Here is a 144,179-nt window from a genome sequence, read left to right on the forward strand (position 1 = left end):
GACAATACATATATTTGTCGCCCCCCACCCACACACAACCTTATTTTAAATATATATATGTATAAATTACTTGTATAAGTAGCATTAATAAGGCTGTGGTGCCTTACTATTAATGTCAAACTAGGCAGAAAATGGTAGAGGCAGGAAGGAGGTGGCACTCGACAGACTGCAGAAAATGGGTCCTTTAATAGCCAACCGTTTTGGGGTCACCCCCCCATCATCAGGGCAGGACAACATGAACAATAATACATAGAACTGGACTAACATTTATACCTACACAGAACCCGCCCCCCACCCCACTTAACAAGGCAATGAAACTCAAGGTGGGTCATTAGTCACTGCCGGCACTGGACCAGAACTGTCCTGCCGGCTAGAAACAACCCCCATATCCAACAGACAGAAGTTCCCACATGTCTGCACATACCCGGCGGCTGTGAACTACAGGACGGAGAATGCACGCCTGGCCGGAAGTCACATGCCTAAGCGCAACTTCCGCCAACCAAGCACTGGCCTCCCCATCCTGCCAATCACCGCCGGATGTGACACACGCTGATGAACACTCTGTACGGAGTTTCAACGGTATACTAGCAACCTGACTGGCCGCTTCTATATGCAACATAAGTACTGTGGCAAACCAAATATCTATGCAAGATCTCAATGCCAATTGTATATATAATAGATCAGCTAGTAATCAGTAAGCTCAAGCTTTAGAATGCATTACATACATAAATACAGAAATACACCATACAGCACAAGAAAAACAAGAAAAGAATACAAAAATACAAGAGCCTATACATGCCTGGATCTGCAGATAGAACCTATCACATCCAATCATCACAGGTCCCATACTAAAAGTTATAACCACAATGAGACCATTCCACAATGAACACTAAAAACTTACACACAAAGAATGAAAAACAGACTCAACAAACACATAAGGGGTGAAAACACGTAGGAGAAGGCGAAAAGCTGAGGGCAGGCAGTAGGACTAATCACAAGAAACACTGGAGACCCAGTGTCTCATTAAGTCCATTGGGGGCCAAAGTGCCCATCATATATATCCACTTACTTTACCTCTGCAATAACGCCTTATTCCTATTGCCACCCCTCAAAGATTTGGGTATATGGTCTATAATGATGGAACGTATGTCGTTCACTGTTTGAAGAGATATAAGCCAAAGGCTGATCACTGTGGCCAGATTGAATGGCTTGATTAATGGCTGTCCAATATAGGGCCATGCATTCTTTAAATTGACGCTGGGTTTTCCCCACATACAGTAGGACAGCCCGCATGGACACGACAGCAAACAAGCAACATACATAGTACTACAAGTCAAGGGGTATTTGATTGAGACCCTCTCTGAGTGTGGATGATTGAATTTATCACTGGCAATCATATTCTCACATGTAGCACACCCCAAACACCGGAAACTCCCATTTTTCCCAGTGAGGAAATGTGTGGGTGCTTTTTTGTCCCAACCGGTAATATTCAGTTTAACTAGACAATCCTTAAGATTTGCCTGTTCAGAATAACTTGGCATCAACTTGGTATAATGTAAAAGGGGTAAATCTTTATCTGTAGAGACAATAGGCCACCATCTTTTCGCCTGTGCCATGGTGCGCCTACTGTCCAAAGAGTATCTGTTGACCCATGGGAATCTACAGTCACCCTCCCCAGCATTACGATCCAACTTGGGTTCTAACGTTTTGTTCCTGGGGGTATTTAAAACCTTATTGCAGATGGGTAATCAAGAAGAACGAGGGTAGCCCCTCTGTACAAATTTAGACATCATAGTGTCTAATGCCTTAGGTACAGCGGATTCGTCTGATGTGATCCTCCGTACCCGCAATAATTGCGAATACGGAAGACCATGCCGTAATGGTGTGGGGTGGGAACTATTGTATAGCAACAGGGTATTCCTGTCGGTAGATTTGGAATAAAGGGCTGTTGTTAAACACCAAGAATGTAGCGTGATATCCACATCCAAAAATTGTACATTACTTGCATCTAAATAGAAAGTAAGCTGAATAACACTCTCAGTGTGATTATGTCGTGTTACTAAAGCTTTCAAATCTTCTGGATTTTTGGACCAAAAAATGAATAGGTCGTCAATGTATAGATAATACAAGACTACCCCCTCAAGAAGACTGTCACCTTGAAAAAAATAACTATTTTTCCACACTATACATGAAAGTATTGGGACCCCATGGCCACGCCCGACAATGGTAGGAAGAACTGACCTTTATGCAGAAAATAATTCCTGGTGAGTACCAACATGTGTAACCCCAGGAATACCTCTACAGGTGGCCCCAAATACAGCGGATTATTATCCAACAATTGTCTAATTATTATATATTATATTAGGGATGTGAGGGCTTGGATTTCCCAGATCCGAGCCCGCACCGACATCATCAATCCAAGCCCGGATCTGAGCGTCGCTCTGAGCTTTCCGGCTGACTCGGATCCAGCCGCGCTGGCAAAACGTCATCGCCCAGTACCGGATTCTTGCGATGCGGCTCCCGCACCCGCCATCTTCACTCCAGTCTAGGAGCAAGTTGGGAGAGGGTGTGTTGGTGCTGCTGGGGCTTGAACTGAAGCTGTTGCTGGGGCTGTCTGCTGGGGCCTGTCTCCCTCAGTGCTGCTGTGTACTCTGTCCTCTCTGCTTAGAGCAAAAAGGACAGTCAGCTGTGTTACTGTAAACTGATAATTGATTCTACTGTGTGTGTAACTGTGTACTTGTAGTACTACTGTCTCCTGGGGCCTACATCTGGTGCTGTGCTGTACATAATAATAATAATATATATATATATATATATATATATATATATATATATATATATATATAGTCCACTGGTGCTGCTAGTGTCTGCACTGAATAGAGGCTGCCAGTACCTACTCAGTCCACTGGTGTTATTGCCAGTGCTACTGCCTACCTAGTAGTACCTAGGCTATTATATTTAATTAAGAAATAATACCTGTCTTGCAGTGCTGTAATAAATTCCAGGCTGCTGGTGCCCTGCCAACCAGTACCTACTGCAATATAATTATTATAATATCATTCTGCTGGTGCCTAGTATTGCTGTATCTACCTGTCTGGTGCCTAGTACTGCCGTATCTACCTGTCTGGTGCCTAGTACTGCCTTATCTATGGTCTGGTGCCTAGTACTGCCGTATCTACCTATCTTGTGCCTAGTACTGCCGTATCTACCTGCCTGGTGCCTAGTACTGCCGTATCTACCTGTCTGATGCCTAGTACTGCCGTATCTACCTGTCTGGTGCCTAGTATTGCTGTATCTACCTGTCTTGTGCCTAGTATTGCCGTATCTACCATCTGGTGCCTAATACTGCTGTATCTACCTGTCTGGTGCCTAGTACTGCCGTATCTACCTGTCTGGTGCCTAGTACTGCCGTATCTTCCATCTGGTGCCCACTGCCTAGCACTGCCATATCTACCTGTCTGGTGCCTAGTACTGCCGTATCTACCTGTCTGGTGCCTAGTACTGCCGAATCTACCATCTGGTGCCCACTGCCTAGTACTGCCATATCTACCTGTCTGGTGCCTAGTACTGCCGTATCTACCTGTCTGGTGTCTAGTACTGCCGTATCTACCATCTGGTGCCCACTGCCTAGTACTGCCATATCTACCTGTCTGGTGCCTAGTACTGCCGTATCTACCGTCTGGTGCCCACTGCCTAGTACTGCCATATCAACATGTCTGGTGCCTAGTACTGTGGTGCTGTGGTTGTGACTGGAGAAGCTCAGCCTCTGACAGTCCAAGCAGCTCTGCTCCTGACTGGGACCTGGCGCTCCTCACTGGTGCCACTGCCACTCCTCCTCAGAGACTGCAGGACAGCAGCTCTGCTAGTGATTGCGGGGGAGGGACGGAGTGAGCAGGGAGCTTCATTTTGTCCCTCCACTCCTAATGGTAGCGCCGGCCCTGCTGAGGGGGAGCAGGCAGCACTGTGGCTTCCCTGAGTGGGGTCGGGCAGCGCAGGGAGCGGGCAGGGGAGGGAGAGGGGGAGTGGTCTGCATGGCTCTGGGGCCCTTTGATGTCCCAGCGCCCGGAGCACGGGCTCGCCGGCTCCGCCCTCCCTACACCTCTGAGTTCAGATGTGGTAGGTTTATATACCTGCATCCCACAAGCAGAGGGGATGAGGGCTGTGAAGAGTTTGATAGGTTCCAGTCCAGCCTATAAAGGACCATCGGTTTCCTTTTTTTTTATGGAACTCTTGTCATTGGTGCTGAATCGTAATTATTTCTATTATAACGGAACCATGTACCGTCAATGGCTTGGCGTAGCGATGGGGTCCAATGTGGCCCCATCCTACGCCAATGCTTACATGAATGGAGTAGATCAGCAGTTAGTCTATTTGGCACCACATGTAGGGAAGGTGTTGCTTTTTAAAGGTACATAGATGACCTACTCATTTTTTGGCAAGGTAGTGCATTGGAGTTGAATAATATTTTTGACTCCCACAATGCCAGTGACAGTCCAGTAAAGTTCACTTATTGTATGAGTAAGGAAGCCATTAATTTTTTAGACGTTAAAATTAGCCTTAACAACAATGAGTTAGTCACGTCTATGTACGCAAAGGAAACATCACAACACCATACTCAGGTATGAGAGTTGTCACCCCATCTCAATAAGACATGGTCTCCCCTACTCTCAAATGCTGAGAGCTAGGAGGATTACTAGCGATGAGGGTATGGTGCAGGGTACTCAATGCAGTCCAAATTTGAGCAGCGAGGGTACAAGAGAAAAGATCTGGAAAAGATCAAACAAAAAGTATTGGACACCCATAGCACAACTACATTAGAAACTGGGTGAGAGAAGAGGACCCTAGGAATTAAGAACCCATGGGTCACACAACATGCCACAGGCAGCAGTGACACCACTGAACAGGTTAAAAATCTTTGGCCCATTGTGGCAACAGATAAGGATTTGACAAGCCTTTATAACATGAAGATCATGCCTGCATAAAAGAGTGGTCGCAATGTGGCGGACCTTCTTGTGAAGGTGGATGTGACTGAAATAATGAAAACAGACAGACCTGTACATTTTCTATCACGTCCCAAAGGATGTTATAAGTACATGGGGTGTATCACTTGCAGCTCGATGCTGGCCGGTGACACTGTCAATCATCCCCACACTGGACGTAAAATAAAGATTAGACATTCAGTCACATGTTCCACCAGGTATGTGGTATACATTCTGTCTTGCCCATGTGGCTTGTACTACATGGGCAAACCAGATTTTAATTTAAGAAGCGGATGGCCAACCATCGTTTGGCCATCAGACAAGCACTAAGCGCTGGTCAGAATGAACAGCCGGTAGCATGGCATTGTGTAGAAAATAAACACAATCTGGCTAGTATCAGGTCTAAAATAATTGATCATGTGGCAAAACTGATTAGAGGAGGTAACAGAAAGAAAAAGCTGATACAGGCAGAAACGAGGTGGATCCACCTTTTGGACACACTTTCGCCAAGGGGACTAAATGAGCAGCATGGTCATTATTACTTTTTATAGATTTAAAAAATATAACTCTAGGGTTATTAAGAGCGCTGGTTCGATGTACTTGAAGGATCCCAGTTGCTGTGCACTATTGCTGCCCCTTGTTAGAGGTTGTGTACCCCAAAGCAGACAAAGAAAAAGGAAGAGACCATGCAGCTTACACTAACATGTGCTCTCAAGGGGCGCAGTTGTGCTCAGCACAATAATAAACAGCATCTTGAATAATGAAATTTATTAAAAAGGAAAATTCATATGTAATCACAGTATATGAATATTTATATATAAAAAATGGAAGCCTCTGATGTGGACATACACACAGGCGGTCACTGCACCCTTATTGTTGGGGAACTACCGCCGAAAAATATATCCTCCTAAAGCAGCAGTTCTTCAGGCTGACCAGCTGATTCAGCTATCTCCCCTTGTGAACGGGAGCTGACCTCCATTAACATAGGAGGGTGGAGTGATTGTTCAGACTCGTGTTCATTTCCAGAGATGGACTACAATTACCAATAAGGAGACTTTCATTATTTTCCATGCGGGACTGATAACTATAAAATTATGCCTTGCCTAATCAACTAGAACACTTGATGCCTGTATAAAATCATTCCTAGCCTCATATCAAAATCAAGAGATTATATGTAGAGAGCCTTTGCATGCATAGGCGAATCTAGGGGGTGGTCCGGGGGTGCACCGGACTACCCATTAGCCCATTTTGTAGCTGAGGGATGGGGCTTTCCAACGAGCCCAGCCCTGTGTCTCTAGCCCCCTGGAAACCGGAGATACTGCCAGGCAAAGCTGGAACGTTTTCCCTATAGGATAACATGGGACCCGCTAATTCCGACCCTCACCCAGTTCAACGGCTGCCAGTTCCCCCTTCGGCATCACTGTCAATGACTGTCACCCCTGCTGCTTCCGCTCCAATTCATCTCCCCGCTTTCACCTCAGCCCGCCCCCCCTTTAATCATGTGGTGCCGGCACCCGGCGTGCTCCCCCGACGTCACGCACAACAACAGCGCGCACAATATTTCAAATGTCCACTCGGCTAGAGGGGACACCAGGAGGGGAGTGGGGGCGTGCTCTGCGCTGCGCTCTGCTCCTCTCCCTATAGAAGCAGCTGCACCGCTCTCCATCTCTCCCTGCAGCAGCAGCGAAGGCTCATATAAAAATTTACAGTAAGTGGCACTTTTAGGGGAATTGCTTAAGGGATGCTACAAGTGGCGGTATGTGGGGGCATTACGCATAATGTGTGGCTTAATGTGTAAGGGGCATTATGGTGTGCAGCATCATGTGTAAGGGGCATTATGTGTGCAGCATCATGTGTAAGGGACATTATCTGTGCAGCATCATGTGTAATGGGTACTATGGTGCACGGCATCATGTGTAATGGGTACTATGGTGTGCGGCATCATGTGTAATGGGTACTATGGTGTGCAGCATCATGTGTAATGGGTACTATGGTGTGCGGCATCATGTGTAATGGGTACTATGGTGCCATTAAGCAAGAACCCCCTAGCAATGAGCACGTAGGTAAGCAGCACTTATGTGAAAAATTTGTAATGGGCATTAAGGTTTGTTATATAGTATGGATAAAGAGAGTGTTGGGTGGGAGGAGCCTGCACTAAGAATTGGAAATGGTTGTTTAAGAGATAATTTAAAGAAAAAGGATTTTTTAAATATTTTTATTTTGCAAATTATTCCTTTAACAATATTTTATAAAAAACACTGATATTATTGCCTCTGTTTGCGAGTTATTTATAGACAATTATGATGGGGCTGGTATAAAGAATTGGTGCAATAAATTCCCGTGTGTGTATCCCTACATAGAATATACATATGCACCAATTCTATGTAAGGCTGACCTTCATAAATCCTCAATGCCTTTACCACATTGGCATTATAGATTTTTTCTCAATTGAATGAGATAAGGATTATAATCATCAGTCAGCAAATTAAATCAAAAAAATCAAATAAAGTATATACAATACAATATTTACATTTGTGCACATGCATTAATTCCTTTCATGGTCGGCTGACTTTTATGAGACTGTAAATTAGTCAATTTCCTAGCAGTGTTTATAAACACAATTGTATCAAAAATAGAATAAAGTATAATTTGTTAAACAAGAAGGCCTTGATTGTAATATCCCAGTTTTGCAACAATATATTCACTCAAACATGAACCCAATCAGTACTGTACATGTGTCACAGGTGATATCTCTTTCATGCAGGTTTTTTGACCACAGATGTCCCAATTATTGGTGTTGCTGGGCCAAAACCACAGCTAAAAAACACCATTTAAACTGAGGAAGAATCTCTCAATAAATTAATGAGGCACTAAAGTGGACAGAACATTATCCAAATATAACAATTACGAAAATCAATTATATGTACATATGCCGGCCGCATCTGCCTCAGTGCAGAGCGGCATGCACCTGTGAATCCTTAAGCAATTGCTATAGCCTGAAAGGACTTAATTATATATGAGAGATAAACAAACACCCGCTGTTGTCACTGTTATTGTATGCAGGGTTCACATATGAACAGTCTGAAACAAACTACAAGAATGGACACTGAAGCGGAATAATACCGCAAAATCAATAGATACAATTGTGTCTGAAACTAAGCATCAAATTACACCATGTAAGGAAATGAATCAAATGCACAGCTTTAAACTTTAAATGAATACAAAGAAGGAGAGACCAATTTGCCTGTAGCAGAAGCTAAGCCGGCACCTATGGCGCACAGCTGCTTTACAGGGAGTGGTCTACGTTACCAGCCCCGGATCTCTTGGGCGCAGGGACACGCAGGAGCGCTTGTCTCTTATTGAAGCTCCGACCTGGAAGCCGCTCCAGCGGTCACGTGTGCACACATGACCACGTCCTTGTCTGTCTAGGGACGTACGTTTCACAAAGCTTGATCACCCGGTTTTTTAGCTGTGGTTTTGGCCCAGCAACACCAATAATTGGGACATCTGTGGTAAAAAAACCTGCATGAAAGAGATATCACCTGTGACACATGTGCAGTACTGATTGGGTTCATGTTTGAGTGAATATATTGTTGCAAAACTGGGATATTACAATCAAGGCCTTCTTGTTTAACAAATGATACTTTATTCTATTTTTGATACAATTGTGTTTATAAACACTGCTAGGAAATTGACTAATTTATACCCCTTTCACATCGCACTTTTAAAACGGTATATTGCCGTTTTTTTCCCATTTTAAAACGTTTAAGGCTGCAATGTGAAAGTGCCAAAGTTGATTTACCGGTTAAAGTTAACTGGTATTTCAACACGGTTAAAAAGCAGAGTCCTACACGTTTTAAAGCCGTTTTTTAGGCAGTGTGAATGGCTCTATTTCAATGGCTTAAAACGTGTCTCTTGGGGGTTAAACGGGTTGAATGTTTGAATGGTATTAAATGATTTTTAAAACGGTTTTCACCTGCAATGTGAAAGGTCTCAAGGCTCAGACCCGTTTTAAAGTCCCATTTAAGAATACCGTGTCATTACCCATTTCTGCAATGTGAAAGCAGTATTACAGTCTCATAAAAGTCAGCCGACCATGAAAGGAATTAATGCATGTGCACAAATGTAAATATTGTATTGTATATACTTTATTTGATTTTTTGATTTAATTTGCTGACTGATGATTATAATCCTTATCTCATTCAATTGAGAAAAAATCTATAATGCCAATGTGGTAAAGGCATTGAGGATTTATGAAGGTCAGCCTTACATAGAATTGGTGCATATGTATATTCTATGTAGGGATACACACACGGGAATTTATTGCACCAATTCTTTATACCAACCCCATCATAATTGTCTATAAATAACTCGCAAACAGAGGCAATAATATCAGTGTTTTTTATAAAATATTCTTATAGGAATAACTTGCAAAATAAAAACATTAAAAAAAATCCTTTTTCTTAAAATTATTTTATTTATTTATAAAATTGCTTGTGCAGCATAAATTAATATATCCATTGATTTGTTATTTTTTTGCACAATAGGACTTCAAAGTACATAACATAAATAAAAATTATTTCACTTGGCATATATAAAAAATATTTATAAAAAATACTAAAAAAACTTTTTTTGAGCAGCCGAGCAATCTTAGATTGGGGATTAAGAGTGCACCCCACCCGAGTTTCTTTTTTCTTCTTTTGTTTGTTATATACAGATGGGGCAGGTCCCATCCTGGCTGGCGGATCGCCAGAACGTCCGCCCTGGCGACCCGCCAGCAGCCGCGCCAGCGAATACACTGAGACGCGCGTGCGTCTCACGCGCACGCGCGTCTCAGTCTCCGTCGCCAGCGCGACGGAAACCCTGTCCGTCTCCGCAAGCCGGCGGGGACCCGGGGGAACGGATGGAAGCGCCGTCGGAAGGGGACGCGCGCGCCTCTCGTGCGCGCGCGTCCCCTTCTCACCATCGCCATGGCGCTGGCGGGGGATGGCGGCTGGCGACGCCAGCGCCATCCCCTGCCAAGATGGGACCTGCCCCATCTGTAGTATGTAATGGGCATCATGATGTGTGGCACAATGTGTAATGGGCATTATGGTGTGTGGCCTTATGTGTAATTGGCATTACGGCGTGTGGCTTTATGTGTAATGGGTATTATGGAGTTTGCTAAAATGTGTAATGGGCATTACTGTGTATGGTCTAGAGTGTAATACCACACCCCTTTTTGTGATACCACGCCTCCTTCCCATGAGGCCACGCCCCCTTTTTGCAGCACGGCTACGCCACGCAAAGGTCCCCCTGCTATTATGTCTAGATCTGGGACCACCCATTACCATAATTCTAGATTCGCCTATGTTTGCATGTTCTATGTTGTTTGTCTTGTAGTTTAATTTATGTATTATTTTATATGAAGTGCACTTCCAAAAAATTTTTTTATATAGAAATATTCATATACTGTGATTACCCACAATTTGAGAACAGCTGCTTTAGAACATATCCAATAAAAATCACACAATATATGACATTTGTTCACTAATATTATGGTGCACACTGTGCCTTTTAAATGGCTTTGATAAGCCTCTTATTTATCACATGCACTTTTGTTTTTTGTTGTTATAGCAATCACACAGCAGTGGCGTCCAGAGAGAGGCTTGGTTCTCCTGTTGAGCCGGGGGCAGGGCGGTGATTGATAGCATCAGGGGAAGAAGCCGGAAGTCTGCAGGAACTACGGCTCCCCTGCTGATGTCTGAGATAGCGTGAGGCACCGGACAGCAGCGGATGAGAGGGCTGACAATGGACACCGCAGGTGAGTGTGGGGAGTTGCTAATTGATTGTGGGGGCAGGTTTTTTCCTTAGAGTATTTAGATGTGTGACTTTTTTATGTGATGTTGATCCCTGAGGACGGGCTACATAGCCCAAAACTTGTAGGATTGAATAAAAGTTTTTTCACTACTTTAAAAATCATGGAGTGCCATCTGCTCTCTCACACTGTACAAGAACCGCAAGGCTCACTTTGGAAGGCATTGGGTCAGCTTCATCAATATTTCTAGGCAGCTTGCAGGTTCAATATACGCTGCATTGACACAGACATCCTGTCCTGAGCCTGACACCTCACTTCCGGTCCCTGTATTTCCAGCTATGAGCTCCCAGGCGGTATGGAGAAATGCTGACTGGCTAGATTGCTTTACTCACTCTTATTTAAGGTAAGCACTTATTGTCACTTTGTACTCATCCACACCGTGACAGAGGGGCGTGCCAGCCCAGAAACGTTGGTTTTGGTCATCTAATATTTTTTTTTAAATCCTGCTGAGTGCCGCTGTTTGTTTCTACTACTTCTATTGAATTTCTCCAAATGGCACCGGGGTTGTTGCACATCAAGGAGGAGTGCCGGGCCGCTACAAAACACACACACTCTCTCTCTCCTCTCTCTCTTTTTAAATCATAATGACAACAGAAACTACCCAAATGACCCTGATCAAAACTTTACATTCCCTGGAGATTTTGGCCTGATAACATGCACACAAGTTGACACAAACGGGTTTGAATGGATACTAAAGCTAACCATTCTTACCTGTATTCTGTTTGCTTGTAATCAGTGTGTGTGTGTATAAAAGGTCAATGAGTTTCTGGTCTCCTGAAAGACCCTTGCATCTTTCATCCAGTGCTGCACTGACGTGTCTGGATTCTGAGTCATGGAGAAAGCAAAGAATTGTCAAAGGATCTGCGGGAAAAGGTAATTGAACTGTATAGAACAGGAAAGGGATATAAAAAGATATCCAAGCAATTTAGAATGCCAATCAGCATTATTCAAACTCTAATTAAGAAGTGGTAAATGAGGGATTCTATGGAAATCAAATTAAGTTCAGGTAGATCAGCCACAACTGCCAGGAAAATTGTTAAGGATGCAATGAAAAATCCACAAATGGTACTTATGTAGTATCTGGGCTGCCGATTTTGTGATTGTATGCCTTACCTTAAGGCATACAATCAGATGCGATGCGATGCGATTCGATGCGATTTTGCATAGGATTCAATGTTAAGAAGGTCCTGTTCATTTCCCCACTATCCAAGTGGGCATAGAGTTGATTTTATATAGCGTGGCGAGCGCGAAGCGTGGCGAGCGAAGCGAGCCCCGCGAGGGGCCGCATATTTCTTAAAAAGTATTCTGTGTCCCCTCGCGGGGCTCGCTACGCTCGCCACGCTTCGGGCTCGGTGGCTCGCTACGCTCGCCACAGGTTTATATCCAACTCCATGCCCACTTGGATAGTGGGGAAAGGAAAAGGACCCCTTTTTCCCATTGAATTCTATGTTAAAATGGACTCAGACCATTTTAACATTGAATCCTATGGAAAAATCTTGACCATCGCATCGCATACGATTTGGTCGCATGCGATACGATCCGATGCGATGCGATCCGATCCGATTTCTAAATCGGCAGCCCAGATACTACATAAGTACCCCACAAATAAATTCAGCTGAAATACAGGACTCTCTAAAAAAAAAAAAAGTGTGGTTGTTTCAAGATGCACAATAAAGAGGCATTTGAAGAAAAATGGGCTGCAGTCACCAGAAGAACGCCATTACTATGCAAATGACACAAAGCATCCTGCTTACAATACTCCAAACTGCACAGAGACAAGCCTCAAAACATCTGGAACAAAGTAATTTGGAATGATGAGACCAAAATGTAACTTTTTGGCCACAACAGTGCTTCAGTGCTCCTGAAGAAGACGTGGGTGCACGTCGAATTGCGTAGAGCCACCACCTGTCCAAAGCTATCAAGTATACCTGTTACCAGACCACCCGGACCGGCTTGAGAAAACCTCAAAGGATTCCACAGTCTCAACTTGCTACAGTAAGGCACACCTAAGGGAGTCTTTCGAAAAGCCCAGTGGAGTACCCATTCCCATGCCAGGGGCTGGAAAATGCCTGCTGGTGAGACGGAGAAAAACTTGGTCGGACGCTGATTGGTCGGCTGCCTGGAGCCCGAGGCTGCACTGCGCCCCCGGGGTAACTCGGGGGTGCCTGATTTGCACTGGTGATGTCCAGCACCATGCACTGAATGGCACTTGCACCGCGCACTTCCCTCTAGGTTAGGCTACACGTCCTTACCTCGTCCTTTTGGATGGGGTAGGACAATTTTTTACACCCCCACCCCGGCCTTCTGGCTAGGGCCTCTTTTTATTTCTTTCTTTGATTTGCACTTTTGAGCACTTCACGTTTTTCGTTAGTTTGTCACGTTTTTTTGATTTGGGTAGTGCGGCTGTCCCTAACGGGCCTTCCGTTCCCCAAACGTGGCTGGGACTCTTCACCTTTTGGGGAGAGTCCCGGTCCCCTCGAGGGCAACCCCGAGCCGCAAGGCGGAGGGAAGCCTAAGCGGGTCTCTCCAAACCTTCGGGTGCGGAGGACCCACCGTCCAAAACCCTTCCGGGGGGTGGAGGAAACGCGGGTCTCTCTGAGCTTCGGCGAAGAGGACCCACCGATCCCTTTTTTCCCTTCCTCGGCCTTATGGTTGAGGGGGGTTAGGGGAACCATGGGGCCTTTCTCCTTTGGGAGAGGGTCCAAACGTTCGTACGGCTGCCCCCTTTGCACGTGTTTAGGCACAGCACTGGTGGTGGTGGGAGCACACCTCGGGCTCCCTGAGTTTCTTCAAGGAAAAAAAAAAAAAAAAAAAGGCACACCGGGGTGTATTGACACCATTCACCCGTGACATCTATATTCCTACTGAGTTAATCCGGATCCGTAATGCTGGGCAATTCTCCGGGACCTGTCTAAACTCTCCTTGAAAATACAGGAGACAGACTATACAATCCTATTCTGTAACTATCCAATTGTTTTGGTATACTGAACTGTTGCACTGAATCCCAAATTTTGGAGCAATATCCACTCAGACTGTTTTTAAACGCAGCCCCCCCCCCCCCTATTTTTCCCATTCATTTGACCAACTATGAGAATTCTCTAAAGATAATGTCTAATTGTTTGTTTTATATTGTACATTAAATGTTTTTTATTGATTAATTGTGGTACTTTTCATTCAGTCAAACCCAGCGCTGTATACTTTTTCCTTTTTTTTTACATTATTCACACAGAGAGCTTCACACACTCCCACATACAGCTGCTTTAACTGTACTTGTGGTTCTCTAGCCTTGCTCGATAGACCCGGGAATTTGACTGTAGTGAGAACAGGGTATTATTTAAAAAAAATAAAATAGCAAGAGCAATCTAGACGTGACAAAAGTATCTAATTGGCAGAATTATATTCTTTGTTAAACTCAACTACCTGTTTTCACAAATCATCATTATTTCCCATAATGATATTTCTTAACACACTTATAAAACGCTAACAAGCTCCCATGACCTTTCTGCCATGAGTTGCTGGATACTGTGCGTCATACCAGAGACATGACAGGAATTTATTTGTGTTCTTCTATAGAAGGTTTCCCCAACACGAACAATCACTGTGTAGCAAAACTAACAACCTCACACATTCATTATTCCCCTTTTAACTACTGCAGAATCACAAACTTAACAGAAATTGTACAGAATGCAATGTAGAGGGATGTTTGCATTCTAAGGATTAGTATAGCACCTTCAGCTTTACTTCCTTCACTGCTACACCTTATTTGGCAGATTTTGTGTTGGTCAAATTCCAAAACCAGAATTAGTAATCATCAATATCAGTAGTCCTCTTTCTCTGTTCTCAGTACCCCAAATAATTAATGTTTTCCTGGTCACCAGCAGGTGCACAGGTGCACTCATTTCTCACTGACACATTTTAAAAGATCCACAGGCCGAGCTAATTATTTCACTTGTGATCCTGTGAGGAGACCTGGAAAACGTGCAGTGTTTGGGGTTCCTTGGATTGAGTTTCAGAATCTGTGATCTATGCAAAATCCACAATTATACATTGTTTTTGTTTTATTTATTTTACCCAAAAGATTTAAAATAATAAAAAAAAAAAATCGCATTTTTTTACCTATTTTTCTTACATGGCAAAGGCAATCTGTCTAAATCAACTAAAAAAACTCTAGTTTAAATTTCAAAATTAAAAATTGAATTACATATTTATTTTGTATCCATCACCAAGGAATGTGTTAGCAGAGGCTTCAACCTTTGTCATCATACAATCATTTAAGAAATGATGAACATATCGCATTGAACAATCTGGCATCTAACAAGACTCTTGCGTTTCACTCTGCTGATAAGGGCGGAGCTCTTGTAATTCAAGATATTGACAAATACCATGCCCAAGTGCTAGTGCATTTGGATCATTTCTCAACATATAAAAAAACTAGATAGTGATCCATCTAACATTATATCTAGGGAACTTGATGAAGTGTTACAGAGTGCAGTTGATGAAGGTGCAATTTCTGTTGAATTAAAAAATGCATTAATTCCAGTATTTCTATTGGCACCTATCTTTTACTGTATTCCGAAGATTCACAAATCACTTAGTGTTCCTCCTGGTCAGCCGATTATAGCCACCAGGGGGTCACTAATGCAGCCATCTTCGGTCTACCTAGATAGTGAATTGCAACCCTACATCGAATGATTTTTTTTTACAAAATTGGCTCTAATACCTGTGTTAAAAGAGGAGACGACTATGTTCCTTATTGATGTTTGCAGTCTGTATACTGCTATCGCACATCATCAGGGATTAATAGCTTTGAGAAGATTCATGGGTGGACAGGCAGATTATGATGGACCTGGCATTGACTTTGTGTAAAGATTATTACATTTCATTTTGACAAAAAATTATTTTATTTACAACAATCAATTTTTTTTAGAGCTGACTTATTTCGCTATAGGGGCGGCGGTAGCCCCCTCATACATTTTTATGGTTCAGTTTGAAAAAGATTTTTTCTTCAGTGATGAGTCGATTTCCAATAGGATTCTACACTATTTCCGATACATCAACGACATTTGTTGTTTTTGGAAGCTGACCCTAATGGTCTTGGTCATTATATTAATACCCACAGCACCACTGATAATTCAATTAAATTTATTTTTTCCCATACTTTTTCTATGGTCAATTTTTGGAGGTGGAGATTAAATTGCAGGATGGGGTCAACAACAGATCACTGTATACTAAACCCACAGATAAAAGCAATTTGTTACAATATTCAAGCCAGGTCATCCCAGGTCCACTATAAAAAGCCTGCCATACTCGCAATTCGTGTGGGTAAGAAGGATAGTATCAGACCCTAAACTGGCAAGTCAACAAATGGATACTATGCTGATGAAATTTTTACAGAGAGGTTATCCCCTTCATGAATTAGAAATTGCCAAAAATAGGTCTTTACAATTAGCTAGGACAGAACTCCTCATTCACAAACATAAAGATGTGAAAAACATGGGTCATTACCTATAATGACATGAGCCCGGTGGTTAAAAAATTTGTGAAAAAGAGGTGCCCATTAATTCAATCTGATCCTGATTTAAAATTACAATCCACAACTTTGATGCCCTGCTACAAAAGGTCATGGAGTTTACGTGATATTTTGATAAAAACTGATGTGCCATTGGGCATTGGTCAACATCGTGTATTTAATAGAGGTTGCATTAGATGAACCTGTGCTTCTTGCAAATATATGTTGGTGGGTTCTGCATTTCAGCATCCTTGATTTGGTAAAACGTTGTATATTCGCCATACATTAACATGCTCATCAAAATTTTCTGTTTACTAGATCATTTGCCTGTGTGGGCTTTCTTATGTGGGCAAAACTGAGCGGTCATTCAAAGAGAGGATGGGCGCTCACAGGTCTGCCATTAAGAAAGCCTTGGTTTATGGATCCAGTGATCAACCAGTGGCACGGCACTTTGCCGTAGCCAAACACAATTTGTCATCTATCCGATTTTGGATGATTGACCACATCCCCGCCAGGCTGAGGGGAGGGGATCGTGGTCGCCAATTATTATGGTGTGAAGCCCGCTGGATCCTCCAATTAGGTACAATGTCGCCACACTGTCTAAATGAGCAATCTGGTTTATCAGTATTGATTAATTGCTTAGAGGTATGACCAGCGCTCAGGCAATATAGTATGTGCTAATGCTAACAGATGACCTGTGTGATGTCACCTAAGTGTTTACTGCATGCACAACTGAATAAATGGTCTCTGAGGCAAGAGTGGGGTGAATTGCAGTCTTTATTGTATACCCAGCACACACATGATGGCCGTGTGTGTCTCCTGCCTTTCCCAGCCGGGAAGGCAGAAGGAAGGGCTCAGCGGCTGGCTGAAGTGCTCCCTTGTGGATGATGCTGCTGTGGTGGGGAAAGTGGCTGGGGGTCGGGTGTGGGTAGATGGTGGGGAGGAAGGTGGTGGTCTGGAAGCTCTGGGTCTGGGCGCACCCCAGAAATGTTCCGAACCAGGTGGGCGTGTGGAAAGTCACAAGTCTCCAAGACGATGAAACGGATGTCAGTGGGAGGGTCAAGGGAGGTGTCAGGGTGTCACCAGAGGCTGGCATCCCATGCACCCCTGGCGGTGCACCGTGCACGTACCTGATACCCGGAAACCTTCTAACTTCTGGACGTTCCCTTGTAGTCAGCCACTTCCAAAGGACTGTACCGGCGTGAACGGTGGGAGAAGACTCTGGCTGTCCAACCACGCTGCTTCAACACGCACCGTCTACACTTCCGGGTTCAGCGGGGTTCGCGTCACCGGCTGAGGAGGCGGGTGGAGCAGAGTGGGCTTGACTCCAAGAGGAGGAGGCTTGGGTTTGCAAGTTTTGGTGAGTGGTGGGTGTGTTGATCCAACGCGTTTCTGCCCTATTGGGCCTTTCTCAAGGATCCCATACTTGAGAAAGGCCCAATAGGGCAGAAAATATATAAAAATATATAAATATAAATATATAGAGGATGAGACAAATTAGTAAGTAATAGCAGATTTTTTTCTTAACAAATATGTCAAATGCTTACCCTCTTATCTAAAGGATACAACATCCATACTCAACACAATGGAACCTTTCGAATGGAAAGACACATACAAATGGGTAACCATAGACGTGCAATCGATGTATACCTGCATCGAACACAAAAAAGGAGTGGAAGCCAGCAGGAGTTACCTAGAAAAAGATGCCTCAATCACACCGGAGCACAGAAATCTTATTTGCGATGTCATGTTTTTTATTTTACATCATAACTATTTTAAATTTCAGGATCGATTTTATCTACAGAAGTGCGGAACAGCTATGGGGACTATCTTTGCGCCGAGTTTCGCAAATCTTTTTATGGGACACTGGGAAAATCTTTATATTTATAATAACCCTAACTTCACAAGTGAAATTATTTTATACAAACGTTATATAGACAACATTTTAATTGTATGGGACGGAACAGACTTACGCTTCCAGGAATTTTTTATAAGCTTGGACATTAATGATATGAATCTAAAGTTCACATCTAACGTACAGAAAGATTCCATTGAGTTTCTGGACTTGATCTTGACACACGAAAATAACAAAGTAGTAACTAAAAATTATGTCAAAAGCGTGGATAAGAACAGTTATTTGCACCATAAGAGTAATCATCTAAAACGATGGAAAGACAATATACCGTTCTCCCAATTCCATAGGATCAAGCGGAATTGCAGCAAGCCAGAAGATATGGAGGAACAATTGACCCTCTATGGACAAAGATTCACAGAAAAGGAGTATCCATCGGGTCTAATCGAAAAGGCAGCAGAAAAAACACGAAACACAGACCGAACCTCATTACTCACATATAAAAAGAAGAAAAAAGAGGAAGGAAAAGAGTCAGTAGCATTTATCACCACCTACAATAGGCATGAAGACACCATCAAGAAATCACTAACAAACCACTGGGGGATCCTCTTGATGGATCCAGTACTATAGAAACATATATATAGAAAATCAAAGAATTTGAAGGATATCTTGGCACCCAGCATGCTTAAAACGCCCACAGTATCGACCAGACTACCGAAGTGCAAAGGATCGTACAAATGTGGTAAATGCATTATATGCAAGTACCTCCACCCTAATAGGAAGAGTTTCACAGATACAGGAAATAATAATGAATTCCAAATAAAGGACTTTAAAAACTGCAACTCTACCTCAGTCATCTACTTGCTAGAATGTACCTGTGGGAAGAAATATGTCGGCAAGACGAAACGCCCCCTAAAAATCAGAATCCAGGAACATGTGAGAAGCATAAAGAACAGAATGGACAATCACGCAGTTCCCAGACATTTCACCGCAACCCATGCTTCAAACCCTGAAGATTTGACGTTCAAAGCAATCGAACATGTCCAGCTGGGGGACAGATGAGGTGACCTGGCTAAGAAATTGTCCCAAAGGGAGATGTACTGGATCTTCCAGCTCCAGACGCTGTATCCAAGCGGTTTAAATGAAGGATACGAGATTGCACCTTTCCTGTAAAGGTTTTGTAAACCCCCTCTAAAACTTCACTACTCTGTCACAAACTGGATCACATTTCTTCCTTTCTTCCCAAATCCTCACTCTGGTCTCACTACACGAGCAATAAGGTACCAAAGTCCGAGAGGTCATGGAACATGGAATAAACATTACAGTCATACCACGCTGGTAATGCCCAACCCCATCCGATCTTGGCAGCCAAGCAGTGTCTGGGCCCGTACAGTATCAGGACAGGTGACTACCTGAGAAGAACGGGTTCTGTAATGTACAGATAACATATACCTCGTGATAAGGACAAAATAGAGATACCATGGCTCAGTCTCCTCCACAATTTTATTCACAATTTTATTCACAAACATACTATTACATCTTCATTTATAGAAATCACTGTAGTATATGAATTAATAAAAAGCTAAAAACACCGAAATCACCTTACTATTGTATTATTCACCTATATATTTATTTATTTATTTATTATTCCTTCCTCAAAATCACTGTTGATAATTAAATTCTATTATCTGCTTTTTCACTGAGGATCTTCAATTTCTTTATTTTCACTAAAAACCTATGAACATAAAATATGCTGCTAGTACTTACTAATTTGTCTCATCCTGTATATATTTATATATTTTTATATATTTTTATTTATTTATATATTTATATATATATATATATTTATATACATAGGTATGTATATACTTTTGATATCGATCTGGGTTATTATGAATTGATATACATTGGACAGTGTGTTCTTCAAAATAATTTATGCTGCTTTGATAAAGTTCACCTGTCTTATATAGTTAACATAAGCTGTGATAGGGTTTACAAAATTATATGCATTTAATATGCACATATAAATACAAGTACTAACGTGTTGTATCCCTTATCCATATTTTTCCATATGTCCCATAAGAAAAAGAGCACTATCACTTTAAGTCCGCGCATCTGCATTCAGAAAGATGGCCGATTCCCTGAGTAAAAGATCAAGAAATCTCTAACAAAATGGCCGCTGAAATGGAGACATATACCACAATGAACTCCGTTTTAACAAAGCTGACGTCTGAAGTGAACCAGACCAATGAGACGCAACCCTCCAAAGAAAGGAAGTGGGGCGCTCCTGAACATCCGCCGAAGAGAGGCGGAAGACGCTATATCACACAGCACAGACTGACACAGGAAGCGGGGCGGAAGTGACGTGCGCCCGCCGGAAGTAGGCACACGCATCCCCGCAGTTACAAATTATGTTTTTTGCTGTTTCCACTATAAATATATATTATTCCCCGATAGCGCAGGCTGCATAGAGCCTATACCATAACACCCATATGAATGATTTCAAGCTTCTATGATTTTTTGTTGTTTCTAGAAACGATAGCCACATCCTACAGGATGTGACATCATAATTGGGATCACTAGACATATAGAGTATAAATAGAGCACCAGGCACACATCCCTCTCACCCCTTGATGAAGTCTTAGATGATGAAACGCGTTGGGTACTGCCTGCTGACTCCTCCATAAAGAGATAAGTTCTGATACCTTTGTATCTTTTACAAAAACAGAGAAACAAGATGACTCTCTTTTTGGGGCACTCTTTCTTATTTATAGTATTTGTTATCTGAGTATTGGTCGCGATCTCAAGGTACTATGTGGGTCACTGTTGGGACAGACTATGCATTGGGACACTTAATTACGTCAAAAAAGATAGAAATGTATCAGTTTGGGATGCTTAATGTATCATAATGTTTCTGGATTATTACAATCCATCGAGACATCAATTGCTCCCCACTGAATTTTATATACATGTGAATCAATTGTATGACTCAATAATGTGAATAGTGAAATCAGAATACAAATAAATATATATTTTTTTGGTTTTTCTTATGCAATTAAAAATGGCGAAATATTTTGCATCACTTTTGTCGTGGCTGCTTGGGTATTTTAGCTTATCATCATTTGTCTGTACATTTATGCGAATAATTCCTGGTGTCAGATCTCAATTTTAAGAGGGAAGAAAAAAGGCTCGCTGTCCAATACCCCAGTGGTCCTTTTAACTCAGCCGTGTGTCGCTTATGGACAGTGAACGGAACTGAGGGATAACCACTATATGGGGTCAGGGCTAGGCAAGTGAAGGAAGATACAGGGATCTGCTGTCACTGTCAGTGTTCAGTGGCGCCCCTGTTGGTTTCCCAGCGCAAGGGTTCACCCTCTGAGACCGACAGTGATGAGAGTCCCCTAGCGGTGGAGGAACAGAGACAGCGATAATTATATCCAATTAATCTCACATTTATAAACTTCAATATTCTATATTATGCTGCCCCTTTCAGTTTCTCACATGTATACCTATCAGTTTCTCACATATATTCCCATAACAATCCTGTCAAGGAAATATAGCTATAATGAGTTGCCTTAATGCCTTCACTTAAATAATACAACAGATACAGCCAAGTCCTTTCCACATTACCAATACGCTCTGTTAAGCAAAGTATAGGAATATTGCATGCATCTGTCTCTTATCATATATGCAACTTAGCCTTTGGATGGTCAAACCAACTTCCTCTCTCCGGACACAGGATTAAAGATCCGCCTGGTTATTGTCTCCCCATGTGCAGCAGGTCACCATATGTAGCGTGGAACGCGCGTTTCGCCCTGAACGAATGGGCTTGTTCACCCACGTCCGGAGAGAGGAAGTTGGTTTGACCATCCAAAGGCTAAGTTGCATATATGATAAGAGACAGATGCATGCAATATTCCTATACTTTGCTTAACAGAGCGTATTGGTAATGTGGAAAGGACTTGGCTGTATCTGTTGTATTATTTAAGTGAAGGCATTAAGGCAACTCATTATAGCTATATTTCCTTGACAGGATTGTTATGGGAATATATGTGAGAAACTGATAGGTATACATGTGAGAAACTGAAAGGGGCAGCATAATATAGAATATTGAAGTTTATAAATGTGAGATTAATTGGATATAATTATCGCTGTCTCTGTTCCTCCACCGCTAGGGGACTCTCATCACTGTCGGTCTCAGAGGGTGAACCCTTGCGCTGGGAAACCAACAGGGGCGCCACTGAACACTGACAGTGACAGCAGATCCCTGTATCTTCCTTCACTTGCCTAGCCCTGACCCCATATAGTGGTTATCCCTCAGTTCCGTTCACTGTCCATAAGCGACACACGGCTGAGTTAAAAGGACCACTGGGGTATTGGACAGCGAGCCTTTTTTCTTCCCTCTTAAAATTGAGATCTGACACCAGGAATTATTCGCATAAATGTACAGACAAATGATGATAAGCTAAAATACCCAAGCAGCCACGACAAAAGTGATGCAAAATATTTCGCCATTTTTAATTGCATAAGAAAAACCAAAAAAATATATATTTATTTGTATTCTGATTTCACTATTCACATTATTGAGTCATACAATTGATTCACATGTATATAAAATTCAGTGGGGAGCAATTGATGTCTCGATGGATTGTAATAATCCAGAAACATTATGATACATTAAGCATCCCAAACTGATACATTTCTATCTTTTTTGACGTAATTAAGTGTCCCAATGCATAGTCTGTCCCAACAGTGACCCACATAGTACCTTGAGATCGCGACCAATACTCAGATAACAAATACTATAAATAAGAAAGAGTGCCCCAAAAAGAGAGTCATCTTGTTTCTCTGTTTTTGTATATAATTATTATGACTCATGGGAGCACCGCCAACTAGGGAAATAGTGACAACATTGTCATCTTGAATTATGTTATATGTTGGCAAACAAATGGACATTTAATATGGACTTGTAAGTCTGTGCGAGAAAAATTTCCAAATCCCCCCTTCCCCCTTGTTTCCTAATACCTTTGTATCTTTTACCTATAACTTATTGTACATCTCCCATTTTGTAGCGATAATTTATATAGGCATTTTTTCTTAGCTTCGCATTTTTTATATATTGCTTTTTTCTATGACATTTTGTGTACTGTCAGTTCTTATATAAATGCTATTGTGCATTTTTATAAATTTTTTTACATGTACCAAATAAAACTTTTATATGTTTTAAAAGTAAAACGTTTCCTATACAGATATTTGTAGTCGCTTAGACCTTTATCCAAACCATTGTATTTTTATGCTACACCCCTTACCAAGGTGTTTTTCTTAGAGGTCAGCTGACACCCTTTTCCCTAAAGGTATATCTGTTTTTTTATATAAAAACTCAGTTGTTCAGGACACAGGTGGCGCCCTACATTACCCCCTTTTTCCCCCATATATATGTATATATATATATATATATATATATATATATAACCCAGGACAAACGAGGCGGCACTCGAAGACTTGTGAGAAAATCAAATGTGTGTATTCAAAGACATCTACGTTTCGGGGATAGGTTTCCCCTTCATCAGGATCCTGATGAAGGGGAAACCTATCCCCGAAACGTAGATGTCTTTGAATACACGCATTTGATTTTCTCACAAGTCTTCGAGTGCCGCCTCGTTTGTCCTGGGTTATATTCTGTGCTGATTAGCACATCTAGGAAGGCACCGGAGCAAGCCATCCCCCTTGGGGACGTTGGAGTGCTGGAGCATCATCGCATTCTATATATATATATATATATATATATATATATATATATATATATATATGCATACATACATACATATACACATAAAAACACTGTTTGGAAAACATGGTAACATTGGTTAATTAGTCAATTAAATTAGAAATATGTGGGAGAAACGGGGAGTTATTAAAATGAGATACAGAAGAAATATATATAGATACCTTGGGTGGGGACATGATAAGGGGAATGAGCTTTAAGAGCACAGTGAGTAATTATACTATAAATAATAATTTATAATGAGTTTAGTTATGTGGTCTGTATGTGGTCTGTTTGAGGTTCTTTAAATGCCTCCAGCTTGTTTGTACTCTGTCTGGTAAGGTCCGTTGTAAAATAATGTCTGTTTGTAAAACTGGCCAGTGTTTCTGTAGTATAGAATGGATTTCCTGCAATCTGTTATTGAATGTGCCAACAAATCTGATTGGTTCTTCTTTTTGAATTCACTTTTTAGGAGTCAACAGGGATTCTCTTGAGTACTTGTGAACTTCTTGTGGCCCCAATACATACATTATGTTATTAATTTGTATATTAATACATTATATATTTACATATATCAAGTGGGAGTGTATTAGAATAGAATCAACTTTATTGGCCATGTGTGCTTGGGGACACTAGGAATTTTTTGTGGATCACAGTGCAGCATCAATTCTATTGAGACATTATACACATTACATTGAGAGTATTTAGACATCACTTGCGGGGATCACATGCCCGCCAAGCTGCGCAGCGCCTAGACAGCCATCAGCGGCGCCACTGGTCATTACAGCAGCCAGATAGGTAATAATACATGCAGAGACAGTATACTTATCACACAGGGAACACACACCCGCCAAGCTGCACAGCACCTAGGAGCCATCTGCGGCACCACTGGTCATTGCAGCAGCCAGGCAGGTGACAGCAAGAGCAAAGACAGCACAGATTATAGCAGGGACAGTACAGTTGTCACACGGTAGACACGGGATACATATTGCTGAGTGCACAGTTCCTAAGCAGCCATTTGCGGCGCCATCTTGAAGGCCTGTAGGGAGAGCCAGGGCGGGCAGCGTGGACAGCACAGGCAGCACACAAACACTAACATACACACAAACATTATGTGGTAACACAATCTAAAATCACATTTCAGAATACTCATGTAAATTTAATTTGATCAAAATAGATTTAATCTCCCCAGATCAATTCCGGGTCATGTTTTTCCTGATTCTGTCAATTCCTGATTCTATCAATCATTTTATTTTTTTATAAAGTTCAACTGTTTCCTGTTTTAATTATTTAATACTTTAAAAACCAGTATAATTTATAGGGTATTGTTTTTAATTTTATTTTTTTCATCTAATTTTCTTTTTTTTTTATCATTATTTTATATTTAGTATAAGTTGCTCTTTATCCTGAATTAGTAGCTCTCTCAAAGAAAAAAATCCATAAGGTGGTATTCTATTACCTGCAATTGCTGACCGCGGGTAATAGGCTCACCAGGTATTTTCTGACTCGCCCTTAATTCAGCGCTATTGCTGTAGCTGCAGAAAACACACAGGCTTTACTGAACCTTTGTGTTTTTGCAGCGAAATTAGTTTTTTGGTTAGGCGATTTAATTGGATAGCCCAATTTAAAAAAAACATTTTTGGAATATCGTGGAAAAAAAAAAGTGAAAAATGTAAGTTTTTCGTTGCTGATGTTTTATCAGGGGTAATTGGATACATATCTAGTTTACTATATTTAGAAACCCAGTACTACATTATCATCACTACAGTATGTTAGCAATATCAGAGTGAACATATATTTAAAAATGTTTTGAGTCAATTAGGCATCAACACAAGGCTGTGGGTTTAAATCACACTTAATTAGTTTATATCAATGGTTCTCAAACTGTGGGTCCTGACCACAAAGTGGGTCCCGACCTTCTCAACATGGGGTCGCAACTCCATGTTGCTGACCATCAGGCTGATGACTTTTCGAATCTCAGTCAGTGATTCAATGAGTCAGTGTGGGGGAAAAAGTGTGTGTGTGGGGGTGCAAGTGATTTTTATTGAGTTCCATGATACTGTAGAATTAACTTGCTGTGCAGAGTTTGTATATTCTCCCCGTGCTTTCTTGGGTTTTCTCAGTACTCCTATTTCCTCCCATAATCCAAAAATATACTGATAGGCTAATTGGCTCCCAACAAAAATTAACCCTAGAATGAATGTGTGTGCATGTACATGTGGTAGGGAATATAGATTGTAAGCTCCACTGGGGCAGGGACTGATGTGAATGTTCAAATATTCCCTGTAAAGCGCTGCAGAATATGTGTGCGCTATATACTGTAAGAAACTGTTAAATCAATAATAAATAAATAATACAATGCAAACTAGTACTAAAAGCATCTAGTTCATTGAACCGTGTATGGGCACCTTTAAGCAGTTTTTGGGACAACTTGTAGCTACAATAAATTAATTGGCACCTTAATGTGGAGGGCACAGAGCTAGTGTGGCCAATCCCGGGATCGGGATCGGCGGGATCCCGGGATTTGGCCTAAAAAAGTCTGGGATTTCAATCCCGGGATTGGAGAATCCAATCCCGGGATTTCGGGATTAGACTGCGCATGCTAAAAATGCTTTTTTTTGGTGGGGATGCCAATCCCGGGATCCCGGGAATCCCGGGATTGAGCATTTTTCAATCCCGGATCCCGGGATTGAAAAAATGCCCCGGGATTGGCATTCCTACACAGAGCACTAGCATATAGGGCTGCATGTACCTCAGTCACCAAATACCGCCAGCTTTTCTCACAGGAGGTGCGACTAAATTATGCCATGGTAGTGCTAATATGACTAGGCCCTGCTGTGCTAATGTAAAGTGTAAAGAATGGTACTCTTTACCTAGAACGGCGCCCGTCGCGGGCATCGCGGGTACATTTATGTATGGCCGCGACGCGACCGACGCGATGCCCGCGATTTCCCATTGAAACCAATGTTAAACTTTGAAATCGTGTCGGTCGCGTCGCGGCCGCCCTAAATGTACCCGCGATGCCCGCGACGCGATGCTCCCGATTTCCCATAGGAATCAATGTTAAAAGGCGTGATGGACCCGATTTTACTGTTAAATGGCTCAATCCACCCGATTTTGCCATAGGAATCAATGTTAAATGGGCCACAGAGCCCATTAACCCTTAAATGTCCCCCCAAATTTTTAACGCCACCCCACGATCCACGCCAACCCGAAGCGTGGCGAGCGCAACGAGCCCGCGAGGGGCGGCGGTACGCGTCCTCCGACCTTTTCATGCCCTACTATCCACTAGGGCGTGGTGTGAGAATATAATAGTGTGGCGAGCGCAGCGAGCCACCGAGCCCGAAGCGTGGCGAGCGCAGCGAGCCCCGCGAGGGGACGCGGATACCTTCACAGTTATGCGCGTCCCCTCGCGGGCTTCACAGGTGTCCGTGGCGAGGTGGACACCTGTGAAGCCCGCGAGGGGACGCGTCTACCTGTGAAGGTATCCGCGTCCCCTCGCGGGGCTCGCTGCGCTCGCCACGCTTCGGGCTCGGTGGCTCGCTGCGCTCGCCACACTATTATATTCTCACACCACGCCGTAGTGGATAGTAGGGCATGAAAAGGTCGGAGGACGTGTACCGCCGCCCCTCGCGGGCTCGCTGCGCTCGCCACGCTTCGGGTTGGCGTGGATCGTGGGGTGGCGTTAAACATTTGGGGGGACATTTAAGGGTTAATTTGGCCTATTTGGCCCCAAATCGGGTCCATTGAGGCATTTTACAGTAAAATCGCGGTCAATCTGCCGTTTTAACATTGTTCCCTATGGGAAAATCGCGGTGATCGTGGTCATCGCGGGCATCCCGATTTACCCACGATGCCCGCGATCACCGCGATTTTTACCCCCGACGCCCGCGATTTCAATCGCGGGCGCCGTTCTAGGTAAAGAGTACCTAAAGAATAAAGCAGAATGGTTGTGAGACAAGTTGATAAATGATAGAAGGAACGATGAAGAAGAAAGGATACAAAGAAAAAAGACAATGACAGAAAATAATAACATAGAGAACAATGATTAGAAGAAAGTAACATATAAGGTAGAATAAAGAATAATGCTTATTGAAGATCTTCTTTATGATTATAACAACAGATAACATATTAGCCGTGCACAAAATACTGATATTTCAGAATGTTACAATAAATAAAAAAAATGAATGAAGAATCATATATATGTGAGTGTAGGATATAGAAGTGTGCCTAAATTCTCACCAATTGTCTTATGTGACATATACAATTTAAAATAAAAAACAATGATTTTATTAAAATAGAAATACGTTTGTTTCCATCAATTCAATAAGCAATTCTTCAGAATAGAAAAATTTACAAGAAGATAGTCGCGCTCTAGGATTGCAGCTATGTATATACCGTGGGTGACCAGACTCCCAAACCTAACACCAAATGTACAAGATGGAGATATACTTCAGCGCTATCCTCAACATACAAATAATAGGAAACAACACTACGTTTTTCCTAGATGGATATAGTGATCAGAGGGATCCTTGGGTCCTTCCATTAAAACCACTTTGTGGCTGAATACTGTACCTTGTGACTGGAGACTCTTTCATAATTGGAGGAACCAAGAGGGGATAACACAAAGATACCTTTCAAGGAAAACAGGGCCTCATTGTGAGGTGAGTGTTGATCCATCAGGATTCCTGTCCGTTGGTATTGAGGTGTGGAGACTTTGGGTCAAGTGATATAAAGCAACATGTCCGGGCCAAAGATACCTCTATATGAACATATGGCCTTTAAATAAGGTCAGTATCTAGTATAAAGGTGTTATATACAGCAATTGAAGACAATGCAGTAAGGGGAGAAGTTATGCAGAAAAGGGGCAGTTACCTGAAACAGAAAGATACCTTTACAGTGCATATAAGGACCTTATTTAACCCCTTCCCGACATTGCCTTTTATGGTAATTTTTTTTTTTTCCTCCTTGCGTTCAAATAAGCGTAACTTTTTTAATTTTCCAGCTATATAGACACATGAGGGCTTTTTTTTTGCGGGACAAGTTGTACTTTTTAATGGTACCATTTACTATACCGTATAATATTCTGGGGAATCAGGAAATAATTCAATGTGGGGTAAAAAGAAAAAAAACGCAATTCCACAATTTTGCGCTGGTTACGGTTTTTTTGGAGTTCATAGTTCGTTTAAAATGATGGGTTATCTTTATTCTATGGGTCGTTACGATTCCGGTGATACCAAACTTATATAGTTTTCGTTACATTTTACCACTAAAAAAAAAAATAGAAAATGTTACGGTTTTTCGAATTTGTGTCGCGTCGCCATGTTCTGCGGCTTATAACTTTTTTATTTTTCCACCTACGGACCTGGGTGAGGGCTCATTTTTTGCGGGCTGAAGTATACTTTTTAATTAATACCATTATGGGATATGGGCGACTTTCTGATCTCTTTTAGCTATTTTTTTTTGGGTAGGCGATGCGACCAAAAAACGTAGTTTTGGCGTTGGGGATTATTTTCCGTTTACGCCTTTAACCGTGCGGGATAACTAATGTTATATTTTAATAGATCGGACTTTTAGGAACGCGGCGATACCAAATATGTTTATTTTTTTTATTTTTTATTTATTTTTATTTGGGAAATGGGGAAAGGGGGGTGATTTGAACTTTTAATATTTTTTTTTTTTTTTTTTATTTTTAAACTTTATTTATTTATTTTTTTTACTTTTACTACAAGGCCCCCTAGTGTACTTGACCACTATGGGGCGCGATCGCCTGTACTAGGTTCAGCCATAGAGCTCTATGGCTGAACGTAGTGATTTTATGCACTTCCTATTACATCCTGCCTCAGGCAGGATATGATAGGTATGCAGACACGGCCAGCACAGGGGTCTACATTAGACCCCTGGCTACCATGGCAACTGATCGGCACCCTCCGATCTCGCTGCGGGGGGCCCCGATCGGCGCCGGAGGGGGGCGCCCCCCCTCCGATCAGCTATTTAAGCACTGCGGTCGCTTTGCCCGCGGTGCTTAAAGGGTTAAACGGCCACGATCGGCGAACTCGCCACTCGTGGCCGTGAGAGCAGGGACCTGGCTGTAATATACAGCCATTACCTGCTCTCTTTCAAGCCAGCTCACTCCGTGAGCTGGCTTGATTCCCCCGCAACCGACATATGACGTATATATACGTCATATGTCGGGAAGGGGTTAAGGTCAGTAAGCATTTAATTGAATCCTAGAGGAAGGACCCAAGGATCCCTGTGATCACTATATCCACCTAGGAAAAACATAGTGTTGTTTCCTATTATTTGTATGTTGAGGATAGCGCTGAAGTATATCTCCATCTTGTACAATTCTTCAGAATAGTAACATCCAATTCATATATGACAAGTGAAGAAATCCCTTCGCTTCCCTTGTCATATATGAACTTGGATGTTACTATTCTGAAGAATTGCTTATTGAATTGATGGAAACAACCACATTTTTATTTTAATAAAATCATTGTTTTTTTATTCTAAATTGTATATGTCACATAAGACAATTGGTGAGAATTGATGCACACTTCTATAAGCTAGTCTTGTTTCCTCTTCTAGCAGGGAGGTTACATAGGAGTGCTGCATTCTGTATAGCGCTTAAAGAAGGTCAACCATTTTTATTATATAAATGTATATATATCGAACCAACGGCAGCATGCACTCAGACGAATTTCAGCACTATGATACGGTTGAAATGAAAACACAACCCATAGGTTATGATGCCAACATTTCGGATTGTTACGTCCTTTATCAAGACATATAGAGAACAAAGTACATACACTTACATTTATAGAAGAGTGTTGAGAACCCACTGTGTCACCTCATCACCAGCACGCTGCCGGGCAGCCGGATGATGTCACGGGAGCGGGGGAGGGGGGGGGGGGCGTGCCAAACATGTGTCAACCATCACCATGGTGATCTAGAAACAAATATACATTAAACACAGCTGCAGTCAATGGGAAATGCATAATAACATATTATAGACATGGCGGTGTTGATGATGCATAAGGGTACATCACTGGAACACAATATAGATATAGTACTGCTGCACCGATAATTCAACATAGAGAACTGCTATAACAATTTAATCAGCCAATTACATGATGTTGATTGTGAGGATTCTAACCATAAGAAAAGGGGTCATGAATCAAAGAGAGCATATCGGGCGGACCTGGAACGGGGCTACCACACGCTGGATGCAGCGTAGGAACTGCTGCCAGGCGCTCAGAACTGGTGAAGGGGTGGCAGTTATAGAAAACAGGTCAATGAGAGTTGTTCATTAAGACCTGAGGGGATCACCGTTTGCAAACGGTATATCCATTTGGATTCTAGTTGTAGTAGCGCTCTTACCCTGTCACCACCTCGCCTATTGGGGGGGATACAGTCGATCATTTTATATCGCAAGGTTGGCAGAGAATGTTTAAATTGCTTAAAGTGATGTGCTACTGGCTGGTCTGAGCCTTTGCCCTCAAGGGCGGCACAGATACTACAGCGGTGCATGGCTATTCTCTCTTTAAATTGCTGAATGGTCTTCCCTATATAGAGAACACCACAAGGACATTTGATGTAATATATGACAAATTTACTTGAGCAAGTGAGTGCATGCTTGATCATGATTTTTTCACCAGTGCGGGGATGGAAGAAATGGTTGCCAGTCTCCAGGTTGGCACAAGTGCTGCAACCTAGGCATTTAAAGTTACCTTTCTTGCGTGATAAAAAATGCTGGGGGACAGAGGTTGTAAAATCAGAGATATCGTTATGGACAACGATGTCCTTGATATTTCTGCCACATTTATACGAGGGTAAGATGTAACAATTTTTTAAGGCAGGCAAATTGCGATCAGAGGTAATGAGTGGCCACATTTGCTTAGCAGCCTGCATGTTGTTGGAACTGCTGGTGGAGAATTTTTGCATCCACACGATTTTGTTGGGAATTTGCTTGGACCTGCACAAATTAAGTACCGTCAACCTATCTAAGGCTAGAACCTTGGCCATGGTGTTGACCAGTAACTTGTGTGGGTAACCTCTGGTGAGGAAATTATTGGTCATGCGTTGCATCTCTATTTCAGCTTCATTCCTATTGCTACAGATCCTGAGAGCCCTCAGGAACAGGGAGTAAGGGATTCCCCATTTTAACGGGGGTGGGTGGTGGCTTGAGCCCAATAAGGTGGTGTTCCTGTCCGTTGGTTTTTGAAACAGTGTGGTGGTAATCTCATGATTTTCAGATTGATGTATTTGTACATCTAAAAAGTTGATGCTCCAGTGGCTACAGGAATATGTGTACTTGATATTGGGATCAGCGGAATTGGCAAAGGTCATATGTTGCCGAAAGCTGTCTTCACTACCCGACCAGATAATTAGTATATCGTCTATATAGCGGTGAAAGCTGACAATGTTACATGTGACTTCAGGGTTGGCCAGGAACATATATTTTTCGATCTCATGCATAAAGATATTTGCCAGGCTCGGGGCGACGCATGAACCCATCGCGACCCCCGAGCACTGGATGTAAAACTGCTTGTCGAAGATAAAATAATTGCGCGATAACGCCAAATCCAACAAATCAATAAAGAAAGCCGCATCAGGACCTTGGTACAGATCACTGCTCTGTACTGCCCTTTTTACTGCTAGCAATCCTCTTTGATGCGGGATGTTGGTGTACAGCAACACCACATCCACTGTACACAATAAACATTTCTTAGGTAAGGGAGTTAATTCATGCAAAATCATCTGCAGAGTGTTAGTATCTTTCAAGTAGGTGCTTTGCTTTTGGATCTGCAAAAACAGATCTAAAAATTGTGCAACAATATAGAACAATGAATCCCTGGCCGAAATGATCGGCCTCCCAGGGGGATTAGTAAGGTCTTTGTGCAGTTTAGTTTTCGGCCCGAATTCAGGCGAGTGAAGCAGGCAGGTCGCAGACTGACAACATCAAGAGAGCATCAGGAGATACAGGTAGCGGTCATACACCTGCACACAGTCTGACAACATCACATATATATATATAAAATATTAGAACGCCTGTCATTTAAATTTTAGCACAGATAAGTGTTGAAGATCATCTATTTGTACTGAACAATAGTTTTGATCTTTAATGAGGCATTTTTATATCTAGGTAGAAGCATTATAGTTGCATACAAGAAACAAATTAACATAGATACATACTTGATGTCCACAAAATGCATAATTACATCACAAAACTAGAGGAGATAGGTTACAGTTTAAAGTCTCTAATAAATATGTTTAATTTGTGTGTTGTTTTATACATTGATATTAATAACAGTGTTACTCTTTTTAATTAAGTCTTGTAATAACACTGTTTTGTGCATAGCCAAAATGTCAGCTTTTGTTCTAAGGATTGCTGTGGGAATTACATTCCACCTTATGCATCTGCAATTTTAATTATATTTCTAATGCCACAGGCACCTCTCTATTCTAAATTTTATTATGTGGATAAACATATTATGTGGATAAGAAAGGTTTGAAGGCATATTGGAAAATCGGAGGGATGAGGCCCTTTCATTATCCCTTCATTGTTACAAAAGTAGGTGAAAAACAACATTTAATTTTCATTCCAAAGGTAATACAGAAGATATCACAGATGTCTTCTGCTTATCTTTCAGTCCCATTCTGCCCATTTTTTGGAATGTAACAGCAGGAACCCTTTGCCATCTTTAGAAAGCTTTTGTACATGGATCGTTGCTGCTTCCTGTTGGAAGGTAGGTCTGGTTTTCAAAAAAAGGATCCTTTCTGATTCACCTTCCCGTGTTTGGCTCCTTATGTCAGACAATGCGCCCCGTTCACACATCTGTACTAGTTACCTATTAAAATAGAAGCAATTTTAGTCATCGTGAGGACAGCTAATGTTTGGATCAGTTACCTCCGCACTGGAACAATTGCTGAGTGGAAGTGCTTAATGAAGCCCTATCTCTTATATATTTAGCCAGATCTGTCACTCAACCCCTGTGGAGAACGTTCCTGTGTAGAACAGTTTCACTTTCATGTGTATGACGTTCCACCCCCTTGACATCACCTCTCCCCGCCCAGCCAGGGCTACAGTACACGCCCACCATCCACCATTACTCCACAGCCACCATCCACCATTACTCCTGCACATCCCTACCCTCTGCCAGGACCCCCACGACCCCCCTCCCGCGATTCGCGGGACCCCCCGCGACCCCCCCTCCCGCAATTTGCGGGACCCCCCATACCCCCCTTCCTGCGATTCGGAACCCCCCACGACCCCCCCTCCCGCGATTCATGCCCCCTCCCGCGATTCACGGACCCCCGCACCACCCCCCTGCGCCCACCCTCCCTTGATTCACGCCCCCCTCATGCAATTCACGGCAACCCCTCACACCCCCCTCCTGCGATTCGCAGCCCCCCCACGACCCCCCCTCCTGCGATTCATGACCCCTCCCGTGATTCACGGACCCCCGCACCACCCCCTCTTGACTCACGGCACCCCACGTGCCCCTCCCGCAATTCACGGACCTCCGCAACCCCCCCTCCCGCAATTCACTAACCCCGACAACCCCCCTCCCGCAATTTGCGGACCCCCCCGCGCACCTGCCCACGATTTGCGGACCCCCGCCCCCTCCCGCTAACCGCGGATCCCCACACACCACCCCCCCTCCCGCAATTTGCAGACCCCCCAGACCCCCTTCCAGCAATTCCACCCCCCAGCGGACCACCGCGGCCCCCGCTCCCGCATTTCACGTACCCACGTGACAATGGGGGATCCTGTACCACCACAAGCAGGTACCGCCCCTAGGTGGGAAATCCGGCCCTGGCTGCCGCACTGCAGGTTTCCCCACTGCCCTCTGCACCAGCGCCACAACTTTTATCAATGTCTTGCCCACATACCACTATTATACAGCCTCCTGCTCTCATGCACGCTCACTCCCTCCCAGTGGGAGGAGACGCTCACCCACTGCTGGGAGCTGCATACTGTCCCCCACCCTCCTCCAGTTCTAGAGATGCCCATCGACCATCAATGATTTTCAAATAATCGATGGTTTATGGCGATGTTGAATACTTTTGCCATCAATGTGGGAGGACACTGCCCTGCCTCCTGTTCTCCTGCCCCGTAACTTCCGCCAGTGGAGACCCGCTCCCCTATCATACTTTACCGCCCAGCCTCCTGCTCTCATGCACCCTAACTCCCACCCAGTCGGAGGAGACACTGACTCCTGTATTTCTGTGCTGCCACGCTGGACCCTCACCCACTGGCAGAAGCTGCACAGTGTCCACCACCCTCTTTAGTCCCCCGTATGCCCACACACCCCTATCACTACCCAGCTTCCTGCTTTCCTGAACCGTAACTTCCACCACTGGGTAATCGCTGACGCTGTGTTGCCCACATACCCCTATCATGCCTCATATCCCAGCCTCCTGCTCTCATGCACCCTAACTCCCACCCAGTAGGAGGAGACACTGACTCAGGGCCACCGTCCGGTACTCCTGTGCTGCCACGCTGGACCCTCACCCACTGCCAGAAGCTGCAATACAGGGCATCTTTCATACAATTCTAACCATATTTCTCACAATACAAATGTTCACAAATTAAGGGGCGTAGCCCCTTACGCCGGTGTGAAGAGCGCCCGTAGGGCGCGATGAATCACCTAGTATACTTATAATCCACAAGTAGATCATTTTTAATAAGACATCATTTTACATTACATAAGTCAAAAGTGTAGAAGTGTTGCAAGGTGACATGGTGCATAGAGGAAGGGTATGTTTCAGCACCCTCTACCCCTGTACTTGTTTGGGGTGCTGACCAATATGTGGGGGCATATTACATTTGAAGAAAAAAATCCTAAATTTGTGATAACGCCAGTTTTAAGTCTTGTAGAGATCAGGGTACAAGTTTCCTTTGAGGTCCCCATGATGAAAACAGTAACATTACATGGCTAAGTTGCACTGTAATATACTGTATAAGGGCATGGCTATATAGGAAAGTGGAGTAGACACTGAATTGGTACAATGTACATTACACCGAACAGTAGTGTTCCTTATTTTCATTACATTACACAATAGTACCCATCATTGCACCACAAAGTAGAGCCCCTTACACACTTTATGCCAAACAGTAGATACACTTATACACAGGACATCACACAGGAGAGCTGTTTATACATATTACACCACACAGTAGAGCCATTTACACATGTTAGCCACAGTAAAGTTTCTTATACATGTTACGCCACAGTAGAGCCACTTATACATGTCATGTCAGAGTAGAGCCTTGTATACATGCTTCCTCATGGTATATCCCCTTATACACATTATGCCATGGTAGAGCCCCTTATGTACATTACATCACAGTAGAGCCACGTATACACATCATGTCAGGTAGAGTTGCATATATACACTGTAACATGTTACACCACAGTAAAGTATTGGTGCAAAAAAAATGTGTGTATTTGAGTATAATTACTGCCGGTCATTCAGGTGGAACGCATGACTCAGTTACACAGTTTTTTGCCATCTAGTGGTTACTAATTAAATCACAGCTTGCTCTGTTAATTTTAACAGTGATACAAACACTAGAAACATAGAATTTGACGGCAGATAGTCTTCCCCTTTTTTAAACATGTTACCTCAACCATATTTGATCCTTCTTTCTTTGTAAAGATATCAATATGCCTTTCCCAAGCATGTTTAAATTGCTCTACTGTATTTGACACTACCAGCTCTGATGGGAGGCTATTCCACTTATCCACTACCCTTTCTGTGAAGTAATTTTTCCTCAAATTTCCACTGAATCTTCCTCCCTCTAGTTTCAGTACATGTCCTTGTGTTATGTTGCTCCTCTACCTCTTCTAATGGTATATTATATCATCCCTATTAAATAATCATTATAACAGTCCTGGGAAGAACAGTCACAATAGAGAGGGTATCACAAGAGTAAGCTCAGAAGAACAGTCACAATAGAGAGGGTATCACAAGAGTGTAAGCTCTAACGAGCAGGGCCCTCTCTCCTCATGTGCTTTTCTTAGAATATATCTCTGCCACTGTTATAATTGCATCAGTGTCCGATGCTGCAACATTAATTTTTATTTAATATGTACTTGTCCTAATTTGTATTTGTACTGTAAATCACTATTTTTCTTTATTGTTCTTTGCTCATCTATATATTGTCAGGCGCTGAGGAACCCTTGCGGTGCCATATAAATAAAGGATAATAATAATAATAAAAGAGAAGTAAACAAACATTTATCTCACTTTTTTAACTACAAAATATTAAAATAATCAGTTTGTGTAGGACCACCATACTTGTGATAGCATTATATACCTAAATGAGCACCTATTAGAGAGGCAGTGAAGAGACATACTAGTATTACCTATTATTTAAAAAAAAAAAAGACTTCAAAGAAATATATTGAGATGGTTAGTCTTGTTAATGGTCCGTCTTTTCGTATGGGCTTAATGGGCACTTGCTCAGGGACCCAAGGTGTATAAGGGCCCGCTGCTGATAGCAGAGGATCACCTTATTCCAGGGATACCAGAATTTTGAAAATTGGCCCTGGAGAACTGGAGATATCCAACTTCAAAGCAACAGTCCACATCCGACCTGTTAATTGCACTTCCCAGTCATTTTTTCTCAGGTTCTCTGATATAAGAGTTTTTCTGCGAGTACATTTCAAAAGCTGGGACTCTCCCCTTTCTGTCAACACTAGTGGCTTGTCTCTATCATGACCAGAGCCAGAGATATCAGCCTTGGCTCAGTCCTGATCTCTGATCCCCAAGTCCCCAGCACCTCCTGAAAGTTGGGACTCTAGGTTTTTATACCATTGAAGGCTAAGAAATATATTTCCAGATAATGGCGATATCTACAGTCAAACAAGCTGCCCTTCCTCCAGAAAATGACGAATATTAAGCCCAGTCCATTATCCAGCCCTCCTTTGCATATAAAACACCCCCTACCTCCCTTCATTCAGCTCAGTGCCCCCTTCCACACGTTAGTGTTCACCCTTCCACCACCTGTGCAGTAAAGGAGTAATTAGCTGAAGTTACTGCTCCAGGTCCTACATGTTGAGTGGAAGATAGAGCACCCCCTGCCACCCGTGGGACATCAAAGCTGCTACTGATAGCACCCCTCACCCCTAGGAGGGGAGAATGGGTAAGGGCCCCAGTGCATTGCTTTGCCCAGGGGCCCACACTGCTGTTAAGACTGCCCTGGGTGGAAGCAGCACCCAGTCAATAATCATGCTTCTGAGCACCGATAGTTGATATTGTTCCCTCAGAAAGTGGATAGGCACTGGTTTATCCAATCTACTGGTATCAAAGGTTAGATTTTTGGCAGAACGATGTTGTGACCTGCGCTCCCAAATGTTTGTACTGTCTTGCCGACATATGAAAATCTACATGGGCATGTCAGTAGAAAAGGATATGGTCCATCTGACACATCAACCTGTGTTTCAAATACATTTTTCTCCCATTTTGTGGATGGCAAAAAAATGTGCCCGTACTCATATACCTACATGCAGTGCATCCAAGACATCTGAAGCAGCCTAACCAGTTGGATGTCTGTATAGTGGTCGGTCACATGTCTGCTCTCAACAGTAAGTCTTTCAAATTGCGACCCCTGCTGGTGCTAAGCAATGGTGGTCCTTTCACTGAGTTCACAAATGATGTGTCTAAAGTAAGTATATTGGCCAATTCTTCTTGATACTGGTCAAAAAATTGACCAGGGGTGGGGTTAGATAATGCTGCTGTTCCTTCAGTGCAGATGTTAGGACAAGGCAGCAGTGTGCACCGGCATTCTAGGAAGTGGAGGGCTGGCGGCGCAGCATAGAGGGGTGGTCACCAGTGGAGCATCATCGACCCTACTCCACTATTGCAGCATGAGCTATACTGGAGTCACCATCCCTATGCTCCTGCATCAACTTATCCCTTTAGCTGCTGAGGATTTCCTCACCCCTATGCTGAGACCTCTAAATTACATTGCTGAAACGAGTTACCTGCATATTTTGAGAGGATCCAGATTCCAGTGTGGGAAAAATTCCCAAAAAGAGGTTCCAGAAATCGTATTTCTTGAAATATAACATCTGAAAGGCCTATTTCACATATTGAGGTATATTCAATGCCCTAACGGCGGGCTGTGGCGGCGGCCAGTGCAGATAGCTCGCCGTCAGTATTCAACTCACCTCTCTTCACTCGTCGCTTCCACCTCGCCTCAGGGAACATACGAGAGGTACCGATTAAAATGGGAAGGCTCACCACAAAATGCGGTGGACTCGCTGTATTTGCAGCGTACCTCACTGTTAAGGGAATCCTTGCTGTCCTCCTTCCCCGGAACGTTGAATATGGCAAGTGGCCGCCGAGGAGGTTTGATGGCGAGGAGGGCTTGTTTTCACAATCCTCGCTGAAAAAAGCCATCCTTGCTGCACAAACCCCCTCGCCAGCGACATTGCCTATAGAAATTGGTAAACTACCGATTATGAAATTGTTTTAAGAATATTGTATTAATTTTGAAGAAATAAATGAAGAATACAGTATTTTATTTATTTTGAAGAATTCATTTGGGGTAAATTTACTAAACTTGAATGAGTACGAATGCTCCCATTCTTATCCATTCGATCCTAATTGTGGATGGAACCTGGTTGCCAGCAAATTTACAAAGGGACAAATATGGACTGAGATGCCATTTTTATGTACAGAAAGCTCAATTGAATTTGGCCTTACAAATAAGTAGACCATCAATTGAACTCGGCCGCAAATGGCCATAGAGTTAGATCCTTTAATATACTTTAATTCATCTGTGAATTCAGCTCAAAATACGAATGGAAAATAGACCACATTTTTCCTAAGTATTTGCTGAAGCATACAAACAAAGAAAATTGTGAAGTTGTTATACAATGAGGCGCAAAAATACTTAGAAATACAACAAGATGTGGTCTTCCTTTTGCTGTAAGTGATCTTTTTCAATGGACTTTAGGATCCGGACCGTTTTTCCATTTGCCGGTATTGATCCCAGAAAATAAAACAATAAAGAATATTTTAACAACGTGTATAGTGTCTATTACAAATATTTCTTTAAAATATAAGCGTATTTTTGGTTGAAAAACAAAGTGGTGTGTGCGTACCAAACTCACGTTTGTATACGCTGGTGTAAAGCTTATCAAGGTATCTTTCTTGGTGGTGTTCAAAAAGCGGAGGATTTTTTGCTTGAAGCAAATAATGATTCTTCCAAGTTGTGCTCGAGAAGAAAGGAGACAAGACGAAACAAGTGCAATGTGTAGATCTGTTATATATCTATAAAGCGTGTCTAGATGTGTGTGAGGAGCTGAATTAGCGTACCTCACTCACCAATAAGTGATGGAAAAAAACATATATAAAGGTTTCTTTTATAGAAAAATGGGCGTACCCCAACTCACGGTATTCAAGGTGTTATTCAGGCATATAGAGGTATCTTTATATCTCCTCGGGTTTTTACAGGAAGCAGGAGAATGTTTTGCTTGAGGCAGAAGGTGATTCTAGCAAGTTGTGCTCGGAAAGAAGAAAAAAGTGCAATATGTAGATCTGTTGTATATAAATATCGGACGTGCAGAGTTATATGTGAGGAGCTGAATTAGCGTACCTCACTCACCAGTGAGTGATGAAAAAGACATATCTAAAGGTTTCTTTAATGGAAAAAATGGGCGTACCCCAACTCACGATAATCAAGGTGTTTCTCAAGCGCATAGGGGTGTCTTTTTTGTCTCCTCAGGATATTGTACAGATGTCCCTCGATTGATCTCAGAGAGAAGTTTTGATAAACCAAGAATCAGGATTTATCACAACTGTACAATCTTAGTTTAAAAAAAGAAAACATTTATATGGGGCGGGCGTACCAAACTCACACTTTGTGTGTTGGGCAGTCCATTCATAAAGGTTTCTTTGAATTCACCAGGGTATGGAGCTGATGGGTGTTGTCACCATATGTTGTCCAGGGAACATATAAAGAGAAAATATATCCCAAATGTAGACAAAGCCACAATAAATGTAGGTCTAGATTAAACCAAGGGTACGTGGCGTACCTTACTCACCACTTTAGGTGGTGGCACTAAGCCTGTAGCGGTTTCTTTATAGCTTTCCAACCACACAGATATCAGTAGGCGAGTTTTTTTTTATAAAAGTAAAAAAGAGCTTTAATCCAATAGATCCACATAAAACAAGAAATGGCCCACCATGGGCTCAAAAAAGTATTAAAAACAGTCCAATGGAACACCACAAGGGTAGTCATTCTTGATACAGTAAATTACAAGAAAGAAGTGCTGCGCCAATTAAATGATACTTCAACTTACAAGAAACTAAGAAACGACCCCACCCCCACCACACTTCCTAAATTAAAAACCCTTATACAGAAGGGAGTTGAAAAGGAGATACTTACCAAGAACGAAGCACAATTCCTTACTAACGAGAAACCACTTACGCCAATTATATATATTCTACCCAAGGTACATAAAACTTTGATAGATCCCCCAGGTCGCCCCATAATTTCAGGGGTCGATTCCCTCACAGCCAATCTTTCTATGCTGATTGATCACCATTTACAACCTCTAGTATTATTAAATAAATCTCATTTGAAAGATACAGGAGATTTTCTTAAAATGATATCCTCCCTAGAGTGGAAGGATGAGTACATCCTTGTTACAGCTGACGTAAATTCACTGTACACCATCATTGATCACAATGATGGTGTACAAAGTGTTAAGAGGTTTCTCGAAACTACTACAAAATCAAAAAAACTACAAAATTTTATCATGGAAGGGATCCTGTTTATTCTTCAAAACAATTATTTTATTTTCAACAACGAATACTTTCTACAAAAAACAGGCACCGCTATGGGCACCAGATTCGCTCTGAGCTATGCGAACCTTTTCATGGGCGCATGGGAACTTGATAACATCTGGGCAAACAACCCCCTCGGAGCGAGTCTGGTGTCCTATGCGCAATATATTGACGATATTTTTTTTGTGTGGAGCGGGGATCAAGACACCCTAAAAACCTTTTGTACCACTCTTAATAATAATAATTTGAACATTAAACTCTCTTTTGATATACAATTAATGGAAATCAATTTCCAGGATATCACAGTGTATGTGGAAAATAGTTCACTTAAATACAAAAATTATGTGAAACCCACTGACTCGGGCACCTATATCCCGTATGCCAGTTGTCACCACGACCACTGGCTTAACTCTGTACCAACTGGACAATTCAAGAGGCTTCGGAGAAACTGTAAAGACGACAAGGTCTTTTGTGAACAAGCAGGCCAAATGAAAAACAAATTTCTATCTTGCGGATACAAGAAAGACATAGTTGAAAAGGGAATGGAGGCAGCCATGTATCACCAACAGGCCCCCCCAAACCAAAATCCGAACCCACCAGATAAAATCTCTGAAGGAAAAAACGATTTTGCCTATGCCTTTATCACTACATACTCCGTAGAACATAAAAAAATAGAACAAATCTTTCGGAAACATTGGAATATAATTCTTAAAGACCCCATTCTGGGCAAAGTGGTCCCCAAACGCCCAAAACATATCTACCGTCGAGCTCCCAACTTACGCAATGACCTAGTGGGAGGCAATTTTTGCACAAAAACTCAGACAGGTGGAATTAAATCCAAGGGGTTCTATAGATGCGGCAGTTGCCTTGCATGTAAAAACACCAAGAGCCTGGGCAATAACAAAAGACAAGAGTATTCTATCAACAGCTACAACATAAAAGTAAAAGAGTTTATTTCCTGTAGTTCCAAAAACGTGGTCTATATGGTCAATTATATGGTCACAAGCGCTATAAAGAAACCGCTACAGGCTTAGTGCCACCACCTAAAGTGGTGAGTAAGGTACGCCACGTACCCTTGGTTTAATCTAGACCTACATTTATTGTGGCTGTGTCTACATTGGGGATATATTTTCTCTTTATATGTTCCCTGGACAACATATGGTGACAACACCCATCAGCTCCTTACCCTGGTGAATTCAAAGAAACCTTTATGAATGGACTGCCCAACACACAAAGTGTGAGTTTGGTACGCCCGTCCCATATAAATGTTTTCTTTTTTTAAACTAAGATTGTACAGTTGTAATAAATCCTGATTCTTGGTTTATCAAAACTTCTCTCCGAGATCAATCGAGGGACATCTGTACAATATCCTGAGGAGACAAAAAAGACACCCCTATGCGCTTGAGAAACACCTTGATTATCGTGAGTTGGGGTACGCCCATTTTTTCCATTAAAGAAACCTTTAGATATGTCTTTTTCATCACTCACTGGTGAGTGAGGTACGCTAATTCAGCTCCTCACATATAACTCTGCACGTCCGATATTTATATACAACAGATCTACATATTGCACTTTTTTCTTCTTTCCGAGCACAACTTGCTAGAATCACCTTCTGCCTCAAGCAAAACATTCTCCTGCTTCCTGTAAAAACCCGAGGAGATATAAAGATACCTCTATATGCCTGAATAACACCTTGAATACCGTGAGTTGGGGTACGCCCATTTTTCTATAAAAGAAACCTTTATATATGTTTTTTCCATCACTTATTGGTGAGTGAGGTACGCTAATTCAGCGCCTCACACACATCTAGACACGCTTTATAGATATATAACAGATCTACACAGGGCCGGTGCTAGGGTGTCCGGCGCCCTTCTGCAAACCATACATTTTGCGCCCTTTCACATTGCCATTGCAACAAGCTGCAGCCCGATTGTGGGAGTGTATGCAACATGCGATCCTATGGAGGATCTCGGGTGTATGTACATGTTTGCATACACCATCTCAGTGCTGTGTCCGCAAAATGTTGCAGGCACTAAAGGTGTCCATACATGCTGCGGGAATCGCACGGCATGCATGCAATGTGTGTGCGATGCAATCCGAAAGCAGTACAAAAAGTATGTGCAGCACTCGTGACTGAGGGGGAAAGGTGGGGACATTAGGAGGAGATGGAAGAAGATGGGAGGAGATAGAGGGGGCGGAGTGTTGAGGACTGGCAGCGGCACTGGCACAGCACACTGAGAAGAGGGAAGGAAGGGGAGGCGGCGTTGCTGCCTGTTCGTCATTTGATTGACAGCTGACAGGCGCAGGAAGCAATGGGTAGGGGGCTGATCCGGACATGACATGTCATCCAGGCATTCACAGACAGCCAAGTGTCTGTGAGGAAGAGGGGGCAGGTCGCAGGAGGAGGACAGTGTGTGCGCGGTGCAGGGAGCAGCTCTTTATACTGCCGCCCTCCCGCTGCCAGACAGGCGCTGTGGGCGGCGTGCAGGAGGCAGTGACAGTGAGGGCTGAGACAGCTTTAGCAGAGCAGGGAGGGAGACGGCGCCTTTTCAGCATGGCGCCTCCCTGCTTTGCAGGAGCTGCTGAGTGGGTAGCGCCGGCCCTGGATCTACACATTGCACTTGTTTCGTCTTGTCTCCTTTCTTCTCGAGCACAACTTGGAAGAATCATTATTTGCTTCAAGCAAAATATCCTCCGCTTTTTGAACACCACGAAGAAAGATACCTTGATAAGCTTTACACCAGCGTATACAAACGCACACACCACTTTGTTTTTCAACCAAAAATACGTTTATAATTTAAAGAAATATTTGTAATAGACACTATACACGTTGTTAAAATATTCTTTATTGTTTTATTTTCTGGGATCAATACCGGCAAATGGAAAAACGGTCCGGACCCTAAAATCCATTGAAAAAGATCACTTACAGCAAAAGGAAGACCACATCTTGTTGTATTTCTAAGTATTTTTGCGCCTCATTGTATACCAACTTCACAATTTTCTTTGTTTGTATGGTATTTTAAGTGTGGGTGACACTTACGTGAGTGGTTACATCAGGGCAGCACTGCGCCATATATCATTTCTGTCACTTCCAGTTGTCTAGCGTTCTATATTTTCACCAAGACAGATTTGTATTAGGCAGCACCCTTAATCATGTTCTCATTTAGAGAACAAAGAACATCCCATTTGGAAAAAGTTTTCTTCGATAACATCGAAGAAATAGAGTTAATTGACGAGGACTTGGAGGGTATTATGGCCAAATTAGAAAACCTACTCCTACGTGAAAGTAAGATCTGGTGGGAAATAGTTACACTCGAACAATATCTGAGTCATAAACTCATCCCTAAAGGCCTTAAAATCAATAAAATCTCCACCTTCTCGTCGGCTAGCAAAGATTTCATAGAACAATGGGATTCAATTATCGAAAACTGTTGGATTAAACTTATGGAACTCATTATTAACGAAAGAAAACAGGAATTAAACAAAATAGAGGGTGAAATAAAAATGTACAAATCCCTAGCATTACCATATTCACAAAATGAGGGCTTCAAGGAATTGGAAAGTTCCATTGAATATAATGTCAAAAAGACAGAAAGGGCCTTGATACAAAGGAAAGTAAAAAAATTCAGAAGGGATAAAGAAGATGCCTCACTTCCAATAACAACAAACCCTCAACCCATGAGAAAAGAAAAAGCCCCTCAAAATTCCAAATTAGATAGAAAGAAATATACAGGCCCGTTCTACCAAGCCTCCAATAATAAAAATTATCGCAGAGAGACAAATCGTGACCAATACAACTACAAAAGGGATTATAGATCCCCCTCACCTAGAAACTATGGTAGAAACAAAAGAAGGGATTTCTCAGGGGAAAGAAACAGAAGACACCACAGGTATAACAAAACTCCTGAATGGAGAATACCCCCTAAACCTTATAGAAGAAGGAATGAAAGACATCATACCCCCCAGAAAGGATTACTTTGGGGAATCGTTTCTCCCCCTTAGAAAATTACGACTTCGATACACCAGAAAGATTTAATAAATCTCAATCTCCTTTTTTAGAGAGAGACCATATTTTCTCCACCAACAGATAAACAAACCTTACAGGGGAAAGAGAGGAGGTAAAAAGAAACCTCCCCAAAAAAAAAGGAAAAAAAAAGGAAAAAAAGAAGCATCCCCTCCACTACAACGAACAATCCCACTGTAGGACCTATGGTCACTAAAATATTTAACTTAAGTTCATATACATTATCCGTAGATGAAAACAGTCTACTACAAAAGGGCCTCAAGTATGCCCCCACCAACCACACTGATCCTTTCGATCTATACATAGATGTCCAGCGTTTTGTCCGCAAACTTACGTTGAAACGTTTTTTCTTTCAAGAAGAAGAAACCCAAAAATTAGAAGAATGTAACACAAAGTTTAAACCCAAATCAGTGTTCTATCCACAACACTGCAAGGGACCTTTTCTGGAAACCTTTGCCACTATGGTTTTGGAAGAAGCGAAATCGATGGAAATTAATAAAAAACTTTCCAATATTTCCAGAAAAGAAAAAGAGGCGATTAAAACTTTGAAAAACAACTCGGACATTATCATAAAGCCTGCGGACAAAGGAGGGGGGGGGGGTAGTCATTCTTGATACAGTAAATTACGAGAAAGAAGTGCTGCGCCAATTAAATGATACTTCAACTTACAAGAAACTAAGAAACGACCCCACCCCCACCACACTTCCTAAATTAAAAACCCTTATACAGAAGGGAGTTGAAAAGGAGATACTTACCAAGAACGAAGCACAATTCCTTACTAACGAGAAACCACTTACGCCAATTATATATATTCTACCCAAGGTACATAAAACTTTGATAGATCCCCCAGGTCGCCCCATAATTTCAGGGGTCGATTCCCTCACAGCCAATCTTTCTATGCTGATTGATCACCATTTACAACCTCTAGTATTATTAAATAAATCTCATTTGAAAGATACGGGAGATTTTCTTAAAATGATATCCTCCCTAGAGTGGAAGGATGAGTACATCCTTGTTACAGCTGACGTAAATTCACTGTACACCATAATTGATCACAATGATGGTGTACAAAGTGTAAGAGGTTTCTGGAAACTACTACAAAATCAAAAGATCTACAAAATTTTATCCTGGAAGGGATCCTGTTTATTCTTCAAAACAATTATTTTATTTTCAACAACGAATACTTTCTACAAAAAACAGGCACCGCTATGGGCACCAGATTCGCTCCGAGCTATGCAAACCTTTTCATGGGCGCATGGGAACTTGATAACATCTGGGCAAACAACCCCCTCGGAGCGAGTCTGGTGCGCGATATATTGACGATATTTTTTTTGTGTGGAGGGGGGATCAAGACACCCTAAAAACCTTTTGTACCACTCTTAATAATAATAATTTGAACATTAAACTCTCTTTTGATATACAATTAATGGAAATCAATTTCCTGGATATCACAGTGTATGTGGAAAATAGTTCACTTAAATACAAAAATTATGTGAAACCCACTGACTCGGGCACCTATATCCCATATGCCAGTTGTCACCACGACCACTGGCTTAACTCTGTACCAACTGGACAATTCAAGAGGCTTCGGAGAAACTGTAAAGACGACAAGGTCTTTTGTGAACAAGCAGGCCAAATGAAAAACAAATTTCTATCTTGCGGATACAAGAAAGACATAGTTGAAAAGGGAATGGAGGCAGCCATGTATCACCAACAGGCCCCCCCAAACCAAAATCCGAACCCACCAGATAAAACCTCTGAAGGAAAAAACGATTATGCCTATGCCTTTATCACTACATACTCCGTAGAACATAAAAAAATAGAACAAATCTTTCGGAAACATTGGAATATAATTCTTAAAGACCCCATTCTGGGCAAAGTGGTCCCCAAACGCCCAAAACATATCTACCGTCGAGCTCCCAACTTACGCAACGACCTAGTGGGAGGCAATTTTTGCACAAAAACTCAGACAGGTGGAATTAAATCCAAGGGGTTCTATAGATGCGGCAGTTGCCTTGCATGTAAAAACACCAAAAGCCTGGGCAATAACAAAAGACAAGAGTATTCTATCAACAGCTACAACATAAAAGTAAAAGAGTTTATTTCCTGTAGTTCCAAAAACGTGGTCTATATGGTCAAGTGCAGTTGCAATAAATATTATATTGGGAGGACGTCCAGACCCCTTAAAACCCGTTTAGGGGAACACCTCAGGAACATCAAAAAGGGGTTAGAAACACATGCCCTGGCACTGCACTTTAAACAGGTTCACAACAGTTCCACCAATGAGATTATTGATTTTGGTGGCCTGAAACTGGTTAAAGGTAGTTTGAGACAACCAGATTGCTCAACTGCCCAAAACAGAAATGAACCTGATCTTTAATTGCAATACTCTTATGCCCAATGGGCTTAACAGTGATTTCGAGCTCAAATGGTTCTTGTAGCCATGGGGCTCCATACACATCTACTGAAATCAATTATTGAAATAAGCTTCTGTTGGCAGGATTGTGCCCCATATCTTGTGAATTGTTACATATCTATAGATAACATCATATCTATGCCATAATTATTTGCATTAGATGTAACACGAGCACAGTTTATAATCACGGTTTTATTGCCAGGACTGTACTCTGCATAATGTTCATCTGCTTCCCAGAATGGGGACCCCCGTTGCTATGGTTACAACCATTATCTATTTTTGCCACAAAATCTAAATATTCTATATATATGTATATATAAGAAGTTATGGCATGGATATACTAAGTAAGAGTGTCATTGGTATGAACGATACATTTAACATACTGTCTAAACTGCATCTCATGTATTGTTTCTTTATGCTTCGTTCTTTTTGCCTTACAGAGTGTACACATCCGTCGCCATGGCAACATCGTGGGCGCCGTACGTTACTGAAGATCACATTGCCGCACGATGTGATCCACCGCGTCATCATGGCTCCCTGCCACACTCTGACAGGCGCCGGAAGCAGCATCACGCGCTGCGTTCCACCTGCGACCTATCACCAAGGAGGACTTTCGGCGGCGTGCGTGTCACCGCCTAATACAGTGACTTCCGGGTCCAACAAATGCCCGTGAAACACGCCGCCTTTACTATGTCTATCCATCCTCCCGGCACCCTTATGGCAGCGCTTACCCTGCGCTACATCCCCATGTCATCTGATGGGTCTCATTGCGATTCATTAACCCCGTACAGAGACATCCCGGAACGGAAGCCAGATTGGTTGCCATGGCAACGGATTTGGACACCTGAAATATATGGACTTTGGCTCATAATTTACCTTGGACTGTTATATAATACTATGTGGATTGTTATAATAGTTTATACACGTATGGTCTATATGTAAAATTATAAATTCTTAACCATGTAAACATTGCATATGACCTCACTTCCTGGAAATATCGGCTTCTCACTTTACTCCAATACATCTTGAGAAAGGTCTTTGACCGAAATGCGTTGATGATATTGGAGAGGAGTGAACAGCCATCTACCCCCCCTGGATGTATGTATCAGACTTAGTTCTGTTTTTGCTTTTAATTGTGTTTTTACACCCTTGTGGTGTTCCATTGGACTGTTTTTAATACTTTTTTGAGCCCATGGTGGGCCATTTCTTGTTTTATGTGGATCTATTGCATTAAAGCTCTTTTTTACTTTTATAAAAAAAACCTCGCCTACTGATATCTGTGTGGTTGGAAAGCTATAAAGAAACCGCTACAGGCTTAGTGCCACCACCTAAAATGGTGAGTAAGGTACGCCACGTACCCTTGGTTTAATCTAGACCTACATTTATTGTGGCTGTGTCTACATTGGGGATATATTTTCTCTTTATATGTTCCCTGGACAACATATGGTGACAACACCCATCAGCTCCATACCCTGGTGAATTCAAAGAAACCTTTATGAATGGACTGCCCAACACACAAAGTGTGAGTTTGGTACGCCCGCCCCATATAAATGTTTTCTTTTTTTAAACTAAGATTGTACAGTTGTGATAAATCCTGATTCTTGGTTTATCAAAACTTCTCTCCGAGATCAATCGAGGGACATCTGTACAATATCCTGAGGAGACAAAAAAGACACCCCTATGCGCTTGAGAAACACCTTGATTATCGTGAGTTGGGGTACGCCCATTTTTTCCATTAAAGAAACCTTTAGATTTGTATTTTTCATCACTCACTGGTGAGTGAGGTACGCTAATTCAGCTCCTCACATATAACTCTGCACGTCCGATATTTATATACAACAGATCTACATATTGCACTTTTTTCTTCTTTCCGAGCACAACTTGCTAGAATCACCTTCTGCCTCAAGCAAAACATTCTCCTGCTTCCTGTAAAAACCCGAGGAGATATAAAGATACCTCTATATGCCTGAATAACACCTTGAATACCGTGAGTTGGGGTACGCCCATTTTTCTATAAAAGAAACCTTTATATATGTTTTTTCCATCACTTATTGGTGAGTGAGGTATGCTAATTCAGCTCCTCACACACATCTAGACACGCTTTATAGATATATAACAGATCTACACATTGCACTTGTTTCGTCTTGTCTCCTTTCTTCTCGAGCACAACTTGGAAGAATCATTATTTGCTTCAAGCAAAAAATCCTCCGCTTTTTGAACACCACCAAGAAAGATACCTTGATGAGCTTTACACCAGCGTATACAAACGTGAGTTTGGTACGCACACACCACTTTGTTTTTCAACCAAAAATACGCTTATATTTTAAAGAAATATTTGTAATAGACACTATACACGTTGTTAAAATACTCTTTATTGTTTTATTTTCTGGGATCAATACCGGCAAATGGAAAAAAGGTCCGGACCCTAAAGTCCATTGAAAAAGATCACTTACAGCAAAAGGAAGACCACATCTTGTTGTATTTCTAAGTATTTTTGCGCCTCATTGTATACCAACTTCTTGGGTATTTATATGGTATTTTAAGTGTGGGTGACACTTACGTGAGTGGTTACATCAGGGCAGCACTGCGCCATATATCATTTCTGTCACTTCCAGTTGTCTAGTATTTGCTGAAGCATGTACGGATCAGGTCCTGGTCATAAAAATATGGGGGACAAAATGAGTAGGGGTCCCCCACATTTTTATAACCATCACCAGGCTCTAAGAGTTGTGGACACTTATTACATAAGGTTCCACGGCCAAAGCAGTACTGAGTGGCAGCCATCCTCTGCCAAGGCTGAAGCCCAGGACTATCCCCGGCACTCCTGGGTGGAGAGTGCCAGGTTGATAGCCCATTAAAGTGTTAAAAAATAGAACATAAAAGAATTGGCTTCTGCTGTGGACAAGTCCCAGCAATCCTCCCTTGCATGCAGGGACTTGGCAAACTACAAGTCCCAGCATGGGGGGCATTAAAGTGTCCGTTGAGTCATTTAGTCCAACAGAACCAATACCCACACACCAAATAAAGTAGAGCTTTGTACAGATACATACACCATTCATATATATATATATATATATATATATATATATATATATATATATATACTCACATATATTAACATGTGGGTTCAATCCTCTTCTACAGTTGTAATCAACAAAGGACATTTGAAAAAAATTATACTTAAGGTGGCCATACATCAGAAAGATATTGTACCCAATCATACAATCTCAATTGATTGTAAGATGGATTGTATGCAGATTGTGTGCACATCTTGTGTACACAATCATACAATCAATCAGCAGATGGATTGTATGACTGATTGTATGATGGATTGTATGCAGATTGTGTGCACATCTTGTGTACACAATCATGCAGCAGATGGATTGTATGACTGATTGTATGATGGATTGTGAGTAGATTGTGTGTCCAAAAACCACCAAGGACTGCCAGGGATTTCAAGGGAAATTGTACACAATCATGAGCGCAATCGATCTTAAGATCGATCTTTCTGATGTATGGCCAACTTTACCATCTCTTTGTTCCATGTAGCATTCCAGGGGTTGAAACAAACAAACTGAACACCCATAACTAAGCTAACTGAGGAGCCGCATATGTTTTTACACATGCGGCTCCTCCCTGAGAAGGAGGACATGGGGACTCCCCTCAGTCTATCAGGAGCAAGCCCAGAGGAACTCCACATCTGATAGGCTGTTCCGCATCTCCACAGACATGCATGTTAAGAATTGAACATGTGCGTTTATTGCTGGTTTCCACCATAGACAAGGCCAGGCCTCATTTTTGCCACTGACGGGGAATGGCCAGCCCTCATAAAGCTGCTGGCCATGCCTCCATCTCCTCTTTGTCCTGGAATAGACACTGTGCGCATTCATAGCTGGTAGCAGGAGGGACTCCCAACTGCCCCCTCCCCCACAGCGGGCAACTACCAGCCCCGGGCGGGACAGTCCCAAATAAATGGGATGGTCCTGCGAAAATCAGGACAGTTGGGAGCTATGATATGCGGCTTGTGACGCCATATTGTATATACTTACAGCATGGGTGCTCGCAATGTGGCTCTCCAGCTATTGTGAAACTACATATCCCAGCAAATCAGTTTTATCATTGCCTAATAGCAGCTGGAGGGCCGCATGTTGAGCACCTCAACCATTGAGAATAATATCAATATCAACCAGTGCACCCAATGATATCCCTCTTTATTGTAGTTGATGGTCACTACAACCCATCTTAATTTTTGATGTTTGAGGTTTTTTAACAGCGGTTTGATCCCAGCTGCTTATTAACAGCTTGGGTAATTTTTTGGAATGAAAATGTATGAGAAAAAGCGACAATTTAAATGGTCAACATACAGTATGCTGAAAACTCAAATGATACACATTTTGTACAGTGTCACGTATGGGACACTATTTACTCATTTTCATTTAGTTTTTTTTTTTAAGATTAATCACCTTAGTAGCATTTAAATACATGTAAACTAACAGGTCCATTTTACTTCCACAGAGAAAGGGTACAAATGCACAATGCGATCATTACATTACAATATAATATATAATAAGAGGTTGTTAGTATATCATTGGCCAGTGATATTGGCCTGCCCACCAATCATCCAGGTCAGCTATTGTCGAGTAGCTCCCAAACACTATGGGGTCACCACCTGGGAAGCAGGGAACCCCGAAACATGATCCAGCTAAGGACCCCCCCAGGGCATCACAATAAAGAATAGTGGGGCAGGTCGTTATGGGGGAGAAGGGGTATCAGCGCACGTTATGTGCACTGATACCGCTTCTCCCCCATGTATGAAGCAGCCAGCGTGCGGTACCGGACAGAGGTGCTATGCGCCCCTGTCCATATGGGCGCTGCTATCTAAATGATAGCAGGCCGATTGTATGAACGGTCAGCATCGCTGACCGTTCCGCACGCTGACGTTTTTGGCTTCGCCAGCATCAGGCTGGCGAAGCCCTATCTAAACAGCAGGGACAGCGCTGTCCCTGCTGTCAGCTGTGGGCTGCACTGGGGATCTCGCGTGAGTAGCGAGATCCCGCGCATGCCCAGTGCAGCCGGCCGGGGGACAGGAGACAGCGCATCAGTGTAAACTGATGCGCTATCTCCAGGAGGGGACATCACCGGAGGGGGGAGTTAGCGATCCCCCGCTTCGGCAGACAAGATGTTAATACATCTTGTCGGTCTCCCCTCCTGCTTCGCCTCGCTAATGAGGCGAAGCAGGAAGTATTATAGCGGTGCGATAATCGTTGCTATAATACATCTGCCCCAGTGATAGTAAAGTGGTAAAATGATAAGTATGAAGGTCCCTACTATATGTTTGGAGGTAGAGAGTGTGTCATAAAATTTGGGGTTGGCATCTGGGCGTGGGTCCCCCGGGCTGCTCTGGCTGGACTGTCTCAGGGCATCACAACTTAAATACACAGTCTCTTTTTATATCATGTTTGTCTATTATTTATGTACTGTATGCACTCTTTTTTTCACACACTCTCTACCTCCAAACATATAGTAGGGACCTTCATACTTATAACTTTACCACTTTACTATCACTATTCTTTATTGTGATGCCTTGGGGGGTCCTTAGCTGGATCTTGTTTCGGGGTTCCCTGCGCCCTGCGATTGGTGGGCAGGCCAATATCACTGGCCATTGATATACTAACAACCTCTTATTATATATTATATTGTAATGTAATGATCGCATAGTGCATTTGCACCCTCTCTCTCTCTCAGCAGACGGCACCTTTCATTACTGAAGGTGTGCAATTTAGAGCCACTTTTCCCATTTTACTTCCAGCCAGATAATGATTATGAAATGTTCCCATAATTCTGTCTGCTATAAGCACATTGAGTGTATCGTATTTCTCCTCAGGTGTGTGACCCTGCAGGTGGCTCTGCTTCATCCAGAGATAAAAGTGTTTTCTACTCTGAGTTACTGATTGAAAAGGAATCCACTGAATGCATTAGCGGTATTAGTACATTTGCATTTCACATGGATCCAGTGCTATCTTTATAGTGGATGAAATAAGTAATAAAATATTGACTTGAACATCAAAGTTGGCCATATTGTATGTTTATAGAACACACAATTATCACATGGTATGTCACAGCCAGCAATAACCAAGTAATAAACCATTATTCATTTATTATAAGCAGTGCCAGATTACTGGAAGGATGAAAGAGTGATGAGGGAACCTCACACATAGAGGCGGATTTAGACATCATAGGGCCCTAGGCAAGATACTAGATTGGGGCCCTCCTTCCCTCAAACAATTCATAGCATTATATTTTTTTTGCTGATTGCAGGCAGCATCGATAAGAGCAACTTGGTGCATGCACAGACTACCGATTCATTCTCAGCTGTGTGAACATCGGCATTGCATACAAATCTGAATTTGGACCTAGGTCTTTTGGAAGTAGGCTTAATATATTTAACGTAAACTAAGTGTTCACATATGGTGGATGAAACCATTTTGTGTGTCAAAATATGTTTTATCCTATCAAAGGAACTTTGGGAGTACCGACAGGTCCATGTGATGTCATGACATCATGCGGTATGCTCCTCTGGGAAAGTTTTTGATGGCTAGGATATGTTTACGGGGCCCCTTGGGACCTGCTAGGCCAGGGGTAGCCAACCAATCAGAGGTAATGAACCCAAAAATATGTTATGGTAAGACAAAACGCCGATACCATGCAGAACATGGGCATAACCTACCTCCTAATGCCCTCCTAAGGCTGTGCCTCGTTTTTGTATTCACGTCTTTGGAATGACATTTGTAGGAGCAGGACTTTGTGTCAAACTTCAGTTTTTAGTTAGGCTGGGGGTGAGACAAGCACATTGAAAATAATAAAATTATTTACATAATCTTCCAATATAAAAAAACTTTATCACCTTTTAACTGCTGTATATTTTTATTAGTGCGACTTTTGACAATCCTTGTTTTCAATAAATATTTTAAAATTCTGGCTTGTATGCGAAGCGGCTTTCAATTATTCTCTCATGTGTGTCTCTGAAATCAAAACATCGATCTGTTCTTATTTATTTCAGTGTTGAAAAAAACAACAACTCACAAAAGTAACAACTCTGCTATGCTCTGCTGGCTGCCCATTGCACCCAGTCTCTCAACAACTAGCGGTTTCTGTTCCTGCATCCTGAAGCTGGTTACAGTATGCTCTTTCCGCGACGTGATGTCATGACATCACGTCGACCAAACAGGTCATAGGAGGCATGCAGCAATGCAGCAGGTGGGAGCCACATCTCACTAAGAAAAGAGCCACATGCAGCTCAAGAGCCACAGGTTGACCAACCTTGTGCTACACCTTAGGCAGGCACCTAGGTTGCCTTGTGCAGATGGACTGGCCCACCAGAGATACCCCACTGCTTATGCATCTCGCCACTTCCACAAGGAAGCCACTTCTCTTACACATGCAGAGCTTCTCCATGAGTCCCATAAGCATTAGGTCATGTCCATGGTACTGCCTAAGTGAGCCATGTATAGCCGCATCTGGGGATATCAGTACAGGGCCCCATACAAAGCCAGTTCCATTTCTTTTTTTTTAATCATCCTCTGCAAGGTTGGCATGTTGTTTCATCATTGCAGGCATACTTATTGGGGGTAATTCTGTTTGGTTTGCCTTCTTTAATGGACAATCTTTTTAATAGTTTTTTAGTTGGAGATTCTTCTAGAAGTTTTACACTGCATCTGCTCAATCAATCCCAGCCGGTCTCCTAGGTCTTCTATTGGCTTCTCATCTTACAGTATCTCCTGAGGGTTCTAAACCATCGCTATCGATACACTAACAATAGTGTATGGGTTCCAGCCGACCTGCAAAACTCCCTAGCTTCCAAGTGGGTTCCCAAACATCACCATTGACCCCACATCGGGTCACCATTGATACACCATCAATACTCCATGGGTTCCAGATGACTCTTCTGCAAGCTTCCCAGCCTCTCCATCAGTCCATATAAAGTCTCCCAAGCATCTCCGATTGCCACTGGTTCAACATCGATTCACCATCAGATCACCTCTTCCTTTAGCCTTCACTGGTCAATACCTGCTTGCTCATAACAAAAGTTCCTCCCGCTTCTACCAGTCTCCAATCAGTGAACACCATCGATATCAGTCACCATTGGTGCACAAAACATCGATAAGTTTTCATCATCGGTGAACCCCTGTTGTGTCTGTGTTAGTGGAACTTACTTGATCTTCCATACTCACCTGCAGTGTTCATTGCAAATTCTGACAATCCATCAATATTTATCATCAGAGACTCCTGCATCCCTGTATTGTTTGCTAATTGTACTCCTCTGGTTCCAGTCAGATCCAGTCTGTCTGTTGGTTCCAGCCAACTACTGTCTGCACACAGTTCCAATCAAGTCCAGTGACTTTCATGCTCATTGCCATAGACTCTTGCTGTTACATTTAAGCACTACTCCCCTTACTAATACTCCAGTTCTTCTAGTCATGCCTTCAGGTCCTGGACTCTACCACATTACCTGAGGCATTAACACTGATGTGGGTTAGTCACATTAGGAAACCTAATTTATTTACAAGCCGGCTCCGGGGGTGGACTCTCAAATCATTCAAGTTCAACCCTTAGGAGTGACATGGAGAAGCCAAAGACGGATAGTAAAGTAAGTGCCATGAGGTATGCTGATGAGAAATAAGATGCTTGAGACCGGACAGATGCTTGAGACCAACCTAATACTCTGGCATTGAATTGTGCCCTTAAACGTTTCTAAATAGGGTTGAAATTAGCACCAAACATGATGTCATGTTGGAGTTGCCATGACTACTGCTGGGGCAGATAACTGGAGCCTACCACGCAGCAGCCTAGGCAGGGAAGATGCCAGGCAGTCCCAGAATAGCTGTCAGCATAAAAGGAGCAGATAACTGTGGCAGTTTCGAAGCAGCAAAAGACCATCACAGTCTGCCACATAGTCGCTGTCACCCAGGAACCAGAGCGTCTGGCCCTGGTAAATGGGAACCCAGGCTCCAGCACACTAAAGCATTAACATTTTGATATAGGTTATCTGTCATTATCCTTTACAATAAAAAAAGGTCATTATATGTCATTACCCTTTCCAATAAAAAAAAGGTCATTACCTTTACACAAAAATATTTGTGATTTTATACTATTTCACGCCGCACCAGGTTCGTTTTGGGTATGTATGGACATCCCTTAGACTTCTAAACTCATATTAAACATGCTCTCCTCCTTATTTATGATACATTTAATTTTTTTAGCTAATTTTCAGGAATCCAGATAAAAGGACCCGTATAACTAACGAAAAGCTCCAAAATCCTTGTGTATGATGATATTAGGTATGTACAGATGGAGTATAGGCCATCCTTGCTGGCGGATCGCCAGAACGTCCCCGCTGGCGACCCGCCAGCAGCCTCGCCAACAAACATACTGAGACGCGCGTGCATCTCACGCGCACGCGCGTCTCAGTCGCCAGCGCGATGGAAACCCTGTCCGTCTCCACCTCAGGGAGACGGACAGGGTTAGGGGGGTTAGGGGGGGGGGGTGCAGGCAGGCGGCGGGGTCCCGGGGGAACGGATGGAAGCACCGTCGGAAGGGGACGCGCGCGCCTCTAGTGCGTGCGTGTCCCCTTCTCGCCATCGATATGGCGCTGGCGGGGGATGGCGGCTGGCGTTGCCAGCGCCATCCCCTGCAAGGATGGAACTTACTCCATCTGTACATCCATCTCTTCTCCAAATGGAGTTTTGAATATCTCTATCATTATTTAATATTGTACAAACAGCCATATTTCTACCTCCCAGAATCCAGACCCCTGATGAAGTCATAATGACGAAACGCATTGGGTCACAAGTTTCTTCCATCAAACACTAATTGTATAATGAGTGGTATAAATTTGCACTATTTTAGATTGTGTTTTAATAAATATATTATATGAAAATTTTGTGAAATTTTTTAACAGAGATGTGATACTTGTTTAAGTGGTGGAGGTTTTTCTTTGAGCGTACTCTATTTCTTGCAAATATATATGTATATATATATATATATATATATTTATTAAACACACACTCACACTGTGTGGATAAAAGCATTTGGAAGTCTTGCCATTATATCAACAGGGCCTGTAATAACACTGTGTTGTTCCCCGTTTCCAGCTATAACAGCTCCCACTCTTCTTGGAAGCTTCCACAATATTTAAGGGTGTTTCTGTCGGAATTTGTGCCCTGACACTTGGCATTGGACTTGGTGATGTGAGGCTTGAATGCAGCTGCCCAGACATGGAAACCCGTTCCATTAAGCTCCCTCCGCACAGTTTGCCCATGTATTTTCCCCCAGAGGGTACCACATTCCTCACACTTTAACTTAATGACAAGATTAAGCCATTCACCTGGACCTTAAAGCTGTTACTGATTCTCTGCACCAGCACAGTAAAACATGTGAAGCACCCGAGAACATTCACCACTGGGTAGGGCGTGAGGGACAGAAAAGGGAGGGACAAAGCAGCATTGTCTGCTTTACAGAGATGTTGGGTAGCAGTGAGGGAATATGGCAGAGGTAATTGAGCTAACAGGCTTGTGCCCGTGCTTTGTCAGTGGGGCCTATTGGGGATCTGATGAATGGCAGGGACAGCTGGGGGACATTAAAGCAGGGAGAAGATGGCTGTCTTGGGGCCCATCCTGCAACTTTTCTTCAATAATTACTCATCGAGTCCCAGGCCAGCAGCAGCGTTGCAGAAATAGTCAGGATAATGGCGCAGAGGCCATTTTATTAGCATTTCACACAGGCGCAGTAGACTATGGAACAGCGCTAAGGTCTCCTAGTGCCCAAAGTTTACAGCAATGTTGAGTAGAGAGGAGGAGTCCCAGACAGAGTCTGCACACAGACCTACTGTAGGGCCTGATTCTGGCTGAGTCGGTAAGCTGCGAAGATCTTACTGAGTCCAAGAATGTTGGCCCCACTGAAAAAATGCCTCCCCCTGCCGTATCCCCTCACTACCATGCGAGGATGTGTTATGAAAACACATCTCCTAGCATGTCCCACTGCAGGAGAAATCATTCAATGGCTGCCTGATCATCGAATGATTTCTCCAGAACAAATTTTTCAACAGACTCAGGAGTTTGAGGGTTAAAATGTGCAGGTTTAATAAACGCTTTATGCATATAGAACAAAACAAAGAAGCTAGTCCAAAATAACATCTTTGATATTAACAAAAGAAAGTTCTTGGAGTAAATGCAAATACATCTTTGTTTTCCAAGACGATTGAAAACGTTACAAAGAATAGAATGGAGCTGAGTCCTGTATGAGAAGGAATGTGATCCAGATGAAGAGCTGGAAGAAGTTGAATTCCGATCAAGACAATAGGATATGGACTGAAGAAGGAAGAAGTTGGTATCTGAAGACAGAGAAGAGGAGGTGCCGTAGAAGAGGAGGACACTAAGCTGGAGTTCGATGGAGACTGTGGTCAACCAGAGCTAGAAGCCAACAATGACAAGTGAGGGTGGTCAGCAGTCAGGCTGAGATACAGATCAGGATCCCTAGAACAGCAATAAGGACAAGCTGAGCAGAGTGTTAACAGCAGCAGGCCAGAATTTGCCAGGAAACTCCAGAAACGTGTAGATTAGAAGTGTCAATTTTGACTCCAAACTTTCCTTTGTACTCCACATTCAATCTGTCTCAAAAGCATGCCATGTGCACCTAAGAACATATTCAAAATTTCCCCTAACCTTACACAAGACACGCCAACAACTCTAATCCATGCTCTCATCATTTCATGCATTACTTATTGCAATAGTCTCATTACAGTCCATCATGATGCAGCTGTGAGGCTAATCTTCCTAGCCAGACGTTCATCGTCTGCAAAGCTACTCTGTCAGTCACTTCACTGGTTACCTGTATTCTACCGTATTCAATACAATTTTTTTACTCACACACAAAGCCAAAAACCTAACTAAACCAACATATAGTACATCTCTTCTCTTGTCGCAAAATATCTTCCAACCCGACCTCTTTGCTCCTCATCCACAATCATCACTAACTTCCATTCCCAATTGCAGGACTTTCTTCGGGCTGCACCCACTCTGTGGAATGCTTAACCACGCAAAATAAGACTCTTCTCCAGTCTCCAAATCTATAAACATTCCCTGAAAACTCACCTTTTCAGGCAAGCTTACCAAATTCCAGAACCAGCCACTTAGCCTTCATATACCGTTCCTATCTAATCACATCCCCACTGTACAGTCCAGACATATCCAGTCTCTTTTTTTTTCACATTTTCCACCCTCCTGACCCCTGGCCAAACTGATGGGTCACCATATCATTCAGCACACCAGGAACCTTTGCATCCCGGTGGAATTAAGGCCTATTTCCCTATAGATTGTAAGCTTGCGAGCAGGGCCCTCATACAATTGACTGCTTGTAAATACCCAGTTAGTTGTATTACTGTCTCCTATTGTAAAGCACAACAGAATATGCTGTGCAATATACTGTAAGAAACTGTTAATAAATAATAAATAAATAATACAAATGTAGGGGGGTATTCAATCCCAGGTCACAACTGTCGGGACATCCCGACAGTCGTGACCCTGGCCCATTCTCTACCCGCTCAATTGATATTCGGCAGGCAGGATTCAATGTCCTATTTAAAGAAAAGAGAAAGGACTGTTGTTCAGGGATCGCACTTTAATCAATACACATAAAATGTAACTTTTAATTATTATTTTCTAAAAAATCCCTTTATAGGATATGATGAGAGGCCGCAGTGAATTTATAGGGGCTAAAATCATACATACAAACACATACACATATACACACAGATGGTGTTTTAAGTGAACAATAGAAGGAAAAGTGATCCTTAAAAATAACCCTTGTAATTGAAAATGTCAATATTTAATCACGCACTGTCTCAATGTAAATGAGAAAAAATTCCAGAAAGGTGTCAATGACTACTATCGGTCATTGAAATATACCCTTAGCTCCTTTTTCACATAAATGTTTTTCAGAAAAATCACTTTATGATGTATACTAGGTTATGGGGTGTTTGGTGTAACTTTACTGCCCTCTACTGACCAAAGTGAGATTTCTTAGGCACTTTTATTTTTAAGAGCCCAAAAATTGGTATATGAATATCCCTTTTAAATATTCCTTCCACACAGCTGTGTTCTATCTGTCCTAGATAGGGTGGTCCTCACGTTTCTGGCTTTATTGCCTCTAATGTTGCCACCTCACAACTGTGTTTGACAGTGAATTTAGGGGAAAACAGCAGTATAGATTTTGCCTTATTTCAGATAGGCACTATCTATTTGTTCCACATGGGAATCAGTTTAGGCAGATCTTTATTGCCCTCTGCTGTCTGGAAAGCAGAACTTCACTCACAACTTTCCTATTCAATACAGTATAATTAAGGAGCTAACAATCTAAATACATTGAGATAACATTTCTATTGTGCTAATTGACATTCAATTTAAGGTATCGACCAACACATGTTTTACTGCACCAAAAGCAGCTTTTTCAAGGCCTTGAAAAAGCTGCTTTTGGTGCAGTGAAACATGTGTTGGTCGATACCTTAAATTGAATGTCAATTAGCACAATAGAAATGTTATCTCAATGTATTTAGAATGTTAGCTCCTTAATTATACTGTATTGAATATGAAAGTTGTGAGTGAAGTTCTGCTTTCCAGACAGCAGAGGGCAATAAATATCTGCCTAAACTGATTCCCATGTGGAACAAATAGATAGTGCCTATCTGAAATAAGGCAAAATCTATACTGCTGTTTTCCCCTAAATTCACTGTCAAACACAGTTGTGAGGTGGCAACATTAGAGGCAATAAAGCCAGAAACGTGAGGACCACCCTATCTAGGACAGATAGAACACAGCTGTGTGGAAGGAATATTTAAAAGGGATATTCATATACCAATTTTTGGGCTCTTAAAAATAAAAGTGCCTAAGAAATCTCACTTTGGTCAGTAGAGGGCAGTAAAGTTACACCAAACACCCCATAACCTAGTATACATCATAAAGTGATTTTTCTGAAAAACATTTATGTGAAAAAGGAGCTAAGGGTATATTTCAATGACCGATAGTAGTCATTGACACCTTTCTGGAATTTTTTCTCATTTACATTGAGACAGTGAGTGATTAAATATTGACATTTTCAATTACAAGGGTTATTTTTAAGGATCACTTTTCCTTCTATTGTTCACTTAAAACACCATCTGTGTGTATATGTGTATGTGTTTGTATGTATGATTTTAACCCCTATAAATTCACTGCGGCCTCTCATCATATCCTATAAAGGGATTTTTTAGAAAATAATAATTAAAAGTTAAATTTTATGTGTATTGATTAAAGTGCGATCCCTGAACAACAGTCCTTTCTCTTTTCTTTAAATACGTTAACTTGTCACTGTTTGGGATCTGCACCCCCACTAACTGATTTAATAAATGTGGGGGATGGATCTTCGGATCATATAAACAAAATTTTTTTCAGTGTGCAGGCATGCCCCCAGCTCCGACAAGGAGCAACCCATACATACAGGATTCAATGTCCTGCCTGCCAAACAACAAAAAGGGGGCATGTCCGCAAGATAATGCAGTGGATCTTCGAGATACGGCTGTGATCTTGACAATCCACCGCCTTTCCATGCAAAACATGCCCGACTGCTTTAAAAGTCCTGTCTGTTCTGCCAAGATGCCTCTTCAATGCTGTTGCGAAAGGCAGCATTGAATAGGTGCCTGCAGCTATTTCTCTCATCTGAAATAGCGGCGGGGATTGAATACCCCGCTTACACTGAAAAAACAGGTTGGGTTCTTGTTTAGTTTCACGGCGGCAGCATGGCCGCTCGCTACTTCCGGGTTCGGTGCTCTGCAAACTTTGTAAAATAAAGTCCATTCCAACATGCATAGTTCATACCCCCACTATCCACGTTGGCATGGAGTTGATTTTAGATAGCGTGGCGAGCGTAGCGTGGGCGAGCGAAGCGAGCCCCGCAAGGGGACACAGACGCTGCTGCGACTGAGACACTGCCGCCGTGAAACGGAAAAACTGTCCCAAAATCTGTTACTCTGATTCTCACACCCTATCACATTTGGCCCGTGGTAGTAGAGTTTACATGTCCTTGGAATTTATTTGCATTCCAAATGTCATTACATGTGTAATATTGTTCAAAGCAAAATCAGCATAATTTTTTTTTTAGTTTTCATAGTTTCAAGAATATTAAAAGGCCTCTTGGGCCCCTAATATTAAATGAGCCCATTACATATGCAGAATTGCTAGTTTCCTCTTAAGTAACAGGCTCATTCATTATTATCGGCCAGACAGGACCCTGCTATCAAAGTGGATCATTTAAAAATAAATTAATCAAAACTCAAACATGCAATGAGAAGGTTTGCAGTTTTCTGGGTATCATCTAGACCACCGGTTCTCAAACTGTGGGTACTGACCCCAAAGTGGGTCCCGACCTTCTCAGCATGGGGTCGCGACTCCATGTTGCTGACCATCAGGCTGATGACTTTTCTAATCTGGTCAGTGATTGAAGGAGTCTAAAAATTGTATTAATTGTTTGTTCATTTAGAATCCACATGCTGCCCTGCATGCAGGGCCGAAGCTACCACTAGGCAGCTTTAGGCAGCTGCCTAGGGCGCTGGCCACTAGAGGGTGCCCCAGTACTGTGATCATGTTAATTAAGTATTTTAATGGACTTCGTGAGTTGTAGGAGAGTCTGACACTTTCCCCCAGCACATTTTGTACATCGGAAAGCTGTAACCCGGGCCTGGGAGCAGGTACTGCGGGTGATTGCTGGGCTCAGCTTCCAGCAGCAGCTGGCAAACACGAGGCTTGTGTCCCTGCTCTAGTTCTTCTGCTTCCTGCTGCTGCTCTTCATTCACACAGAGATCGTCTAGAAGCTCCGCCCCCTCCAGCACAAGATGATGATCCTAAAGAGACCCTGCCACTGCTGCCAGCAGGGTTGCCAGCTTAGATCATCCAGACACAGGGCAGGCGACAGGGGGGGTCAAGGGGACAAGTGTGACGGGCCCCAGCAATCTCAAGGGCCCCAGAGCTTCCATGCCCCATCAGAGGCCGCTGGCACTGTAGCCTCAGTCTCTGGCTCCTGTATTTTATAGCACATGCACGGGTCGTCTGTTCCGTGCCTGCTTGTAGTGCTCGCCTTCTTTTGTGAAAGTGACAGGCCAGCAGAAGGCAGCAGCCAGGAGCCAGGCCAACAGGACTGAGAACGGGAGTCTGCACCTGAAAGCAGAAGTCTGCACCTGAAAGCAGGATCTGGAGCAGCGAAAGGTTAAATGAGGCTCATACAGAAGAGGGTTGTGTGGATTTGGGATTAGGTGGGGGCCCCAGAAATATAATTGTACAGGGCCCCAAGATTTCTATTGCCAGCCCTGTCCAGACATATAGAAAAGGTGACTGGGACATACTTGTATTTGAGGGAGGGGAGGTGCAAGGATGGTTTTACATGTGTGTTGGGGGAAGTGCAGGAATTGTTTTACATGTGTGTTAGGGGAAGTGCAGGGCTAGGGTACAAGTGTGTTGCAGGGCTTTGGAACATGTGTGTTGCAGGGCTGGGGAACATGTGTGTAGCAGGGCTGGGGAACATGTGTGTTGCAGGGCTGGGAAATGTGTTAGGGAAGAGTCAGGGTGCAGGGCCTGGTTACATGTGTGTAAGGGATACTGCTGGGTGCAGAGCTGGAGTACAGGTGTGGGAAGGAAACATATATAATATATTATAGTCCTCAGTGATCCGGCTGCCCCTTTTGAAGTACATTGCTGTGCACCGGGTGCCCGCACAGAAGCAGTACTAGACAGGAGGGGGCTGATGCATCACTCAAGGCAACTGTAAATACTGTCCTGGCTGATACAAAATTAAGAGCAACATTTCAGTGCCTTTATTATGGCCTGATGAAAATGCCAAAACGAAGGCATTGAAACGTTGCTCTTAATATTGTATCAGCCAGGACAATATTTACAGTCGCCTTGAGTGATGCACCAGCCCATATATATATATATATATATATATATATATATATATATATATATATATATATATATATATATATATATATATATATAGAATGGCAGATTGTGGCACTCTCACGGACTCAGCAAATAATCGACACGACACGAAGCTGTGGGTCAACGTTTCGAAAGGTTTACTTCCTTTTTCAAGACATAAAGGTGCAATACAAAGCAAGAAGGGTAACATAGCTTACCTATATGTAAACTGAGAGGAGGCTCGCCCGTCACGTGTCGCGCCCACCCGTCCTCTACCTCACTTCCGGTCCGGTGTCTCCCGGAGGCGTGTCTATACGTCACGTCTCACTGGTGTTTTTCCGATCAGTCAGAAGGTGGGAGTGACAGAGGCGCGGGGCAACCAAAGTGGTCAATCTGGTGCATACAAAAAATATACGTATAAATAGTGATACAATGAATAAATAAGAACGTACATATATGAAACACACAAGAATAGTAAGTGGCTGCAATGTTGAATAATAATATAAGAGCTAGTATATGCACATGAAAAAAAATATATGATACCAAAAAGGTAGACAGAATCACTGCTCTATGTCGACAGAGAACAGAATCAGCAAGCGGCAGAACCACTAACTAGGGGAGATCAAACGAATGCAATGAAAAAGTCTCTAGTCCACAGAATCAATGTTACAAAAACATGTTGAGCGTAAATTGCTCATTAAGCCCTTTAGGGCTCATAGTGTCCAGAGTATGGATCCAACGAGCTTCCAGCTGCATAAGCCTTTTACCCCGATCCACTCCTCTCATGTCCAGTGGGACATGATCGATGATTATATGTCGGAATTGTGCCAGATTGTGTTTTGCCAGGGCAAAATGTTTTGCCACTGGCTGATCCGACTCTTTTTTACTGTTAAGGGCTGCCCTAATAGAATGGCGATGCATCGCCATCCGCTCTTTAAAAGAACGGATGGTCTTGCCCACATAACAGAGTCCGCATGGACATTTAATCAGATAGATGATATGATTACTAGAACACGTGAGGGGGTATTGGATGGTAAATTTTTTTCCAGATAGGGGATGAGTGAAGGTTTTGCCGATGATCATGTGGCTGCATGTAGTGCAGCCTAAGCACTTAAAGCAACCATTAGGTCTGGTCTGTTTGGCTTGATTTCTTTTGGTGACATCGGTCCGAACCAGCATGTCTCTCAAATTGCGGCCCCTGTTAAAACAGGGCATTATTCTGGTTTTTTTCAGGACTTTCAAGTCTCTGTCGTTTTGAACCATTGGCCACAATTGTTTGAGGTTTGTATTGATGGTTGAATTACCAGTGTCAAACATTCTTACCCAGTGGATACGGCCCTCTTTTAAATCTGTGTCGATTTTTTTCTTAAGAGTTTCAGATCTAGGAATGGTATTTAATTTATCAACTGCTTGTTTGAAGACTGTTTTGGAATAGCCCCTATGTTCGAATTTCTCACACATATGCTGTATATTGGTCTCTAATTTGTATTCGGAACTCGTTATCCGTTTAGTTCTTAGCAATTGTGAGAAGGGCAGACTTCTTTTGGTAGCTGCTGGGTGATGACTTTGTGCTGCCAACAAGTTATTCCGATCAGTCGGCTTGGAATAGAGATCGGTACTGAGTTTATCACCTTCCCTGATGATTTTAACGTCCAGGAAGTGTATTTCGTTCTGGCTCATGTCCATGGTGAATTTTATTGGGCAATCACGCATGTTGATCTCTTCTATGTGCCCACGCAACTCAGTATCCGAACCCAGCCATAGCAGTAAGATATCATCGATGAATCTATAGTAGAAGAAGATCTTGGGATTCATCGAAGTCTGAAAAAACATATTTTGTTCGATGGAGAACATGTATGCATTTGCGTACGAGGGTGCGACTGGAGAACCCATCGCACACCCCGTACGCTGTTGGAAAAACTCACCGTTAAAAAGGAAATAATTCCTAGTGAGTGTCAATTGTAATAAATCGATCATGAACCTGGTATTGGGTCCACTGTAGTTTGGACTGGTGGTTAGCAAGTTCTGCATAGCCTCAAGACCATCTGGGTGCGGGATGCTTGTATACAAGCTGGTTATGTCCAATGTGCAGAGCCAAAGATTTTGTGGAAGGGCTGGTAAGGAGTGAAGTTTATTAAACAGGTCAGAAGTGTCTCGCAAATGAGTAGGCTGTTGTTGAACACAGGGTTGTATGAAGAAGCCCAGAAACTGGGCAACCTTGGAATACACTGAATCATTAGCCGAAATTATCGGTCTCCCAGGTGGTCTAGTGGGATTTTTATGCACTTTGGGGAGACAGTATATAATAGGTACTCTGGGGTACTCAATTTTTAGTGCTTCGGTTACTTCCACTGGTAAGGTCCTATTTAGGGCTGCCTCGTTGAGAATTGCATCCAGTTCTCTGTTGTATTTCTCTGTGGGATCACTCATTAGTTTGTCGTAGACATCAGTATTGTTAAGCTGCGAATATACTTCATTAACATAGTCCTCTAATTTGAGTAGGACTGTACCCCCTCCTTTGTCTGCTGGAATGATGAAAACTTGATCCAGACTTTTTAAGTGCTTCAGGGCTTGCCATTCATCTGGTGAAAGGTTGGATCTGTTAAGATGTTTATTTTCATCCTTCATCTGGGAGCATACATTGTAATCCAGAGTTTTGATAAAACTGTGGATGGCTGGATTAGAGCAGGGTGGGTCAAAGCTGGACTTCTTTTTGAAAGATGCATATGGTGAAACTGTGGAAACAGGTGTACATTTATCTTTGAAGAAATCACGCAGTTTAAGTTGTCTGTTCAATCTCACCAGGTCCACTTTCCAGCGAAATTCATCAAATCTGTTTGTCGGGATATATGAGAAACCTTTGTTGAGCACCGAGATCTCAGCGGTGGTCAGGGCGATGTCAGCCAGGTTAAAAATTACGGTTTCTTTTTTCCCTTGTTGGTTCTGGATTCGCTTGTATTGGCCTCCTCTTCTAATGGGTCGTCGTCTCGCTCGCGTCTGGCGCGAGTCTTCACCCCTAAAGGGGGCTTCCTTGAAGATTTTGAATTGGTAGCAGAGTCCCCAGTGTCACTATTAGAAGAGTTGGTGTCGCTGTTCTTGGCTCTATTGCGATTGCGTCTCTGCATAAATCTGCGGGCATGAGGATTAGTACCTCTCTCCGTATTAGTGCCTGTAAGCCAGCCGTAAACTTTAAACTCTTCATAGTCACGGTTCACTGTATCAAATTTTTTCTTTTTGAATGCTGTCAGGTCTTTTTTATATGTCGCAATGAGTTTGTCCAATTTATCGATCCAGTTTTGTGATGCATCTGCAAGAAGCTGGGGGGTATGTATTTCTTCAAAGGACGTAATCTTTGCTTTGGTGAGTGACAATTCCTTCGCAGATTCTTCAATGACTAACGTCATTAAGTCGAACGAGCAGTTATTGAGCACTGCGACCCAGCGTCGGCAGAACTCATCATTGTATCTGCCTATCGTGGGAATGTTTTTCACTCTGAACCCACGCGGGATTTTACGGTCACGGTAGTATTCATACAACGTAATGCCATGCATTAAAAAGTCCGTTTCCCGTTTTTTCAATTTAAGCAGATTATTGAAGATCTCGTCATTAGGTGTCGACTCAACCGTGTCGGCAAAGCGTTCTTTGAACAATACAGCTTCAGACTCGCTATCTGAGAAGCGCAGTCTCTCACCAAGGGGTAGATGAATTCTGCTGCCAGTATTCCTGCCTTGTCGATCGGGTGCAGTAGTAGGTGCCGACATGGCTGTTGCAGGTACACTCCACTCGGTGGGGGTGCAGGTGCTGTGGGTGAGTTAAAATTGCACTCGCTAAACCCTGTGTCCCCTAGCCGGGGAAATAGCGAGGGTTGGTACTTGTATGCACTGCACAATTGAAGGTCTCAGTCACATAAACCGGTGACTAATGAAGAGGCGGGATGGTGCCTTGCCAGGTGTCGAATCCTCGTGGTAGAAGGACGCCGGAACCATATGTAGCAGGAGTGTGCAGGCACTCAATCAAATCCTCAAAGCAGCTGCCAGGGTGCCAGAGAAATGGGTATGTAGAATGGCAGATTGTGGCACTCTCACGGACTCAGCAAATAATCGACACGACACGAAGCTGTGGGTCAACGTTTCGGAAGGTTTACTTCCTTTTTCAAGACATAAAGGTGCAATACAAAGCAAGAAGGGTAACATAGCTTACCTATATGTAAACTGAGAGGAGGCTCGCCCGTCACGTGTCGCGCCCACCCGTCCTCTACCTCACTTCCGGTCCGGTGTCTCCCGGAGGCGTGTCTATACGTCACGTCTCACTGGTGTTTTTCCGATCAGTCAGAAGGTGGGAGTGACAGAGGCGCGTCTCCGTTGCTGGGCAACCAAAGTGGTCAATCTGGTGCATACAAAAAATATACGTATAAATAGTGATACAATGAATAAATAAGAACATACATATATGAAACACACAAGAAGAGTAAGTGGCTGCAATGTTGAATAATAATATAAGAGCTAGTATATGCACATGAAAAAAAAATATATGATACCAAAAAGGTAGACAGAATCACTGCTCTATGTCGACAGAGAACAGAATCAGCAAGCGGCAGAACCACTAACTGGGGGTATATAACTATTTATACGTATATTTTTTGTATGCACCAGATTGACCACTTTGGTTGCCCAGCAACGGAGACGCGCCTCTGTCACTCCCACCTTCTGACTGATCGGAAAAACACCAGTGAGACGTGACGTATAGACACGCCTCCGGGAGACATCGGACCGGAAGTGAGGTAGAGGACGGGTGGGCGCGACACGTGACGGGCGAGCCTCCTCTCAGTTTACATATAGGTAAGCTATGTTACCCTTCTTGCTTTGTATTGCACCTTTATGTCTTGAAAAAGGAAGTAAACCTTCCAAAACGTTGACCCACAGCTTCGTGTCGTGTCGATTATTTGCTGAGTCCGTGAGAGTGCCACAATCTGCCATTCTACATACCCATTTCTCTGGCACCCCGGCAGCTGCTTTGAGGATTTGATTGAGTGCCTGCACACTCCTGCTACATATGGTTCCGGCGTCCTTCTACCACGAGGTTCCGACACCTGGCAAGGCACCATCCCGCCTCTTCATTAGTCACCGGTTTATTTGACTGAGACCTTCAATTTTGCAGTGCATACAAGTACCAACCCTCGCTATTTCCCCGGCTAGGGGACACAGGGTTTAGCGAGTGCAATTTTAACTCACCCACAGCACCTGCACCCCCACCGAGTGGAGTGTACCTGCAACAGCCATGTCGGCACCTACTACTGCACCCGATCGACAAGGCAGGAATACTGGCAGCAGAATTCATCTACCCCTTGGTGAGAGACTGCGCTTCTCAGATAGCGAGTCTGAAGCTGTATTGTTCAAAGAACGCTTTGCCGACACGGTTGAGTCGACACCTAATGACGAGATCTTCAATAATCTGCTTAAATTGAAAAAACGGGAAACGGACTTTTTAATGCATGGCATTACGTTGTCTGAATACTACCGTGACCGTAAAATCCCGCGTGGGTTCAGAGTGAAAAACATTCCGACGATAGGCAGATACAATGATGAGTTCTGCCGACGCTGGGTCGCAGTGCTCAATAACTGCTCGTTCGACTTAATGACGTTAGTCATTGAAGAATCTGCGAAGGAATTGTCACTCACCAAAGCAAAGATTACGTCCTTTAAAGAAATACATACCCCCCAGCTTCTTGCAGATACATCACAAAACTGGATCGATAAATTGGACAAACTCATTGCGACATATAAAAAAGACCTGACAGCATTCAAAAAGAAAAAATTTGATACAGTGAACCGTGACTATGAAGAGTTTAAAGTTTACGGCTGGCTTACAGGCACTAATACGGAGAGAGGTACTAATCCTCATGCCCGCAGATTTATGCAGAGACGCAATCGCAATAGAGCCAAGAACAGCGACACCAACTCTTCTAATAGTGACACTGGGGACTCTGCTACCAATTCAAAATCTTCAAGGAAGCCCCCTTTAGGGGTGAAGACTCGCGCCAGACGCGAGCGAGACGACGACCCATTAGAAGAGGAGGCCAATACAAGCGAATCCAGAACCAACAAGGGAAAAAGAAACCGTAATTTTTAACCTGGCTGACATCGCCCTGACCACCGCTGAGATCTCGGTGCTCAACAAAGGTTTCTCATATATCCCGACAAACAGATTTGATGAATTTCGCTGGAAAGTGGACCTGGTGAGATTGAACAGACAACTTAAACTGCGTGATTTCTTCAAAGATAAATGTACACCTGTTTCCACAGTTTCACCATATGCATCTTTCAAAAAGAAGTCCAGCTTTGACCCACCCTGCTCTAATCCAGCCATCCACAGTTTTATCAAAACTCTGGATTACAATGTATGCTCCCAGATGAAGGATGAAAATAAACATCTTAACAGATCCAACCTTTCACCAGATGAATGGCAAGCCCTGAAGCACTTAAAAAGTCTGGATCAAGTTTTCATCATTCCAGCAGACAAAGGAGGGGGTACAGTCCTACTCAAATTAGAGGACTATGTTAATGAAGTATATTCGCAGCTTAACAATACTGATGTCTACGACAAACTAATGAGTGATCCCACAGAGAAATACAACAGAGAACTGGATGCAATTCTCAACGAGGCAGCCCTAAATAGGACCTTACCAGTGGAAGTAACCGAAGCACTAAAAATTGAGTACCCCAGAGTACCTATTATATACTGTCTCCCCAAAGTGCATAAAAATCCCACTAGACCACCTGGGAGACCGATAATTTCGGCTAATGATTCAGTGTATTCCAAGGTTGCCCAGTTTCTGGACTTCTTCATACAACCCTGTGTTCAACAACAGCCTACTTATTTGCGAGACACTTCTGACCTGTTGAATAAACTTCACTCCTTACCAGCCCTTCCACAAAATCTTTGGCTCTGCACATTGGACATAACCAGCTTGTATACAAGCATCCCGCACCCAGATGGTCTTGAGGCTATGCAGAACTTGCTAACCACCAGTCCAAACTACAGTGGACCCAATACCAGGTTCATGATCGATTTATTACAATTGACACTCACTAGGAATTATTTCCTTTTTAACGGTGAGTTTTTCCAACAGCGTACGGGGTGTGCGATGGGTTCTCCAGTCGCACCCTCGTACGCAAATGCATACATGTTCTCCATCGAACAAAATATGTTTTTTCAGACTTCGATGAATCCCAAGATCTTCTTCTACTGTAGATTCATCGATGATATCTTACTGCTATGGCTGGGTTCGGATACTGAGTTGCGTGGGCACATAGAAGAGATCAACATGCGTGATTGCCCAATAAAATTCACCATGGACATGAGCCAGAACGAAATACACTTCCTGGACGTTAAAATCATCAGGGAAGGTGATAAACTCAGTACCGATCTCTATTCCAAGCCGACTGATCGGAATAACTTGTTGGCAGCACAAAGTCATCACCCAGCAGCTACCAAAAGAAGTCTGCCCTTCTCACAATTGCTAAGAACTAAACGGATAACGAGTTCCGAAGACAAATTAGAGACCAATATACAGCATATGTGTGAGAAATTCGAACATAGGGGCTATTCCAAAACAGTCTTCAAACAAGCAGTTGATAAATTAAATACCATTCCTAGATCTGAAACTCTTAAGAAAAAAATCGACACAGATTTAAAAGAGGACCGTATCCACTGGGTAAGAATGTTTGACACTGGTAATTCAACCATCAATACAAACCTCAAACAATTGTGGCCAATGGTTCAAAACGACAGAGACTTGAAAGTCCTGAAAAAACCCAGAATAATGCCCTGTTTTAACAGGGGCCGCAATTTGAGAGACATGCTGGTTCGGACCGATGTCACCAAAAGAAATCAAGCCAAACAGACCAGACCTAATGGTTGCTTTAAGTGCTTAGGCTGCACTACATGCAGCCACATGATCATCGGCAAAACCTTCACTCATCCCCTATCTGGAAAAAAATTTACCATCCAATACCCCCTCACGTGTTCTAGTAATCATATCATCTATCTGATTAAATGTCCATGCGGACTCTGTTATGTGGGCAAGACCATCCATTCTTTTAAAGAGCGGATGGCGATGCATCGCCATTCTATTAGGGCAGCCCTTAACAGTAAAAAAGAGTCGGATCAGCCAGTGGCAAAACATTTTGCCCTGGCAAAACACAATCTGGCACAATTCCGACATATAATCATCGATCATGTCCCACTGGACATGAGAGGAGTGGATCGGGGTAAAAGGCTTATGCAGCTGGAAGCTCGTTGGATCCATACTCTGGACACTATGAGCCCTAAAGGGCTTAATGAGCAATTTACGCTCAACATGTTTTTGTATCATTGATTCTGTGGACTAGAGACTTTTTCATTGCATTCGTTTGATCTCCCCTAGTTAGTGGTTCTGCCGCTTGCTGATTCTGTTCTCTGTCGACATAGAGCAGTGATTCTGTCTACCTTTTTGGTATCATATATTTTTTTTCATGTGCATATACTAGCTCTTATATTATTATTCAACATTGCAGCCACTTACTATTCTTGTGTGTTTCATATATGTACGTTCTTATTTATTCATTGTATCACTATTTATACGTATATTTTTTGTATGCACCAGATTGACCACTTTGGTTGCCCAGCAACGGAGACGCGCCTCTGTCACTCCCACCTTCTGACTGATCGGAAAAACACCAGTGAGACGTGACGTATAGACACGCCTCCGGGAGACACCGGACCGGAAGTGAGGTAGAGGACGGGTGGGCGCGACACGTGACGGGCGAGCCTCCTCTCAGTTTACATATAGGTAAGCTATGTTACCCTTCTTGCTTTGTATTGCACCTTTATGTCTTGAAAAAGGAAGTAAACCTTTCGAAACGTTGACCCACAGCTTTGTGTCGTGTCGATTATTTGCTGAGTCCGTGAGAGTGCCACAATCTGCCATTCTACATACCCATTTCTCTGGCACCCCGGCAGCTGCTTTGAGGATTTGATTGAGTGCCTGCACACTCCTGCTATATATATATATATATATATATATATATATATATATATATATATATAATTTTATTCCTAACGAGACCGTGGAGGAAGGCCCATTATTAGAAGTTTTGCCTAGGGTGCCAAACCGCCTTGCACCGGCCCTGCCTGCTGCATGTGCTATTTGCTGACTACACATGTCATGTGATGAACTTCTGCAGTAACTTGCTGGGGTCAACTAATTATTTTTATTGTTTGATGGGGTCCCAGAGCAAAATAGTTTGAGGACCGCTGATCTAGACAGTACAGACATGACTGCCTGAATGTGCTGACACAGTAGACAATTGCACCTGGAATTTTCTGCAGAACATCACTCTAAGGTAAACTCAATTACAGTACCTGACAGACAGCTGGGATTGACTGATGGGAAAAAACTGAAAGAAAAAGTTGAAGATAAAGATATATTCCTTGCTGAGTGTACACTGGAGAAGCTATTAGGGAAAGTACAATGTTACAGCTGTACAGATAATTAAGTGTTTCCCTAGTGATATACAAATGCTAACAAAATACATCAAGGACAAACAGAAATGGATTCTTGTGTCTGCATTATTTGCTTGTACTCACAGTATGGAGATTGAGAACACAGTATGCTTTTTATTGACCTGTATTGAAAGTACCCAGCAGCAAAGTTTAATTGAAACACAAAGTTTCATCCCTCGACAGACTATCAATGAATGTTATTGTCAGCTATCACACTCAGCGGAGACGGAACTGCGGCAAAATGCGAGCTGATTAGTGGTAACATGTATTTCCTTTGATTTTGATTTGATTTTTTTTTATACTAATCTATGTTATACTTAAGAAAGATAGATCGGGGATGCGGTCAATATGCCACCGGCATCCCGATCGCCGCAATGGCTGCACTTTGTCCCTCTAAGGGTGTCCACGCAGGCCACCGAGAGGGGGGGGCACAATTTACCCATGCCCGGGCCTTTCACGGGTCTGAGGACACACAATTATTTTTTTTTTTAACCAACGGGTGCGTGGCGCGGTTCTGTGTAGTGGGAGCACGGGCGGCAGTAAATCAAAGGAGGAGTGGTGGCAGTGAGTGGGTGCTTAGTGCTTACTGTCACTGTCACGGGTTTATTCTGGTTGGTGCGGTGGGGCCGTACGCGGTCGGATCGGGTTTTTTTTTGTTCTGCGCATGCGTACCTTTCGGAATGCGCAGGCGCGGCGACTTCACAATGCTCACTGACGGGTCTTTCCGTGCGAAAAAAAACCTGTCCGCAAGAGCACGGTCATTGAGGGCGGCATAGGGGCGTGTTGAGGGGAGCGGCCGAAATAATGAGGAAAACTGGGCGTAAAAATGGACGTACACCGGGGTGTGCACCAAAAATGTACGGTGCTACAACCGCTCGATCGGCCAACGCACTGTGCATTTTGTACAGAAAACAGGCGGACGCCAACGATACCTCCAGATCACCCCTAGAGATACCGTATGAGAGCGGACACCTGGGTCTGCTAATTAACGCTGATTACTACTCAAACTCAGACACCTGAATGTAATAAGCAATGCTGCAGCCTATTAAGTGAAAATCATGATTTCACTACCTGCAACCCACACACAGCCCTCAAACACATTGGAAGCTTATCTTTGAACACTTCTCTACATGTAAAGGTTGGTTTAGTTTTAGGTAAGATTCATTTTAACACCTGCTTATATATGCCAAGGTAGTTAGGTTATAACCATCTACACACATTCAGTAAGTGTTTGTATATACTTTAAACAGCAGGACACTCGATCTACAGAAGTCGACATGTGTCAACTTTTTCACTCTAACACAAACATTGTTTTTTGGTTTATGCTAAATAGACACATAGATAGTGATTAAAATGCAACATTAGAACATAATAAATATACATGTAAGGAGGAATAAAATGTATTTTTATTAGGCTGTTCATTAAGGTAGACAATTGAGGTAATAGAAAACAATAATTGATTAACAATTAGAATAATTCCTTTAATTGGCTTAATCATAGTTGAAAGGCTAGATTAGCAGGGTCATATATGTGAAGGGTATGTCAGCGTGCACGTACGTACGCTCACTCTCACGATCGGTGACATACGCTGAGTTTTCCATTGAAAACAGGCGAGACACGTCCGTGCATGCTGGCGTACACTCAGATAGCTGCAAGATGTCGGTGGGAAAATGGCAGAGAGACGTCCGTAAACGGTGGCGTACGCTCTGTTGTACGCCAGTTATCGGTGTCTAAGAGGAGATCCGTCCGTGTGCGGTGGCGTACGCACAAGTGTACGCCACTCCCCTTTGTAGGTGTTTGTGACTGTCCATATGCGGATGTTAATAGGCCCACTGTGTGTAGTGGAGACAGTAGCAGGCGTTCCACCGCTGCGGAGCTTCCATGCAGAGACTCTTGCGAGATGATGATTTCATCATCTCGCAGGTCTCCGGACTGTGTCTCTGCATCGGGTCCCAGCTGCTGCAGCCTGCTTGTGGGAGACCAGAAAGGGGAAGGTGCGATGGAGCCAGAGGAGCTCAGAGCTCACCAACCAGCAATTTACAGGATGCGAAACAGCATGAGTTTACTGTAATCTGGCAGTTATTTGCTCCTGCTAAAAAGTGGGCTGAACTGTCCACTGGATTGGCTACTCCGAGTCATGTGCCCTCATCTAAGATGGCAGTACCCAAGACCATCTGAACAGGCCCCGGCTGATCCCCTTACCGGAGTCCACAGCTCTCCATGCCACGTCTGGCCAGAACAACAAACTCTCACAGTGCATACTGCCCGCCACCAGCATTTGCCATAACAGAGACCCATTGCAAAGCATGGACAGGTAAGCTGCACACTGCAGTGATGTTCTGTGACACTATTAATACAAATTTAATGGGGCCACAATATTCTGTAGAGTTGTTTTATTAAGTAGACCATAATTATGCTATCAGCTTTTTTCTTGTTATTGTGATCATATAATCCTAAAGATGCTGGGAAATTTAGGAATTGTAGGATTATAGTTCTGAAACATGTGGGAGTTAATGGGAAGAAAGTACAATTAAGAGATCTGATGTCTGATTTATTAGGACTGTGGGTGCTACTGGTCAGCATAATATAATATTTGACTGCTGTGCCTTCTGGCACAATATTATATTATAGGATCAATGTCCTCTGACTTATTGCTTGCTGGGTTATCAGACTATTGTGGCGGTGGGACTGTTAACAATAGTGCAGTTGGGACAAATTTATAAATGCGTGTCAGTGTGTCATAATGCCGAGTCTTAAGAAAATAATGACAACTAATGTGGGGGAAGGTATTTCAGGGGTATGGTGAAAGTACCTTGGGAATACATCTGTGTGACACTCCCCGATCAGAGCCGGCCCTAGCCTAAATGACGCCCTAGGCAAGATTTTGGCTGGTGCCCCCTAGCACCGCCACTAGTTCCGCCTCTGACCCTACTCCCCTTTCCCAGCACCATCAACACTCACAGTGGCGTAACTAGATATCTGTAGGCCCCATAGCAAAAGTTTGTAAGAGCCCCTTATTTAGCAACTGATTGTGACAAATGTATGTAAATCATATTACTAAAGGTGCCCATACACTAGTAAGATTTATCTTCAGATCTGGCTGGTTGGAACAAAAACATGGTTATGGATGAGTGACAGTTTGTCAGTTTTCCAGCATTTCCAAGCAAATAGTCAACTGTCATTTGCTCTCATCCATAACCAGGATTTTGTTCCAACCAGACAGATCTGCAGATAAATCTGCGTGTGTATGGCCACATTTAGACAGTAAATATGGGCCCCTTTCAGCTCTGGGCCCCATAGCAGCTGCACCCCTTGCACCTATGGTAGTTACGCCCTTGAACACTCATCATAGCAGTCATTATTTTGGTGCTCCTACCCGCAATATTTGAAATAGAAACAGTGCACACATTCGGTGCGCAGCCCAAACAGGGGTCTGTTCTTGCTGGGAAGGGGCATGGCCACCCAATAGTACCCCCAATTCAAATTATGCCACACAGTAGTGCATCTTTATTCACATTATATCATGTACGTTACATCACATAGTAGTACCACTTATCCTTATGTACATTACTCCTCACATTATTCACATTATACCCTTAGCAAAAAAATTAGGAGAAAATATTGTATTTTAAGCACCTCCATGGCCACACTGTAACCCAGCACAAAGCAGTGTGTGCTGGGCGGAGGAGAAGAGCTGCAGCTGCTGCTGTCACTTAAGGGGAGGGGGGCCGGGGCCCCCACTGGGCCCTTCCATCAGACTTTGGCCTGGGTAATTTGTACCCCCTACCCCTTTCTCTCGTCACCCCTAATAATACCACACAGTAATGCCCCTTACACATGACACATATTATTAATGTCCTTATAACCATAATGCCCCTTACACATTATGCCAACCTTTATTAATGCCCTTCATACACATAATGACACACATTATTAATGCCCTTATACACATGACACACATAATGCCCATTACACATATGTTGCACATTATTAATGCCCTTATACACATGACACACATAATGCCTGTTACACATATGTCGCACATTATTAATGCATTTATACATGACTCACATAATGCCCCTTACACATATGCCGAACACTATTGCACAACCAACCCACCCGCAGACAGCACTCGCACAGCCGCTAACACTGTGACCTCTGCTTCTGCTTGGATACAGATGTTTCCTCATACATCTTGACTCAATAAGCCATGCAGCTCCTGGCCAGTTCTGCTAATGTTGGGTGCCTTTTTTGCTAAAATCTGTCTTATTTGCATTGTTATGACCAGCACACACAAGGAGCTTCCGATGATTAAAATGATATGTGGCATGAATATATTCTGTGTGCAACTGTGGCTGTACCTGCATACAGAACGCTATGTTACACTGATTTCCATGAATACACTATTTCATATGCAGATACAGCCTCACTCACACACAGAATATAGGCATGCTGCATATCATTTTAATCAGCAGTAGCTGCTGATGCCCCTAGCCAAATGCCCTAGACAATTGCCTAGTTTGCCTATGCCTAAGGCCGGCTCTGTCCCCGATAATGCAACTTCTTCCCTGACTCTCTCTATTTTGCTGCCACTTTGTGAGTAAACCCCCATAGTGGCAGAATGTTCTTCAGCTTTCATCAGAAATATATGCTTCTCTCACGGGGCGGGATGTATTAAAATACATCGCCGCCCTTCGCGCCCCCCCCGCCGCGATGCCGCCGCATATGTACTAACATATGCGGCTGGCATCGCGATGCGGTGACGGAGCCCCCCCGCGATACCTGTACTGTGGTCTGCGGGGGGGCTCCGTCACCTCCCAGCCGGCTTCTGCAGCTTTCACGCCGGGGACAGCTAAGCAAGCTGTCCCCGGCGCTTCCTCCTCCCCCTGCAGCCGGAAGGACGTCCGGCTGCGTTGCTAGGGGGAGGAAGGGCTTACCTTCCGGGGTCCAGGAGGACCTGCAAGAAGGTAAGCCCAAGGGAGGGGGGAAAGGGGGGGTCGGCGAGGCGGCGGGGTTGCGGCGACGCGGCGGGTGGCGAAAAGAAGCCCATAGGCTTCTATAGGGTATCGCCACCCAAAGGTGGCGATACCCTGCCCTGCGGTGACGTGGCGAACGGGTTTTAGTACATAGGAAAATGCGGTAAAACGGGGGTTTTACCGCATTTTCCCTTTAGTACATCTCGCCCACAATGACAACCATATTGGCATACCAACATTTGCCTAAATAGGTAAAAAGGGCCACAGAAGTTTCAGGGAAGAGAGGAAATTAAGAAGTTCCTTAGGTGTAAAGAATTCCTAATATTATATTAGCAGCATGTTCCGTTATAAATCCAGCACCTCAGTCCTCAATTGTGAACCTCCTTCATGTGAGCAGCAGAATCAATACTTCCGGCAAGCACGGCTTTAGTTGACATTGATCTTATTCTTTGTACTCACATGAACATTCATGAATTGTATAATAGACACTTGCTAGGCAGCCGCATGTTATTTTAATGTCCTTACAGTTTATAGTAGTTGGTACATCTGCTGGGAGAAGGCCATATACATACAGGGCCGGCACCACCACTAGGCAGCTTCAGGCAATTGCCTAGGGCGCCGGCCACTGGAGGGCGGTACTGAGCTGGAAGGAAGAAAGCCTGCCAAGTACCAAGTCTTAGCAGCTATTCAGTTTGGCAGGGAACAGGTGAGCCATACCCCAGCCCCCCCTGGAGCCCGCCCGTGGCGCCCGCACCCCTCGTGCTGGTCAGCGGCAATCTGCGGGGGAGGAAATGATATGCGGGCTGCACAGCGAGGTATGTCCTGTCCCTGCCTCCCACTGCTGCCTTGCGCTCTCTCCCCGGCTGTACTGAAAAGTGCTGGGGGAGAGAGGGCTCCTGCGATGGCGCTGAAAAGCGATGCGGAGGAAATTATGTGCGGGCTGCGGGTATGTCTGGTCCCCACCTCTCAATGCTGCCTTGTGCTCTCTCTTTCCGGCTGTACTGAAAAGCGCCAGGGGGAGAGAGGGCTCCTGCGGTGGCGCTGAAAAGCGCTGGGGGGAAATGATGTGCAGGCTGCGGGTATGTCCAGTCCCCACCTCCCAATGCTGCCTTGTGCTCTCTTCCCGGCTGCGCTTCGCCAGGGAGTGAGAGGTCAACCACAGAGACCTGATAAGAAATCAGGGGGGGGGGGGGAGAATTCAGCAGTTTTGCCTAGGGTGCTGAGATGGCTCGCACCGGCCCTATATATATATAGAAAAGACAACAGTTTAGGTGCGCTGACACCTGCTGCAGTTCATTAGTCACCAAACTTGGTGCAGTCCACAGTTCTCTGATAGCACTTGTCCTTCTAACGGACCGCTGCTCCCTCCTTGATGTCCCAATCTCCACATGACCCACGGCAAACATTACAAGAAAGTAAGCAGGGGCGCCTAATAGTGCATTATCTTTTTTTTTATTAAAATAACTTTCCTTAAAAAACAGTATCTAAAAATGTGCATACCACACAATTCATCAGCTGTGGGCTGATAACCACATGATTTGACATATATCCACACTGGCAAGAGACACCGTCACGATCACCGGCCTCAGTACAGGCAATACACTTACGCGTCAGGCACACACGTGACTTCAGCTATCATACGTCCCCCTGGCCACTTTGACATGCCTGTTGGCTCCTCATGGTACCTAGAGAATTATTATGCTGAACATCTTATTATACAACTCACAAAGGGCCTGATTCTAGTTCACTTGCAAAAGCAAATGATCTCTTTAATGGACAAAACCATGTGCACTCCAGATGGGGCAGATGTAACGTGTGCAGAGAGAGTTAGTTTTGGGTGTTATTTTGTTTATGTGCAGAGTAAATACTGGCTGCTTTATTTTTACACTGCAATATACTGTAGATATCAGTTTGAAGTCCAAACTCCACCCAAATCTAACTATCTGCAAATGTTACATCTGCCCCACCTGCAGTGCACATGGTTTTGTCCATTAGAGAGGGAATTTGCTTTTGCAAGTGAACCAGAATTCGGCCCAGAATGCTTTCATAGTATGCTAGTGCCAACCCCATGTTAATAATCAGAAGCTAAGCAAGAAATGACATGGGGAGATCATCTAGTTGTATCGGTACATGACAGCCTGCAGCGTACAAGCTAATTACTCCTTTAAACAACTGACATGCACACATATACTGCTATAGTAATTGATGGAAAAAGTGATAGATACAGTACACAGTGAAAAACACATTCATTGATCTGCAGCCAAATCTACAGACAAATACATGATGTATTATGAGAGCTACATTTGCACCCTGCTTATTGTGTCTTCTGAACACAAAGAGCAGATACATATTAGCAAATAGACAGACGTAAATGGAAAACCTGGTTTGTTTCGCTATAATTGACACACCAAGGACTTTAATTAGATCTTTAGGATTTAAGGATCATAACAAGTCTTTCCTCCTTAATTAGGCTCAGATCAATGCTTGTTTGTGTAGAGTAGAAATTGTGCTGTAGTACGCAGCTTTGTGAATCTTTTACGTTTGGCGCAGAAGTCCCTACTGGCTATCATCAGACCCCACTGGCATCCGGCCGCCAGCAGCATATCTTGCTCTGTGACATATAAACCCACATCTATAACCCACACACGTCATTCCGTTTAACACAAGTGAGCCAATTACCATGCAAATAAACAAGAATCACCGATTTCCCATTGCAGAACAGGTCAATATGGAGGGAAGACCTAGAAGCATCTAATAAAGAGATTTTTATCACCAGATACAGGAGATTATAGTTTTAGGCTGAAATTAGTTTATGCGGAGAAGATTTAATGTTTCAGACAAAGGGGGTTATTCTGGTCGAAGTCACAGCCTTGCAAGTCCACCAAACCCCGCCTTGCTAATGGTGGCCTGGCTGCCACCCATTCGCAGCGTGTGTTCGCACACACTGTCTGAGAATGGATGTTTTACATATAAATCCATTCGCAGCCTGTGGGGGAACACCCACATCATTCGATGGTTGCAGACCATCGAATGATATGGAAGGCACACGCACATCTAAGGTTGCTCAGAGCAACCTCAGATGTGCGTCACCATTCTGACGGAAGTGGGCGGGCAGCTGATATCCGGTGATGTCAGCTACCTGCCCCTGGCACCCATGTCACCTGGCGATTTCAATGGGAATGACCATGAAACGCTGGGTGTTCCCATGGGTGAGTGCCCCAGCCCTCCGCCCCCCACCCACTGGCCACAATATTGGGTGTGTGCAATCTGTTTGCCGTGTCCGCACGCACCCGGCACATAGGACAGTGACCTTGTATGCCATGGTATACATATAATCTGGGAGAAATCTTGTCAAATGACATGCTTGCTCCTCTAGTTTGGAGGTTCTTGAAACATAAGAAAAGCTCTGAACAAGGTGGTACAGATGTCCCGTTGCATTACATAAATTGTTCCCTACAGTGTCCACACTGTACTGAAGATGTGGGGGTGGGTTGCCTAAGCAACACTAATAGGCACTGAGTGGGGTGGATCACAAAGCGGCTACTGAGAGGAAGTGTTCCCTCAAACAACAAAAAACTGAGAAAAATAACAAAGTAGCGCTGACAATAGTTAAAATTATTTATATTTTTTTTAATAAAAAGCACATAAATGAAAATCAGCACATGGCACCCTCAGCACAATGCTATAGATTATATGGAAAACTAATTGGATCCGTTCCTATTGATACCGCCAATTGATAAACCACAATGATGTCCAACAGGAAAGTCTCTCTTTGAAGAGTGGTTGTCCTGGTGCTTGGCGCATGATGCCTATCCCTGTGACAAAGGCCCTGGAGATGTGGCAGAGCGAGAGAGAGCCAAGGCACCATTCTTCACAGTTGATGGGACTGCCCTGTGATTACCCCTTGCTAGACTATGAAAACTGATAGTGCTATTATCCCAGATGCTGGAATAATAAGTGGACCGGATTTTTGCTTACTTTCATACTCCGACATTCCTATACAGTATCTACTGTAGGTATAAAATAACCCTCTTTTGGCATATGACTAATGCAGCAAGGGTGGCCATTACGGTTTGTTGCAGCTCAGTGGTGAATTCTTCCTTACTGGACTGGTGCCAGCGGTTGGACTTTTATATGATTATGGAGGATACTTTTCATTCAGCCCTAAAGAAGCACTCTCTTGCAATTTCTTTAAGTGGATGGAGTTTGTTTCCTTCTTCAAATAAGGTCTTAGGGCGAGATGTATCAAATGGAAAATGCGGTAAAACCCCGGTTTTACCGCATTTTCCAATGTATCAAAAATGATACCGCACTGAAGGGGATCGCCATATGGGCTTCTTTTCGACGCCCGTCGACGCCGACGCAAACCCGCCGCCTCGCCGACCCCCCTCTGGCTTACCTTCCTGAAGGGTCCTCCTGGACCCCGGAAGGTAAGCCCTGCCTCCCCCTAGTGAAGCAGCCGGACATCCTTCCGGCTGCAGGTGGGAGGAAGCGCATGCATAGCTGTCCCCGGCGTGAGGGGAGAGCGTGGCGACAGGGAGGTGACCGCACCGCGATGCCAGCCGCATATGTTAGTACATATGCGGCAGCATCGCGGCGGAGGGGCGGCAAAGGGCGGCGATGTATTTTAATACATCCTGCCCGTAGTGCCTTAAAAGCAGGTGTAGGTATTTTGAGGTGCGTTCCATGGGTCAACAGAAATGAAGTTGACTGTCAATAGGTCGACCACTATTGGTTGACAGGCAAAATGTCTACACATAAAATGATCAACATGCCTCAGGTTGACATGGTCAAAAGGTCAACACATGCAGTAGGTAGAGATGGAAAAGGTCGACATGAGTTTTTCACATTTGTTTGTCAAAAAAGGTGTTTTTTTAATACTTTAGTATCCAAGTGGGCATAAAGGGAGACTATAGCAATATGCCCGAAATGGTACATTTATATGGTGTCAATGTCGACTTATATCAACACAGACATGAAAAAATAAAAACTCATGTTGACCGTTTCCATGTCGACCTATTGCTTTTGTCAACCCTTTGACCATGTGGACCCAAACGCATGTCAACCTTTTTCATGTGTAAACCCATTTTGACTGTCAATCAATAGTGGTCGACCTATTGACTGTTGGCCTAATTACTGTTGACCCTATGACTTTATGACCCATACCAGATATGATCTGGTCAGTTCTGGCCTTTCTTGGCCTCATACTCAAGCGTTAAGGTGCGTACACACGCACAGATTTTTCTGTCTGATCTATCTGGTGGGAACAAAAACCTGGAAATGTATGGGAGCAAATGACAAATCAAAAAATTTTCCCAAACGCTTGAAAATAGACAGTGATCAGTCAGACAAATTGTTTAAATCATTCTGACATAACAAATCTGTTTCCATGCATTTGGGTGGAAATTTTTGATTGTCAGTTGCTCCCATACATTTCCAGATTTTTCCCACCAGATAGATCAGACAGAAAAATCTGTACGTGTGTACGCACTTTCAGTTTTTCCTGCCTCTGAAAATCTAAGGTCTGATTCTGTAGTAATATTCACACAATGTAATTACTAAACTGAAATGATAGTTACATTTAAATGTTTTTAATCAAAGCATCAAATTAATATATTGCGCATTACTCGGATAATAGAAATGTCAGCATATTCCAAGGAAACAGTGGCTTAATTAATGCTTATTGTGCAATTGTCTGGAGCCTAGGAGGTGACAGGGGTCCGGATCACTTTCCTAAGACTGCAGCGTACCATTCTGGGCAGGTGCACAGAATACTAAACAGTAACCAAGATATATAGAACATTTTTACTTTTTTTCAATACATATACTGTAACACTTATACTATGTGTCAAATATTAATGCACATTATAGCCATGTAATTTAATCTCACGTAATATACAAAAAATATTAGCTTTAGCTATTTCAATTATAATGAATTTATATTAACAGTGATGTCTACCATAGTAGATAAATTATTATTTTTATTGATTGTAATAACACTGCTTATAAAAAGAAGGACTTAAATAAAACTCTAAATTCATGTATTGAACATACAGTAAATGTATAATATGTTGCGCTTTATAGACTTTATATAGCAGATGTCTAAATGTTCATAGGTGCACAGCGGATGTGGGCAATGCGGTTGCCCACATGGTGACTCTGAACCAGAGTAGATTATATTGCAGATAGCAAGATACAGGTGATTGCAGAAAAACATCAGTTAATGTGATAAGGTATCAATCTCTTCTGAGTAGGTACTGTACAGCCATACAGTACTGTGATGCTCCAATGACTAGCTCTGACTTATGCAGACTCTTTTAAAGAGCCAAGTAAACAACATGCACCTGCAGTCCAATCAGCCTGACCTTTAAGTTTGGTGAGTCAGACATGCAATGTTATTGTGGCTGATGAGTTATAATCTAAGAGTTTGTAGCATTTACCTACATGCCAACATTCTAAACATAATAAAAATGAAGCTCTTCAATAGGCATGGGGTGACTTTTAGTGACATAGGGCCTGATTCATACGTCCACTGCCCCGATGAATATCGCCCTCCTCCATATGATGACTGCCAACCATGAAATAATTTCTCTCCCCTTTGATAATAAAACATACTTCTGGTGTGGTTATGCATATGTGAATTCCTTTGAGAAAGAGTGTACATATGCATATACTGTTTTATTGTGGTCCATGCTCAAAACAGATTTAATTAGCAAACTAAAAAAAAGCAAATATAGATAATTACAGTAAGGTATGGAAATTTATAGCAAACAGATACTTATAGCAATCTAGATAGTTACATCATAGATGGATCTAACATAGCTGAGAATTACAACAAACTTATACATAGGTATGCAAGCGCATCCCTGGATCCAGGTTATCCATGGTCAAGCAGAAGACATTGTAAAAGTGTGTTTTTTTAACTGTTCCTGGTGCCAGGTATTTATACATCCGCATCACCGGCGCATTAGTTTGGGAGTGCCCAGCGTTTTCATCGAAGCACCACCCATCGCACCCCCCCCATGCCCCCATCCGCACTGCTAGGTGCGAATGGGCCGGCGAGTAAGCGAATTGCCACGCCCGCTTGCACCAAGCGGCTGCACATGCACATAAATGCTTATGCGCAGCTACTAAACATCGCTCCCCTGTGCGAGCGCGCATGGGAGCAAAGCAACTGGAATCACTCTCTTACTTTTGGTTCAAGCCAAATGTATATTTTTGGATTGTTGGAGGAAACCGGAGCACCCAGAGTAAACCCATGCAAGCACGGGGAGAATATACAAACTCTGCACAGTTAGGATTTTTTTAGGTCTCCAAGGCGCTAGTAACAATCAACGGAAATTTTTTTTTTCCTCCAGGTTGATATACCCAAAAGAGAAAACAAAATACTAAAAATTGTGTAAGACTGATAAAATAAATGACAGGAGTGAAATTCAAACCACAACAGTGTGAACTCTTACCAAATAACTTTGTCTACACCGTGGGTAGACTACTGCATTTGATTGAGAGACTTTAAATGTTACCAAGGCAGATCTCCTTCTTATGCTCTTCTACTCCAAATGGTATTAGCGCAAAAGGATGAAGAAAAACATCATGGTGCAGTACGTACAGTTTAAAAAATACCAATAAAACAAATTTGCAGGGAACAGAATCAGGGGACTCTAACCATTTAATTTTGTCCACAGAAAATGTAGACAAAATTAGCATTTGTTGTTTATTCAACAGGCGTCCCTGGATGCTGGAATCTGGTAGGAAATCCCAAGAGTCCTCTCCCCGTGTTCAGAGTAGCCACAGCCGACCGGTATCAATACCTTGCGGTATCTTTCTCAAGGCATAAAGGTTTGGCTACTGGGCAGAGTATTTATCCTTCCCGATCTCACACAAATATAAAACCAAATCCCAGACATAGAATTCCTAATAACTAAATAGATAACACAGATAACTATAGAAAAATCCAAGTCCATTAAACGTTTTCAGCCTCAAGTGCCGTTCAATCAAGATCAATTAGGATGCCACGAACAACGGGGTCTGAGCCGTGACTTCCGGTCGCGGCAAAAAGTGGAAGTGACGTTTGCGCTTCACATGGCTTTCGGAACTGTCCATTGTATGCGCAATATTATGGCTTCATTATAGTTCCTACTGCTTTCATCCTTATTTAAGGAATATATATAAAGTGCAAATATGCTTTTGTTGGACAGCATTACCTCGGAAATAAACAGCAATAAATATATGGCAAATGATAAAAAAAATCTACAACATTATTATGACTCTACTTCCTCTTCACTACCTCTGTCAGGCAGAGTTCCGCAAGGCTGTCTTAGGTCCTCTGCTTTTCTCAATCTATACTTCCTCTCTTGCCAAGCTAATCAGCTCTGTCTGATTTCAGAATCACTTGTATGCGGATGATACTCAAATCTATCTATCAACCCCAGAGTTGTCACCAGTGGTTTTGGGCCGAGTCTCTGAATGTCTCTCTGCCATCTCATCTTGGATGTCTTCTCGCCAACTCAAACTCAATATTTCCCAAACGGAATTACTTATATTCCTGCCAACTAAGAACAGTTACCATCCTGATATCTCCATCGCTGTTGACAACTCAACAATCTACCCTACCCCACAAGCTCGTTGCTTAGGGGTCATCCTCGACTCTGAACTGTCCTTTCTTCCACACATTCAATATGTCTCCAAATCATGTTACATGCATCTAAAAGACCGTATCTCACACAAGACACTACTAAATGTAATGTACTGTCCCACACAAGAGATTGATTAATAAAATGGAGAACCTAGGATTGGGTGAAAATATCTGCAGATGGGTAGGGAATTGGCTATGTAATAGAGAACAAAGAGTGGTTGTGAATGGTGCCGTATCAGATACGATACCGGTACTAAGTGGAGTGCCCCAGGGTTCGGTATTGGGGCCCATTCTGTTTAACTTTTTATTAACGATATTGGGATAGGGTTACTCAGCAATGTATCCATCTTTGCGGACGATACAAAACTTAGCAAAGTCATTAAATCATCAGAAGATGTCACAATGCTTTAAAATGATCTTGCAATTCTAGATGAGTGGGCAAAAAAATGGAAGATGAGGTTCAATGTAGATAAATGTAAGGTTATGCACCTTGGGAGACACAACCAGTGTTCAAGTTACAACCTTAGAGGAGAGGAACTGGGTAATTCCATACTTGAAAAGGATCTAGGAGTCCAAATAGACAGCAAACTGGGATGTAGTGCCCATTGTAATGTAGCTACAAAAAAGGCCAACAAAATTCTGGCATGTATTAAGAGGGGAATGGAAACTAGGGACTCAAGGATAATTATGCCACTGTATAAAGCATTGGTGAGACCTCACCTCGAGTACGGAGTGCAGTTCTGGGCCCCACACTATAAAAAGGACATCATAGAATAAGAAAAAATCCAAAGGCGAGCAACAAAGCTTATTAGGGGAATGAAGAATTTAAGCTACGGGGAGAGATTAAGCAATTTGGGACTATTTACATTGGAAAAGAGACGTTTAATGGGGGACATGCTCAACATGTACAAGTATATCAAGGGCCAATATAAGGAACTGTCACACACCCTCTTTTCTACTAGAAAGGGCATGAGTATAGATTAGAAGAAAAAAGATTTCCTTCAGCTAGTAGAAAGAATTTATTTACGGTCAGAACAGTCAAACTCTGGAACTCTCTTCCCAGAGAGGTGGTAACGGCTGGCTCATTAAATGCGTTCAAGGCAAAGTTGGACAAACATTTACTGGATAAAAACATCCATGGGTACAAATAAGAAATATAATCTGTCTGTAAAATTTCAGAACCTACCAAATCAGCAATGGATATCTATACCAGGTTGAACTAGATGGACGCAGGTCTTTTTTCAGCCTTACCTACTATGTAACTACTGTATGTAACTATGTAAATCTCTTATCCATGCACTTATTATATCTCGCATTGATTATTGCAATAGTCTCCTAACTGGTCTTCCCAAGAACAGACTCTCACCACTGCAATCTATTTTAAATGCTGTTGCTAGGCTGAAATTCCTTGCAAGACGCTCATCATCTGCTGATCCGCTCTGTCAGTCCCTCCATTGGTTGCCTGTATCTTACCGTATTCAATATAAAACACTTCTACTCGCATATAAAGCTATTAACCATACTGCACCAGCATATATCTCCTTACTTATCGCAAAATATCTCCCATCTCCCTCACTCAACTATGCACAAGATCTGCGTCTCTCTTCTGCACGGATCACTAGCTCCCATTCACTATTACAGGACTTTCATTGGGCTGCTCCCATCCTATGGAATGCCACACACAATAAGACTCTCTACTAGCCTCCAAACTTTGAAGTGTTCCCTGAAAACTCCTGAAAACTCCCTGAAAACTCCCTGCCAGGGCCGGCGCCACCACTAGGCAAACCTAGGCATTTGCCTAGGGCGCCGGCCACTGGAGGGCGGAAAATGCCGCCCGGGTACCTGTACCTGTCTATTTAAACCTGGCGGCGGAGGCAGCGGGGGTCCCTGCAGTCTATTAAAAAGCACGAGCGCTATCCGCCGGGCTATGCGGAAGCGCTTCTATTGTGAAAACTCTGGCAGCCAATCAGCGTGCTGCCAGTGTTTTCACACTAGAAGCGCTTCCGCATAGCCCGGCGGATAGCGCTCGTGCTTTTTAATAGACTGCAGGGACCCCCGCTGCCTCCGCCGCCAGGTTTGATTACAGAGAGCGCCGAACGAAAGGTACCCCCCCCGCCCCCCGCCCCCCCCCCCCCCGGCACCGGGGCGCCCCCAGCCCGACTCGCCTGGGGCGCTCCGGTGCCTTGCACCGGCCCTGCTCCCTGCAAGCCTATCATATTTAAGTTCTACACACATAACCCTCTGAGGCACTTATGTGTTATTTAGCTTCCCTTCTGGACTTGTAACTTGGTGGGACTGCTATGCTATTACTGGTGCCTGTCCTTGTGTTTCCCTCCTATATCCCTATAGATTGTAAGCTTGCAGCAGGGCTCTCCTACCTCCAAGTCTGTCTGTTGTTACCCAGTTTGTTTTATCACTGTCTACTATTGTAAAGCGCAACGGAATCTGCTGCACTATATAAGAAACTGTAAATAAATAAATAAATATAAAGAATATCAATAAAATATATATTTCATAAAAACCATTTAGTCTCAAAATCCTTATTCAATCCATTATGGACTAAAGTGTTAAAGTTAAAAATTGTTGGCATCTCACTTTTAGCAAATTTTTTGGACAAATCCCCGCCTCTCATATTAGGGACTACTTTTTGCAAGATATAACATTTTTTTTATATTTGATAAATCACATTGGTGGTGAAGTCTGAAATGATCTGAGAGAGCATGGGTTTCGAGTCCCTTTAAATGTTTCTCATATGCTCTCCCAGTCACACTTTAAAAGGTCTACCTGTTCTACAATGTAGAATTTATCACATTTAAATTGAATTGTATATATCACATTGGAGGAATGACATGTTAGGAAGTCCCTTATTATGAATGATTTGCCATTAATATCAAGCTTCTCTAATTTCATGCCAAAGTTGTTGGGGACATTCTTGCATCCCAAACAACATCCACAACGATAGAAACCTTTTGAGGTAACTGAAGATTTTTTGGGGGAAATGGGGCAAAAGCTTTGTACTAGTTTGTTTTTTAGGTTAGGAGCTCGTCTAAAGATCACATTGGGAATTGTCGGGATCTCATTCCCTATTATAGGGTCCTTTTTGAGGAGACCCCAATGTTTTTTAAATATTTTTCTAAACTCCAAATGTTGAGCTGTATAGTTAATCGTAAAAGACCATTTGAAACGATCAGTCTCACCATTCAGTTTTTTTCCCTTTGGTAATAAAATATAATTTCTGTCACAATTTTCTATTTCAGTTGCAGTTTTATCCAAAGTTTCCCGTTTATAACCCACTCTGCACAAAACTTATTTTCATTTCGCCAACTTGGTCCTTATAAACTGAAGTTTTCCGTACAGCTCCTTCGGAGCCTCTGATACTGAGATGCTGGAATATTTTCCAGCCATTTTTGGTGATGGCAATTATTTTAACTGATATAAGTTCTTGAGTCTGTGGGTTTAATGTAGTTGCAAGTCTTTATTTTATTATCCTCTATGTAAATCACCAGATCTAAAAAATTTACATTATTTGGCTAATGTCAAAAGTAAGGTTAATAAACCTGTCATTAGTGTTCAGGTATACACAAAATTGATCTAAAGTTTCTCTATCACCCCTCCAAAGAAATAAAATGTTGTCAATATAGCGTCACCATGACACCAGGTTTGCCCCATATGGGTGGTGGGGCCAGATGTAATCGGTCTCCCACGCACCCAATAAAATGTTGTCATAGCTGGGGGCAAATTTGGTGCCCATGGCGGTACCCCTCTTCTGTAAATAAAAATCCTCCTTGAACACAAAATAGTTATTATAGAGGATAAAATCTATCTTGTAGATTTTTATCCATATCGGATCCAAGAATCACATTTTTGACTGCCATAATTCCTTGGTGATGTTCTATTATTGTGTATAATGTAGACACATCTGCAGTTACAAGGTAACAATCATCATACCATTCAGTTTTGTTTTGCTGAGAAAATTAATCACATCTAATGTGTCTTTTAAATTAGACATATTGTTTACCACTAATGGTTGTAAGTGGAAATCGATAAACATGGAGATATTTGATGTGACAGAATCTACTCCTGCGATTATTGGTCTCCCAGGAAGGTTGAGGAGGTCTTTGTGTGATTTCGGTAATACATAAATTGTAGGTATTATCGGTTCATCTACAGTATATATAGACATTTTGATTCATTCTCAGTCAGGGTCCCTTTTTTCTCATATTTATCAATTAAGATTATCAAAGAATTATTGATTTTTTTTGAGTGGGATTACTGCTGTTTTTGTTAGTGTTATTATCTGATAGTTGTTTGAGAATTTCATCTTCCTCTTTTTTTTTATTTAATAACACTATACCCCCCCCCCCCCCCTTATCTGATGGTTTTATTATTACATTTGTATCTTCTATTAGGCTTTTAAGTCCCTTTTTTCTTTTAAGGTTAGATTATGTTTAATTCTGTTAGGGTCCAATTTTTTTATATCATCCATAACTAATGTATTGAAGGATTCTAAAAAAATATCCTCTCAAGTAGGCAGGCTGGAACTTCGATTTTGGTTTAAAAGGAGATATAGTTTCCGTAATATCTGTATCATCCTGTTTTTTTTAATTGGAAAACAGTTTTTAACGTTAATTTACGTAAAAAAAATGTGTAAATCTACAAAAATGTCAAATGGTTGGCGGGGGTGGATGGGCAGAATTTTAAGCTCTTTTCAAGAATAGATCTTTCCTCTTTTAATAAGAGGTGATCGTGCAAATTAAAGATTTTCACTATTTCTGGTTTGTCTATCTCTACAGCTTCTTGTGACCTTTTTAAAGACCTTTTCCTTTGTCTTTTATATATATGCACAGACACTTTTCCTTAAATAAGGATGAAAGCAGAAGGAACTATAATGAAGCCGTAATATTGAACATACAATGGACAGTTCCGAAAGCCAGAAATTCCCCTCCGAGACACGCAAGCTGGAAGTTTCACGTGAAGCACAAACGTCACTTCCTCTTTTTGCCGCGACCGGAAGTCGCGGCTCAGACACCATTGTTCACGGCATCCTAATTTATCTTGATTGAACGGCACCTGAGGCTGAAAACGTGTAATGGACTTGGATTTTTCTATAGTTATCTGTGTTAGGTATTTAGTTATTAGGAATTCTATGTCTGGAATTAGGTTTTATTTTTGTGTGAGATCGGGAAGGATAAATACTCCACCCAGTAGCCAAACCTTTATGCCTTGAGAAAGACAGCGTAAGGTATTGAAAACGGTCGGCTGTGGCTACTCTAAACGTGGGTAGAGGACTCTGGGGATTTCCTTCCAGATTCCAGCATCCAGGGACACCTATTATATAGACAACAAATTCCGTTGATTGTTACTAGCGCCTTGGATACCTGCCAAAATTCTGTATGGTATTGTATGTCTATTTCTTTAAAGTGGTGCTTCAATTCTTTGGAGGTGGTCACTGGGGCTGCTAATTAGCGCACTATATAATAGTTTGAATCCATTGTTTAGTATGTGCACAGTTAGTGCCATGGTGGAAATCAAACCAATTACCTCAGTGCTGTGAGGCAGTAATGCTAACCATTATACCTGAATTATGGCAATTGCAGAACCAGTGTTATATTGTTAAGGATGTTTCTAGCCTTTGCATAACCTGTGTGAAGCTGTTGTCAGTGAGGCCTAATTTATTAGGGTATATATTTTTGGCTAGTGTTTATTTAAAACAAGCTAATTGATGTCCTTTGATTAGCTGGTCATGTGCCCTCAGCTGTAGCCTCTTCTAATCAGACTTGGTATATATCTTCACACATTAGGCAGTCCTCTGCCTGGGCAGTTCTCTAAGTTAGAAATCTACTAAGTGAGAAATTACAAAGTGATATTACTTTTAAAGAACAGTTAAAAAAACAGTTGAAAAACATTGAACAACATCAAGCAAGGTAAATACAATACACATTATTACATCATGCTCACCAAACTGCTACTTCTCATTTCATTATATGGAATTTTCACCAAACTTCACTCATCCTATCATCTCCCTGACACTCACCACTCTGTGCACATTGCCTCTTCTATTATTCACTCCCCTCTTCTAAACACTCATGAGCTCTTTACTTACTTCTCTACTTGTACTTTCACATCCACATCCCACCACCAATACAAAAAAACACAAACATCCACCTTTATCTATCTCTCCTTTATAATCTTATTAGCTGGTGACATATCACCAAACCCAGGCCCAAACCACCTGTCCCACTCAGAGTTTACTGGTTGTATGCCTAGAAATTTGGCTAACCTCATTAATATCACATGCCTCCCACCACACTCCAAACAACTTAAATGTGCCCTATTGAATGCACGCTCTGTTTGCAATAAATTAACATCCATCCATGACCTCTTTATCTCTCACAAATTCAACCTGATGGCAGTTACAGAAACCTGGCTCACACAATCAGACACGGCCTCGCCTGCAGCACTGTCACATGGTGGTTTCCACTTCACTCACACCACCAGGCCTGCTAACTGTAAAGGAGGTGGGGTTGGTATATTACTGTCACAAGACTTCACATACTCAGTTCTACCATCTGCTCCTTCACTTACATTTACATCATTTGAAGTTCACTCTATTAGGGTTTTTTCCCCTTTCTCTCTGCGTGTTGCTGCTATCTATCGCCCACCTGGGCTTCCCAAAACTCAATTTCTAGAAGATTTCTCTGCCTGGCTCCCCCGTTTCTTATCCTCTGACATCTCCACTGTCATCCTGGGTGACTTCAATATTGCTATTGACAGTCCACCATCATTGCATGCTTCCAAACTCCTCTCTCTAACCTCCTCTCTCGGCCTCTCCCAGTGGTCTGACTCCTCTACTCACGAGGAAGGCCACTGCCTTGACCTTGTTTTCACCAGGCTGTGCTCAGTCTCTGATTTTACTAACACTCCCTTCCCTCTCTCTGATCACAATCTCATTACCCTCTCACTCTCTTCCATTACCCCAAGCTCACTGACACTGAAATCATGCAAGCCTACTCTAACCCGCAGAAATACTAATGCAATTAATTTTCCACAACTTACCACCTCCCTGCAACAACAGCTCTCACTAATTTCTACATTTACCTCTCCTGACTCTGCTGTTTCCCACCTCTACCAGACTCTTGAAACAGCCCTTGATGACGTGGCTCCAGCTACCCATTACACCCCGCGTAGGCTTAGATGCCAACCGTGGCACACCAAAACTACAAGACAACTACGAAATCATTCACGTAAAGTAGAACGCCAATGGCGCAAATGTTGTAGTACGACTGATTTCCTCGCATATAAAACTAGCTACTACTCCTACAGCAATGCTTTGGACACTGCCAAACAAACATACTACCAATCTCTCATCTCTTCTCATGCCACCAACCCTAAGCGACTTTTTAACACCTTTAAGTCTCTTCTGTACCCTCCCCCTCCTCCCCCACCGGCTACCATCAGTGCACAAGAACTTGCCTCCTACTTTAAGGACAAGATTGATAACATCCGAGATGAAATGGTATGCTCCACAACCTCTAACCCGCTTTCTTTCCCACCTGAACCCTCTGGCACTTTCTCTTCATTTGAGCCCACAAATGAAAAGGAAGTATCCGCACTCTTCATATCCTCTTACTCTACTACCTCTCCTCTCGATCCTATACCTGCGCAAGTCATTAAAAATCTATCTCCTGTGATTATTCCAACCTTAACTAAAATCTGCAATCTCTCTCTTACTACTGGTACTTTTCCTTCTCTGCTCAAACATGCAGTGATAACTCCTATTCTAAAAAAACAGAATTCTGACCCTAACTCTCTCTCTAACTATCGTCCTATATCTCAGCTCCCATGCCTCTCCAAGCTACTGGAGAGACTTGTCTACTCTCGCCTCACAAACTTTCTTAACTCTAACACCCTATTAGACCCACTTCAGTCAGGTTTTCGCTCTCAACACTCCACTGAGACAGCACTGACTAAAGTGGTGAATGATCTGGTAACGGCTAAGTCTAAAGGCCATTACTCACTACTTATTCTTCTTGATCTTTCTGCTGCATTTGACACTGTTGATCACTCTCTTCTCTTACAAACACTACACTCCCTAGGTCTTAATGATACAGCCCTTTCCTGGTTCACATCTTACCTATCTGATCGCTCTTTCAGTGTTCGCTTCTCTAACTCTACTTCCGCTTCATTACCTGTTTCAGTCAGAGTTCCGCAAGGTTCAGTCTTAGGTCCTCTGCTCTTCTCAATCTATACCTCCTCTCTTGGCAAACTAATCAGCTCTTTTGGATTTCAGTATCACTTGTATGCTGATGATACTCAAATCTATCAATCAACCCCAGAGTTGTCACCAGTGGTTTTGGGTCGAGTTTCTGATTGTCTCTCTGCCATCTCATCTTGGATGTCTTGTCGCCAACTCAAACTCAATATTTCCAAAACGGAATTACTTATATTCCCGCCAACTAAGAACAGTTACCATCCTGACATCTCCATCGCTGTTGACAACTCGATAATCTACCCTACCCCACAAGCTCGTTGCTTAGGGGTCATCCTCGACTCTGAACTGTCCTTTCTTCCCCACATTCAATCTGTCTCCAAATCATGTTACATGCATCTAAAAAACATATCCAAAATACGACCCTATCTCACACAAGACACTACCAAATCTCTTATCCATGCACTCATTATATCCCGCATTAATTATTGCAATAGTCTCCTAACTGGTCTTCCCAAGAACAGACTCTCACCACTGCAATCAATTTTAAATGCTGCTGCTAGGCTGATCTTCCTTGCAAGACGCTCATCGTCTGCTGATCCGCTCTGCCAGTCCCTCCATTGGTTGCCTGTATATTACCGTATTCAATATAAAACACTTCTACTTGCTTATAAAGCTATTAACCATACTGCACCAGCATATATCTCTGCACTTATCACAAAATATCTCCCATCTCGACCACTACGCTCTACACAAGATCTGCGTCTCTCTTCTGCACGGATCACTAGCTCCCATTCATTATTACAGGACTTTTATCGGGCTGCTCCCATCCTATGGAATGCCCTTCCACGCACATTAAGACTCTCCACCAGTCTCCAAACTTTCAAGTGTTCCCTGAAAACTCACCTCTTCAGGCAGGCCTATCATATTTAAGTTCTACATGCATAACCCTCCGAGGCACTTATGTATTATATAGCTTCCCTTCTGGACTTGTAACTGCTATGCTATTACTGGTGCCTGTCTTTATGTTTCCCCCCTATATCCCTAGATTGTAAGCTTGCAGCAGGGCCCTCCTACCTCCAAGTCTGTCTGTTGTTACCCAGTTTGTCTTATCACTGTCTACTGTTGTAAAGCGCAACGGAATCTGCTGCGCTATATAAGAAACTGTAAATAAATAAATAAATAAATAAATTACACTGTCCATGCTTTTAAGTTTCTTGTACCCAAAGAGAGAGAAGCAATGCCTATCCATGAAATATGATGAGCCCTGTGATTTATTATGGGAGGTCTAAAATCCTCACAACAAACTCATTTATCATACACCCCAGCTCATACATTACTCTCACTCTGTATAGACAGAGAAACATTCTGCTCAGTGACCCATAACGTTAAGGCTTTTCCTTACAAAGAAATAGGCTCAATTGCGATCCAACCAAATATAACATCTAAGGGCCATTTCATAAGATCTTGAAAAATCCCCAAATATGCTTCAAACCAGATACAGTACTGTATGCTTGTGTTTCGTCTTTACAAAGGTTTCAATTAAAAGTGGCAACCTAATCAGAAATTACTTCTAGACAATTTCCCAGAGGTGGCAATAAAGTGAACGGTTGTAGATCAGCCATTGATCCATAAAATAAATCAGATCTCTAAGCAACTCGCTAACCTTGAACTCTGTGGTATTGGTCAGTTTATGCCATATACAACTGCACAGTGCAAACCCTCTACAGAATAATCAGCAGTGATTAATATTATACCATCTACATGTTTCTACTAAATGAACTAATAAAACATGAATATAAACATAACTTACTCCCAAGCTGTTAACAAAGAAAATGGATTGACTTGGTGACCCGGATCCTGCACAGTCATATAAGTCACAGAGGACAGCCTTCAAAAAATTACGGCTAACACAATTAAGAAATTATTCATAATTATCGCCATTCAACTGAAAATAATTATGCACAAAACATACTTGATATTCGATGATGCTGTTAAAACAGACAAGTCTTCATCCAGGGAACCATTGCAAACATGTTTTTTAATATAGATTGTAAGCTTGAGAGCAGGGCCCTCCTACCTCTATGTCGGCTTGTTTCTACCCAGTTTGTTTAATCACTGTTGTTTCCAATTGTAAAGCGCAACGGAATATGCTGCGCTATATAAGAAACTGGGTACTTGTGAGTTATCCGGGCGTCCGATTTTTTGATTGTATGCCTTAAGTTAAGGCATACAATCAGATGCGATGCGATGCGATATCGCATTGCATCGCATCGCATCGCATGCGACCATCGGATGCGATGACCCGATTTTTCCATAGGAATCAATGTTAAAATGATTCCTATGGAAAAAGGGGTCCTTTTCATACCCCTACTATCCAAGTGGGCATGGAGTTGGATATAAACCTGTGGCGAGCGTAGCGAGCCACCGAGCCCGAAGCGTGGCGAGCGAAGCGAGCCCCGCGAGGGGACGGTATTCTGTGTCCCCTCGCGGGGCTCGCTACGCTCGCCACGCTTCGGGCTCGGTGGCTCGCTACGCTCGCCACAGGTTTATATCCAACTCCATGCCCACTTGGATAGTAGGGGTATGAAAAGGACCCTTTTTCCCATTGAATTCCATGTTAAAATGGACTCAGTCCATTTTAACATTGATTCCTATGGAAAAATCGGGTCATCGCATCGCATCGCATCGCATCCGATGGTCGCATGCGATGCGATGCGATGTCCCGATCCGACCCGATTTAAAAATCGGACGCCCGGATAACTCACAAGTACCAGAAACTGTAAATAATATAGAGCGCAAGGGAAATGTTGGTGTGCTGTGAAGACACTGAACTACCATGTGGTTCAGTAGGAAATATTTGTGTTATCTTCTGCAGAATATGAATAGTTGCTATATTTAACGTATGGGGCATTACTATAATGTACTGTATGCTGGAAGTGCCAATGCTATGGGCAAAGAAGCTTAGAGGACCCCCCTACCTTGCACCCAGTCACAATGGCATTAATGACAGGTGATAATCTATTGGAAAAAAAAGAAAGGGACAGTCTACAAATTGTTCACCAATAATAGTGATTTTCAATACAGTGCACTAAAGACATTAGATCAAGGTGAGTAATTTTTAGTCTGTCCCTTTCAAGCAGTCCATCTCTTTGCAATGCATTAAATGCAGCAGATTGTGCATGCAGAGCACAATGGAAGAAGTACCAGAGGTTGAGGAGTGTAATATGAACTGAGGCGCATAATGTGAACTAGGGTACTATTATTGTGCATAATATTTATTACTATGGCACAACTATTGGGCATATAATTAACTAGGGCACTAATATGGGGCATAATATGAACAAATGTTGACAAATGTTTATCCCAAAAAATTGGTGGCCGGTTTAAGAGTTTATTTTGGGCCCACATTGTTTTAGTTATGCCTCTGTATACTGGTCAGAGGGGAATCCTCAGTGGAAATAAAGCATATTTGCAATCAATGTCGCGGGGAAGATCCAGCAAGCCTGTCTTGCCACATGTGGCAATGAGAGGTTGGAGTTGAGAAACGCAGCCAGGACGGTCGCTATCGGAGCAACTGTTCCCCGCAGTGGCTGCCGCCGACCTGACAGCTGCGGAGAGAAGATGACGCTGCCAGACCTTCCTTTTCCAGCTACACCCTGCCTTGTGGGAGACCCGAAGACCGTGACCACCCGGGGGCATGACAGCAGGTGCGTCCAGTGGTGAGTACTACATCAGCCCAATAGGGAGACAAATAGTAACCCACTATTCAAGGGTGGGAGCTTCTAGGAGACTCAGCTAACTTGGCCTTCAGTGGCTTCAGAAACTAATGCTGGATACACACCAGGACGATGATGGCGCGATGATCGTAAAATTATTTCCTTGAAGTCACACGATAGATTGGAGTACACAATCTGCACACGATCTGTACCCAGTTGAAGGGAGATTGACAAATCCTTACTGCAACAGGAAAAATCTCAATCTGCCCCTACGACCGGTGGGGGCGCGCATCGTATCATAATCCTACTGAAAACAGGTACGATGCTGCACTTTTTATATCCAATCGGTTGTACGATGCATCAAAATTGGGGGAATTGAACACAGATCATCTTGAAATGTACCCTACATAACAGGGGAGGAGTATCCTTAGCCCCACCCTGACTCGGCCTCTTAGGATAACTTGCCATTAATGTGGAACTGTTGACCTACAATCAAATGCCTAGAGACCAAGCTTCATATAAGGAAGCATTACACTGCAGCATTTGACTAGCCCCTCCGGCTTACCACCGCCAAATGCTGTCTCCCTATCACTCACTTTGTGACTGATTCCTTGGTGAGATCGCAATGCCAATTCACTTACTGCACATGCGCAATGTAGCTCAAATGCAAGCACAGTATGCACAACAGCTGCTTTATAACCACACCTAGATATGACACCCAGTGAAAAGACATGTCCCCTTGATGTGTGACATATTGGGGGCTTGACAGCCGGTCACTCCTTTTTATCATGCTGCAGATTACCCAGGACTCTGGGAGCTGCTGTGTATTGACCAGCACCTGGCTGCATGTGCACGCACCATCCAAAACCACTGTAGTGATGCTCGTGACACCGCAATAACAAAGCAGTCCTTATATTTTGGTGTCAGCCAGTATGGCTCCCACTCCATACAGAGGTATCGGTACTTGTCTCCTTGCACGGCGCCCAATATTTTGATCGTAGTACATGCGATGCAATGCATGCGTTGCGATTCGATTTTTAATTGTACAGGCACCCTGATGGGTGCTTTCAATGGTAAATGCACCCCCCATTGGCAACGCCACCCCCACTATCAACGCCAACCCAAAGCGTGGCGAGTGCAGTGAGCACGCGAGGGGCGGTGGTACACGTCCTCCGACCTTTTCATATCCCCACTATCCACGTCGGCGTGGAGTTGATTTTAGATAGTGTGGCGAGCCACCGAGCTCGAAGCGTGGCGAGGGGACACGGATGACTTTACATGTATTCCGTGTCCCCTCGCAGGGCACGCTGCGCTCGCCACGCTTCGGGCTCATATTCCGCGTCCCCTCGCCACGCTTCAGGCTCGGTGGCTCGCTGCGCTCACCACACTATCTACAATCAATTCCATGCCAACGTGAATAGTGGGGGTATGAAAAGGTCGGAGGACGCATACCGCCGCCCCTCGCAGGCTCGATGCGCTCGCCACGCTTCGGGTTGGCGTTGGTAGTGGGATTGGCATTGACAATGGGGGTGCATTTAACAATGTAAGCACCCATCAGTGTGCTTGTACAATTAAAAATCGCATTGCATGACATTTGCTGGCATGCAATGCTATGCAATATTTCATTGTACAAGTACTCCTGTTAATTTAACATGAATATCACATCGCATCGCACACCACTAAGGGGCAGATTTATTAAGCTTGGAGAAGAGATAAACTGGAGATAAAGCGGAGAAAAGGTAAAAGGAGATAAAGCACCAGCCAATCAGCTGTGTTTGAAAAAGACAGTTGGGAGTTGATTGGCTGGTGCTTTATCTCCTTTTACCTCTTCTCCGCTTTATCTCCAGTTTATCTCTTCTCCAAGCTTAATAAATCTGCCCCATAGTATGGTATGCGATGGGCGCCGTGCTAGGAAACAAGTACCAAGGTTTCTAGAAAGGTGCACTGTGCGTACATGGAAAGACCTATCCCATTACATCCACCTCTTTTTTAGAAATAAAATCAAAATTTTCTGTTTCTCTCGCAACATATTGATTGGTCTTTATTACACATGTCAGTTTGTGATGAGAGTGTGAAGCTTTCTATTAAATCGCTCAGCGATTGCCAAGAATTGCGCATCCCTGCCAAAAATGCATCTTAGAAGTAAATCCCATTAAAAACCTTGGACAAGATCCAACTATTCTCTTATTTTCTTTGTCCATCTCAGTGACAAAACACAATTCTACCGAGAGCAGAATATATACTGTAGCAATACACTTGAAATGTTTTTGCATATTACTATTTAATCTCATGAAGGAGTGCAACAATATGAATTCTCAGTGTTCTATTGCTGTGTATTGATTTAATGACAGGATTTTTTCATGAATACGGTACAGTTCACATTACATTCTGTTGGTTTGGATAATACATACTGATATTCACATTGCATTCAGTTTAACAATGTCTGTAATATAGAGGGTTAAAATCCTTATCCATTCCACTCTAGTTCTGCTACTATAACACTAATGACTCCCTCATTTGGTCCCTCACTCTCCATTAACCCTCACACAATGCAAGTCAGCTAGGAGCAGCTGCTTCTCATCAGAAACACATCTGCTTTGCTGAGATTGAGAGCCCCAGAGTGCCCATCACAGTCTGTAAAATGAACCCACTCCAGATATGCCACCTAGAGGTGATTTACTAACATGGCAAACCTCAAAGAGAGAGAAGTGCAAACTACTTGTTTAAAAAGTTTGATTGTTCATATCTAGTGTATCCAGTAGATATAATGGTGGAGTGGACAATAAATCGGTGAAAGCCAAACGTGACAAGCCTTCAGTATGTACCCTATAATGGAGTTAATAAAAGCTTTCAAATTAAATATTATAAACTAAACCTCATTTATAAATCAGTTTCATTTAACTACTTTACAGTATGTTCTTTTATTTTAATTTATTTGTAAGCCTTTTTTTTTTCATTTTTTTTTTTACTTGCACTTGTGACCATAAAATAATAATCGGAGGTGTTTCCAGTGCATGTAATACATCCCTCAATCACACACTGATTAAATGCAGTCTTTAATCCAGCACAAGCATACAACATACCCAATATACTTCTTTTTATTGCTCACTCCCTTTAAGTGCCCCAGATTTTTGTTCGATAATATAAATTTTATGCCAGGGGTGGCCAAACCTGTCCTCAAGATTTACCTACAGTTCATGTTTTCAAGGCCACCTGTGGATCTGTAGAAGTGTCAGTTAGGAATGAATGCAGCACATGTTTAAAAATATGAGTTTGCGTAATGTCTACACCTGTGCATCAGTTGGGTAGTCTGGAAAATGTGAACTCAAAGTAGATCTGAGGACTGGATTGACCAGCACTGTTTTATGCTAATTGAAACTACCACTTCCAAGGCAGCACTAGGGAATAAAGATCTAACCAACTGGTTCTCAAACTCGGTCCTCAGGACCCCACACAGTTCACATTTTCCAGGTCACCCAACAGGTGCACCCATTACTGACTGACACATTTTAAAAGATCAACAGGTGGAGCTAATTATTTCACTTGATTCTGTGAGGAGGCCTGCAAAACATGCACTGCGTGGGGTCCTGAGGACCGAGTTTGAGAACCTGTGGTCTACCCACTTCCTACTTTGCGTGACAGGGTCAGCAGGAACATATCTGGCAAATATCTAGAACAGGAGGCTGTAGTTGCATTTAATCCAGGCTAGGTATTAACCTTTTGCAGTCCAATTTTTTTTTGCAATGCAAACAGTCTGGTTTAAATGTTTAAATTAATTGTATTTTTTTTAATTAAAAAAATGGTCTACATTGAATGTTGAACAATGTTACTGTTCTTATTTTAAAGTGGCTCCCCATTGGATCTGCTACTAGCGCTGGGGCTGTTGAGTCTGACTAGACATTGAACCTGAAAGGGTTAAGAGTAGCTAAGTCTAAAGCTGGGTAAACATTAGATGATTATTTTTTACCAATATGCATGATAACAATATCCTTAACAATATTTTAATGCACATGGTCTAGTGTGTTCACACTCTATTGTTAATGATGCACTATCTTTTGTCATTAACCTCCAACAATGGTCCAGGCTGCAGTACCTCCTACTCCACTGTACCCGTCCACTCTTGCTGTCACTCAACTCCATCCATGGTCTCTCGCTCCAATGTACAAGCTGTAACCGATGGTACCTGTGCTGGGAAATACATTTGCGAATGGACAATTAGGTATTCTTGTAGTGCCCACTGCCAATAAATGTATGTCCTGAGGAAAACCAGTCTATGGAGCTATGGCACCGAATAATTGATGGTAGGTTTGGACAAGAAATCCTGTGTAGACGCAGACTCAACTGATGTTTATCTGAAAAATTGTGTGCCAATGATGTCCATAAAAGATAAAATACCAGAAAATGCATGGCTCAAGATAAACCCAGTTTTAGTCACCTACTGTATATGAATGTAAGACACATCGACCAAAACAGTAGAAAATTGGATCCAAGGTCAAATCCGTGCAGAAAGTGGGACATCAGAAAACAGAAGCTCAATAAAGTCTGAGATATAATGTTTTGCCAAACCATGTCAGATTCTGAAACGTCCAGCACTGTACCAGGACAAAAGCTCATTATGGGGCCGATTCAGAACTGTTCGCAAGGAACCAGCCATGTTCCCTAGTATAAAACACAAAAGTGGTTCTGTCAAAAGTTTGCTAACCTCACATTCTGTGAACCCCAAACATTCACAAAGCCAAATGGTGCAGAGAATGAGAGCAGTAGAAGTATGCAATTGTAAGGTGACCAATCCTTTACGGAGAACAGTCCTTCTTTTGTAATTTCTGTCCTACCCCAAAAAGTGTCCTCATATGTGTCCTCTTTTTTGATATTTGAAGACTAATCTGTAAATCCCTGTTTTAGATCGATGCCAAACTGATCTGTTGTATGACAATAAAAAAGGGGTTTCTTTTTACCGTATTCACTGCGCCTTGAGCAGCAATGGGGATCACAACAAATGAGGGGTAGTTCAGCCCCTCCACATAAACACTAGACAACAACATAACTTATGATGCAATCCTATTTGCGCTCAAAGTAATACCAATGCGTGGAAATAATTACATATCCTCTGCTGTATCTGGCCCAAGAGTGTATCACATCAAGTTTCTCGTGGACAGTCCATACATGAAAAACAAGTGAACAACAAAATTCATGAAGTAGTATTTCAACAAAAAGTTCTTATGGGGACTATCTTTCCATGGATAATATGTATGGTTTTCTTGTATGGAATGGTGGTTCTATTCCTTATAGCAGGCATTCCCAACCTCGGTCCTCAAGGCACACCAACAGTGCAGGTTTTAGTGCTATCCAGGCTTCAGCACAGATGGTTTAATCAGAATCACTCAGGTACTAATTAAGTCACCTGTGCTCAAGCCTGGATATAACTAAAATCTGCACTGTTGGTGTGCCTTGAGGACCGTGGTTGGGATTGCCTGCCTTATAGGTTCACCCTTCGTGCGGCAATAATAAACGGTGATTACAATAAGCTTACATTCATAATAGTAGTGGTAAACATATCAAGGTATCTTTAAAAGCTCACCTGGTGTTCTTTTTGATTCAGGAGAAGGCTATATGGACTGTACTTGTAAACATATATGCCTCTTCTTTTAGCATAAATTTTACTTTGTTCTTAAAATAAATAAAAAAATGTATCATCTGCCTGGACATCATTTCGCTGAAAGAAACCATTATATGAGGATCCATCGTGAAGCTAATGTAAGCATACAAGTGAGCATATAAATATACCTTGATATGTTTACCACTACTATTATGAATGTACTGTAAGCTTATTGTAAGCACCGTTTATTATTGCCGCACGAAGGGTGAACCTATAAGGAATAGGAACCTTCTGAGGAAACCGTCAAATTGGGAGGACAGAGAAACGCGTCAAGAGCTCTCTCTGCCCGTGATGCAAATTGCCTAAAGACTGATCCTTGTCACCCTGTGTCTCACTGCCCCAAAAGGAACCTCTTTCTAAAAGTGTCAGAGGCTACGGGACTTACACACGATACAAGTGCAGCACGGCGTTTGCCGGTAATCACCTGTCGGAAGCAGAGGTAGCTATACCCACGAACAGCTGTGACATTCGTTTCCCTGCAGCGTCCATCCTAGGGCGGTCGGCTCCCTGACACAGCGAGTAGGTCTCGGTGCTGTGGTCAGGTTGAGGAACTGACAGCGAAAAAAAACTATTAAGGTAACTGCTACTCCGCGTGTCGGACTGTTTCCATATACTCAGGGCCGGCGCCACCACTAGGCAAATCTAGGCATTTGCCTAGGGCGCCGGCCACTGGAGGGCGGCATTTTGTGCCGCCCGGGTACCTGTCCTACGGCGCTGTGTATTTAAATCTGGCGGCGGAGGCAGCGGGGGTCCCTGCAGTCCATTAGAAATCACGAGCGCTATCCGCCGGGCTATGCGGAAGCGCCTCTAGTGTGAAAACTCTGGCAGCATGGCGCACGCTGATCTCAGCCAATCAGCGTGCTGCCAGTGTTTTCACACTAGAAGCGCTTCTGCATAGCCCGGCGGATAGCGCTCGTGATTTCTAATGGACTGCAGGGACCCCCGCTGCCTCCGCCGCCAGATTTAAATACACAGCGCCGCAGCAGGACAGGTACACCCCCCGCACCGGGGCGCCCCCACCCCGACTCGCCTGGGGCGCTCCGGTGCCTTGCACCGGCCCTGCATATACTTGATGTTGAAAGTGACAACGCCATTAAGCAGTGAGGTTTAAAGTGGCAGTAACACAGGTGCCTTTCTATATTACAATCCTAAGCACTGACTGCCGATATTTATCCATGTGTAAGCCACTAACCACAGTTCAAGTGACCTTTTTACAATAAATACTGGTCAATCTGGACTGTTTCCACCTCCAGAAACTAAACACCAATTATTTGGAAATATTAGAATCCTGTGGAAATAACAATCCGAAAAGATATCATTTATCTGGCTATTGGAATTCATAATGTCAGTGTTCCTTGGAAATTAATTGTTGGCAGAAATTGGCAAAGTGACACAGTTGTTTTTTATATGTTTATTAATTCATTTATGGGATCAATGTATTAATGTATACCTATATATTATTTTAAATGTATTTTCTGTGTTTAATTAAGTATAAATAAATATGAATTTTTATATAGTGAAATCTTTAGTGTTTCTTGCGTTCTCTAGATACATATTCTTCTTGTTTCCTTGCTATAAGGAATATAACCACCATTCCATACAAGAAGACCATGGGAAGATAGTCCCCACAAGAACTTTTTGTTGAAATACTACACCATGAATTTTGTTGTTCACTTGTTTTCATGTATGGACTGTCCACGAGAAACTTGATGTGATACACTCTTGGGCCACATCCAGCAGAGGATACGTAATTATTTCCACACATTTGTATTATTTTGAGCGCAAAATTTAGGATTGCATCATAAGTTTTGTTGTGATCTGTTGTATGATATATAACTAATTTGTATTTGATAAGCCGATTTGTGAAAGCTCGGAACAGTGCGGCAAGATGCGATAATGAGAAACATGGGCTCCGCACGGCACAGAAGACCTTGAGAGAGCATACAGTGCGCAAGTGGTTTTAGATCCGTCCTCCCACTGTTTGCCTTGCCTAGACCTTGCCAGTATATTTGCCAGTTACAGCCAGTAATACCTATCAGAACCCGGTGACTTGATAACTAAGAAGTTCTATTTCTGGTTTCTAATTTTCACCATATTTAGGGCCTATCACAGCTTAATAAGTGTGGATTATTCCATTAACAACACGGCCGATCTGGGCAGCATACTTCACTTATTTTTGCTCATATCCTACTGTATAGAGGTGAGATCTTATCCCTGCATTTACCTGCTATGTATGCAGCCACATACATATGAGCTTCCAATAGAACCTCACACTTCATGTAATCTTCCCTTATTCTGTACATCAACATTTTCTAATCAACAGGTATATGGTTTAGCTAGCACTTAAGTTATCTAACCTACAATTTTCTGCAGGGCTGTATATAAGTAAATTCACCCCTGCTGTGTATTTCTTCTATTCTAATAGATTGAACAAAAAGGTTAGATTTTTTAATTTAACTACCGCAATTCATTTACTAGCTAACATGATAGACTTGTTTGTAATTGAAATGACTTTTTCAGCAAATGCTCATGGGTATAGCAGTGTTTTGCTGATAAGTCGCCGTTCCCCTAATAGCACAGCTCCCCTGTTCTGCACCAGATTCTGTTATGCCCCCTCCCCATTTATCTCTCCCAGCCAGAGAATGGAAACTCCTCCTGTTTGCCTCCATACAGTTATATCATGCAGACACTGATATGCAGAGTATACATTTATATCACAGCAATTACAGCAGCATGGTTATTGAGTTTCTGCAATAATTAGTGGTTGGGGACCGTGGAGTCAGGCACATATTAGCATAGTCACATATTTCCATCGACTGACACCCTCATTAACAGATAAATGTGCTTATAGTGTTTAACACAGAACTACAGAGAGATAATAGAAAGTCGGGTGGTTCGCACTCTTATAAAACTGAATTTTAATGGTATATTTAAAAACATACAGTATACAACCTTGTGTCAAATATTTATGCTTTGTACAATCTGCATCATGAATTGCTGAGTGATATTGAGGTGCCGTTCTCTTATAGGTCAGACGACCGAATGCTGCAAGATGACCATCAAATCCGTTATAATACAGCTCCCAAACAGGGTCAGTCTCTGTAGGATTTAATCATAGGTAAAATACGCATATTCAGATAGAGGACATTGTGAGCATGGTGGTGTCACGATGGTGACTGTGCTGTCCGTGATGGTGAGAGGTAGCCCTCGTACGATACCCAGGGGCAAGAGGAGTGAGCAGCAGAAGTGATCACTAGATCGCTTAGAAAATGCACCATCGCTCAGTGTGTAGGGGCCACAGCGATAGTGAAGCGCAGCCCCGCATGTCGCTATTGCCCTGAGAATTGATATCTAGTATGCTGTATAAATCAAGCAAATCTCCGGGGTCAGGAGAACACTGACCATGATAGATCACTCAGCGGCACGTCGCTGTAAGCTGAGAAATCTGAGCGTTCTAAGCGATCTAGCATTGCTCAGAAAGCTCATTTCCTCTCATCTCCCAGTGTGTAGGCAACTACACATTTGGGTGAGTTATTTTGTTTCTGTGCAGAGTAAATACAGTCTGCTTATTTTTACACTGCAATTTAGATTTTAGTTTGAACGCACCCCACACAAATCTCTGCCCCACCTGCAGGTTCAGTTTTCCTAGACATTATTATCTTAATTGTGACTATTTAATTGGAGACCACGTGGATGATGAAGTGTGGAAAAAAGTTCCCCTATAGAATAGATAGGGATCATGTCTGTAGCTACTAAATCTTATGGATACTGTGAGACCAAACAGCATTTTGCAAGGTCCTGTCCTCTCCTGCAACATACAAAGCATGTTTTCAAAGCTTCTCTGAGTGCAATCATCTATATATGTGTCTAGTGTCCATGAGTCTACGAAACACCACCATCTGCTGGCAGAGAGTGCACATGCACAAACACAGAAGGTAGCAGACTAGCTTTCGAAGCTAGTGCTTCGAGCGAGCTTACTGTAATATTATAAGTACTGATTGCTAATGCAGGTGAATGCTGCTGTAAACAGTAACAATTGATGCACAGAAAAAGTTTGTTACTAAGGGGTTTATTCTAGTTCATTCTTTCTGACAAAATCCTTCTTAGATGGACAAAACCATGTGCACTGCAGGGGGGCAGATGTAACATGTGCAGAGAGAATTAGATTTGGGTGAGTTATTTTGTTTCTGTGCAGGGAAAATACTGACTGCATGATTTTACACTTCAATATAGATCTCACTTTGAAGAAAAACCCCACCCAAATCTAATTCTCTCTGCACAAGTTACATCTGCCCCACCCGCAGTGCACATGGTTTTGTCCATCTAAGAAGGATTTTGTCAGAAAGAATGGACTAGAATAACCCCCAAAGTGTCTGAATATAGGTCTATTAGCTTCCCTTGGTTATTCTCACTCGTCAGCATTAAAGGCCATTAGCAGACTTTACAAATATGCATTGCATACCTGATTATAGAGCTCTAACCTATACCATTTATCATTCATACTATGAATATTAGGAAACTTTTCCTCCATACACAGGCTATGCTTCTTAATGAAAAAATGTGGACAAATTGTGAGTATTATATTGTGTGCATGTATAATTTTTGAGTCTCTGCCTAACATTGACAAACAAGAGCCTGTGACCCTGTCCATAGCAATGCTTGGACATTGTTTTTCAACTCAGGCTTAGAGATGCAGAGTGAAATGAGAGACAAAAGGCAAAACAGAACAGAAATAGCAGCGTTGGAGTAATTCTATGTCCAAATGAGGGAATCAATTAAAAAGTATTTAATACGTATGGTTTTACAATGTTTGAAAAGTTTGTAACGACTTTATTCTTTTCTGAAAAAAATTAAATAAAGAATATATCTAAAAAAGTATTTAATAACATATAACAAAATATAATGAATGGATAATAAAACAGCGCATTTCAAGACCTGTTCGCAGAGGTTCAAATTCAGCACTGGTCGCCAGGGCATTTGCAACAAGATGGTCAGACTGGGGGAGAATGCAGGGAATGCATCCCAGCGTTTTATGGGCGTGTCAACAAAAACTGGCGCAAATATAGCTGCTGTATGAGGGAGTGTGTAAGGCCCCCAATCAAATGTATAGACAGCGCTTGTGTTTTGCTGGTAATTTTTTTTTACAAATATAAAGAATAATAAAAAAAATGTATTATACAAATGATTACACGCAAGTAAACATAAAAGACATATGGGAATGGAGTTTACACTTGCGCTGCCGAATCTATAGTGATAGTCTGTGAACCATACTGAACAAAAGGACACCTGGACACACTTGAAATAATTATAATAAAGTTTTATACATATAATAAAACACAATAAAAAAAAATTACATATAGACAGGTAAGTACATTTAAAAAGCAGATGCGATCCAAATATAGTTTACTATATATTTGGTTTTGGATGACAAAATATAATAGAACTATAATGTGTAACAAGTACCACACTCCAATGGGGTCACGAACTGGAGGTATTTAGAATAGATTTCTCCAGGAGCGAAATAAGCTCAAATGTAGCAGCCAGTCTCAAATGTAGCAGCCAGTCTGTTAGTAGCAGGGGTTAGGTTGTTAGGTGGTTAGGGGTATGCGGGGGACACAAGCCAGAGCAGATGGATGTGAGTAATGGGCAAGCTGCGTGAAGCCTGTTAGCGCATGTAACGCCAAAGAAGAACAGTCAGGAAACGCACTTAATCCTTTGTAATATGCTCACCCTCCTTGTGGTAGATGCTGGAGGGAACAGGGAGCCCGATGACAGGGAGGTTCAACCCGGTGCACGTGATGGTGCCGTGTCCGCAGACGGGTGCTCTGGTACAATGGCGATGTCAGGGAGCCCGGAGGTGCTAAGGCTCGACCCGAAGCAGGGGGCAGTGTGACGTCCGCAGATAGGGGCTCCAATAGGCTGTGGCTGATGTCTTAGCCGTAGGATAGAGTCCAGGTAGCGTTGGCTTAGGACGCTGTAGGTAGCTGCTTGCGGCTCAGCTCAGTTTGTAGTGTGAGCCGGCTCCAAGTCTGGAGATTGTGACCTCAGGAGTGGGAGGGCTTCAAAGCGGAAGTGACGTCAACGCGTTTCGTTCCCTAGGAGACAGTGAACTTTCTCAAGACATCTAAATAAGAAGATCACTAAAATCTCAGTTTTTCCATGCAGCCGCAAGCAAGGTATCATTACCATTAGTGATTGCCTATGTTCAAATTCCATTTGCCTCTGAGTGAATAAGGATCCTCCACTGGGCAATCATCAGGGACTTTTGCAAATTTTTGCTTGGATTAAAAAGCCCCTTACCAATATTCTGCTACAAAAGAGACACTACCAGTCTGGTAACTATTGCTTAATGTCATTGAGATATATTGCAATATTCAAATCTCACTATCTTGTTTATTTGTTTGAGTTATATCTCTATCTTTCGAGAATTTTCAACATTTTATTGATCCCAAATGCCTTTTATTTTTACTTGTGTGTAATCATTTGTATAATAACTTTTTTTTATTATTCTTGATACAGATGGAGCAGCAGCTCCTGGCAATGGAATCACCAATATCCCCCCCCCCCCCACACACACATGCCAGCCGATGGAAGGGCGATTGCCCTTCCGTCAGCATGCTCCGTTATCTTGGAACCCTCCGCTGCCCGCCACTGGTCCCTTGCACCTCCCCACATCCCCCCTCAGCCCCCACTAGCTGCCCCTACTCCCTGCCCGTCTCCATGGACCGGAGACAGGCAGGGAAGCCACTCCCCACCACCTTCCTGACCGGGACATGCGAGCGTGTGAGACGCTCGTGCAACCCCATCAGATGGAGCTGACAGGCGCTCCATCTGTATATTTGTAAAAAAAAATTACCAGCAAATCTTAAGCACTGTATATACTGTACCTACTTTGTTGCTAAGAAATATAGTCTACTTGCACCCCTGGGACATATAAATATCTCATTGTGAGGATATGGGGTTATCTTAATCACCCAGATACAAATCAGATGAAACTAAAGTAATAATTTATTTTCCACATCACACATAGGGGCCAATTCAGACCTGTTTGTACCACTCCAAATTCGGCCCCATCCCTGATGGTGCTGGTCTGTGCATGTGTGATAATGCGCAAGTGCAAACCAGCCCGCAGCAAATGCCTTTGCAGAATTTTTCCTTCGCCGGGCGCTCGCAGCCTGACAGGCCGGTGGGCATTTGTTTTGGTCCGCCCAGCATTTCATGGGTGTGTCCACAAAAACGGTGGGTGCACCCATAGAAATGCTGGGCGGATCCCAGTGTGCCCCTGCATTCTTGGTGTGGGCGGATGACATCACATGACGCCAGTGCCTGCCCCAAATTTGCAGTTACTTGCCCCATGAATTTATTATTCTTCTCAGTTCAGAGGCAGAACTCTGGGAGGCAATGGAGTCATCTGCCGCCGGGCTCCTGCTCCCAAGGGGGCACCTCTCCTTCTCTGTGACTTGAGAAGGTTTGCTTGCCCAGGTGCCTTCCTAGGTATATATAGTATACCTGTTGTATGTAGGCTGTAGAAAGCGGCACTCACAGGACTAAATAAATCACACCAGGCTGTGGATCTTGGTGATATACAGTAGATATATAGATATATATTTCTTTTTTTTTTTTTTTTAAATAATTTTATTTCTTTTTACAAACTTACAAATATACATTTACAATACACAGACATTTCATTATTTTAAATGCTCTGAACATATTTTTTTCCGCTGTCTTCTTTCAGCACTTAGTGCATGGTGGATTAGTCAAAGCATATTATTATGGTCTCTTAACATTTTACACACTACATTTACATAAAACACGGCATACATTACACACTCGACATATATTTTTATGCATTTTGCTCTTTTGGACAATAGAACATGATTTATTTTGTCTTAATCGTGGTGTTTGGTACCAGATTGCCTTATTAATTTTCTATAGTCCAGCTGTAGGGGGGGGGGAGGGAGAAAAGGGGGGGGGGGTGGGAATGGGGGAGGGTGCTTTTCAAATCATTCTTCAGTTTTTACTGAAATAGGTCAGGTTGGAGTTTTGGGTTATCTGAGTTCGAGTTTCTTTCACCTTGCTATTCTAATGGCAAATTGTGGTATCTTAGCCATGGGGCCCATGTTTCTTTGAAAACGTCTACCTTGTCTTCTACCAAACTGGAAAGATGTTCCATATGGAAGAGGTGCCATATCATTTCTTTTATTGCTATTTCCGGAGGTGCCCTCTCCATTTTCCAGTTAACCGCTATTTTTATTTTTACCGCACTCAACACATACCATATAAATTTCTGAATGGGGAATCTTACCCCTGGGATATTCATAGGAAGTAACATAAACTCAGGAGCCTTTGGGAGTCTAATTCCTACTACCTGATAGATCAACTCAGAAGCGAATCTCCAGGTTTCCCGGATTCGAGGGCATTCCCAAAAGATATGGATTAGATTACCGCTATGTCCACACATCCGCCAACAGCAATCTGTTGTCCCTGGGTATATGCGCTTTAGTCTATTTGGGGTCAAGTACCACCGGGAGTATATTTTAAAAGAGTTTTCCCTGAATCTGATAGATTGTGAGACGGATATCAGATTTTTTCTAATCTTGACCCAGGTCTCTGGATCTAATTGCTTCCCCAGGTCCGTCTCCCAAGCTAACTCATGTGGCTCCCGAGCTTGCTTCCCATGATATAACAGAAGTTGATACATTATTGTAATCAATCCCTTAGAGGTTGTCCTCTTTTGGCATAAGTCTTCAGTTTTTGTTTTTGACTGAATTCTTTGTTTTTGTTGAGTGCGGGAAAAGTAACTTTTTATCTGTAGGTATTGATAGAACCCCAACTCGGGGACCTCATATTTTGATTGTATCTCCGCTAATGACAGAAAGTTCCCTGCTATTTCTAATTCATTTATAAATAGGATTTCTGCTTTTGCCCACATCTTTTTAAACAAATGTTCGCTACTAAGAGGGAATTGGGGGTTATCTCGTAGGGGGGACAGTATAGCAGGGGTAGATGTTAATTTATAATCTTTGTTCAATTTATCCCACAGAGATAGGGAGAACTCGACCACAGGAGTTTTCTTTACCGCTGGAGGCCTCAGGCTCTTAGGAACCCACGGTAGTGATGCTATTGAGAACACTTTTAATAGCTCTGATTCCAATTGAACCCATCTGCGGGTTTCTCTATTGGAGTGCCATAAGATTATTTGTGAGATGTGTACTGCACTATGATAATATCTTAAATTTGGGACCCCCAATCCACCTTCCTTAGTACCCCTTTGTAGGGTTTTCAAGCGGACCCGAGGTCTTTTACCCTGCCATAAGAAGCGAGAGATCAAATTCTGCCAATTTTTAAAGGTTGATGCCGGGATCCTTATAGCTAAGGCTTGGAATAAATAGAGCATACGTGGTAGAATGTTCATTTTCAGGACGTTTGCTCTACCCGTCCATGATAGATGTATATTAGTCCAGTCCTTAAAATTGTTTGTGATTTTAGTTATTAGACTGGGGTAGTTCGCATTATATAGTTGATGATAATTTTTTGTTATATTTATTCCCAAGTATTTAATTTGATCTTTTTTCCACTTAAATGTATAAGCTGCTTCAATGCTCTCCTTCACATTCGAGGGAAGCTGAAGCTCCAGCACTTCTGTTTTTTCAGTGTTTATCTTGAAATTTGAGATTATACTAAATTCATGTATTACCTCGAATAGTTTATTTAAGGACTCTACCGGCTCAGCTATCGTCAGGAGTACATCATCGGCGTATAATGCCGACTTGTATTCCTCCGCTCCAATTTTTATACCTTTTATTTCCTTCTCATTCCTTATTATAGCTGCCAGGGGTTCGATCATAAGAGCGAATATCATAGGGGACAAAGGGCACCCCTGCCTTGTTCCGTTCCTTATTACAAATGGCTGGGATTTCAGTCCGTTAATTGTTACATTCGCCATAGGGTTCTCATATAAGGCCTGAATTCCTATCAGGAACCTTCCTCCAATTCCAAATTTCGGAAGGAGGTTGTTCATGTATGGCCAGGAGACCCTATCAAAGGCTTTTTCCGCGTCTAAACTCATAATAAGGGACGGAATTTTTGACTCATTAATAAACGCAATCGTGTCTATTACTCTCCTGATATTCTCGAAAGCCTGTCTGTTTGGGATAAATCCCACTTGATCTGGGTGTATTAACAAATTAATTACTCTCGATAGACGGTTTGCCATAATTTTTGCGAACAGTTTAAGATCTGAGTTTAACAATGATATTGGTCTAAAATTGCTACATAAAGTGTGATCTCGGTCGGGCTTAGGTATTACTATTATTTCTGCTGATGTAGTTGCTAAATCCAATGGACGTCCTTCCAGGACTGACTCAAATAATATCTTCAGCTGGGGGGCGAGGGTCTTGGTAAATGTTTTATAATATATGGCCGAGAAGCCGTCCGGTCCAGGTGCCGAGGCATTTTTCAATGTTCTAATGGTTTGTTCAATTTCTTCCTGCGTAATGGGAGCATCTAATGTAGCCGCCTGAGATTCAGTCAGGGATGGTAATTTACCCAGTGCTATCAGCCTCTCAAACCGATTATCAAATTCTTCATTATTTATTACATTCGGAATGTTATAAAGTTTATAATAAAAATCCCTAAAACATTGAGCAATGGCCTGGGGATCTTGAACCAGGTTGTTTTTGGCATCCCTTATTGCAAAAACGCGGTCTCTTTGCCTGCGCTTCCGAATACGGTGAGCCAGGAGGGAGTCGGCTTTGTCCCCCTTTGAATAGTATTTGTATTGTAACCATTTCATTGTTTTTGCTGTTTTTTCTGAATATAATTGATATAATTGATTTTTTAGCGATAATAATTTACTAAATAGGCTGCGATTGGGGGTATTTTGGTGTCTAATTGTCAATTCGCTAATTTGTTGTTCTAGATCCCTAATTAGTTTTTCTTCTTTTATTTTTTGAATCTTAGTGAGTTTCATTATTTGGCCCCTTATTACCGCTTTATGCGCTTCCCAAATTATTGTAGGTGGCATACCTATTGTGTTGTTAATTTCAAAAAATTCTACTAAAGATTTTTCTATCTCCTCTCTATATGATTGTTTAGCAAGTATAGCCGAATTAAGTCTCCATTTGAACCCCGTTGTCTCCATCCCCCTCAACTGGATTGATAGTGAGACTGCCATGTGGTCGGACCATACCACGGGGGTGACCCATGCTTTCTGGAGATCTCCCGCTAGTTTTATATCCACAAAAAAGAGATCTAGCCTAGAGTAAACCTTATGGGGAATTGAATAATGAGTGAAGGTAGTCTCATTAGGGTATAAAACCCTCCAGGCGTCATACCAGCCGCTAGATGTAACTTTTTCCTTCAATCTTTTTGATTCCTGACTCACTGAATAGCTAGGTGGGTGTTTTGCTTTTCTATCCCACTTTGGGTCCATAATTGCGTTAAAATCACCCCCGATAATTGTTTTACCCTTTGCTATTTTATTGAATTGTTTAAAAAAATCGGCATAGAAACTCTTTTGTTCTGCGTTGGGGACATAAACTGACGCTACTGTTAATAAATTGTTCATAACTGAAAGCACTATTATGTTAAACCGGCCCTTAGGGTCCGAGTACGATTGTTCTACTTTGTAGAGTAGGGATTTATGTAGCAATATAGCTGTACCTTTTTTTTTTTTTTCAAAAGTAGCATAGTAACCCTCTGGAAACATTTGTGACGTCAGTACTGGGTGTTCTTTTTTAAAATGTGTTTCCTGTAATAACAGGATCTTTATTTTTTGTTTTTTAAAAAACGTTTTCGCCATAGCTCTTTTCCGTGGGGAGTTAAGACCGTTGACATTCAATGACATTATATTCAAAGTCATGGCGGGGACCTATGAGATTTTCTTTTCAATGGCTGATGGTTTTTATGTTTGCCCTTGGCCCAGGTACGCTCTGTGTTGGAGGTAAGATCTTTAGGGTGGGGCTTAGGAATCCATGCTCTCCCACCATAGAACCTTGAGGGGGGGGACAGTTTAAACCAATGGGAAATTTGAGAGCACCCAAGGGAGGGGGGGGGGGGGTACAAAGACAATTAAGGTAACATATATACAAACACATAACAAAAAACACAAACAATTTGATGCGTCACACCGCATCTCTATGGCCGTTAAATTGACCTAAACGGCGATCCTAACTATATTGGTGGGTGTCTGCCCGATTTGGGCAAAGGTCCATCTAGTTTGGAAGATCTCACAGTGGGGGGGGGGGGGGGGTAGGGAGTTTATACGAAAAAGCTAGAGAAAAGGGGAGTCGAAGGGTGTTCTTCATCTATCCTCCGATATTCCTTTTTCACAAGGACCTTTAAATTTTTCCAAATAGCATAAGAGAAACTGGCGGGGAAGAGGAGGAGGCGAGAGAGCAGGGAGAAAGAAGAAAAAAAAAAAAAAAAAAAAAAAAAAAAAGGGAGGGGGGGTTGAACAATGAACTTCTATATATATGTTTGTGTCCTTTTGGGAATTTTAAGTTATATCATGATAGACACATGGGGCTACAATTTTCCGTAATAATAGCATCCATATCCCAGGTATAGTTTTTTGTTTCTCTGGCCGCCTATTGCCTGACCGCGTGAGGTACACAAACAGTGATATATCAATTAATGTGTTCATTCTCCCTTTTCCTTTTAACTATTTCAATATCCTCCTATAAGGCTTTATTTCAGATTATTCTTGACCCGCACATGGTGAGTAGGAGAGAATCTGATATTATGGTGACCTAGTCCTTATTTTTAGAAGAGGGGAGGAGAGGGAGATGTTTCCGTATGTGTTGCTTTGTCTTAATCTCGTTCTAGGCCAGTTTTTCAAAAGCGTCCAGAACTACAATTAATTATTTTTCCTTTATGGTGAAAACAGTGGGTTGTATACAAAGTCTTGTATCGATAGCCAGTTAGCAATGTTTCAGGGTATTATTATTACCTAGGGTAGATACTTCTCTGCACACAATGGACCTCACTTAAATTAGTGCAGGTACGGTGCTAGATTAATTTCAACTTCATAGGTGACCAAGGTGAAACATACATATGAAACAGCTTGCTTATAGCTTAAATACAATTCCTAACCCTGTCCAGACTGACGCCTGAGTCGCCATATTCGGGCCGGGTGCCTCTAAAACCTTAAAGAATGCCTATGAAAAGTACTTAATAATAGAAACGAGATTACAAAAGCCCTCTGATAGCCAGTTATTTTCTATGGGAACAAGGTACAAAGCCCCTGTCATATCCATTTGCATATTCTTTCTCCCTTCTTGCTACGGCTATATCAATATGGTGTAAAGGGCAAGAGAGAAAAATATAAATAAGTAAATAAATAAGTACATAAATAATAATAAAAAAATAAAAAAAAAAAAAGAAAAAAAAAATAAAATAAAGAAAAAGTGAAAATAAAAAAAAAATAAGAAAAAGTGTACACTAGTGTATCATTATAGCACTACGTGAACGCCATTGTCCGACCAATGGCCCTATGAGTGATTCAAACCGAGTGTTATCTCCAAGTGATTCCCCCTTCAAATTTAATTTTTATAAAACCGATCAAATATCCCATTTATTTATACTTCAATAAGCCTTTGCACATTGATTGGTCCCGTCTGGGCATCTTCCCTTCCGGAGGGCCTACCCGTTGAGGGAGCCCCTGGGCAAGGGAGAGAATTAGTAGTTTCACCTTCACAAATAATTTTTATATAATAAAAAAAAAAAAAAAAAAAATTCGTGTAACCCATTTATTCATAATACTGTGAATCTTTAAGCAATAATTGGTCCTGTCTGGGCAGTCTCCCCCCTGGAGAGACTGTTCATTCAGGTAGTCCCTAAACAAGGAACTGTGAAGATCCCAAAAAAAAAAAAAAAAAATCCCTGTGCAAATCCAAAAGCCAGCCCCAAACTTTAATTATATCTACCATATCAATATTTCAGGGTATTATTATTACCTAGGGTAGATACTTCTCTGTACACAGTGGACCTCACTTAAATTAGTGATAGTACGGTGCTAGATTAATTTCGACTTCATAGGTGACCAAAGTAAAGCATACATATGAAACCACTTGCTTATGGCTTAAATACAATTCCTAACCCTGCTCAGACTGACACCTGAGTCGCTATGTTCGGACCGGGTGCCTTTAAAATCTTAAAGAATGCCTACAAAAAATACTTAATAATAAAAAAAAAAAAAAAAAAAGAAAAAAAATGCAAATAAATACAAAGAAATCAATTAAATTGTTTTGAACCGACAACTTCACACCTTGCCAATCAACTGTTGTTCAGCTGAAATCACATTCATATAACCTTTACACCCCTATAACATTTTTATAAGTACTACCTCGGCATTATGTGCCTTACTAGCAAGTATTTATGTTATGGACATAAACCGACAGTCCAAAGGGGAGAGAGAAAAAAAAAAAAGGGGTCTCTTATTCGAGAGAGGGAAATAGGCCAAAATTATGTTTTAGTCCATTCTGTATTCGGAGGTTTATCGGTATCTGTCATTTTCTTTGTTTCCTTTCGGCTCGAGGTTTGTGGGCCGCTGCCCAGGCCCATTTCTTCTAATGCCGTCATGCCAGAGATAGGATCCTTCAAAGTGTATTTTTTACCGTCGAAGGTGAAATTTAGGGCGAAGGGGAAACCCCATCTGTATCTTATTTTCTGTTCTCGTAGGATTCTTGTGATATTTCCCATCTCTCTCCTTTTTCTTAGCGTGGAAGGGGCCAGATCTTGAAATATTAGTATGTTAGAATCTTTATACTGTATAGATGGAGTTGTTCTACTTATGTCCATGATTTTTGATTTAATGTGGTCATAGTGGACCCGGGTTATTATGTCTCTTGGCGGCTGATCCATGGCAGGGACTGCTCTCAGCGCTCTATGGGCTCTGTCCAGTGTTAGCTGTTCATCACTACATTCTGGTAGAATGTGCTGGAGAAAACCCTTTAAGTAGCCAGGCAGATTTTGGTTGTCAATTGTCTCTGGGACATTTCTAATACGTAAATTTTGCCTTCTGGACCTGTTTTCAAGGTCTTCTATTTGGTCCTTAAGTGAAGTTATTTCTGATTTCATTTCAGAAACGTCCTGAAAAAGGCCTTGCTGAAATCTGCATATTTCATCTGACTTTTGCTCAATAAAATCAATTCTAGTCCCTAGAGATGACAGTTCATTTTTCAACTCTGAGACGGCCGCCTTTAATTCTGTTTTAAATGATATAGTGATTTTTTGTATAAGCGAGTCAAATGGATCAGCTTCTACCAATTGGGATGACTCAGAGCGTGACATTGAGCTTGAAGGGCTCAGTGCCGGCCCAGGTGACGCTGGTTGTTGGGCTGCTTGCTTATTATTTTTTTTTGAGCTAAAAAAAGCCGATTGCTCTTGTGTAGCGGCCTTACGGTTTTTACCCGACATCTTAACTCTTTTAAATCTGTCGCCCCTTTTTCTGTGATCCTTATCCTTTTCCCTCCTCCTGCCCTCTCTCTCTCTTCTAGCTGAACTCTCTCACTTCTCCTCTTTTCTCATCTTGCTTTTTGGAGGAAAGATTTCAGTCCCATTCTACTCCCTCCTTCCAGCCTTACATGCTGGTATCACCACAGCTTTATTATTCAGGCTATGCTGCTGCATAGGTACTATCAGAGAAGCAATGTACAAGGTTGCCAGTTAAACTGGGGCATATGTTTGTGTGCCAAGCAGACCTGTTCAGTCTTTATGCTCTGTAATGAGCACCCTTTGTTGTTATAAGGGACGGACTCAGGGTTTAGACACTACACCAGTCCAGTGACCAGCCCAGTTCTATTCTCTTATGTCCTTTTTCTTGTCTCCCCCACACACATACAGGGATTAGTTCAGCTTGACCGCAGCCTAACCGCAGTGTCAGCTCTGTACCTTTCAGTCTGTGTCTCTCTCCTCCTGTCTGATCGTACTTTGGGACTCTCTGCAGGAAATGGGTCTTGTCCTTTTGTTCAGGTGAACCTTCCGACAGGTGTAGATGCTCCCTCTAAGGGCTTCTGCCAGACGCGTGTAGGGTCTCTGAGCTTCTCCCTTAGCGTGGCTCTGCGCCTGGTATGTTGGCGATTCTCTTAAAGATTCCTTTTCTCCTCTGCCTCAACCCGCAGTGCCGGCCACTCCGAGCACCCGGTTCCGAGGAGAGGTAAGGTGGCTGAGAGGTCGGGGCTATAGACCCAGCTCCCGCTCCTGTCCACCGGCTTCCAGCGGCTGCCCGTCCGTCCGTCAACCCGTCTCTTCGCGCCACCAATTCCCGCCTCAACCCGCAGTGACCAGACAAGCCGGGCACCCGGCTCCGAGGTACAGGGGCCGGTGGAACGCTACTGGGGACTGGGTTCAGGCTTCCCGGTAAGCGGATCGTGCACGAGACACCGCTACGAGCGTCCGTGCGGCTTCCACATCCGGCCACTCCCCCCCGACCAGTAGATATATATTTCATAAGAGACATTTTATATATATAAGATTGTGTGTGTATGTGTGTGTGTGTGTGTGCGTGTAGGGGGAGGCACCAATATACATATTGCCTCCGGGCAACTGGGACGAACTTCCGCCACTGTCTCAGTTAATTCCTGTTGTTGTGCATGCCACGTGCAACAGGATCTGTGGCACCAGGTAATCAATTGATGATGATGATGATATATTGCTAACTAACGAACAGCTAGACAAATACATTTTTATTTTACGATATAACAAATCTAGTAATATTTTTCCTTCAAACAAAATGATCCTCTATTGAAAATAACTGAGGGAAAAAAAAAATGTTTTCCAATAAATGAACCATATGAAAATCAGAATGAACTCAATTTTGTTTACAGAACGAGAACACAAACAGAAGCGCGCACTATATTGTTGCCACAAATCATTCCTTACACATGCTAATATTTGAATATATATGCTAATATAGAGAATGCATAGCAGTGTTATCACCTCTGATATTCTTTTGCACAGAGCCATATACTCTACGTGGAATAAAAGGCAGTAAAACAATTTAATAACGTTTCAGTGCACATCTAGTAAAAGTGACATTTATGCTCTGGACATTTATACTATACCTTACCTATGGGTGGATATGCATCTTCACTGCCAGCATATTTTTTTTTTATCAGTAGTAAATCATGAAGCAGGTCATTTAGAAACGGACAACCACTGAGATTAAGTGGTCTATTTAGGAAAGAGGTGTCTGGAAAAGATTTTCTTTTGTTGGTTATCGCTAGTGATGCCTGCTGTACCTTGGTTTTATGCAGTGAGTCATAAGCTTCTGTCACCAGCCTGCTGCTATTGTAGTACTACAAGTTCCAGCATGCACTGACAGCCTCTGACTATACACTTTTTGAGTCACAAGTACACTGTATACAAATGTAGAAACATGTGATTCCAGTCAGTGGCTACCAATTGCACATTCAGGGCCTGATTCAGACTTTCGCCCTTCTGCTTATGCTTCTGCAGCAGAGTGCGCTTGTGTGAGCCCTGGAACGGAGATCAATGCTGGCCTGGGCAATGGGGGCAGGCCACAGACCATTTTGTGGCAGCAGCCTGGACAACGCAGGTGTGTCCGTACCGCTTGGTGGGAGGGCCATGGTGGCTGGATGATGTCACCCTCAGCCGCTGCAACACAAAACATGGCTGACCTGTGTCTGGCTTCGAAGCTAGACTGTGCAGCAAAGGGGCAGCCCATGATGTGCATCTTTTTGTGCGACTTTTTTTTATTGGAAATGTCTCTTATGCTGGCCACACATCAGACCAACTTTCCTCCAACCATCCAACTACTTGCTTGGATGGAATAAAATATGGTACTGGATTGGAGCAAAGGACAATCAAAAATGTGCTCACAAACCCAGGAAAATGGACAAAAACCGACAAATTGTTTAAATTAACTACAGTACTGTGTCTGAGCAACAGTTTTTGTCCTTTTCCAGATTTTGGGAGCAAATTTCTGAAGTAAATATTAAATTTGCTCCCATCCAGTACCATATTTTTATTCCATCCAAGCAACTAGTTGGATGGTTAGAGGAAAGTTGGTCTGATGTGTGGCCAGCATAAGAAGCAACATGGTGGGTGCTCATAAACCAAAGATCAGTACACTGTAGGAATCAGTAACTACAAAGGGGGTATTCTCACAAATTCCCAAGACCTAACCCTGATGAGTAGCATATGTAACTATAAAATCACTGTCCAGCATAAATTGCAGGTATTTATACTGCTAATTGTGGCTACTAATTCATCAGAGGATATTACCATGTGGATGTCCTAACATATACTGAGATAACTCGACATTATAAAAGGATATTTCTCCTAATCCTTCACAATACCTGATAGACGATCAATAAATATAATTTACCCCTCAGTATACTAGTGAACTGTGAAGTCACCGGCAATCAGAAGATTGTACAGAAAAGCTATCACTAAGGACAACTTTCTCAGTCCCCAATACCGAACTCTGATAATTGGCATATATAAAAACCAACCATCAGTGAAAAATCACAGGCATATATATTGCCAAGGCGAAATACATCTATCGGTTAACATCATCAGATAGATATTGGATCACATATGGTGGAAACTCTTCATCATTAAAGGGCCAATCAACCCAAGACCCCATCGATCCATTCTATTGTATATCATAGGGACAGAGTAGCCACATGGCACATAGAGACTCATAGACGATAGCTCTGCGGAGATCGACCGCCATCAAACATATATAGTGGTAAAGAGCCTCTACTACTTGGCAATTATTCAAGAGATATTCCACCTTACTAAAGGTATATATTCAACACTGATTCCCATTTCTTTCGCGATGCAGCTACAGAGCCAATAAGTCATTTGACAATAAACCTAAGACACATTGAAGACGGACAGCTCTATTTTAATAATTTTGATCACTTTAATGCACAATTTTTTTCACACCATTTTTATATTTCGCAGTTCTTAACCGAAAAAATAAAAGTTAAGTTTTAATCTAATTTTCTTGGGACACTTCGAAACAATACATAGAATACAAGCTGATTATACCAGAACATGTCAGCCTAGAGTGCCCCTTGTAGGAATTCTTTTCTTCTTTCTTTGTTTGTAAATCTAGACCAATTCCTGGGCAGCACCTCCCTATATATCGATACCTTAATTTTAGGTGATATAATTAATAGGGTAACTGACAAAAATACACGTGACTGTGCAGATTAAATCCTCCTGTTCTCCAACATATAAGAAATATCAGCTTTTGATTTGTTCCAACAAAGCACTGGCTATGCTTTATATAAGCGCACCTGAATCAGTCCCTACATGCCTTAGTGCAACACATATTTAATATAGATGTATATACATTAACGCTTGGAGAGTGATAAATTGGAGAGAAATAAAGTGCCAGCTCCTGTCATGTTACAGGCTGGGCTTGAAAAAAGACAGTAGCTGATTGGCTGGCTGGCTCGTTTTCACTCTCCATGCAATGATACACAACGCCCATAGCACTTTTCAATAATGCAGTAGCTTCCATTTGTGCTGCTCAGCCTTGTCATCACAAAACCGGAGTTGATTATTTTGTTGTCAAGACACGATGCAAAGCTGGTGTCATGTGCCTGATGAGTAACTATTACCATAAAGTGTAACCGTCTGTATTTTCCAACTTCAGTAACTGTTGTGTGATGTTGGGTGCAGTAAAAGTGGACTGTAAAATTGCTTAGGGCTGTATCATTGCCAACACTGAGATATTACTTAGAACAAATTAACTAAAACATTTGATCCCTTAGCATGGGTTATCTCACAATTCCTACACTTTTAAATAGCAAAAGCGTCTCTGCCAAGAACAGCCTCACTGTTTTTCTGCTTTGTCTTGGTTTCTGCTTGTAAAAGCTCTGGGTATTAATAAATGTCATAATATCCTATTTATATCTCTGCAGTAGACCTGCATATAACTGCTCAATTACATAAGTCTTCAAACAAACTCAGCTGTGCTTATATGTGTGATCCTAGCCTGCTCTGTCCTGTGAGAGCCGTTAGATTGCACATTTAGCTCCTGCTATGATGACCCTTTTGCAGCTGCAAATTGAGAAGCACTTGGTGCAGTTATCTCCGCATTTGCCATTATCCCTTGTACCTCTGATGTGTGGCCTTCCGTGAAGTAATTACTTTTTATGCTTTGATACCAATTAATGTGTAAGGAGCGCCGAAACTCCTTCCTAGAGGACTCTTGAGCCTTTCTGGACTTAAGGCAGGCACTATCATAGGAAATATTGGCATTGCTATTCTGGACAGATGCCGATATCAGCAAGGACTAGCTTTCGGAATGTCATCCTCAATGTTTACACTTGCAGTACATAGACTATGATCTCCTGGGGCCCCTACCCTTGGAGCATGCAATTGTCTCAGTGATTGTCATACAGTGCATACAGAATTGCAATAACTGCTATATAATGCGGAGATCCTTCGTGACTGCCTTATAAAGCAAAGTGCTGCAGTGGCTGCTATCACAGTGACCTCCATATAATGCAGAAAGTATTGCAATGACCGCCATATAATACAGAGACCATCAGTGATTGTCATATAATATCATAGTGATACCATATAAGGCAAAAACCATCAGTGCAATATACAGATGTACAGTATCCTCCTACATCCTTGCTGCAGTCACATTAAACATCCCTTCTAGTCACACCATGCTGTGGGGAGTCTCTGTAGCACCGAGCATCTTTTCCTGTAAATTTTTCCATTTAATATTTAATGCATCTTATTCACACCAAATAAGACACACAATCAGTTTCTGCTGATTAAAATGATGTGTTGCATGCTATTTTTTTGGGTGTGGCTGTATCTGCATCCAAAATTCTAGGTTCCAGTACTTTTCTGGAAAGGGGATGAATTGCTGTGGGCAGGGATCGCCTGCTGGGTGCATTCCCCTCTAATACCCCTTTCACACTGCAGCTCTTAACCGGTATATTGCCGATTTTTTAGCCTTTTAAAACGGTTAGAGCTGCAGTGTGAAAGCTGCAGTCTGCATTTACCGGTTACAAATAACCAGTAAATGCAGACTGGTTTAGAGCCGTTTTTTATGTGTGAACGTCTCTGAACCGGTATATGGGACTCAGGCAGCAGTGAGCACTGAGCTGGCTATCATTGCAGTGAATATGCACATATGTAATGAGCGGGACCTGCATATGTAATGAGCATCTCATTCATATGCACGTATGTAATCAGCGTGACCCGCTCATTAAATATGCAGTGCGCTGTCTGTCTGTCCTGTTCTCCTAGCTGCTTTCACACTGCAAACCTGCTTAAGACCCGGTATTTATGTGCGGTGTGAAAGGTGTTTAAAACGGTAATATACCGGCTTTCACCTGCAATGTGAAAGGGGTTTAGTGGTGACATCCTCCACTATTACTATTGTATAGCAAAAGGTGCGTCTTCAATGGGTCGATCTATTGTTAATCTCGCCATCTGCCATCTGCTCCACCTACTTCCATCGGCAAATGGGCATCTCGGGGCAGGTGATGGTCTCTGAGAGGTGTACTGTCTTTTTCTTTAAATGTTGCATCTTATTTGCATAGCGGCTACAGCAACACACTACTCATACCTTTAAACTGTCCCGATTACTGCGGGAACGTCCTGGTTTTCGGGGACGTTCCCACGTCCCTTCCGCGTCTGGCAATGTCCCATGGGGGGGGCAGTCAGGAGTCCCATCTGTCAGTTGCTGTCTAGTGCTAAATACAGGGCCGGAACCACCACTAGGCAGCTTTAGGCATTTGCTTAGGGCGCCGGCCACTGGAGGGCAGCACTGAGCCGCTGAGGAGAGCCAAGGACGGTACCAATCCAGGAACTGGTCCCAGCAGGGAGCATGTGAGTCAGTGAGCCCCCCCTCCCCCGCCTCTGGATCTCGCCCGTTGATCAAAGTTAAACCCGATGCCCCCCCCACCGTGCTGGTCATCAGTGGCAATCTAGCGCCCGCACCCCCTGGAGCACGCCCGTTGCGGCCACCTCCCAGCTAGTCAGTGGCAATCCCTGTGCTGGACAGCCACAGTATCGCCTCCCCCCCCCCCCCCCCGGAGTGCGGAATTCCTTGGAATCGGGAGATGGGGAGCGGGGGGGGGGGGGGGTGTTTGCCTGGGGCACTGACAGGGTTTGCACTGGCCCTGGCTAAATAGACGCTGTTCCTGCAGCAAGGGGGGCTGGGGGCATTATGCATTGAGCCTCTGGGCCCTGCCCCCACAGTATCAAAACAGGGGCATGGCCTTATTGGACGGCGCGATTATAGGCCATGTCCCCTTTCCTTGGGGGTGTCCCTCCTCGATACACCTAAAAGTTGGGAGGCATGCACTACTTACAGGGTACTAAAGATAACAGGCTGCAAGCTTAACTGCACAGTGATTAGTTTTAAACATGTGTAAAGTTGCAGATGAAACACAACTCTAAATGACACAAACGAAAAAGCCACAACTGCACAATTCTCTGTAATCTAGACAAGTAGTTTTTTGTCTTTGTGCAAATAAAATATACATTTAGAGCAAAAAATGCTCACAGCAGCCTTGAACTAGGAAGATAGACTCTGATAGAGGTGATTTATTTTGTGGAGTTGGGAGGATTTTAAAATTGTCTCACTCTGTCCAAGAATTCCCAGTTATGCTGCTGTTTGCACTTTATTACTACAGTATGTTTTCTTGTTAACACAGGTTGCTTACATTAACCCTGAAATGCTGGAAGCTATTAGAGGATGTGTAGAATTTGGGATGTCATTTATGTGATTGGCTGCTGAGCAAAGAACTACATATACCATAAGGCCCAGTCTGCTAGCACAGATGGGAGACAATATAAAAGCCCATTTGGAGCAGTTACTTTTCCATTCGGCTGGAACCTCGGAGTGACAGGAAAGCCTGAGAGCGGGTGCAGCAGGGAAAGGTCATTCCAGTCACAGATGTCTGTATTAAACAGCAGCAATAACAAGATTCTGAGGGTGCAGACATCCCCAAACACCCAGCTGGTAAATAAACTGCAAGGCAGAGTGTAGATCCTGGACAGCGTCCATCTTTACTCTTCCTACTGAATTTATTATATGTATTTCTCTCTACTTTAATTGCACCCATTAAATTATTTTGATAATAAAGTATGGTTTTTGCAAATAGAGACACATTTAATTAAGTTAATTACTTGCAGTGGTTGCACAGACATTTTTAGAATTTGAGAAATAAATCGACCTGTTTTGACAGGAGACTGGATATAGAGGGGAGTGCTGCTATGGTGCAGCCAATGGGGTGTCTAGTAAGATGCCCATTGACTGCTGTTCTAATTCACTAAGGTGCGGACAAAAGAATCCCATTGATCAGACATTGATAGTTGCTACAGAATTTGGCTGCCAGGGTCAATTGGATTTCGTCTTATGATGCAATACCTGACAAAAACACTCTCTATTACAGAATGTATAATCTTACACATACCAATATACAATTGTTTATTTATAGGTTATATATATATTGTTTTACAAATATTTGCTGCTTGATAAAATGCATCAAATGTGGTCAAACAGATAGAGATTATGATGGTGAGGAGGGTCACCACAATGTTTTACAAATTAGACAGTTTGGGCGACTCCAGAACATGTTTATGTGGTGGGATCTAGATGAAAGGTCTACTTTACCTTAGTCTATAATCAGAAAGTCAACAAACACTGTCGACATGTCAGCACAAAAATATTGACTTGCTATTTTTTTTTAAATCAATTTAGCCTAAATCTAACCCTAAAACTAACCCAATGCCTAATCCTCCTAACCATCACCTGCAGTGAAACACAGATTAATAGCAGGTAGGAGCTAAGCACATAGGAACTAAGGGGCAGATTCAGCAGGGGTCTCATATGCCATCACCCGTGGTTGTAAACACATTGATTGGGAACCATCCTGCAATCACATAGTAAAAATATGATTGCAGGCAGAGGCATTCGCAGGATGGGGGGTGGTCGGCGTTTTCAAAAATGGGCGCGCAACGTCCCATTTTTCAGTAAGTGGCCAGGCCAAGGACTACACTGCGTGGTGCAGTATCTTTGACTTTGCAAGACATCCTGCGACATGCAGCCTGCTGAGTAAAATTAGACTAATGGGCCCTACACACATAGCGATGTGTGCAGGGCTACCTAGCTATGCTAGGTCGGGCTGTGCTGTGCCGCTATCGCATAGCACACAGAGCTGACAGCCCACACACAGAGCGAGCTGTCAGCTCTGTGTGCTAAGCGAGCAGACAGCGCCAGTGTTCCCCGGTGGGAGAACCCTGCTGATGCCGAGATCGATGGACACTGTCCATCAATCTCGGCCAGCGATAAAGATGCGCGGGGACGCGCACTGCTGCCGATATAGCCCCCACACATACACCGATGTGAGGGCATTTGCTAAGCGACTTTGCCAAACTAAGCAAAATCGCTTAGAAAATGCCTTAATATCGGCATGTGTGTAGGCCGTATTAGGCTGTAGTCGCAGAGGGACACTGTGACCGATGGTCGCAATGTACCTCTTAATCTGCAATCGCAGTTTAAGTCGATTGCAAATGCAGGCAGGGGGTGGTGTGCATCATTTCCTGCTTTACATTGTTGCTGTACTGTGAGCAGTTTACCGTATCCTTACTGAATTAGGCCCTAAGTACTGCATGTATGTGCACTTCAGTACCGTGACTCTCAGTAAAAGTGACTGTAGTCTGGAACATGTGCCATAGCTCATCAGGTAAGAGGTCGCATCTTTATGCTGTCTCTTGGTCCTAGTGCCAAAAACTGCACTCCCAACCCTTGAGGTGCCAAATAGCTGATATTTGAACCTTGAACCACACCACCAGTGCGAGCCCTAAACTGCAGTCACATTGAGGAAAATGCGATTGTAACCTCTGGGATGACGGGGGCAAGGATGTGGCACTGTGGGGGCGTGGACCAAACAATGCAGGACCTTTTGGGGGGCGTGTCAGCTGCTTGATGTCACATGTAGCTTCTGCAACCCCAAAGATGGCGGTCTTGGGTCTGGCTTTGCAGCTAGTGGGCTACCGGTATCATGTGCTATATAGTGAAGTGGGCATATAATAATGATGCAATTGCAGAAATTACAACTGCCAGCAGTAGAATGTGAGTGGCGGCCTTGCCCTGTGATAGGCCTCCACTCACATTCTAGTGCTGGCAGTTGTAATTTTGTGAATCTGTGCAAAACTAAAACTGGAGCTCAATGCTTGTAAAAAGATAGCAAGCCAGTGTTTTCATTAAACTATCGTTCCAGCATTTTCGGGTACACAGAGATTTTCTGTGTTTTATTTAGATATGAGCAGGCTCAGTTCCCAGAGAAACAACCCACCAGAACTTTGAGAATTGAATGGCTCTGGGACGGATCTCGGACCTCCAGACATACCTTGGGTTTGAAAATGAGGCAAAATCATCTTCCTATGTTGGATCTTGGATCTAACTCCTAGGAGAGTGACCCTGGATTTGCTTTATTCCCAGTGAAGTGGTCAATTAGGGGATTTGCTGTCTATTACATCATTGGTATCCTGCCCATGCTGCTAGATGACATACATAATGGCAATGAGCAGCAGAGATGATGATATTCATCGCACAATGCACCTTCAACCTGCCTCAAACTTCTCCCAAAGGGATTCAGACAATATGAACAAGTTTCTATTTGAACAATAAACATCTGTCAGTGCCTATATTTCCTGAGTGACACCTTTCAGAGGGTTACGGATTAAGGACCTAATTCTGGTCCATTCGATGTTTCGCTGCTGCGCATGTGCGTAAACTTTTAGGCGCATGTGTAGCGGTTGGTGCAAATTGCTTAGTCGCCAGCCCGTTCACATCTAGCAGTACAGGTGGGGCATGGGGTGACAGCGAGGCGCTGTGCCCATGGGTATGCCCAGCATTTCATGGGTGTCCCCATGGGCATCAGCTGCCTGCCTGCTTCTCGTACGGGGAGACCACAGATCTAAGACACCATAGAGGTGTCTTATATCTGCAAGCGCTTGTAAAATCATTCGATGGTAGGCGACCATCAAACAATTTTGTCCCTGCATACAATGCTGCGAACGGGGATATTTGGCGTGCGAACGGGGGTGGGCGGCCGTACGGGCGGCATTTTGAGAAATTCACAGCTTTGTGAGTCAACTAGAATAACCTCCTGAGATATCTACAGTGTCTAGATGGACAGTCAATAGGTCAGCATCAAATGGTGGACATGCACAAGGTTGACATTGACAAAAAGTCAACATGCACAAGGTTGACAGTGACAAAAGGCCAACATGCACAAGGTCGACAGTGGCAAAAGGTTGATACAAGCAAAAGATCAACATGGCAATGGTCGACGTATTAAAAGGTTTACCTTTTTTGTGTCCATGTCAACACCTGGGGACATGGACCCCCAATTAGTGTAGGACTTATGCTGTGTACACACGGTCCGATTTCCTTTCCGATGTTGAAGATATAGTCAACATCGGATCAGCATCGGATCGGAATCGGATGCAGATCGCAAGGGTTTTAACCCTTGCGATCCCGATCTGATCCCGATGCGCGTTCACGTATCGGAAGCCAGAAAGTCTTGGCTGCCTTGTCTATATAGTGCAGATCTGCACTATATATTCAAGATAGGATGCAAATCGGATGTGCCTTAAGATCCTATCCACGATCCTATCTGATCGGATCGTGGATAGGATCTTAAGGCACATCTGACCATGTGTACACACCATTACACTCACTTCAGGTATGGTGCCTCGCTGCACTTGCCACACTTTACCATTCCCAATAAAAGTTCATGTGGATCGTAAAGTACAAAAAAGTTAAACAAATGAATAAACAAACCGTGGAAACTCAATGTCATGTTGTGTAATTACATACACAACATATTTCACTTATTGCTATACAGAGCTGCTGAACCAATGCTTTGTCAGGCACTCCTGTCAGAACAGCGAGGCACGGTTGGTGCAGTCCAAATGATTTTTCTCCAGAATGCTGCATCACACTCATCCACCACCAGTAAGAGGTTTAGGATTCAGTTGTATCTACATTATAATGACATGCTCTGGCAATGTTTCTCATCTTCTTTCCAACAGTCTCCTACGTTTCAGTGAAAACAAAGCTGAGATTACTGTTAAAGAAATCCAACAAATATTATTAGTGAATCATAACAGAAAATCATAACCTGATGCCACCTGCAACATGTTTACATTTCTGCAGCAGCTCAAATCAGATATTAATTTCCGTATGCAGATTTTATTTATTATTCCCAGTGATTTATTTGATATCTCATTCTGGTATTTTTGTCTATCTTCAATCAGTTCCTTACATTATTTGTAGTATATTATTATTATTATTATTATTATTATTAATAATAATAATAATTACAATAATAAAAATAATAACAGTGTACTTCAGTGTTTTATATTTATATTTACAGTAAACAGTCGCCCACTGCTTCCCCTTGCATCCATCTGTCACTTTCTTACCCTCACTATCTTTCTGTCATCTTCTGTAACCTAATTCCCCTGTCACTCCGTCTCTCCTGCTGTCACCCACTGCCTCTCGCTGTCACCCTCTTTTCCTTCCCGACACACTCAGCTTCTCCAGTCACCCACTGCTCCCCACTATCACCCTCTGCTCTCCCCTGCTGTCACACATGAGACACCCTCAGACTGTCTTGTCAACCACTTCTGCTGTCCCCCCTTGTCACCCTCAGCCTCTCTCCATCACCTTCTGTCTCTCCCTGTCACCCACTGTCTCTCCTGCTGTCACCCACTGCCTCTCGCTGTCACCCTCTTTTTCAGTGGCGTAACTATAAATTTTGCTCCCCCCTGCAAAAAATAATTGTAGCCCCCCTCTCATCTGAGTGCCGAAACAGGGAAATATAAAAAAAAAGGAAATTAAACATAGATATCAATATATAGATATCTATACATATGAAAAAAAGACACCTGGGTTTTGCATAGTTAACAGGGGATATACACATACACTGTGACACACTGTGTGTGACACTCAGCCCCTCTGAAACACCAGTTATGCTGTTATGCTCCTTGCTGCTGCAGGCTCCAAGAGTCCACCCTGTAAACAAAGGGGGAAATTGACTAAGCTAAATTCGTAAAAAAAAGGTGTATTCGTAGGCATAAATACACCTTTTTTTTTACACATTCGTATTTTCGGGACTTACTATCCCGAAAATACGTCAATTCGTACTCCTATGGATGGGACATTCGTATTTGTATTTACAAATACGAATGTCTACACCATCGATAGAAATCACCATTCAAAAGAATGGTGATTCCTGATTTACAAAGCGGCCATATAGAAAATACGGCCGCTAATGGCCACGAAAATACGGCAGAAAAATACACCTTATTTTTCTGTCGTATTTGACTTTAGCCTGCACGGATCAGTCAGATAGGTGCAGGCTGCAGTGTAAAAAAAAAATAAAAAAAAAATAAAAAACGGCGTGGGGTCCCCCCCACAGCTGTAACCAGCACCAGGCTGACAGAGCCGTGCCAGTAATTAAAAATCAGGGAACCAAGCAAATAGGGGTTCCCTGATTTTTAACAACCAGCCCCAGGCTCCAGGTCTGGGGCTGGTTCCCAAAATACAGGGGACAAAATTACTAGGGGTCCCCCGTATTTTAAGAACCAGCCCCAGACTAAACCAGCCAGCAGGGTAATGCCACAGCCGGGGGGAGACTTGTTATACAAGTCCTCCCCGGCCAAAGCATTAACCCTCTTACCAGTCAGCCTAGCCAGGGGCCCTGGGGGAGTGGGGACCCCCCAATAAAGGGGTCCCTCCCCTCCAGGACTTACCTGACCAGGCTGAAGCCTGGTGCTGTCCTCGATGCCCCTGGGCGGTGGGCATAGAGCTGATTGTGTGTAAAAAAATAGAATATACTATTGTTTTTAACTGTGGAACTATGAGTCCCAGCAAGCCTACCCTGCAAGCTGGGACTTGGAGAACCACAAGTCCCAGCCTGCGGGGCATTAAAGGGCTCGCTGGGTCTTGTAGTTCCACAGTTACAAAAATAGTTAAATAAACACACACTGACACACCAGAAAAATAAAACTTTAATACATACATAACACACACATACTGATACTTACCTATCTTGATCCCGTCGGTAGGTCCCTGGGTCCCGGGTCCCTGGCTTTTTGCATTCGTATTCTTAGTAAATTTCCCCCAAAGTGTTACGAGTCACACTGGGAGTAAGGGACAGTCTGCAAACTACTTACCACTATACAAGTGTAATCAAGAGTGTTTGAATACACTTGTAAAGTGGCAAATAGTTTACAGACAGTCCCTTAACCCCTTCCCGCCGCAGCCTGTTTTTGCCTTCCTGACAGAGCCCTTTTTTTCAAATCTGACATGTATCACTTAAGTGGGGATAACTTTTTTTTGCTTTTACTTATCCCAGTGATTTTGAGATTGTTTTCTCGTGACACATTGTACTTCAAGTAAGTGGTAAATTTTCGTCGATACAGTCTGTGTTTTTTTGTGAAAAATACCAAAATGTCGTAAAAAAATGGAAAATTTTGCAATTTTCAAAATGTTAAATTTTCTGCTTGTGAGACAAATAATCATACCACTCAAAATAGTTAATAACTAACATAGACCATATGTCTACTTTATGTTGCCATCATTATTTCAACCTCCTTTTAATTTTTTTGGACACTAGGGGCGAAATGTAATAGGGTGCGATTTTTAGACTAAAAAAAAATCGCACCAAATCGCACCTTTAAAAATCGCATTTTTTGCCGCGAATTCGCATATGTAATGAGATGCGAATTAGCGGCAAAAAATGCGATTTGCCGCGATTTGCCGCGATTTTTAGTCATGAAAATGTGCGCATTTTCAGTCATGAAAATGTGCGCATTTTTATAAATGCGATTTTGTGCAAAAAAAAAAAAGTAAAAAAAAAAAACGGCGTGGGGTCCCCCCTCCTAAGCATAACCAGCCCCGGGCTCATTGAGCCGGACCTGGTTCCAAAAATACGGGGGGACAAAAAGCATAGGGGTCCCCCGTATTTCTGAAACCAGCCCCGGACTCTTGGACCGGTCCTGGTTCCAAAAATACGGGGGACAAAAAATCTGGGGGTCCCCCGTATTTTGAAACCAGCACCGGGCTCCAACAGCCCGCGGTGTCATGCCACAGCCGGGGGACACTTTTTATACAAGGTCCCCCGGCCAAAACATGAGCACCGTGGCTGGTCAGCCTTGGACGGGGTACCTGGAGGAGTGGGGACCCCCCCAATAAAGGGGTCCCCCCCCCCCAGGCTTCACCCGTCCAGGGCTGAAGCCCGGGGCTGTCACCGGCGTCCGTGGCCAGTGGACGCCGGCCTGATAGGGTTAAATCCATCATACATATCATTACATTGCTTTTTACCGGCGAACTACAAGTGCCAGCAGACCTCCCCCGCATGCTGGGACTTGGAGAACCACAAGTCCCAGCATGCGGGGCATTAATGGGCCCGCTGGGACTTGTAGTCCACCTGTAAAAAGAATGTTTATAAAAAACACACACACAGAGAAGTACAAGTTTATTACACACACACACCTCAATTTTACACCAGCATACTTACCATTCCTGGATCCAGCGCTGGTCTGGCTGCTTCACAGCCGGCTCCCCCCCCGCACTGACAGGCAGCGGGGAGAACCGGCTGTCTCCGTTGCTTCTAACAGCCTCTGTAGCGCTGTCCGAGTGCTACAGAGGCTGAGAGCGTGATTGGCTGAGCTACAGTATGCGTCTCCATGGAGACGCATAGCTCAGCCAATCAGGACTGAGCTATGCGTCTCCATGGAGACGCATACTGTAGCTCAGCCAATCACGCTCTCAGCCTCTGTAGCACTCGGACAGCGCTACAGAGGCTGTTAGAAGCAACGGAGACAGCCGGTTCTCCCCGCTGCCTGTCAGTGCGGGGGGGGAGCCGGCTGTGAAGCAGCCAGACCAGCGCTGGATCCAGGAATGGTAAGTATGCTGGTGTAAAATTGAGGTGTGTGTGTGTAATAAACTTGTACTTCTCTGTGTGTGTGTTTTTTATAAACATTCTTTTTACAGGTGGACTACAAGTCCCAGCGGGCCCATTAATGCCCCGCATGCTGGGACTTGTGGTTCTCCAAGTCCCAGCATGCGGGGGAGGTCTGCTGGCACTTGTAGTTCGCCGGTAAAAAGCAATGTAATGATATGTATGATGGATTTAACCCTATCAGGCCGGCGTCCACTGGCCACGGACGCCGGTGACAGCCCCGGGCTTCAGCCCTGGACGGGTGAAGCCTGGGGGGGGGGGACCCCTTTACTGGGGGGGTCCCCACTCCTCCAGGTACCCCGTCCAAGGCTGACCAGCCACGGTGCTCATGTTTTGGCCGGGGGACCTTGTATAAAAAGTGTCCCCCGGCTGTGGCATGACACCGCGGGCTGTTGGAGCCCGGTGCTGGTTTCAAAATACGGGGGACCCCCAGATTTTTTGTCCCCCGTATTTTTGGAACCAGGACCGGTCCAAGAGTCCGGGGCTGGTTTCAGAAATACGGGGGACCCCTATGCTTTTTGTCCCCCCGTATTTTTGGAACCAGGTCCGGCTCAATGAGCCCGGGGCTGGTTATGCTTAGGAGGGGGGACCCCACGCCGTTTTTTTTTTATAAAAACACTTTTACACATTTTTATTAACAGAACCATGCACAGATCTCAATGATCTGTGCATGGTTCTGTCAAATTCGCCTGTCAGAACCTGGTCTATTTTTTTTGCGATTTTTGGTAACATTGACCAAAAATCGCACCCTATTACATTTGCGAGTTGTATACTTTATAATGGGAAAACATCTGGATGCGAATTGAAATGTGACTAAAAATCGCACTTCGAAAAGTGCGATTTCGCGGTAAAAAGTGCGATTTTTTACCGCGATTTTCAACCTATTAAATGTGCGATTTTCGGAAAATGTGCGATTTCGGCCGTTTTTGACCAAAAATCGCACATGTCTAAAAAATCACACCCTATTACATTTCGCCCCAGGAGGCTTAAAATATGAATAGCAAATTCTCAAATTTTCAAGAAAATTTCAAACACTGATTTTTTTAGGGACCAGTTCAGTTCTGATGTGACTTTGAGGGACGTGTATGTGAGACACCCCCATAAATGATGCCATTTCAAAAACTGCACCCCTCACAATATTCAAAACAGCATTTTGGAAGTTTGTTAACCCTTTAGGTGTTTCACAGGAATTAAAACAAAGTGTAGGTGAAATTTCAAAATTTCATTTTTTTTGCAGATTTTCAATTTTAATAAATTTTTCTAAGGAACACAGTACATTTTACTAGAGAAATGTGACTAAAAATTGATTCCCCCAATTCTTTTGTTTTCATAAATATCCTATATGTGGCCCTAGTGTGCACGTTGACCAAACCACAGGCTTCATAATAGAAGGAGCACCTACTTGATTTTGGAGCCTCCTTTTTATGAGATTATTTTTTAGGCACCATGTAGGTTTCTAGGCACCATAAGATGCTAAAAGTTAGGAACCCCCCCACAAGTGACCCCATTTTGCAAACTACACCCCTCAGGGAATTCATCTAGGGGTATAATGTACATTTCAAACCCCCAGGGGTTTCACCAATTTTGATACAACTGGGCAGTGAAAATGAAAAATTAAATTTTTTACACAAAAATGCAGTTCTGGCTCAAAATTTTTCATTTTCACAAGGAATGAAGGAGACAAAGCACCCCAAAATCTGTGCCCCAATTTCTCCCGAGTACGGCAATGCCTCACATGTGACCAAAAAATACCATTTGGGTGCATGGCAGGACTCAGAAGGGAAGGAGTGATTTTTGTATTTTGCAGCTCAGATTCTGGTGGAATTTTGGTGGGTGCTATGTCGCATTAGCAAGACCCCCAAAGCACCAATACAGTGGAAGCCCCCCACAAGTGACCCCATTTTGCAAACTACACCCCTCAGGGAATTCATCTAGGGGTATAGTGTACATTTCAAACCCCCAGGGGTTTCACCAATTTTGATACAACTGGGCTGTGCAAATGAAAAATTACATTTTTTTACACAAAAATGCAGTTCTGGCTCAAAATTTTTCATTTTCACAAGGAATGAAGGAAACAAAGCACCCCAAAATCTGTGCCCCAATTTCTCCCGAGTACGGCAATGCCTCACATGTGACCAAAAAATACCATTTGGGTGCATGGCAGGACTCAGAAGGGAAGGAGTGATTTTTGTATTTTGCAGCTCAGATTCTGGTGGAATTTTGGTGGGTGCTATGTCGCATTAGCAAGACCCCCAAAGCACCAATACAGTGGAAGCCCCCCACAAGTGACCCCATTTTGCAAACTACACCCCTCAGGGAATTCATCTAGGGGTATAGTGTACATTTCAAACCCCCAGGGGTTTCACCAATTTTGATACAACTGGGCTGTGCAAATGAAAAATTACATTTTTTTACACAAAAATGCAGTTCTGGCTCAAAATGTTTCATTTTCACAAGGAATAAAGGAGACAAAGCACCCCAAAATCTGTGCCCCAATTTCTCCCGAGTACGGCAATGCCTCACATGTGACCAAAAAATACCATTTGGGTGCATGGCAGGACTCAGAAGGGAAGGAGTGATTTTTGTATTTTGCAGCTCAGATTCTGGTGGAATTTTGGTGGGTGCTATGTCACATTAGCAAGACCCCAAAGCACCAATACAGTGGAAGCCCCCCACAAGTGACCCCATTTTGCAAACTACACCCCTCAGGGAATTCATCTAGGGGTATAGTGTACATTTCAAACCCCCAGGGGTTTCACCAATTTTGATACAACTGGGCTGTGCAAATGAAAAATTACATTTTTTTACACAAAAATGCAGTTCTGGCTCAAAATTTTTCATTTTCATAAGGTATGAAGGAGAAAAAGCACCCCAAAATCTGTGCACCAATTTCTCCCGAGTATGGCAATGCCTCACATGTGACCAAAAATACCATTTGGGTGCATGGCAGGACTCAGAAGGGAAGGAGTGATTTTTGTATTTTGCAGCTCAGATTCTGGTGGAATTTTGGTGGGTGCTATGTCGCATTAGCAAGACCCCCGAAGCACCAATACAGTGGAAGCCCCCCACAAGTGACCCCATTTTGCAAACTACACCCCTCAGGGAATTCATCTAGGGGTATAATGTACATTTCAAACCCCCCGGGGTTTCACCAATTGTGGTACAACTGGGCAGTGAAAATGAAAAATTAAACTTTTTACACAAAAATGCAGTTCTGGCTCAAAATTTTTCATTTTCATAAGGTATGAAGGAGAAAAAGCACCCCAAAATCTGTGCCCCAATTTCTCCCGAGTACGGCAATGCCTCATATGTGACCAAAAAATACCAGTTGGGTGCATGGCAGGACTCAGAAGGGAAGGAGTGATTTTTGGATTTTGCGGCTCAGATTCTGGTGGAATGAATGGTGGGTGCTATGTGGCATTAGCAAGACCCCCGAAGCACGGTGAAATGATGAACCTAATAATCCATAGATGTGTGGTATTTTTTTAAACACTCCTTTATACATAGGCCGGGTTTGTCGGGGCAAGTGTCACACTGGAAAATAGTTTGCTTTCTTATTCCCTTTTTATAGCAAACTTTGCACCTTTTTTGTGTCCTGCCCTTTTTTCCAGTGGAGGGGATTTCATCAGGACAATGCTGCCCTGGTACAATACGGGGGCCAGTACTAGAAGTACTGGGGCCCTCTGCCTGCTGGTTCCCAAATATTAGGCCCTTTATGACTTCCTCTTGAAAGTGCATAAATGTCCCCGACTGGCTGGTAGAACGGAATAGCACGTAAGCGTTATACAGTGCCATCTGGATGATATACACGGCCAGCTTCTTGTACCAGATTTTTGTTTTCCGCAGGGTACTGTACGGCTTCAGTACCTGATCTGAAAGATCCACTCCGCCCATGTACTTATTGTAATCCAGGACACAATTAGGTTTTGAGGTGTGGGTACTGGTACCTCGTACAGGGACGGAGGTGGTACTGTCTCCGTGAATTGTTGTCAGTATAAGGACATCCCTCTTGTCCTTATATTTGACCAACAACATATTTTCGGTGGATTGTGCCCTGCTTTCACCCCTTCTCATTACTTGGGCAATGTGCGTTTTTGGGAGGCCTCTTTGGTTCTTGCGCACAGTACCGCAAGCTGCTGTACCTCTTGAACCAAGGGCCTTAAACAGGGGGATGCTAGTGTAAAAGTTATCCACATAGAGGTGATAACCTGGTACTTGTTTCCTAGCACGGCCACAATCTTAAGTAATCGTGTCCCTTACTTAAGGGACACGATTACCCCCGATGGACCCGATTTCTTTTGAAATCAGGTCCATTTTGCCGGCTAGGAGACAATATCGGGGGCATCGCGTCGGTCGGGACCATTAACATTGGTCCCGACGCGACCAACGCGATGCCCCCGATATTTCCATAGGCTTCAATGTTAAAAAATATTTTAACATTGAAATCTTGTCGGGAAAGGTAAAATATCGGGGGCATCGCGTCGGTCGGGACCATTAACATTGGTCCCGACGCGATGCGACGCGATGCACCCGATTTTTGCATAGGCTTCAATGTTAAAATATTTTTTAACATTGAAATGCTGTAAAAATGTGAAAAAATGTGAAATGGGCCAATATGACCCATTTCACATTATACATGTCCCCGTCGTCACCCCACGATAGACGCCAACCCGAAGCGTGGCGAGCGCAGCAAGCCCGCGAGGGGCGGCGGTACGCGTCCTCCGACCTTTTCATGCCCTACTATCCACGTCGGCGTGGAGTGAGAATAGAATAGTGTGGCGAGCGCAGCGAGCCACCGAGCCCGAAGCGTGGCGAGCGCAGCGAGCCCCGCGAGGGGACGCGGATACCTTCACAGTTATACGCGTCCCCTTGCGGGCTTCACAGGTGTCCGTGGCGACGCGGACACCTGTGAAGCCCGCGAAGGGACGCGTTTACCTGTGAAGGTATCCGCGTCCCCTCGCGGGGCTCGCTGCGCTCGCCACGCTTCGGGCTCGGTGGCTCGCTGCGCTCGCCACACTATTCTATTCTCACTCCACGCCGACGTGGATAGTAGGGCATGAAAAGGTCGGAGGATGCGTACCGACGCCCCTCGCGGGCTCGCTGCGCTCGCCACGCTTCGGGTTGGCGTCTATCGTGGGCTGGGGTTAACGCGCTTAAATTTGGGGGGGTTGGGAATTTTTTTCATTGAATCCAATGTAAAATTGGGTCCCAGGGACCCAATTTACATTGGATTCAATGAAAAAAATCGGGTCAAAAATCGGTCGGTCGCGTCGATCGCATCGCATGCGACCAAATCGCATGCGATGCGATCGACCCGATTTTTCCGACACGACCACCCCGATCTGAATCGGTGTGGCCGTGCTAGGAAACAAGTACCGATAACCTTTATCCAGGAAGGGGTGCACTAAATCCCAGACAATTTTTCCACTAACACCTACGAGGGAGGGGGGGCATTCTGGCGGTTCAATTCTTGAATCCTTCCCTTCATATACCCTAAACCTGTGGGTGTACCCTGAGGTGCTTTCACACAGCTTATACATTTTTATGCCATACCTTGCCCTCTTATTGGGAAGGTACTGGCGGAATTTAACCCTTCCTTTAAAATGTATAAGGGACTCGTCTATGCAAATGAATTTATCTGGGATGTACATCTCTGCAAATTTGGCACTGAAATGATCAATGACCGGCCTGACTTTGAATAGCTGGTCAAAGGTGGGATCATCTCTGGGTGGGCACTGTGCATTATCGTTGTAATGCAAAAATTTAAGGATTAACTCAAAACGAGTCCGGGTCATGGCCATACGGGAAAGTGGGGTGCTGTACAGAACATCTGTACTCCAATATTGCCTAATTTCTGGCTTTTTTACTATGCCCATATGAAACACCAGACCCCAAAACGTCATCATCTCTACTGCATCTACAGGGGTCCACCTAGCAAATGATGACGTGGGGTTTTGAGCAATAAACTGCTGGGCATATAAATTAGTTTGGTCCACCATTAAATTTATAAAATCATCAGAGAAAAATAATTTGAAAAAGTCAATTTCTCTGAGACCTGTGGAATCAAATTGGATTCCTGGGAATGCCAAAAACTCAGGAACCTGGGGCTCAAAATTGTCTGGTTGTGGGGTCCATACGGGATCAATTATTGGGGGGGGGTCTCAGCTGCTCTACGGGGGCGTCTTTGAGGGGGTCCCTCATCACTAGAGGAGGAAGAGGAGCTTAAGATGAATCCTTCAAATTCCCCGCTTGCCTCACTGGCTGTGTCATATGCCTCCTCCGCTGAATACATTCTTCTGGATGACTGGGATGACATTTGGGATGACATTTGGGATGCCATTTTTATTTTTGTGTTTCTGGTAGTGAAATGTTTCAACACGTGTATAGTGTAGGGGGGGTACAAACTTTATTTCAACCCGGGGGGGTATGTAGTGTGTAGTGTGTATGTAGTGCAGAAAAAAAAAATACTTTATACAGGAATTTGATCCCAATAATAAAAAAAAAAAAATTGAAGGGGTTAAAAAAAAAAAAAAAAAAGGTCCTGCGCCAAAAATTGAGCACAGATGTTGGTCAGTAACGTCCGTCACTGAACAGCGCTCAAAGGCAACAGGAATTTGATAAAAAAAAAAAAAAAAATAGATCAACCCTGTGCCGAAAAAGCTGATTAGTGATGTACGTCACTGATCAGCGCACAGTGGCCACAGGACACCCACAAAATCACAGTGTGTGTAAAAAAAAAATAAAAAAAAAGACCCCACAGCACCCTCAAAAAAAAAAAAAGGTGATCACTAATGCGACACTGATTACCAGTGAGGGGCAGCAGGTGCACAACCTTTGGTGCAACTGACAGTGCAACTGGCAGCAACTGACAGGTATATATATATAAAAAAAAACCCTGCACCCCCAAAAAGTTGCTGATCAGCACAGATATACTGATCAGCACAAAAGGGGGGGCAGCAGACACAAAATATAGCACTCTCTATCACTCTCTGTCACTATCTCTCTCTATCTCTCTATCTCTCACTATCTATCACTCTATGACACTGCAGCAGCAGCACTGACAGGTATATATATAAAAAAAAAACTCTGCACCCCCAAAAAGTTGCTGATCAGCACAGATATACTGATCAGCACAAAATGGGGGGCAGCAGACACAAAATATAGCACTCTCTATCACTCTCTGTCACTATCTCTCTCTATCTCTCTATCTCTCACTATCTATCACTCTATGACACTG

At 42.9% G+C, this 144,179-nt stretch overlaps 1 pseudogene; it reads left to right on the plus strand.

Moving 5' to 3' along the window:
• The first annotated feature begins 19,514 nt into the window (after positions 1 to 19,514).
• On the plus strand, positions 19,515 to 19,634 carry LOC146011644 (5S ribosomal RNA; annotated as a pseudogene).
• The last annotated feature ends 124,545 nt before the right edge of the window (positions 19,635 to 144,179 follow it).

The sequence above is a fragment of the Crinia signifera genome, chromosome 6 (genome assembly GCF_055691185.1).
Source record: "Crinia signifera chromosome 6, ASM5569118v1, whole genome shotgun sequence".
Classification (NCBI taxonomy): Eukaryota; Metazoa; Chordata; class Amphibia; order Anura; family Myobatrachidae; genus Crinia; species Crinia signifera.